Raw genomic sequence first — 144,179 nt, 5'->3', positions numbered from 1 at the left:
AGGGTTGTGGTTGGCCACCAAGGCAGGGGCAAACAGAAGGACTGCTGTTAACAACGCCCCCCGGAAGGGGGTGAGACCATCATAGTGGGCACTGCCGGAGGGCAGTGTCCTGAAGCGGATGAAGACTGTCCTGAAGGGGATACTGCCAAGCAGGGAGCAACGTGGGTCAGAGGGCAGCAGAATGGAGACAACAGGCAAGCTACCACACAGCGAGGACGCCCTGGAGCGGTCAAGAGCTAATTCCTGGAGCGACCGGCAGGGGGCGCAAGCGGTGGTGAGTCGAACAGTCACAGAGGACTTGTCCAATTATTAGGACATTTTGGAAAGATGTTGGGGAGTTCAGAGAATCCATCAGTGTTTTTGTTTAATTTTCCCAAAAAAATCGATGCTGTATAAGAGATACAAAGGACTGATTACCTGTTTCTTAGTTGCAGCACAAATCACAATCGCCAGTTGGTGGAAGAGACACGACTCTCCTAAACCAATTAACTCATTCCAAAATGCTACGATTCGAATAGCTGACCCAGCATGGCAGAGTTCCACAGACAGAAGGGGAAAAGACAGAAGGTTTACCTGTTTTTTAAATGCCGAGGAAGGGGGAAACTGCTAAACTGCCACCTTCCTCAAATTAATTGGTAGAACTGCGAAGCTCCACTACAAAAATGTTTCTGTAACAATTTCTTGACTCTAATACAATTTTTAAAAACCGACTGACATATCTCTGTATTCCTTTCCTCAAATGACAGCAAGAAAATATAAAGTAAAACCTGGAAAAATATTTGTTTTCCAATACAGCAATATTGGTAGTCTTTGAATTTGATGGTCTGTTATGACCTATAAAGCCCTACGTGAGGAACTGCCTCACTCCCCGTGCCATAACAACATGGCTGCTTTCAGGACAATCTCTGCAAGGGCTTCAGGAACTCCCTACTCCCCCTGCATACAATATAGCCCGAATCTGGTGACCTTCTGAGCAAGCTGCAAAAGACACCTGTTCAATTGGGTTTTTTGAGAGGGCTGAGGATGTGTTTCCCACAGCAATGGAGGTGTGGAAAGGCATTTTCCATGGGCACGTATACACTGCAACAAACATTCCACAGCACCTAGTCTCAGAGCCTGGGTCAGATGATTCAGGCTTGCAGGGCTTGGGCTGAGGGGCTAAAAATTGTTGTGTAGACATACCCTGTGTGTGTCTGGCTCGCTGAGTTGATTACTTTAATGCTGCTTTGAATTCACTGTATTTATTACATTGTTAATGTGTCCGGGTACCTAAGGCCTTGGATAGGCATATTTTTTATTGTTTTAAATGTAAATGCATAAATATTGATGTGGCGGGGGGGGGGGGTAAAGAAATGCATTACTGAACGAATAGTAAACGTTCCATTAAAGGGTTAAACAAAGGCCACTGGGAGAAGTTCAGTGAGTCCTGACCGTGTTGGAGTTAACCAAATTAATAGCTCAACACTGGCCCATCTTTTGTGGCAAAAAGGAGAAGACTCTTTCAAAGTGTAATCTAATGAAATGGCTCCTTCTTTCATCACTGTTTTTACCACAATTAGTGGTAACTTAGGCCTTGTCTAATGGAAAAATGCATCAGTTTAACTAAATCAATTTCAAACTCAAGTTAAGAGTGCAATCCCCAAATATATACATACATGAAGCAGTTTAGCCCTTGCTTACATTGATTTAGCTTGCATTGGTAAATTAACTTACTGATTTGATATAATAAAAGGTAAAATCGATTGGAGTCTACAACAGAGGTTTGCCCCAGTTTAACTAGATTTTAAAACTGATTTATTTAAACCAGTGTATATTTTAAGGCCTTACTGTGCAACTAGTCCTATTGGTTTCAGTGGAGACCTTTTGCAGAGAAAAGAACCACATTGTGTCAGTGATGGGGGCAAAATCTGATCTATTAGACAATCCTAGACAGATTGGCAAGGAGAGGGAAGCAAAATTATTTCGAACCAAAGATAGTCCTGGCCAAAAGCATGCTCAGCATGGAGAACTGAAGGAGAGCTGATGGTAGAATAGGTTTGGCTTTGACCTGGGACCAGGGTTTTTCTATGCACCAGAAATGTGCGTGCTTGGGAAACAGGCTGACAGCCTAGTTCAGGGAGAATCAGAACTCAGTACATATTGTGAGTAAATCATTCTAAAAAGCAGTGTCCTGTGGGTACGACTGTACTTCCTTCTCTCCTAACAAGTAATCAACCCACTTCAGAAATGCCAAACTCTCCTCCAAGTTCCTGGAAACATGGACACTTTTTTTTGTTTAAAATAGTTTGTGTCTCACATGACAAATGGAGTTGTGCTTTATTTCTCTGAGCAGTCACTCTGATTCCTTTATAGTAAGTTTTTGTTTAATTGCAGATGGCAGTGAACAGGTATAAACCTGTAAACAGGTAAAATTTATATTTTCAGTAACCAGTACAGATGACTGCTAGCTTGGTGTTATGGTTTCTTCCCTCTTCTTTTTAATGTGCTCAAAAGTTGATAGCTAATATGTAAGTACTTGGAATGCTTCTTTAAATTAATTGCTGCAGTCCCTATAGGAACTGCATAGTTTGGACCCAGACCTCCATTCATATGCACCTGATTTAGATTTCCAAATACTGCAGCATCAGGCTCTTTACAATCTGTAATTAAAGAAAGATCCATGGAGAAGAATGTCTTTGATGTTGTATACTTGTGATGCTACATACAACTTTCTTTCCTGAATCAAGTCCTTAATTAAATCTCTCTCTCTCTCTCTCTCACACACACACACACACACACACACACACACACACACACACACACACACACACACACACACCATCTAGTACAATGATTTGGGACAATATTTGAACTGAATGAGATTAAACGATTGGTACAAGAAGCTTTAGACAATCTGGGATTAATTTCTTTTAGCAAAAATCATGGTCTATAACAGGGTGGATTGATTTAAATTACAGCAATTTAAATCACCGATTTAAATCAGTAAGCAGAAACCTTGATTTTAAAGTATCCATTTTAATGTTGTTTTGCATTTGTACATTCCACTTATTTTCCAAAAGAAAGATTGATTCTCATTGGTTGCTAACCATTAATATGTTGACTTGCAACTAAATATAGCCATTACACTAAACGTGGAACTTCTTTTCACTGACCAGGAGGATATACTTATTTAAGCTATTATAGCTTAACATACATTTATTTAGATTAATATTTGTTTTTAATGCTACAGAGTGTTGAATTATACATTTTTAATTACTAGATTAATTTTTTGCTTGGTATTTGTATCCAGCTCTCTTTAAATGAAAATTGGAATTCAATTAAAAATGCACTGAACCTGCTTTTTTAAAATAGTTTTTAATTAGTTAAATGAAACTACCTTAAATGTTCTGTATACATAAGAGAAAAAATTATTAAACCATGTTTTGCATTTAAAATTGATTATTAAGAAAAGGAAGTAGTATATCCTGGCCATGATGAGGCTCTTAGATGCTACAACAATACAAATAAATAATAAAAATAACTATTATCTGTAGTTAATGAACTGATTGTTTCTAGTCACCATGTCCTTCAAGATTTTAGAACTAGTAGATCCCATCCTCTCAAACATCATTTTTATTCGTAGAATGGGAGAAGAAAACAATCCTTTTTTTCCAATTTCCAATCAGTTTCTTATCTTTGGATGAACTAGTCATTGAACTGAACTAGTTGAATAAACTGAAAAGAAGAAAATACCTTCTATTACTGTCAAAAGATGGTTTAGCACCTCAACAAACTGTGGATCCAGGTGCTTAACCTGTGACTTGGATCAGTACAGTGGTTTGACTTCCTTTAAAACTTCATCAGCCGACATGTGTGGCTTGATATTTTTTATTTAATTTAAATGATTTTAGGCCTTAACACAAATTGTTTATTGTTTCGGTTTTAATTTTAAACAGGTTTATTTTAAAAATGAAAAATTTATTTAAATTTTAAAAATCCAATTTTTTTAATCTTATTTTTTTCCAATCATTAATTTTTATCCACTCTGGTTTATATCTTGGCATTACAAAGTTAATGTACAGTAATGAGAGGTTACCACAAGATGGATGTGGAACAAAGACGATTTACTACTAAAATGAAAATATCCTTCCTAAAGGAGGAACAATTGGGAGATATAGATACTATATATTTATTCATGACCTTCTCTTCGTTGACATACACTCCTTGTCACACCTGTGCTGTCCTCTGCCGTTCCCTACTTTGAGAAGAGCCAATGCTCTTTTCTTTACCTGTTTAACATGGTGATCAAGGAGGGATTTGTGTCAGATGGTCTCTTGCCACTATTAGAAGATTTTCCCTCTCTATTTTTTCATCCGTACGGCACACACAGGAATTAGCAGCATTGTTTCTATAGAGTAATTCTTCAAAGTAGTGGGTAAGGAGTTTGTAAATTGTAATTCCAGGGACTAAATTTGAAAAATCTGACTAAAATTTGCAGATAAAAATCCATGAATACACATGATTAAAGTATGTGCAGCAGCTTTTGATGATCAAAATACTTACTGTTGTCTATCCCCAACAGAAAACAAATGGGGATATTTAAATGTGGTAATAGCAATACTCAGCATTGATTGTTCAAAGTACTGTGATGATATTAACTCATCCCAACACCCCCCCTGTGAGGAGAGTAAGTATTATAATCCTTGTTTTACATATAGGGAAACTGAGACACAAAGGAGAAGTGCCTTGTGTGAGGTCACTCAGTGAGTCAATGGCAGAGCTGAGTATTGCATTCTAATCCCAAACTACATAATTTGGGAAGACCGATATGTCTACCCCTGCTTTACTGCTGCCAACTCCACTACTACTGGGAATCTCCCACCTCAGACAGTCTAGTCGGGACCTATATATCTCCTAAAAGCTCTCTGAAATCACATGTACACTGCTAACTTCAAAAAGAGTCCCCTATCTGCAAAGTTATTGCCATGCGACATGAGGCCTATCCAAAATTCACAGCAAAGAAAACCCCTATCGTTAAGTAGACGTGGGAAGGAAACCTGTTAAGGTTGATTATTGCTCTAATACTACCTCTGAAGACCTCTCTTCTCCCTTTGAAATAGCTCTTTAAGCTTGCTAATTTAAAATAAAATATAAAAGCACAGAGCATAGCGAAATCCAGAGTATAAAAAAAATGAGAAATGTCACTAACTATCCCCTACAGAGCTCCACAAACATTAATTCATCTTCCTAATGCCCTTAGGAGGGAGATAAGTATTGTTGTTATCCCATTTTCAGATGGGGAAAAGAGAATGTTTACACTGAAGTCACAGAGTGTGTTGACAATTCATGTAGACATACCCAAGCTAGCTCTTATGTACCTTGCTCAGGTACTGGAACAGTGAAACTGCAGCAGCCTGGGCTTTCACATGGGCTGTACAATTCTGTCCGGAACCCTGGGTAATTACGTAGGTAGCTAACCTATGCGGCTCTGGCTTCCCTGCTCCAGTACCCAAGCTAGCTAAATTACAGCTAGCTCAGGTATGTCTACACATGCTGCAATTACATTCTGCGATTGCAGTTTAGACATACCCTGACCCAGGATCACAAGATCACAGGAGACAGTGTCCGAGCTGAGATTAGAACTCAGGAGTTCCTGGCTTGGCTCTGTTCAGATCACTATTCTGTAAGAAACATTTTATGGTAAATTTGTATGGATCTAGTGAAGACCTAGAGCCAATCACGTAAGGTTTGCTGCATGTGTGTGTTTGTTAAAAAGTGCCTTTATATTTTTGAGGTACTGTGGTCCACTTATCCTGGGAGCGAGAAGTTACCATGACAGCCAGTCATAATATTTCATGATAATTGGAAGTAGTTTAGCAGCAGGTGTCTTCTCTTTCCCCTCCTTTCTGAAATATATTGTGGCATTTATTTTACTTTTTGATATTTTTGGAAGGAGCAATAATAATTCCTAATGATTGTATAGTGCTATTCATCAGCAGATTTCAAAGTGCTTTACACATGAGACCAGTATCTCCATTTTACAGGTGGGGAAACTGAGGCAGAGAGCGGTAATGTAACTTGCCCAAGGTCATGCTGCCTCCCCAGAGTAGGAATAAATTATGTTTGTTACCAGGACTAGAAGAACTTTAACATTCCCTTACACCAGGGTGTCCAACTCTCATGATTTCATCATGAGTCTCGCATATTTAGTTTGTTTCTTAAAGCCCCAGTTCCTGTTGGCAAGTGATTAAAGGAGAATCTCAGCTTTCATTTTTTTTTTTTTAAAAAGAACTTCTAGCCCTCCTAGTTGCAGAGACAAGCTTGACAATATGACCTGACTGCACCCTAAGTGTTCAAAAGGCAAATTAAAAAGTACCTCCAGTGGTTTTTAAGTATAATGATCTTTAAAACAGTCTTGCTTTTTGGGGACCTGACATGATTTTTGAATGCTTGGAGTAGAAATTCCAGGAAGCACAACTGAAGGGAAACATAAGATCGATGGAAAAATGGGGGAGCTGGGGAAAGAGTCTATGAGAAGAGTACATTTGGAACACACTGTATACTTACAAGTGAGAAATGCACCAAACGTAAGAGGGAAACTGCACAGACCTATGTGGAGCAATTCCTCATTAACTTCCAGCCTGGTTGGTCATTTGTATAAATGTAACAAACAGGCAAGCAAACCCAAATAGCCACAGGAACAAAGGATACTATATTAGCATGAATAGAACCTGCTAATTCCCTGAGGTGTTTTTATGCTAACAGAAATAAGTAATCACCTCCTGACAGCTTTTTTTTTTTTCTTCATTCAATGAGATCAGCAAAAATGGATCATGTACAGTGCCTCGAATTCAAACAGCACAATGAGGTTTCTGATATTAGAGAGGAGCAATCTTTGTTATAATTGTACTGGGCATTTTCTTGTAGATAGATGTAGGAAGACAGTTTCAATGTACAAAAACAACTGTGCACCATTTTTTCAGCAGGGAGATATGGTTGAAAAAGCAAGCAATTCATTCCTCAACCTTCCAGCATTAGCAACTGGGAGAGAATAAATTACACAGGCATTGGCTCAGATACCTTGTGTTTCTGAAATTTTTCATAACAATCTGGAAGCCGTGCAACTGAAAGCAAGTGAGACATGGAAATATTGCATTTCTTCCCCAAAATATAATGCAGAGAGCAAAGAATCCAGACAGAAATGAGTACAGCACACATACTGAATGCAATGCTAATAAATAGCAATAGAGACTTTTCAGTTTTCATTTCTGTGACAGTGAACTGGATATCTGTCTCTAAAGCAGTAAACATGGTTAAAACAAACACACTGCCACAAAGAAAACACATCTAAGACTAATTTTCTTGAAATTTCTGTTACATACACTATGAGATTAAGGTATAACAGCTGCAAAACTTGGCATACATGGAATAGACTCAAGTATATCATGGTGCTGTGACGCTTCTACTTAGGACATGGCATAAGAGACAAGAAGGTGTCTGCTCTCTATGGGGGGGGGGGGGGAGAGAGAAGAACAGGATTACATGCATACAAACCCAGCATGTTGTATAACCCATCCTTTCGTATGTGTGTTTGCTTATATATGTATATACACACACACACAAACATATACATATTCCCACTCTCCTCCACATGATCTGAAATAGATTGGTTGACACGTATGAAATATTCATACATTTTCTAGTGATGTATACAGGATTTTCAGTCACGAAGTTAAGGAGTACACGCTGTGTATGTGTGTATAAACCATGTAACCTTACACACACAGGCAACGTGGGTGCCATTCAAAGCATTGTTTTTTCAGTTCATAAACCTTTCAAGGATTATTTCTGATGGTTGTTTTTGTTACACTGACTCACTGTCATGACAGCCCTATTAGCACCTAAATCCAGTCCCAAGTGTACAATTTACAGATTCAAAATTGTTTTTATAAGTGTGGGGGTATTTTATTTAAAGTGAAGCCTTAAAAGATTTATCCAGTCATAATCATGAATCATGCTCAATTCTACTTGTGCAAGTTACCTTGTATCCACATAAAAAGCAAATTAATGGGACAAAATGTTACCATCACACATTCTGGGATAGAGGAATAAGAAAATGTAAATAGTTGCATCTTGATACAAAATACAGTCTAAAGCATTTATAACTGCCTCATTGGGACACCTAAACCAGCATTTTCCAGCTCTATGTTGCACATTTGTTACATAGAATTTTTCAGATTTCTTGTCTGAAAGTATCACTATTCTACCACAACCACGAAACCTGAAGTTCTGAAAACCTGCACATCTCAGGCTCTAGCATTTTAAGTTATTTAATTTCCAGGTATCGACTCTGAACTGAAATCGACAAGCAAATGCCTCTTTTCATAGGTCTGTATGAACAATTGTCTCATACGTCATTGTATTTCAAACTAATGCTCAAAGTGTTTGCTGAAAAAGTCCAGGAAATATCTGTATGGAAATAGCTAACAACTCTCCCCACATCAAATAATAAAATAATTATCTTGTGCTGCCCTTGTGGAGATAAACCCGCTTTCTGCAAGACTAGATAGATGAAACAAACATTCTAATTTTCAAAGCAACGTCCAGTCTAACAGAAAAAGCCATGCCTATATCATTAGAAGACCTAAATTCCTAAAGTATCATTCAGATTTTAAAGGCAATAATAGGAGATCTCAGACTCAGTTTCTAATTGCTTTGCCTTGCTTATCAATACCAGAAGCAAGGTAAACAAATTAAGACATACAATACCTGTCATAACTCCATCTACTATATGACATTGTCCTGTTGCTACTGCCACCATCCATTCTCTGGGTGTCAGCTGCTGCACTTCTATTATCACTTGCTTCTCCTGCACACAGCCACGGATTGAGAATTAATGAGAGGGATGGACAAGAAGGTTGTTTTAAAAATAAGACACCTGCCTCCGAGAACCAACCGACGGCAAGGATGCTGAATGATACCTACAGCCGTGCAAGGTGGGACCAGAATTAAATGCACAGCCACTGATTCAGTTGGGACTCACAATCTAAGGAATGTACCATTGTCTTTTCAGGAGGTGGGGATTGCTCTCAGGCTTTAGTTTATGTTCTGTGCAAACAACAGGAGGATGCTTTCAGCAGGTTGTTAGGCACAGCTGTGTTCAGGTGAAAGCAATGTAATGGTGCTAAGCTGCTTTAAAGATATTCTGTAAACGGGGATAAGTAGAAGTGGTTCATGTACCTCCTGCTACAGCACAATTTCTTTTTTATTTATTCTTGTTTCCACAGATACAGCTCCATCTTTCTGACATCATCTTCCTCTGTCCAATAGCCTAATCCCTGGGTCTTTCAAACATTATCCTTCAAACAGACAATCAAATCCTCTATGTACAGAAGTACAGACCTCAAACCTCATGATCATCATTCAGTGTGACAGCTTTGCAAAGATCACCACCCCTCCGTTGCAGGAAGAGCCCATTTAAAACATACCTAAGCACGACTGTCTGATCTGTTTCAGATGAAAAGAGCCAGTTTATAGGGTCCTGATCCAAAGTCCATTGAGATCGAAGGGATCAGGCCCTTGCTCAGCATGCATCAGCTCTCCTCATTCTGGGATTAGAGTGGAAATTCTTCACAATGTGGGGCATTTTACACCTCAGTCACTTGTTTCATACAGTGTGAGCATACTAGACAGAAGGCAGATCTTCCCACGTTTCCTACAGGACAGTCAGCACATTTGTAGCAGTCTGCTGCGACTGCCTCAGGATGGGAAAAGATTCCATGCCACCATGAGATTCCGCTTTGCAAATGTATAACGTTTATTACAATGTGGGAGCTGAAGTCCCCAGTTTCAGAAAGCAGTCATTTGCTTCAGGAAGGTGTTACTTCTGAAAGTGAGCCCTGTCATTTAGGGGTGTCTCACTTCCCCCCCCCCCCCCCCCCCGACGTGCTGACTAACACTAAGTCATTGCAAGGAGCGGAGATCAGGCTGGCGTGGCTCACACATCACTCATCAGGAATAACTGTTTACAATGAACCCTCTGGATGGCTTTTCCAAGCAGAAAGAGCATTTCTTCCCACCCCTTCAGAATAGTTTGTAGTGCCAACATTAATGACGCTGTCCATAAAGCTGGATTTCAGTAACAAAAATGAGTTTGCAACGAACATCTTAAAATGCCGTTCAGCTCTGACTAGAGGCAGCCTTTGAGGCCTGCAAAGCCTATGAAATTAATTTCCTCCACCCCAAGGTTTCTGGCCCTAGAAATGGCAGAGATGTTCCAAGTTTCCATACCAACAGAAGACAGTCTGTAGTCATTTCCTATGGACACTGCCTCGGAAACAAACTCATTATTAGGAAAGTTTGTCTGCAAATCTTTCTGAAGATCACAGGATATTCACAATGTCCAGGGCTGGCCTGTGGGACCCATGAAATGTATGGACAAAAGTCCCTTGATTTTTGAAGAACCGCAGGCTGATTCACAACTGTGGGTAGCAGTGCCACCCAGATCACCAACGATAACTGAAGGTTTACAGACTACAAAACATGATATCAGCGAGTATCCATAATTTCACACACACTGTTACAGGTTTCTGTGATATTAATGACCAGCATGTTAGTAGTTTTCAAATGGTATATTACAAGACACTTTGTAAATGAATATCATGCTAACAGTGTGTTGGGGCAATAAGTAACTCAGATCAGGCCTGACACACAGTATGATATATCCCCTGCCAGTTTACACTGAGGAGTTCCCAGGGCCTAGTCACATCACCCAGCCTTTCTCCCTTTGTTTCCCCATCTGTAAAATCAGGATATTAGAATCCATGTAGAGCCCTGCACAGATACAAAATTTATAACTGGATCCAAACCGTGATCCACAAAAATGGTCCGCAGATATAAAGTGAATATCTGCAGATTTGCAGGGCTCTAGATATACAATTTGGATCCACATCCATCCACAGTACGCCCACAAGCTTGCACTGCCACTGCCCACATCACATCTGTGGATAAATAGAGGGCTGTTCGTGAGCTACTGAGCCAGTTCCTTGAGTTGGAATGAAAATCAGAGGCAATAGGACTGGAGATTTATCTTCCCTTGCTGCAGAGTTAATTCTTGCTCTTCCTGTCATTCTGCTGGGCAGCGTTTCCATGGGGAAGTCAAACATCTCACACCCACGGTACCTGAGACCCTTCCCCATTTACCAAGGGGGGAAGAGGCAAGGTGACCAGGAGGACCCCCGACATGCTGAAGTTACGATCCCTAGATTAAGAACCCCTTCTCCAAATCAATATTTATGCAGTCTGTGGTGATCATTTATTCATAATAAGCAAACTCATTACTTATACCACTGGAGAGATCCTTAACCTTTAGCTAATTTTTAAAGGCATCCTTTAAAAAGTGGAAGTTAAATTCTAATGAGAAAAATAGTAAGGAGCATAAACTCTGGCAAATGAAGTGTAAAAATATAATTAGGAAGGCCAAAAAGAATTTGAAGAACAGCTAGCCAAAGACTCAAAAAGTAATAGCAAAAAAATGTTTAAGTACATCAGAAGCAGGAAGCCTGCTAAACAACCAGTGGGCCCACTGGACGATTGACATGATAAAGGAGCACTCAAGGACAATAAGGCCATTGCAGAGAAACTAAATGAATTATTTGTATCGGTCTTTACGGTTGAGGATGTGAGGGAGATTTCCAAACCTGAGCCATTCTTTTTAGATGACAAATCTGAGGAACTGTTGGAGATTGAGGTGTCATTAGAGGAGATTTTGGAACAAATTGATAAACTAAACAGTAATAAGTCACCAGGACCAGATAGTATTCTCCCAAGAGTTCTGAAGGAATTCAAATGTGAAATTGCAGGACTACTGACTGTCATCTGTAACCTATCATTTAAATCAGCTCTGTACCAAATGACTGGAGAATAGCTAATGTGATACCAATTTTTAAAAAGGGCTCCAGAGGAGACCCCAGCAATTACAGGCCAGCACGCCTGACTTCAGTACTGGGCAAATTGGTTGAAACTATAGTAAAGAACAAAATTGTCAGAGACATAGATGATTTGTTGGGGAAGAGTCAACATGGTTTTTGTAAAGGGATATCATGCCTCACCAATCTACTAGAATTCTTTGAGGGGGTCAACAAGCATGTAGACAAGGGGAATCCAGTGAGTATAGTCTATTTAGATTTTCAGAAAGCCTTTGACAAGATCCCTCACCAAAGGCTCTTAAGCAAAGTAAGCAGTCCTGGGATAAGAGGGAAGGTTCTCTCATGGATTGGTAACTGGTTAAAAGATATGAAACAAAGGGTAGGAATAAATGGTCAGTTTTCAGAATGGAGAGAGGTAAATAGTGGTGTCCCTCAAGAGTCTGTACTGGGCCCAGTCCTATTTAACATTAATAAATTATCTGGAAAAAGGGGTAAACAGTGAGGTGGCAAAATTTACAGATGATACAAAACTACTCAAGTTAGTTAAGTTCCAGGCAGACTGTGAAGAGCTACAAAAGGATCTCTGAAAACTGGGTGGCTGGGCAACCAAATGGCAGATGAAATTCAATGTTGATAAATGCAAAGTAATGCACATTGGAAAACAATCCCAACTATATATATAAAATGATGGGGTCTAAATTAGCAGTTACCACTCAAGAAAGATCTTGGAGTCATTGTGGATAGTTCTCTGAAAACATCCACTCAATGTGCAGCAACAGAGGATCCTGTGGCACCTTTAAGACTAAGAGAAGTATTGGGAGCATAAGCTTTCGTGGGTAAGAACCTCTGAAGAAGTGAGGTTCTTACCCACGAAAGCTTATGCTCCCAATACTTCTGTTAGTCTTAAAGGTGCCACAGGACCCTCTGTTGCTTTTTACAGATTCAGACTAACACGGCTACCCCTCTGATACTTGACAATGTGCAGCAGCAGTCAAAAAGGTGAACAGAACGTTGGGAATCATTAAGAAAGGGATAGATAGTAAGACAGAAAATATCATATTGCCTCTATATAAATCCATGGTACGCCCACACTTTGAATACTGCATATAGATGTGGTCGCCCCATCTCAAAAAAAGATATATTGGACTTGGAAAAGGTTCGGAAAAGGACAACAAAAATGATTAGGGGTGTGAAACAGCTGCCATATGAGGAGATTAATAAGACTGGGACTTTTCAGATGACTGGGGGGGGGATATGATAGAGGTCTATAAAATCATGACTGCTGTGGAGAAAGTAAATAAGGAAATGTTATTTTCTCCTTCTCATAACACAAGAACTAGGAGCCACCAAATGAAGTTAATAGGCAGCAGGTTTAAAACAAACAAAAGGAAGTATTTCTCACATAACGAACAGTCAAACTGTGGAACTCTTTGCCAGGGGATATTGTGAAGGCCAAGACTATAACAGGATTCAAAAAAAGAACTAGATAAATTCATGGAGGATAGGTCCACCAATGTCTATTAGCCAGGATGGGCAGGGATGGTGTCTCTAGTCTCCGCTTGCTGGGAATGGGAGACGGGATGGATCCCTTAATGATTACCTGTTCTGCTCATTCCCTTTGGGGCGTCTGGGATTGGCCACTGTCGGAAGACAGGATACTGGGTTAGATGGACCTTTGGTCTGACCCAGTGTGGCCGTTCGTATGTTCTCTTATTTTATTAAAAAGATGCTATTTGCTTAAATATCTATAAAACAACAACTGAAACAGGAGGCACAATTACATCTTGGGATGATTGCATTACAGTCTAGCCACAATAGACAAGTGAACTATTTGCATCAAATAATTTATAGGAGGTGTTTCAGTTTGCAAATTGACGCTGATAAATTGTAAAATTCTCACTTGTATTATTTATTCAAAATAAATACCTGAATATTTTTAAATGAATCATCATTGGCAAATACTTCATGAATATTTGCAGTGCATGCTGGTTTGTTATGTAAATTGCATGGCATTGTTTCTGCTCCCTGACTGGATGACTAGCATAACTCAACACAATGAGAAGTCCAAGTTTTACAATTGAATATATAATTTGAAAATTCCAAGGATCCTGAGCTTGAGTACTTGAACTGGTGCAGAAAGTTAATTCCATCAAAATGAAATTCACTTTTGAACTCAAAGAAATGTTTGCAGAAATTTTTTTCCACTATTTGCTTAGTTCTAAAAGCCCCTACCACAATCATGTTTCTTCACATGCTATTTTGGCTGTAATCTGGAAGATTTCCAGATTTAACAAAGAAAGTTGCAAAATGTGGCAATATAGGTTTTATAAGTTTTCCTCTTTTTAAAAGAAATTCTTAAAGTAAGTTACAAACTAGATAAACAACAGATTAAAATAAACCTTTAGTAAGTCTGTACCAGGTATGTGGGCCACCTCACAGAGCTGATGTCACATTATGCTCAGCCAGGAGGAAAGCTAAGAACGTTCTCAACTGACTGCAGTTACAAGACACACCTCTGTTAAATAACAGTACAAATCCACTGGCTAAGGGAAAGAATTTCCAGTACAATTTGTGGAAGCTCAGAGAGGTAGAATTAGGCAGGGCCTGGATCCACAAATGTAGTTAGGTACCTAAACCCCACATTTAGGCCCCTCAGTCTTGGGGTTTTTAGGCATTTAAGTCCCAGTTTTGGCTCAGCCACAATCCATACAGCTCCCGCCAAACTCTGTAGGTGCCGAAACTCACTTGGCACCTAAATTTCTGCTTCTGAGCATGAGCACTGCTGCCTCACTCTAGACAATCCTATGCCTATCTCCCACCTTAATCTCAGAGCAATCCACAAACCAGGGGAAGATAGGCATTTAGCTGCCTAAATCACATGTGGCACTCAATCTGGTAGGTAGCTTTTGAGCACGCCTACCAGATAGGGTCCCATTCCAAGTCTGGCCAGAGGCAGTGATGCCACTGCCCACTTACCAACGTTTAGCCCAGTGGTTATAGCACTCACCTGGGTTGTGGCGACCTTGTGGGTCAATTCTCCCTTTTTGGCAGAGGGGAAGAAAGGATTTGAACAGGGGTCTCCTACCTCTCAAAAGAGTGCCCTAACCCCGGAACTCTGAGATATTCCAGTGCAGGGCTCCCTCAGCCTGAAGCTGTTCCACCAGCAATAAATGACTGAGTGATTGGAGAAGGGGAGTAAATCCTGGGTCTGAAGTTGTCCAAACCACCAGACTACAGAGTCTCTCTCATATTCTCTTTTGCCCAATGACTATTTAAATATTTATCTAGAGTGGAACAGCTTCAGCTGGAGAGACTGAGGGAGCCACACAAAATATCCCATAGCTCAGTGGTAGAACTCTGTTCAAATTCTCTCTCCTCCTCAGGCAGAGGGGGGCAATTGAACCTGAGTCTCCCACATCCCATGTACATGCTGTAACCCCTGGGCTGCAGCCACCAGCACCACCTCCTCCTTTTCCCCCAAATGTTTTGTGTGGAGCATGACAGGAGCCTCACACACTGTCACAAGAAATGCCTTCGGTGCCTGATTCCAGGCAGTGGGTTCCCATTTGTGGATCGCTAGCAGAGATAGGAACCTTAACACACCCACCTCTTGTCAGCATCTCATTGGCTAGGTTAGGCCAGAAGCTGCCTAGTATCCTGGCTTTTGTGGAGCCATTGTATGGTGCCTATCTCTGCCCATTCATTGCACAGGGAGCAAAAGCACCTAGCACAGACTTTGTGGATTGCAGTGATGTTCTTGTGATGTTGTAGGTGCTTAAAAGTTAGGTGCAGCGACATTGAGCATCATAATAACTAAGTCCCGTTGTGGATCTGGGCCACGCATATTGAGGTTAATAATTCCAATCCATATTCAAGATTTCTACACATTTAAGAGGCCCCTTCATGTTTGGCTTTTAAGATCTGACAGGATGACAGCAAAAATGGTGTAGATCCAGCAAACAAGTATTTTTAAGAGATTGTAACTTAACAGATGTTGACCCTGCTGGAAAAGAATTAAATTGGTTCTTCTGACTCAGTGGGGCATGTGACTCATTACCCCATTCAAATTTAAGGGTGGTAATGGCTCTCAGGCAAGAGAAGACATAGGGTCCTGAGGTAGATAATCCTAGCAGCAGCTAACCTTGGGGAGAAGGTTCAACTATGTTATCTTAATTTCTTAATAAAGTCAAATGGAAGGAAAAGCTTGAGTTTTTGACTTTCCATTATGAATTAAATGAATTTGTAGAGACAGCAGGAAAAGTACATGTTTAAAGGAATACAAGAAGAAAAATATTTTCCTCTTTTTCACATGGCTTTTTCTTATATCTCAAAGTTGCCTTAAATACCATCCATTTAGTAAACTGATAATACACACCTCAGCTCAATTGTGTACCTCAACACATGTTGTAATAAGAGAAAATATACTGGAAATCCCACTTTGGGTGCAGAAAAACTCAAAACATTCTCTTTTCACTGAGAACAATGCAAACCACCACAGATTAGAAATGTTCAACACAGCTTGGCATGAACAAAGATGTTTTTTAAAATGCATTTTGGGCCAAACCCTGCTCAACTCACTCACACAAAACTCCCTCTGTGCAGTTTTTGGCATTTTGTGTGTTCAGAATAAGGCTCTTAGTTTAGGCTCAACCAAGGAGCAGGAGCAGCAAATATGCTTCAACTGCCAGGTCTTCCAAACTAAATATCTTCTGATCTTGAAATAGGAATTTGCACCTATACAACATTCGCAGACACCAATCAGGTCACCCCTGCAAATGCTACCTTCATATTTCCAGTAGACATTTGAAAGATTGGCCCAAATTTTCAAAAACTTTCCATTCAAATAGTGAAATAGCTCTCAAGTGCTGATATCAAGAGATTTAAACTGACAAACACATACATTTTAGACCTGGAGTTTTTCCTGGTGCAGAAATTCTAGTCAGTGTTGCACATTATTAGGGAAAAATGCTACTGGACTTATTTTCCTTCAAATGTGAACTTAAATTACTTCTAAATGAATTAAGGCTGATCAGTGTAATAACTTATTTGCTCTGATAGTATTGGGAGACCTTGATTAATTATACTGGGGTTCCTTGATGCTAGGCATTGTTTATACAATAATGTTCCCTTACTTAGAATTCTCCAAGTGACTAGGTTAAATTTTAGGAAAGCAGAGAGGGGTTGAATTTTTTGGTCAAAAGCCCTGTTGCAGTTCAACACTGGAAAATCCTGATTCCCTTTCTACATTATACAGTTTGTATAGTGCCCTACACCAATCATCTTCCTTAGTGGTGTGGCAAGCACTGTAGTGAATACTGAAACAGGTCAGAGTTATCCATCATTTTGAAATGTAGTCTCTCTTCCCTGAATATTCATGGTCTTGCCTGGAAAATTAGCTTGACTTATCTAAGTCCTGGAGATAATTAAACTGGCAGACAAAGATGAAGCGGTGAACAATTTCTCTGCTTTTCCACAGCAGTGTATACTGTACAGCACACACACAAAAATTATTCAGAGTCAGTGGAGTGTGGATAATGCACCTGAACCATCTGTTCAATGCTTGATAGCAGCAAGGAGGGGAAGGGGAAAGACAAGTCAGTTCTTGGGTTGTATGTATTCATGCAGTGGCATGAAGTTTAAATCTCTCCCACACACACCCACTAAATTTTTTCAGATGAATCGAATGCCAGCCACAGAGAATGAAGTCTTCTACTTATCTGCAGACAAGATGCACCTCAGTCAGCAGCAGCATAAGCCTGCTGCCCATCACTGTAGCTCAATCCTGAATTGGTGGGACCAACTAGAGAAAGGACAGTTGTATCCTTATGCCTATTGTACTGAGAAGGTTAACCAGGGTGCCAGTTAGAGTGGGTTACTGTGCTTGCTGTTTTATATGTGGACACCTACCCACCAGGAAATAAATATACAGGAGCCCATCCTCAAGTTTGCCACTTCCCGTGAATGTTTTTGTGCCCTTCAATGTGTCACATCACCCTGCTCAGACTATGTGCCAGCACGTTCACAGTTATGCAGTTGTTATTGTAGGATGGGCAACAATCCACACCTGGGGTGCTTCGTCCAGGCCAGTACTTTTGGCAACATTGTGTGGTAGAGGTTGTGTTCCTCAGTCTGCAGACTAGAAACTAGGGGCATGTGTGGGTTCAGCATCCTGAATAAGTTCCCTTTGTTCACTAGAACCCACCTTCTCTCTCCTCTGCCACAAGGAGGCATTAGAGCTACTACTAACCTGACCCTCATTCAGAGTTCTTCAGACAGCATTGCAACTGCCACTTCAGCCCTGAATTTAGGAGGAAGAAAGTCAGGAGTGGAGATGGCTCACAATGGAGGTGGCTCGCATTCCTTCTCTCTCTTTTGTTTAAGAAATGACACCCACACACAATGGCTCAGGCACTGTGGTACAATCTGTTAAAATTGACAAGATACAAGGAAGTTGTGCCCTCTATATGATACAGAAAACCTGGAAGGGGGAGGCAGGTGATTACTCCCATCTCCTTTATTTACTGTACAAATTTCAGCTATGCCTACCATGTTTCCCTAAGAAGACTAGATTACTTAAGAGCTGGAAGGGTAACAACAGAGACCACACAAATGAAACCTGAGCAAATGCAAGGGAAAGTCATTTTTATTTAGACTGTTTAAAACATCTGTTTCTTTGTTAGAAAAAACATTTAATTCAAATGCCATAGAAATACTCAGAGAAACATCTCCACCTCTTCAAATAAAGCCCAGATACAGCTAAGCACCTCCAGCATTACCAGAGAAGAGCATTTCTGATCTTTCGAAACATAACAAAAAAACCCCAAACCATCCCTCTCTACAGAACAAAAACAACTAAAAAGAGCATGTATGCTACATATTTGCCATGTTATGTCACCTAATATAGCTATTCAGAGTGGTTGATGTGACCCCTGACATTTCCAGTTTAATGGCTTTAGCTATCAGAGTACCAGTAAATATCCATGTGTTAAATCTCCTGGAAAAGAACTGTTATGTAAGTACATGATGTGGGTGTAGTAGATTACATGGAACCTCATGTCTCTGGCAGCTCTACTCCATCTGAGTTCTGATCACTCACTTACAATACATATTAGAGCCTGAAAAGCCGACCAGGCTTGGGTTTTGGGCAGGCTGGAGTTTTTATATGCACCCACACCCCACTTAAGTAGTGTCCTATTGAACTATAACTTTCAAATATTAAAGGGCTACATTCATGAGCCTCACTGGCTTCAATAGAACTAGGCCGGGCAGAGTTTGGTCCAGCATATTCACAGGTGGTCGATGTTTTCTGAACTATTACCATAAAGCATTGAGGAAATGGTCATGAGTTTGGTGGAACAGTGTTTTTTACATTAAAGCTGATTCACTGCCAATGGGGCAAAAAAGAAACATCCATTAGGGCACAACTCATCAGTTGAGAGAGAAAATAAAATTCATGAGTCATTAGGACCTAGCAGAAGGCCAGGCAGGAAAAGGGAATGTGCAGCTCATTTTTCCCCTTCTTCCACCACCCCCTGCTGTTTTGGTCCTCAGACACTCATTGCCCAATTCCTCCCACCATCCACAGAAGGATCAGCTTCACAGTAAGGGAAGTGGCACTTCAAAAAGGCTCTAATGCAGGTGTCACAGACCCTTGGGTTGGCACTGAGCACTGTATGCACAGGAAGGGAAGACGACCAAGGAGAGAAGGAATGCAGAATGTACCTCCAACATCAGTTCCCCCACACCATCAAGCCATATCCCTGCACTCCAAAAATGGCAGAAAAATACCTCAAATCCCACAATCCTTTGGTACCAGAAAGGATAGTGTAAGATGGTGGGGTTGCAGATGAAAAGAGGTTCAGTTCACTGTCTCAGACTAATAAAATGTTGGGGGAGGAGGGGAAGGTTGACCATTACGTTACTTCTGATGGGCACAATGAGACTCGACCTTGCACAGGTTGTCCATCTGATCTAACGCAAGCTCTGCAGCTGGGAAATAGGTCTAATGCACATATTATGAGAGGACTAAGAACCTGTGACTCCCCATCGCTATCCACAGTTAGCATAACCAACTTTTTAAAAAATTCCCTCTGAAAACAGAGGAATGTTTTATCAGATGCAGTAGTAGAGCCTGAATCAAAGTATTAAATAGATACACAGTCAGACTGAATTTTTTCCTCACATCACAGTTGCTATGCTCAAGCTCATTAGTGCTCATGATAATCAACAAAACAAGCTAAATAAATAAAAAGGTCAGAAAACCTCATTCATGGCAGATAAACATAGCAACATTACCAGGGATTGGAGAGGTGAGGCCAGGGATGCCCCAGCAATGAGATACTCTGCAGAAATGCTCAACAATAACCCTTTGGAACACCTACTAAGCGCTAATTTTATTATACATTCAGTATTCAATACACAGCTAACTTGTAGTTTGACATACTTTTAAAGCCTGCTTTAATCCCAGCAGAAAATTCACTCTCCCAGAATGAATGAATACACTATTTTGCTTGTATCCCCATTGCCTTTTGTGGAGTAGAGATGAGTTCACTGAAAATACAAAGCTGTACAATACAGTGAAATATTGGGTTCCTACTAGGGCTGTCGATTAATTGCAGTAAACTCACGCAATCAACTAAAAAAAATTAATCATGATTTGCAGTTTTAATTGCACTGTTAAACAATAGAATACCAATTGAAATGTATTAAGTATTTCAGTTTTTCTACATTTTCATATATATTGTATTCTGTGTTGTAATTGAAATCAAAGTTTATATTATTTATTACAAATATTTGCACTGTAAAAATGTAAAAGAAATAGTATTTTTCAATTCACCTCATGCAAATACAATAGTGCAATCTCTTTGTCATGAAAGTGTAACTTGAAAATGTAGATTTTTGTGTTACATAAATGCACTCAAAAACAAAACAATGTAAAACATCAGCGCCTACTAGTCCACTCTTGTTCAGCCAATTGCTAAGACAAATAAGTTTGTTTACATTTTCAGGAAATAATGCTGCCCTTTTTTTATTTACAATGTCACCAGAAAGTGAGAACAGGCATTTGCATGGCACTTTTGTAGCCAGAGTCGCAAGATATTTACATGCCAGATATGCTAAATATTCATATGCCCCTTCATGCTTCAGCCACCATTCCGGAGGACATGCTTCCATGCTAATGATACTCGTTAAAAAAATAATGTAGTAATTAAATTTGTGACTGAACTCCTTGGGGGAGAATTGTCTGTGCCCTGCTCTGTTCTACCTGCATTCTGCCATATATTTCATGTTATAACAGTCTCGGATAATGACCCAGCACATGTTGTTCACTTTAAGAACATTTTCACTGCAGATTTGACAAAACGCAAAGAAGGTACCAATGTGAGATTTCTAAAAATAGCTACAGCACTCGACCCAAGGTTTAAGAATCTGAAGTGCTTTCCAAAATCTGAGGGGGACGAGGTGTGGAGCATGCTTTCTGAAATCGTAAAAGAGCAACACTCTGATGCAGAAACTACAGAACCTGAACCACCAAAAAAGAAAATCAACCTTCTGCTGCTGGCATCTGACTCACATAATGAAAATGAACATGCATTGGTCCGCACCACTTTGGATTGTTATCGAGCAGAAATCATCAGCACGGGCACATATCCCCTGTAATGGTGGTTGCAGCATGAAGGAACATATGAATGTTTAGCACATCTGGCACGTAAATATCTTGCAACACCGGCTACAACAGTGCCATAAGAACACCTGTTCTCACTTTCAGGTGACACTGTAAACAAGAAGCAGACAGCATTATCTCCTGCAAATGTAAACAAACTAGTTTGTCTTCGTGATTAGCTGAACAAGAAGTAGGACTGAGTAGACTTGCAGGCTCTAAAATTTTAGATTGTTTTATTTTTGAATGCAGATTTTTTTTTTTTTTTACACAATTCTACATTTGTAAGGTCAACTTTCACGATACAAGTACTGCAGTGCAATCTCTATTAGGTGAATTGAAAAATACTATTTCTTTTGTCTTTTTACAGTGCAAATACTTGTAATCAAAAATAAATATAAAGTGAGCACTGGACACTTTGTATTCTGTTGTAATTGAAATCAACATATTTGAAAATGTAGAAAACATCCAAAAATATTTAAATAAATGATATTCTATTATTAATCGTGCGATTACTTTAGTTTAATCGCGCAACAGCCCTAGTTCCTACAGATAACGGATTCACTAATTATTTACCTAAATTAGATGGGGTGGATATAATGGAAATTAATGTCATGGCTGCCAAAGAGTATATAAGCAGAAAATGAAATGGGTGTGACGGGTTGGATCACAGAACCCCCTATGGGAGCTGCCCCCTGATGTATTTCTGCCCCTGCTTTCTTGCCCTGTCAGCTTAGGACTTCAGTGCCCTGCATGGTTTGAGCCAGACTCGCTAGCCAGCTGCAAACCCAGACCCAGGTCTGAATAACATCCCCTAACCACTGTAGGCTTACTGGACCCCAGCACTCTGTCTTGCTGAGCCAGACACTCCCGTCTGCTCCAACAAAGACCCAGGGTCTGAAGTACTTGTCCCAAAGCTGCAGACTTGACTAAAAGCAGCTTACAGAAGTGTTCCTGCCTTTAACACTCAGATGTCCAACTCCCAATGGGGTCTAAACCCAAATAAATCCGTTTTAACTCAAATTGTTTGCCCTCTATAACACTGATAGAAAGAGATGCACAACTGTTTGCCCCCTACCCCCACCCCACCGGTATTAATACATACTCTGGATTAAGTAAAAAGTGATTTTATTAAATACAGAAAGTAGGATTTAAGTGGTTCCAAGGAATAACAGACAGAACAAAATAAGTCACCAAGCAAAATAAGATAAAATGCGCAAATCTGTGTCTAATCAAACTGAATACAGATAATCTCACCCTCAGAGATGCTTCAGTAAGTTTTTTCCTCAGATTGGACACATTCCAGGCCTGGGCACAATTTTTTCCCCTGGTACAGCTCTTGTTGCAGCTCAGGTGGTAGCTAGGGTATTCTTCATGATGCCTCCCTCTTTTTCCTGTTCCACCCACTTATATATCTTTTGCATAAGGTGGGAATCCTTTGTCCCTCTGGGTTCCCATCCCTCCTCTCAATGGAAAAGCACCAGGTTAAAGATGTATTCCATTTCATGTGACATGATCACATGTCACTGTAAGACCCTAAGCCTTCATTCCTCCCAGCCTGACTCACAGGAAGGCTTGCCTACAAATAGAGCCATCTATCGTCAATTGTTCTGGTTAATGGGAGCCATTAAGATTCCAAACACTATTAATGGCCCACACTTTGTATAATTACAATAGGACCTCAGAGTTGTATTTCATATTTCTAGTTTCAGATACAAGAGTGGTACATTTATACAAATAGGATGACCACACTCAGTAGACAATAAGCTTTGTAATGATACCTTACAAGAGACCTTTTGCGTGAAGCATATTCCAGTTACATTATATTCACATTCATTAGCATATTTTCATAAAATCATATAGACTGCAACGTCACAACGGGTACCACAATTCTTACAAATTGTCAATTTCTTCATTGTTTGATCTGCCACTGAAATGTAATCAACTACAGGAAAGTGGCATGGAAATGAGAAAGCAGGAGGGAAGTCAAACCTATAAAGGGGAATACTTATATTCTAGGTGGAAGGACAACGAGGAGGGAATGGGTACTTCTAACAAAGGCATAAAAACTTTGGCCCTAGTCCTGGAATGCACTGAGCACCTTCAGCTCTCACTGATGTCAATGGAAGTTGGAGGGCACTGAGTGCTTCACAGGAATCAGTGGTAAAGAGATTTTGAATAGCTTCCGTTGTATAAACACACGAGTACAATATTATCAACAGGCTAATTACTTGGCTTAGGACACATCTACACAGTCTGTTAGTATGCAACAAGCCAGGGTATGACTCTACAGCACTCTAGCCTGCCATCCACTAAGTTGCCATGTGTCCCCTATGTCACAGCACACTTTAGAACGTTTAGTATGCAGTAGCAGGTCCACATGGCCACTGAGTGTGCTGCAGGCTGGAGCGCTGTAGGTTTACACTCCAAACTTGCTGCACACTAACAGACCATGTAGACAAGTCCTTATTCACTGGGAGATCTTTGGAACTTTTCTCTGAAACACAAAAGGAAAAAATTTAAAATATTCCATGAAATAGGAGTAACGTATTGTATGCAAAGGAGAGAATAGCATGTAAAGGACAAAAAAAGAAAATAGTAATAATAAAAAAAGCACCTTTAAAGGAACATGCAGGATCAAGTATTGTGGGCCCGGTAATCACCACCATATGGCATGGATGAGTCACAAAGGGACATGTTTTGACTTATCACATTGCATCACTCCATGATGGTTTGAGATAATATCACAAAGTAAACCTTACAAGATAACAGCATGAGGTTATTGCATCAAAAGAACTCTATTTAAGTGATATCCCTAGGGAAAATAAGTGTCTAAGAAATAATCGCTCTTGGCCTATAGCCTTATTCACGATAATAGAATGACACCAAATCTGGTACAGGCACTGCATTTTGATGTGTTGCTTAAAAAAAATATATAAATAAGCCAAACTGAAATCTTCTCCCTTAGCTGCACTTTTCCTCGTTACCAGCCTTATATCACCCTGGCAAATACACTAGTATGTTTCCAGTGGCAAACTCAGGACTCTAGGCTGTGAGAATCAATAAGGTACTTAAACATGCATCTAACTTTAAACATGAGTGGTCCCATTGACTCAGTGAGAGTACTCACATGCTGAAAGGTAGGCAGGCTTTTAAGCATCTTGCTGTATTGGGGGCATAATGCAAATCAGTGAAGTCCCAGACTTACTAGTACCTTTTGCCAGTACTCTAATTTAAACTCCAGCAAGTTTAGGAGTTGCAAGCTCTGTCTGTGTTACTGGTAGAAGCAATCTCCTTTGTGCACAATGTACTGTTCCTGCAGAATTGCAATCACTTGATTACACCACGATGTGACATGTGATACTTGTTTTGTGTTTTTTTTTTTTTAAGATAATAAACCCCCTCATCCCAAAGGCTGCTTTTTATACATTAAAGCATCTGAGGAAGACTGAAACAATGCTAAGTACATTTAATCTCGCAAAGAGCAAGACATTACAAACAAACAAGTTGCAGGGCACATCATGTTCTAAAACCCATCCAGCTAAAGGTGGGTAGCACACAAGGGTCCAAGCTACTGAAGTGTGTGTAGCCATAATTAAAAGCAATCTCACACTGCATAAAAATTAGATAAAGAAGACAGATTCCATGCCACCCGGGATCCATGCCAGCTATTAACAAACCGAGCCTCTTAAAAAATTCTTGAATAATCAAATGCAATATGATGGGGGAAAGGAAGAAAGTATCTACAAAAAAGTAAGCATCCTATTACATATAATCCTGGAAAAATGAAGCTTATGTGCTTTACACTTTATGTACAATATTTTTAGCAATAGGGTACATATTTTAATAGCTGTCGACCACTGTATTTGCCTAATTTCTGTGTTTAAATCATTCTAAAGGGTGCTAGTGCCTACGAGGTTCCTGCAAATGAGGTTCACTAGAATTTTGTAGGCTGCTGTTCTAAAATCCATTAATAGTTTATTTCATCCATAGCTCTAAACGGCCAAAGGAGGTCAGCATCATTGTCCACTTAATACAAAATAGGAAATTCAGGCTCAGGGAGGAGAAATAACTTGGCCCAACGTCATCCAGTGGACCAGGAATAGACCTGGGTCTCTGGAGTCCTAGTCCAATGCCTTCTGCACTAGGCCATGCTGCCCCTCTTTAGCAGCTTAGTAGCAACAGAAGGCAGTCCCCATGGGCCTTTGTTAATGAACATGTTTAAGTATGTTGCCTCTGAGCTGCAAGTAGCGCAATCAGTGTTTGTTTGAACCCCCTTCTAGTTCTAGGAATGGGAAATGGGATAATTGTGTGCTTTTTTGTTTGTGCAGTGGAGAGGGGGGAGGGGTTGTGTCTTTGGCAGGGCTTACCAGGGCCAGCCCAAAACATTTTGGCACCCGAGACGGGGAGCTCAAATGACACCCCCATTCTCCCCCACTTCGGCCAAAACTTTGGAAGGTCTCAATTATGCCTTCTTCCTGTTCTACTCCTCTCACAGTACTGCTCTGCTACCTACCCCAATAAAGGAGAACTAACAACTTAAAATACCTTGTTCAAAAGTTTTAAGTAAAACTTAACTTTCAAATGCCTGAACAGCAAATGTAACTTTTCTTGTCTCCATAGTAAGGCATTTTTATCTGTTTGAATAAACAAAGTGGTGCTTTCCGTGCCTTCTTGGTTGCAAAGATTTGAAGTGCTTCCTGTGAAGGTCCACAGTCTTGGTCAGCTCATGCTCTATTGAGATGCCTGCAAGGCCGACCAGCCTTACCTGTGTCATTGTGGAGCGTAGATGTGTTTTTATTAACTTCAGCTTGGAGAAGCTGTGTTGTCCACTGGCAACTGTTACAGGAAGTGTTAGAAGTATGCGGAGAGCAACAAAAGCATTTGGAAAGAGGGTTGTCATCTTATTTGTGCACATATATTCCAGAACAGCCTTAGGAGTTGATCCTGCTGAAATGTATCTTGAAAGGGCTTTCAGTTCATCACCTAAATCACTCTCATCAATATCACACATGTCATCATGTGTCAAAGTGCCCTGCATTGCAGGTGTACGTCTTCTTCAGGTATAGTGAGGAGTTTTGGAATATCATACAACATCCCAAATATAATGCTGTGTTCCTTGAGCTGTATGAAACGTTCTTCAACTGACTGCATTGCACAATCTAGCACCTGGTTAAAGAATTAAACTTTGAATTGTTGTTTGGAGTCTCTTATGGGATTATCCCGTGCCTCATAATCAAAATGTCATCATCTTCTTCTTCGGTGACTCTTGTATTCTAGAATGGGTGGGAAAATGGCTTCAGTGTGAAGTTCCTCTGCCAACTTCTGTGCACTCTTCAGAACGTTTTGAAATCCCTCATCTGACGGTAAGACTGTAGGTATGACTTTACTTTGTCCAGTTGTTCCATTGCTCCAGATATATCAAGGTCAACACCTTTGAGTCTCTTGCTTACAACATTTATTTCAAACAGTATGTCATGCCACAAAACTAAGCGACACAGATATTTGAAGTTATGTATGTTTCTGGTGATTCCATTTCCCTCTGCCCCTGTTCTCCCATGAACAGTTCCTCTCATAGAATTATCCATCATAATGGCAATTATGGCATCATCTATCATCCCAATTTGGTGTTTGATAGGCTTTATCGCCTCCACTCGACTTTCCCATCGCGTGGCACTTAGTGGTTTCAGTGTCAGAGAGGATGTTCCCAGATATTGCTTCAAAATTTGCCATCGATGAGTTGATGCAGAGAAAAATACATAGATCCTTTGAATTACATTAAAAAATTCAGCAGCCTCACTAGAAGCTGATGCTGCATGACTGACCACCAAGTTCAATGAATGAGAACTGCATGGGACAAAAAAGGCTCGAGGGTTTAACTATCGGATCCGTGTCTGCACTCCTCTGTTCTTTCCTCTCGTGTTGGCACCATTATCATAGCCCTGACCTCTCATGTCAGCTATCGCAATTCCCATATCTTCCAGCTTTTTAAGAAGCACATTTGTCATATCAGCTACTGTAGTATCATCAATGTCAATAAATTTTAGAAAATGCTCTCTGACAGTCACCTTGCAGGGACATTTTCACTATGTTCTGGTGTCGTTACAAAACGCACCATTAAAGTCATTTGTTCCACATGGCTTACGTCAGGTGTGCAGTCCAGAATAAGAGTAATATCTTGTTGACTTCAGATCTGCTACAATCTTCTGTTTGACTTTTGTTGCCAGTAAAAGACGGTTACTCACCGTTGTAACTGTTGTTCTTCGAGATGTGTTGCTCATATCCATTCCATTAGGTGTGTGCGCGCCGCGTGCACGATCGTCGGAAGATTTTCTACCCTAGCAACACCGGCGGGTCGGCTGTGGAGCCCCCTAGAGTGGCGCCTTCATGGCGCTGAATATATACCCCAGCCGACCCGGCGCCCCCTCAGTTCCTTCTTGCCGGCTACTCCGACAGTGGGGACGGGGGGCGGGTTTGGAATGGATATGAGCAACACATCTCGAAGAACAACAGTTACAACGGTGAGTAACCGTCTTTTCTTCTTCGAGTGCTTGCTCATATCCATTCCATTAGGTGACTCCCAAGCCCAACTTAGGTGGTGGGGTCGGAGTGAGACATTGCTGTGTGCAAAACCGCTGATCCGAAAGCAGCATCGTCTCTGGACTGCTGCACTAGTGCATAGTGAGCTGTAAATGTGTGGACTGATGACCAAACCACTGCTCTACAAATGTCCTGGATCGGAACTTGTGCCAGGAAAGCCGTCGAGGAAGCCTGGGCCCTCGTGGAGTGAGCGGTCAGGTGCGGTGCTGAGACACCTGCCAGGTCATAGCAAGTCCGGATGCAAGACGTAATCCAGGAGGATAGGCATTGTGAGGAGACCGGTGAGCCTTTCATTCGGTCAGCCACTGCAACGAAGAGTTGCGTCGTCTTTCTAAAGTGCTTTGTGCGGTCAATATAGAAGGCCAGGGCCCTTCGTACGTCCAGGGAATGCAAACGTTGATCCTGGCGAGTGGCATGTGGTTTGGGATGAAAGACCGGGAGAAAGATGTCCTGGTTGATATGAAAAGGAGAAACCACCTTAGGGAGAAAGGCAGGATGTGGACGAAGCTGCACTTTATCCTTATGGAAAACTGTATAAGGGGGCTCGGATGTAAGCGCCCTGAGTTCAGAAACGCGCCTTGCTGAGGTGATGGCTACAAGGAAGGCTGTCTTCCAGGATAGGTACAAAAGTGAACAGGTGGCCAGTGGCTCGAATGGAGGACCTGTGAGCTTGGAGAGAACCAGGTTGAGGTCCCACGTCTGAACGGGCTGACGTTGTTGTGGGTACATCCGATCTAAGCCCTTGAGGAATCTAACGACCATCGGGTTAGAGAATACCGAGGACGCGAGTTCCCCTGGGTGAAAGGCCGATATAGCGGCCAGGTGAACTCTAATTGAAGATATCGCCAACCCCTGCTGTTTTAGGGAGAGGAGATATTCCAAAATGAGAGGAATGGGTGCCTGCAACGGGGACATGGCTCGTTGTTCGCACCAACAGGAGAACCGCTTCCACTTGGCCAGGTACGTGGTGCGTGTTGAGGGCTTCCTACTGCTCAGCAGAATCTGTTGGACAGAGTGCGAGCATTGCTGCTCTGCCTGGGTGAACCATGGAGCAGCCACGCCGTGAGGTGGAGTGATTGCAGGTCGGGGTGACGCAGCCGGCCGTGGTCCTGAGAGATGAGATCCGGACACAACGGAAGCGGGATCGGTGTCTGAACCGAGAGTTCCAACAGTGTGGTGTACCAATGTTGTCTCGGCCACGCTGGAGCGACCAGAATTACCTGTGCCTGGTCTCTGCGCAATTTGAGCAGTACCTTGTGGACCAGAGGAAACGGAGGGAAGGCATAAAACAGGTGGTCTTTCCAGGGAAGGAGAAACGCATCCGAGAGGGAGCCCGGAGCTCGACCTTGTAGGGAGCAGAACACGTGGCACTTCCTGTTGTCTCGAGATGCAAACAGGTCTATCTGGGGAAACCCCCACTTTTGGAAGATGGAATGTATGATGTCCGGACGGATAGACCACTCGTGCGTCTGGAAGGACCTGCTGAGTCGGTCCGCTAGAGTGTTCTGGACTCCAGGGAGGAACGATGCCGTGAGATGGATTGAGTGGGCGATGCAGAAGTCCCACAGGCGAATGGCCTCTTGGCATAGAATTGACGAACGTGCTCCTCCTTGCTTGTTGATGTAAAACATGGCCGTGGTGTTGTCGATGAGAACTAACACACATCGGCCACGTAGGAGGTTGAGAAATGCCTGGCACGCCAGGCGCACCGCCATCAGTTCCCGAACATTGATGTGCAGGGCTAGCTGGGGTGCAGTCCACAGGCCCTGGGTATGGTGTTCGTTGAGATGGGCGCCCCAACCCAGAGATGAAGCGTCTGTGACCAGGTGCAGAGAGGGTTGTGGGGCGTGAAATGGCATCCCCTCGCAGACCACATTGTAATCTAGCCACCAGGTGAGGGAGGTCAGGACCGAGATCGGGACCGTGACCACCATGTTCAGGCTGTCCCGATGTGGTCGATATATTGACGACACCCAGGTCTGGAGTGGGCGAAGCCGAAGTCTGGCATGCCTGGTTACGTACGTGCAGGAAGCCATGTGACCCAGCAGGGTAAGGCACGACCTCACCGTGGTAGTTGGGAACGCCTGGAGCCCTTGAATGAGGCTCGTGATGGTGCCAAATCGGTTGTCTGGCAGGATGGCTTGTGCACGTCTGGAGTCTAGAACTGCGCCTATGAATTCTATTCTCTGGGTAGGTTCTAGAGTGGATTTGTCCTTGTTGAGTAGGATGCCCAACTCGTTGAATGTGTGCACTATTATGTGGACGTGAGCTTGAACTTGCTCCTTGGTGCGACCGCGTACCAGCCAGTCGTCTAGGTACGGGAACACCTGTATCCCTTGCCGACGAAGGTACGCTGCCACGACAGCCATACATTTCGTGAACACTCTTGGGGCCGAGGATAGGCCGAAGGGAAGGACTGCAAATTGGTAGTGCACCGCGTTTACCACGAATCGCAGGAAGCGTCTGTGAGGTGGGTAAATTGAGATGAGAAAGTATGCGTCTTTCATGTCGAGGGCGGCGAACCAGTCTCCAGGATCGAGGGAAGGGATAATGGCCCCCAGAGAGACCATGCGGAACTTCAACTTTACTACGAATTTGTTGAGTCCGCGCAAGTCCAAGATGGGCCGCAGACCTCCTTTGGACTTGGGGATCAGGAAGTAACGGGAATAAAATCCCCTGCCCCTTAACTCTATCGGAACCTCCTCTATGGCCCCCATGGCCAGGAGCGTAGAAACCTCCTGTATAAGAAGTTGCTCGTGAGAAGGGTCCCTGAAGAGGGACGGGGAAGGGGGGTGGGAGGGGGGGATAGAAGAAAACTGGATAGCGTATCCCCTCTCCACCGTGCGGAGGACCCAACAGTCCGAAGTTATAAGGGACCAAGCGCGGTGGAAGTGGGAGAGACGATCCTGAAAGGAGGGGGCTGGATCCTGGGGGATGACTGGGGCGCCGTCCTCGACCGCACCTTCAAAAGTTCTGTCTAGGACCTGAAGGTGGTCTTGGTGGCCCCTGGTTCTGACCGGGTTGAGGGCCAGCCCATCTTCTCCTACCACCTCGCCCTCGCCTCCGGGCCGAGTCTTGTCTCTGATGAGGCGGGGGGGGGGGGGTAGAAGCGCTGAGGCTGTGGCCTAAATGGTCTGCGCTGAGGGCCCACAACATGCATCCCCAGGGAGCGCATGATTGTTCTCGAGTCCTTGAGGCTCTGCAGGCGAGAGTCCGTCTTGTCCGAGAACAATCCATGTCCCTCAAAGGGCAGATCCTGTAGGGTTTGCTGCAGCTCCGGAGGCAAACCCGAAACCTGAAGCCAGGAGATCCTGCGCATAGCGATACCCGAAGCCAGGGTCCTCGCAGCTGAGTCTGCTATGTCCAAGGAGGCCTGCAAGGAGGTCCGAGCCACCTTCTTGCCCTCCTCTACCATGGCCCCAAACTCTTCCCTGGACTCTTGGGGAATCAACTCCTTAAACTTTCCCATAGAGTTCCAGGAGTTGAAATTGTAGCGGCTCAGTAGCGCCTGTTGGTTTGCCGCTCTAAGTTGTAGCCCTCCGGCTGAGTATACCTTACGGCCAAACAAATCGAGCCGCTTAGCCTCTTTTGATTTAGGCGCTGCAGCCTGCTGGCCGTGGCGCTCTCGTGCGTTCACTGATTCCACCACCAGTGAACACGGTTGGGGGTGGGTAGACAAGTACCCATAGTCCTTAGATGGGACAAAGTACTTCTTTTCCACCCCTCTCGCTGTGGGTGGGATAGAGGCAGGAGTTTGCCATATCGTATCCGCATTGATTTGTATCGTGCGGATCAGGGGTAACGCTACCCTCGATGGGGCATCCGCTCCAAGGATATTCACGATCGGGTCGTGCACCTCCACTATCTCCTCCGCCTGCAGGTCCATATTACGGGTCATCCTGCGCAGAAGATCCTGGTGAGCCCGAAGATCTATTGGAGGTGGGCCTGTGCACGATGTGCCCGCCACTGCCTCATCCGGAGAAGAAGAGGAAGATGCCTCCGGTGGAACAGGATCCAAGGGCTGGTCCTGGTCTCTCTGTTCCTGGGCTGGAGCATCACCTGCGCCTGGGTCCAGGGCGTCAGGTGGTGCGGACACAGAAGCCTCCATGCCCCCTGGCGGAGGCCGCGAAATGGTGGACTCCGGGGCCCCTCTGATGGAGTGACCGGAGCGAGAGGTCGAAGCAATTGGAGCCCCTTGCGCCTGATGATACGCCCACGGGGTCCAAAACGACCAGTGAGATGGGCCATGAGAATGGTCCTCTGCCATCTCCTGCCAATGGCCCAAGTCCTGTTCCTCGGCTTGCCCCTGAGGGGGGTATGCCGATCTTGAGAGGTCCTCCGAGGAGTGGGACTCCGATCTCGATGGCCACGGCGGTGCCGAGAGCGTCGAGACGATTCCGATTGGCTGTGGTGCCGCACGGTGCCGGTCCGGAGATGATCTATCTCTACGCGGTGCCGGCGATCGGTGCCGGGACCGCGACCGGTGCCGATGACCTCGTCGGTGCCGGGAGTCGGATCTGGACCTCGACGAGGACCTGGAGTATGCCCGGTGCCGGGAGCGGCCTCTCGACGTCGAGCGTCGACCGTAGCGGTGCCGAGAACTACGTCTTGACGTTGATCGGTGCCGACGATCATAGCGGTGCCGAGACGTAGAGCGGTGCCGCGAAGAAGATCTTGGCCGCGAGTACGACCGGTGCCGAGGCGATATTCGGTGCCGGGACTGCGAGCGGCGTGGGGACCTGCTTCGAGACCTGGATCAGTGCCGAGGTTCCAGCCCTTGCGATGGAGGGCGCATCAAGGCAGGTTTCCCCCTCGACTGGACCGGGCGAGTCAACGGTGCAGTCGGTGCCGGTGGTTGAGGCGGTGCCGGCTCCGTGAGAGCTATTAAGTCTCTCGCTGCCGCGAAGGTCTCTGGAGTCGACGGGAGGCACTGTATCACCGCCGGTCTCGGTGGAGACGCTATCTGCACCGGACTCAACGGCCTCGGCGCCGGAGTCGACGGTGCTGGAGGCACCTGTTTCCGGTGCTCCACCGGCGGACGCGGCTCTACCCCCGGCACTGGGGGAGCCGGCGTCTTCGGCACGGATGTCCCCGTCTTATGGGCTTTTTTATGCCCCGGGGATAATGACCGGCGCCGAGGCACTGCTTGCAGTGCCGACGAGGTCCGGTGCCGGGGAGGCTTGTCTGACGCCACTCGCGTGGTCGTCATAGCCGGTGCCACCGGGGCACTGCGCACCGAGGTGCTAGGTGCCGGGGCCTGACTTGTAGATGGAGCGTCCGGACTAAGTGCCGCCTCCATCAGGAGTTGCCGGAGCCGAAAGTCCCGCTCCTTCTTGGTCCTTGGTCTGAAGGCCTTACAGATCTTGCACTTGTCTGTTTGATGGGACTCTCCCAGGCACTTCAGACAGGAGTCGTGCGGGTCGCTCGTGGGCATAGGCTTAGCGCAGGAGGCACACTGCTTGAAGCCGGGAGCGTTGGGCATGAGCCCGACCCCGCGGCCGGGGGAGAAAGGGGGAGACGACCCCCTTAATCCCCTGAACTACTTAGAACAACTAGAACAACTTTTAAACTATTTAACTATTTAACTATAAACACTATAACTATAACTATAACTGTGATACAACAAACTAAGCTAGGGAGAGTGGAGAACAGCTAAGCAGCGCTCCACAGTTCCAACGACCGTCAGGGGCGGTAAGAAGGAACTGAGGGGGCGCCGGGTCGGCTGGGGTATATATTCAGCGCCATGAAGGCGCCACTCTAGGGGGCTCCACAGCCGACCCGCCGGTGTTGCTAGGGTAGAAAATCTTCCGACGATCGTGCACGCGGCGCGCACACACCTAATGGAATGGATATGAGCAAGCACTCGAAGAAGAACTGTATGATCTCATTTGAATTGTTTTCCCAAGGTAGTGGCAGGGCCGGCTTTAGGCCAATTCCACCAATTCCCCCGAATCGGGCCCCGCGCTTAAGAGGGCCCCGCGCCCAGTGGCAGGGTCACCCAGAGTGGGGGGGAAAGTGGCAGAGAATCCCTTCCCTGGCTAGAGGCACCTTTTTAATTTTTACTCACCCGGCGGCGCTCCAGGTCTTTGGCAGCGGGTCCTTCACTCGCTCCGGGTCTTTGGCGACACGTCCTTCAGTGCCGCCGAAGACCCGGAGTGAGTGAAGGACCCGCCACCAAAGACTAGGAGCGCGGCCCGGTGAGTACAAGCCCCATGTGTTTTTTTTTTTTTTTTTTTTTTTAAAGTCATCCCTGTCGGGGCCCCGTTGAAACTGTTCGAATCGGGCCCCGCACTTCCTGAAGCCGGCCCTGGGTAGTGGTGTGTGTACATTTCTTGGGTGGTGACTCTTCTTAGGTACTCCTGGAGTCCAGCATCAAACTCAGCCATCAGCTCCACAATTTTAAGGAAGTTTCCATTGTTTGGCCCATACAGCTGATCTGAAGTGCCACGCAGTGCTAGGTTTTGGGTAGCACGCAGTCTCACAATGGCAATGAGCCTTTTTGGAACATTTTGCCAGTAAAGAGACTCTGATGCAATCTTCTCTTGATGCTGATCATCTATGGTGGTCTTTAACTTAGTCTCATCTCAAGCTCTTTCCACCTATGGAATGCTCTCTGGTGATTTGCTGCCTTCTCATGGCATACCAGATTTCTAGCCAGATTTTTTCCAGTCCTTTGTTCCTGTAGAACCCAGTGTGGCTGGAATATTAGACTGGAAAAGTTTGCAACAAAAACAGTATGCAGCATTCGGGGGTTTTGAGTGCATAAGCCATGGCCTCTCCACTTTGTCACCATTGGGGATTTCATGCCAGAAATACGTTGGATGGAAATTATATTTTCCTTGTCTTTGGGGAACATGAAGTTTTTCACTTGCTGTGGCCCATGCAGTACAAGGAAGTCCCTCAGACTACTGCTCAAGTGGGTCCACAGTCCTGGATCATCTAGACTTAAGGAACTAAACTCAGCAGCAGCTGTTTCTTGCACCTCCACCACACTCTTCTCTGATCTACACTTTTCTTCAGGAATGTGCATGGTTACATCCATTTGAAATGGAGATATGGATGCTGTAGTAGCTGCCAGGTCACCTGCACTCTGATTAACTGGAAGATCAGGCATCTCCTCACCACTCACATCCTCACTGGGGCCCAAAGTCTCACTGTGAACATTTGTGTCTATGTATCTCAGGAGAGCTCCTTCCTGCTTTGATAGAAAGAAAGCAAAGGAAGCTTTTCTTTTTCTGAATGCTGCCCCAGAGGGGCGTTTTCTTCTTTCACTCATGACTGCTGTTCTCTGTCAGCTACAGTGGCTCTCAAAATTCAATTGAAGGGGACAAATAAACAGGCTGGTAGTAGGGCCTGAGTGAGGGAAGATATCAGCGTCTTAAGGGCCTAACTGGCTCCTACTACTTCAGTTCTCCAAGTGGGTTCAGGGATGCAGGAAACAGGAAGCTCCCTGAGAAGCTGGTGTTAATCAGTCCAGGCTCCTCAGGGTGCTAGAGAGGTACATAAGAGGCTCCTCCTCCTCTCTCTTCCTGCAGCTCTTGCTGCTTTATGTTATTTCCTCTCACCTTTTCTCCTGCCTTCCCGTTATGTCTCTTGTGCCCTCCTTCCTCCAGCACAGCACTCCACCATATCTGTGCATCTAGAGCAGAGAGAATATGTATGCACCAGCAGCAGACAATTTTCTACACTCTGGGTCTTAATGGTGCCCCTCCCCCAACACAGTCTGGCACCTGATGCGGCCGCCTCAGTACGCCTCTTGGTAAGGACAGCCCGTGGGGGGTCACGTCACAACATCTGTGACAAGGTACTTACAAAGCCCAGACATATTTGGACTACAGGCTCAATTAATCCTTGTGAAAAAGCCAGAGCTCCTACCAAAACTTCATGGGTAGAGTCAATGTTTGGGTTTTTTTCTGACTGTTTTAGATTTGGATTGAACTTTGCATAAGGGGATGGCTGGGCCACAGAGACAATGACTCAGATAAGGTGTTTAATAAAGTATTGTTTATTTTTATAGTGATTTGTACCCAGTAAGTTACACCGCATACTAATATCAAAGCACTTACTTCAGTTATCACAGTGATAGGTACTTTAAGTCACACAGACATAAGTGCAATGATGGGAATACATAATATTGGGCACTATTATCCTGCAGAAGTTAGTACGGATTTAGAATACAGAATAGGGGAGTTAGCCACAAATATAATACAGGATACGCTTTAGGAGTTAGTTTGATACTGTGCACCAGAAAAACGTTACACTTTTTTAGTGCTCAGAAGATATTCCCGATTGGCCGTCGGGCAGATCAAAGTCCTCTAGATAACCAGAGATCAGGGACAGGACAGCATGAATGCAAGGTTCCCAACATTTTCAAGGGAACCTTTTCTCACCTGGCAAGAGGTTATAGTTTCAATGCCTGTTCAGTCCTTGTTCTCCCAGGTAAGACTACCAGAAAGGATGACACAGCCTCGTGCTAAATGTGGTATCTTGTGTGATGTAGACAAGTCAATTGAGAAGTGAAGTTAGGGTGACCAGATGTCCCGATATTATAGGGACAGTCCCGATTTTGGGGCCTTTTTCTTATATAGGCTCCTATTACCCCCCACCCCCGTCCCGATTTTTCACATTTGCTGTCTGGTCACCCTAAGTGAAGTGAAACTTACTTTTCCCACATGGGCCAGGAACAGTATCAGATTAGATAGTAACTTTTGCACACTACTCACCTTGGCCAGATTCGAATCTGTGACCTAGAGGTGAAATGATTTATAATACAACCTTAGGATCCATCCCGTCCCCTGGAACACTACTACTGAGTGCCACAAACCTTTGTGTAGCCCTAGCCTCGAGGTGAGGCTCAAGCCTACGGTTGCAAACTTTCTACTCGCACAAAACCGAACACCCTTGCCCTGCCCTCTGCCCCACCCCTCATCGGAAATCCTGCCCATGCCCCGCCCCTTCACCGAGGCCCCGCCCCACTCACTCCCCCCTCCCCCCTTGTCACACTCTCCCCATCCTCACACACTCGCTCATTTTCACCAGGCTGGCTCAGGGGGCTGAGGGTGCGGGCTCTGGGGTGGGACCAGAAATAAGTTCAGAGGGCAGGAGGGGGCTCCAGACTGAGGCAGGGGGTTGGGATGTGAGAGGGGGTGTGAGGGCTCTGGCTGGAGATTCATAGATTCATAGATTCTAGGACTGGAAGGGACCTCGAGAGGTCATCGAGTCCAGTCCCCTGCCCGCATGGCAGGACCAAATACTGCCTAGACCATCCCTAATAGACATTTATCTCACCTACTCTTAAATATCTCCAGAGACAGAGATTCCACAACCTCCCTAGGCAATTTGTTCCAGTGTTTAACCACCCTGACAGTTAGGAACTTTTTCCTAATGTCCAATCTAGACCTCCCTTGCTGCAGTTTAAACCCATTGTTTCTGGTTCTATCCTTAGAGGCTAAGGTGAACAAGTTCTCTCCCTCCTCCTTATGACACCCTTTTATATACCTGAAAACTGCTATCATGTCCCCTCTCAGTCTTCTCTTTTCCAAACTAAACAAACCCAATTCTTTCAGCCTTCCTTCATAGGTCAAGTTTCAGAGTAACAGCCGTGTTAGTCTGTATCCGCAAAAAGAAGAACAGGAGTACTTGTGGCACCTTAGAGACTAACAAATTTATTAGAGCATAAGCTTTCGTGGACTACAGCCCACTTCTTCGGATGCATATAGAATGGAACATATAATGAGGAGATATATATACACACATACAGAGAGCATAAACAGGTGGGAGTTGTCTTACCAACTCTGAGAGGCCAATTAATTAAGAAAAAAAAAAAAAAAAAACTTTTGAAGTGATAATCAAGCTAGCCGAGTACAGACAGTGTGATAAGAAGTGTGAGAGTACTTACAAGGGGAGATAGTCAACGTTTGTAATGGCTCAGCCATTCCCAGTCCTTATAACGTTGACTATCTCCCCTTGTAAGTACTCTCACACTTCTTATCACACTGTCTGTACTCGGCTAGCTTGATTATCACTTCAAAAGTTTTTTTTTTTTTTTTTTTCTTTCTCTTAATTAATTGGCCTCTCAGAGTTGGTAAGACAACTCCCACCTGTTTATGCTCTCTGTATGTGTGTATATATATCTCCTCATTATATGTTCCATTCTATATGCATCCGAAGAAGTGGGCTGTAGTCCACGAAAGCTTATGCTCTAATAAATTTGTTAGTCTCTAAGGTGCCACAAGTACTCCTGTTCTTCTTCATAGGTCATGTTCTCAAGACCTTTAATCATTCTTGTTGCTCTTCTTTGGACCCTTTCACTTCTCGTGTCTTGCTCACAACACACCTGTTAATGCATCCCAGAATCATGTTTGCTTTTTTTGCAACAGCATCACACTGTTGACTCATATTTAGCTTGTGGTCCACTATAACCCCTAGATCCCTTTCTGCCGTACTCCTTCCTAGACAGTCTTTTCCCATTCTGTATGTGTGAAATTGATTTTTCCTTCCTAAGTGGAGCACTTTGCATTTGTCTTTGTTAAACTTCATCCTGTTTAACTCAGACCATTTCTCCAATTTGTCCAGATCATTTTGAATTATGACCCTGTCCTCCAAAGTAGTTGCAATCCCTCCCAGTTTGGTATCATCCGCAAACTTAATAAGCGTACTTTCTATGCCAATATCTAAGTCGTTGATGAAGATATTGAACAGAGCCGGTCCCAAAACAGACCCCTGCGGTACCCCACTCGTTACGCCTTTCCAGCAGGATTGGGAACCATTAATAACAACTCTCTGAGTACGATTATCCAGCCAGTTATGCACCCACCTTATAGTAGCCCCATCTAATTTGTATTTGCCTAGTTTATCGATAAGAATATCATGCGAGACCGTATCAAATGCCTTACTAAAGTCTAGGTATACCACATCCACCGCTTCACCCTTATCCACAAGGCTCGTTATCCTATCAAAGAAAGCTATCAGATTGGTTTGACATGATTTGTTCTTCACAAATCCATGCTGGCTATTCCCTATCACCTTACCACCTTCCAAGTGTTGGCAGACGATTTCCTTAATTACTTGCTCCATTATCTTCCCTGGCACAGAAGTTAAACTAACTGGTCTGTAGTTACCTGGGTTGTTTTTATTTCCCTTTTTATAGATGGGCACTATATTTGCCCTTTTCCAGTCTTCTGGAATCTCTCCCGTCTCCCATGACTTTCCAAAGATAATAGCTAGAGGCTCAGATACCTCCTCTATTAGCTCCTTGAGTATTCTAGGATGCATTTCATCAGGCCCGGGTGACTTGCAGGCATCTAACTTTTCTAAGTGATGTTTAACTTGTTCTTTTTTTATTTTATCCGCTAAACCTACCCCCTTCCCATTAGCATTCACTATGTTAGGCATTCCTTCAGACTTCTCGGTGAAGACCGAAACAAAGAAGTCATTAAGCATCTCTGCCATTTCCAAGTTTCCTGTTACTGTTTCTCCCTCTTCACTAAGCAGTGGGCCTACCCTGTCTTTGGTCTTCCTCTTGCTTCTAATGTATTGATAAAAAGTCTTCTTGTTTCCTTTTATTCCCGTAGCTAGTTTGAGCTCATTTTGTGCCTTTGCCTTTCTAATCTTGCCCCTGCATTCCTGTGTTGTTTGCCTATATTCATCCTTTGTAATCTGTCCTAGTTTCCATTTTTTATATGACTCCTTTTTATTTTTTAGATCGTGCAAGATCTCGTGGTTAAGCCAAGGTGGTCTTTTGCCACATTTTCTATCTTTCCTAACCAGCGGAATAGCTTGCTTTTGGGCCCTTAATAGTGTCCCTTTGAAAAACTGCCAACTCTCCTCAGTTGTTTTTCCCCTCAGTCTTGATTCCCATGGGACCTTACCTATCAGCTCTCTGAGCTTCCCAAAATCTGCCTTCCTGAAATCCATTGTCTCTATTTTGCTGTTCTCCCTTCTACCCTTCCTTAGAATTGCAAAGTCTATGATTTCATGATCACTTTCACCCAGGCTGCCTTCTACTTTCACATTCTCAACGAGTTCCTCCCTATTTGTTAAAATCAAGTCTAGAACAGCTTCCCCCCTAGTAGCTTTTTCAACCTTCTGAAATAAAAAGTTGTCTCCAATGCAGTCCAAGAATTTGTTGGATAGTCTGTTCCCCGCTGTGTTATTTTCCCAACATATATCCGGATAGTTGAAGTCCCCCATCACCACCAAATCTTGGGCTTTGGATGATTTTGTTAGTTGCTTGAAAAAAGCCTCATCCACCTCTTCCACCTGGTTAGGTGGCCTGTAGTAGACGCCTAGCATGACATCTCCCTTGTTTTTTGCCCCTTTAAGCCTAACCCAGAGACTCTCAACACTTCCGTCTCCTATGTCCATCTCTACCTCAGTCCAAGTGTGTACATTTTTAATATATAAGGCAACACCTCCTCCCTTTTTCCCCTGTCTATCCTTCCTGAGCAAGCTGTACCCATCCACACCAACATTCCAATCATGTGTATTATCCCACCAAGTTTCAGTGATGCCAACAATGTCATAGTCAGAGATGAGCGGTTCGGGGTGCAGGAGGGGACTCCGTGCTGGGATTGAGGGGTTCAGAGGGCGGGAGGGGGCTCTGGGCTGTGGCAGGGGATTGGGGCAGGAGATGTGGTCAGGGGTGCAGGCTCCAGGCGGCGCTTACCTCAAGCAGCTCCCAGAAGCAGCGGCATGCCCCCCCTTTGGCTCCTACACAGAGGCACAGCCAGGCAGCTCTGCACACTGCCCCGCCTGTAGGCGCTGCCCCTGCAACTCCCATTCGCTGCGGTTTCCGGCCAATGGGAGCTGTGGTGGCGGTGCTTGGGGTGGGGGCAGCATGCAGAGCCCCCTGGCTGCCCTCACACATGAGCTGGAGGGGGAACATGCCGGCTGCTTCCTGGGATTTGCGCAGCATGAAGGCTAGCAGAGAGCCTGCCAGCCCCACTCTGTGGCACCGCCAACTGGACAGTCGACGGCCCAGTCAGTGGTGCTGACCAGAGCTGCCAGGCTCCCTTTTCAACCGAATGTTCCGGTCAAAAATCAGACACCTGGTCACCCTATTCAAGCCTCTTCCCTGGTGCCTGGTACTTGGAGGGGCTTCTCCCCTTTCCTCACATGGGCTTGGTTCTAGGTTCTTTTTTGTGATGCCTGATGCCTGTGGCCTCCCAAGGCAACTCTTCACAGGGTCTGTGACACAAGGGGTGCTGTCCTTTGGGGAAACGATTAGTGCTACCACTGCTGGCAAGGAGTATATAACAATGCACACAAAAAGGTGAGGTATCATGAACCCCAACAAAAATATATAGATGACACCAAAAACAATATAGCAAAGGGGGACTTTACTGGGACCAGGAAAACAGGCTCTGAAGAAAGAAAGGGTCAGGGTCAACCAATAGGTACTAACCATTAATAAACCAGTTCCTCATCTCCCAACACTCACAGCTCTATCCAACCCCCAGCTCCCTCCCAAGTGGAAGCTAGCTGAGGATGAATCCAGAGGCAAGAGCTGCAGCTTTATTGAATGTTGGCCAACTTCAACACAGTATCTTTGCTCCTGAGTTGGGCAGGGTCCTCTCCTGGCTCCCTTGGCTGGAGTGCTGTGGAGGTCTCGACAGGCTGTCAAGAGCCAGCACTGGGTCACATCTCTGCCACTCCAGACCCTGATCTCTGCAGAGCTGGAACTGCCCAACCCATGCACTAGATCTTGTAGCAGTTCAAAGATTCCTTTTGTGGGGAGCAGGAGTTAATCAGAGGCTCCCTGAGCTGTTCTGCTTCTCTCAGCTCCCAACCCAAACTCAAAGCCTTCAACTGAAACTAAAACTCATCTCTGAGTCAGGCTGTTCCCCCGCCCCACCCCAAGCAAACTGCTTGTCCACATCACCCCATGCTCCCCTATTGCCTCAGCAGAAGTTTCGAGTCCCTTCTGTCCCTGTCCCTGGGAAATGGTTTCAGAGGGCTCCAGTAACCATGATTATTGTAATCCATAGAATAGGATCCCCGGCCTAGAGGCTCCATCCAGAGTGCCAGGAGCTGGCAAACTCCAAGTGGGGGTTACTTTGATTTGCTAGCTGCCAGCGTATTCTCCCCACAAACAAATTTAACCTCTGCTTAGCAACTATACAATTTGGATCTGCTAATGGAAACATTATTGCTAGGCAATCTGACTGGCTCAGCACTCACAGGTAATTTATTGTTTTGTTTTGTTTTTAAAAAAAATGGGTAGAAGTTACTACAATTACCAAATCCACAGAGACAATTCAGAGCAACATAGATGTTAATCTGATATGTTTTCCTATAAGACTATGCATTTCCCACAGAGCACATTCAGCAGAGAAACAGCAATTTTTTTCCATGTGTAACATCCCAATTATTACATTGATCTCCCAGTAGTTGATTAACTACTTTCAAACTATACGAAATGTCAGCTCTGATCACCAGTTTCCTATGTTTTCAGGAAATCTAGTATCTTAAATAACAGACTGTGTTGATGGCCCATTACAGTGATCTGCACAAAGTACTGATTGCTATAAGCAGCAAATAAATAACATGTAATTTAATCAATTCTTCTGCAGACAATTATACTTGGGATTGGACAGGGCTACCAGTGAACTTCTCTGCATGGAATGCAGGGCCATTGTTTATAGATTCATAAATTCCAAGGCCAAGAACCAGAGCCACCCAGAGGGGGGGCTAGTGGGGCAATTTGCCCCAGATCCCGGGCCCCGCAGAGGCCCCCATGAGAATATAGTATTCTATAGTATTACAACTTTTTTTATGGAAAGGGCCCCTGAAATTGCTTTGCCCCAGGCCCCCTGAATCCTCTGGGCGGCCCTGCCAAGAACAGACCATTGTGATCATCTAGTCTAACCTCCTGTACAACACACGCCATAGAACTTCCCCACAATAATTCCTAAGGCACATCTTTTAGAAAAAAAATCCCACCTTTATTTAAAAATTGCCTCTGATGGAGAATCCACCACAAAACTCTTGGTAAATTGTTCAGTGGTTAATTACCCTCACTGTTAAAAATTTACAATTGTTTAGCTTCAAATTCCAGCCATTTGATTGTACTATCCTTAGGGTGACCATACGTCCCAAATTCAGCATAGAGAAATCTGGTAAAATTACTTGTATTCAACGGGAACCAATCAGAACTATGCAGTACAAATGTTCAAATTAACATCAAGTTGACTGAGCCCCGCAACTCAATGCATTCAGCCAGCAAATTGGACTGAAAAATCAACCGCAATAAGACAGATATGTTCTTTAATATTGCCTCACCATCACCAGTATGGATGATTATGTTCTCACCAATGTAGAAACAGTCACATACTTGGGCAGCACCATCAGGCAGGACGGTGAAACAAGCCAGGACATCTAGAACAAAATCAATAAAGCTAGGAACATCTTCAGGAGCTTAAATACACTCTAGAAATCACCAAAATACAACACCAAAACTCAAGATTTAATCAGATCTGCGTACTTTCAACACTACTTTATAGTACAGAATGCTGGGGAATGAGAAAGTATGACATGTCCAAACTGTCTTCATTCCATACAACCTGCCTCAGAAAAATCCTCCATATCTTTTGCCCCAAAACAATCTCAAACCAAGATCCATTGACTCAGTGCATCCAAGAGGCTCTGAGCACCATCATGGCCAGGAGGCGTTGGAGATGGATCGGTCATGTGCATCGAATGGAAACTGATTCCATCACCAGAGTAGCAATAAGATGGACACCTGAAGGCAAGCGAAAACGAGGCCGCCCAAAAACATGGTGAAGAGCTGTGGAAGCCGAGCTGAAAAACCTGGGGCACAGCTGGGGAACCATTGAAAGACTTGCCAGAAACAGACAGGAGTGGAGGAGCTTTGTCACTGTCCTAAACGCCAGAGGCGTCATAGGAACACGATGATGATGATGACGACTGAGTTCCTCTTAAAAAGAAATACTGCATAGTTGGATTCTTTTTATTTACCTTTAAGGCTTTAGGGTTCACATGGGGAGAGGTGACACACACACACACACACACACACGTACATCTCTGTCACACGGAGCGGTGTGGGACCGATAAACCTGACACTCCCTGCCCGGCCCTCTCCCTCTCCACCCTCCATGCCTGGCTGGGCCTCCTCATAACTGGTGCCACGTCTTCCTGAAGCAATATGTCATCTTCCCCCCAACTCCCAAATTTCTGCCAGGGTTCACACCAGAATGTGGCCAGCAGCAGCCTTTCGGCACTGTGCAGGAGGCAAGGGAGGGGAGCTGCTTCCAGCTGCAGGAGAGGCGGGGACACACACCTGGCCTATGTCTTTACAATGCTCATCTCTTTCTCCACCCCCGCTCCTCTGTGGCTTAAAGCAGCTCCCATCCCTTCCCTCCCGCACAGTGTCTAAAGACAGCTAACACCTCCAGACTGCTGCTGGCCACCAACATAACTCAGCCACCTCCTGTCCCCCAGCTACAGCGCAGGAAAGAAGGGGTTAAGCCCTAAGGATGCATTGTGCACCAGGGCCCACAGAACCTGACTGCAGGGGCTTCAGCAAACCCAGCCAGACAGGTGGCTGAGCAGGGGAGGGTGCCTAGGGGACAGAGCAGCTGCGCGCTCCCTGGGGGGGGAGGACCCGGGGGGGGGTGAAGAGGGTGCTAAGCCCCTACCAATGGGGCTGCTGTGGAGCCTTCAGGGTCAGGGCGCGAACAGGCTGGAAATAGCTTCCCCCTCCCACCCCACCCCCACTCCAGAGCTTAGCTGAGGTGCAGAGAGGCTTCCCCGTGCCAGCGCTGTGCCCTGGGCCGCAGGATCGTGGGCTTTCCCAGGGAACCAGCCCAGCCAAAGGCAGTGGGGGAAGGAAGGAGCCTGCCAGCCAGGCTGTTGGTGAGCTGAGCGCTCCGACCAGGGGCTGGTTTTCTGCACGGTGCTGGGAGCGGGACATGCCCTGCTGGGCAAGATATGGAGCAGCAGCAGGGCTGGGGGGTGAAGGGGCAAATTAGGGAGAGGACAGCGAGAGGGGGAGCATGTAAAGGGCCGATGGGTGCTGTCACGGAGTGTGGGGGAAACTCAGGGCCCTGCACCCCCAGCTTCCTGCGATTCACCATGACTCTCAGCCAGCCAGTAAAGCAGAAAGTTTATTTAGATGACAGGAATACAGTCCAAGACAGGTCTTGCAGGCACAGACAACAGGACCCCCCTCAGTTAGGTCCATCTTGGGGTCCCAGGGCATCCCAGCCCCCCTTGGGAGGTCAGAGCCATCTCTGCCTCCCAGACATCTCACCAGCCAGCTTCCAAAACTCTGCCTTCAGTGACCCCTCCCACAGCCTTTGTTCAGTTTCCCGGGCCAAGGTGTCACCTGGCCTCCAACCCCTTCCTGGGTTCTCATGTTACATGCTCAGGTATTCTCCTTCGGGCAGTCTCCCATCCCCCAATGCAGACTATCCTAGCCACACTCCCGTCAGCATTCACAGACCACAGTAAGAACAGTCCCAGTTCGTCACAGGTGCGCAACAGAGATGACATGTAACTAGCCACTGCCTGGCACCTGCCTGCACCCACCAGCCATTGCAGCTTGAAGAATGCAGCCAGCACCGGCCAGAAAGGGGAAGGGGAAGAGGGTTGGGGGCTGATAGACCAGCAGGGGGAGTGGCCGGCCCCATGCACTGCAGCTTGGCTCCACCCCCAGCCTTGCATACCCAACCCCATCGTCAGCCACTGGACCCCTCCTCCCCCACTCACCGCTGGTGGGTGGGCTGCTGCTGAGCAGGGATCCAGCCAGCAGCAGGACCTGCCAGTACTGATGGGGGAGGAGCGGGGGAAAGAGAAAATATGGGACAATTAGCCTGTTTTTAATAAAAAGTCGGGACACCTGCAGGAGGACTTAAATACATGACTATCCCTTTAAAAGCAGAACATCTGGTCACCCTAATTATCCTTCTCTGATCAATTGAAAAGTCTATATCAAATATTTGTTCCCCATATAGGCACTTATAAAGTGTGATAAAAATCACTCAACCTTTTCTTTGTTACATTAAATAAATTGAGCTCCTTGAGTCTATCACCCTATGGCAGGTTTTCTAAACCTTTAAGCATTTGCATGTCTCTTCTCTGGACCCTTTCTCAGTTTATCAACATCCTTGTAGAATTGTGGACACCAGAACTAGATACTATTCCAGCAGCTGTTGCCCCAATGCCAAACAGAGGTAAAATGACCTCTAATTCTACTCAAGATTGCCCCTTTTTATGCATCCAAGGGTGGCATTAGCCCTTTTGGCCATAGCATCACATTAGGCGCTCATGTTCAACTGATTATTCACCACAATCCCCAAATCTTTTTCAGAGTCACTGCTTCCCAGGATAGCGTTACTCATCCTGTAAGCATGGCCTGCATTCTTTGTTCCTAGATATATACATTTACCCGTATTAAAATGCATATAGTTTGCTTGAGCACCTCTTACCAAGCAATCCAGATTGCTCTCTCAGTGACCTGTCCTCTTCATTATTTATCACTCCTCAAATTTGTGTCATCTTGTGACGTTGCGCTCTATATGATTTTATGAAAATATGCTAATGAGTGTGAATATAATGTAACTGGAATATGCTTCTTGTAAAAGGTCTCTTGTAAGGTATCATTGCAAAGCTTATAATCTACTGAGTGTGGTCATCCTATTCATATGTATGTATCATTCTTTTATCTGAAACTAGAAATATGAAATATAACTGAGGGCCTATTGTAATTATGCAAAGTGAGGACCATTAATGGTGGTTTGGAATCTTGATGACACCGCTACGCCATGGGGCTAGCAATCCCATGGGCCGGATTGAAAGCCCTGAGGGGCCGGATCCAGCCCACGGGCTGTAGTTTGCCCTTCCCTGGTTTAGACTAGACTAATGTACATAAATTCCTGAAACATTTGTAATTTAGCAGTATTGTGGCTCAAAATCAGAGATGAGCTCTAGCAAATCAAGATTGCTGTCTGCAAACAAAGCATAGCTGCATATTGCTACATGTTTGGTATCTGAAGCACAATCAGATGTTTGAAATCCTCTAATAAAAAATATCAAAATTAAAAGGGTCAAAGGATCAGCACCCTAACGACCTATGATCAGAACACCTTACATTAAATTAAGTGACACGCCAAACTTCTTAAATTGGTTACTATCAAATTATCCTAAGAAAGAAATACAATTGTTAAGGAAACTTAGCAGTAGGTTGATGTCTAAATAGGACTGTTTCATTTTACACAGTATTTTTGTTGAATAACTTCATTAAGTCACATAGCAGGAGTGTGCAAAAGCAATTAGAGTTGGGACTCCTTAATCATATACCTAGTGCTGCTACGGGCTTACTTTAAGACTCTGAACAGTCACTTCACCTGTGTACCTCAGTTTCCCCATCTACACAGTGGATAATGTACACATGGATGTCAAGACTTAATTCATGTTCAGAAAGGTGTTGCTTAAGGACAAACATTTCTGCATTTATAAAGCTTCACTTTCATTTCAGATGCATTTAAGAGGATAGAAGACTGGTTAATGTAAAGCAGAGTCAAGAAGTTAATGTGTCAGTCTTGATAATGTTTAATTTAAGAAAGTTGGCAGCTACATATTTAAGGAACAGGGAACAGCCACTAGGGAACAGACTTGTGGGCATGCTGTGGCTCAACCTGAAGCTAGAGCCAACTCCACTGAAATTGGATTGGGCCAATGGAGCAGATTCAGGTAGGATATTTGAGATGCATAGACCAGCTGGAGTTTTAAGCTTCATTGCAGCTGCAGCTCTGGCAGGAGGGAAGGGTCTCCGCCAACTCAATACTGTAGATCTCAGCTGGTTTGAAGAGTTGCCCCCGTTTGAAAGGATCACACTGTGTATACCAAGATATTGCAAGATTGATGCAGGGAAGGGAGTATGGGCATTCCTGCAGGTGGAGCTGCATGAGTTATACCTTGTGAGGAAGGGATAGTTTTCAATAGAATGGTGGATGACGATGGAGGAGGAGATGTTAAGGTTGCATGTTTAAAGGGAGGCCTGTAATTAATATTCCAGAGTGTGTACATGCCTGTGCACCTCCATTTGCGTATGAAAGTAGCTACTTAAAAACCTCCTAACTCGCTATCTGCATGCAAAAATAAGAGTACAAAAGCATATGCATGTTTGCACATGGGCCTTGGGCCTCTTTAAAAACATGGCTGCTCCTTACTTCTGTCTCAAACCTTAGACCCCAGCCCTGAATCCAGTTCAATAGATTGGTTTGTCAGGAAAGGAAGCCAGACAGTGGTTTTAGCAGGGGTGCAGGAAACGGCAGCAGCTTCCCTCTTCCGAAAAGAAAATTCTCACCTTCCCACTGGGGGTGAATTGGGTCAGATAAGTATTGTTACCAGCACTACTTATTTAACCTTGCATCAACATTCATCTGATTTGTTTTCCTAGTTCTTTTCACAACTGATTTACATCAAAAGGTGAACAGATTGCAGTCTGGCCCAATACTTAGAAATAATTCTGAAATATGACAAATTTTGGATAATCCATCTGTTTCACAGTGTGGTCTTAATGAAGTTCATTAAGCCACTTGTACACTCAGTTCTTTCACCAGGGATGCTGGCAGTCAGCTCAAAGACTTAGTAAAACTACATAATGGGCTTACAGAACAAATTTCCCATGCATGTCATGTCTGGGCTTTAGGATGTGGTGCCATTTAGGGTGACCAGACAGCAAGTGTGAAAAATCAGGACAGGTGTGGGGGGTAATAGGCACCTATATAAGACAAAGCCCCAAATATCAGGACTGTCCCTATAAAAATCGGGACATCTGGTCACCCTAGCGCCATTTCCAGTGCACATGCAATGTTCTCGTACACTAGCCCCATTCTCGCTGAAGTCTGTGACGTGAGTAGTCAGGAAGTAGCAGCACCACCCTTTGAGGCCCACAAGGTCAGTAGAGCAGTTACATACTGCCTGATATTCGGGACCCCTGCAATGTTAGCTTTTCATTTTTAAGAAGTCCCCAGCCCTTTTCACTGTGGAAATAATCACTGTGGTTGGATGTCTGTCCTGGTGAGTTCCTGAGGTGATTCAGGAATAGACCCTTGGCCCCATCCTCGGGGTGTCGATCAAATCCTTTAGCAGTTGTGCTCCCATCATTTCAGGTTCTCCTGACAACTGGCTACCTTAAGTTGAACTGATGACTCCTCGGAGCTGCCACTGTAGCCTAAGGGCACCAAGTGAGGGGAAACACTCCATAGAACAGCTTACTCATGCCTGGTCTACACCACAGAGTTAGGTTGATATGAGACAGCTTACATCAACCTAACTCTGTAAGCATTTATACTACAATGTTGCTCCCACCGATGTAAGTCTCCTGCTACACCGATCTCATAATGCCACCTCCATGAGAGGCATAGCACTTAGGTCGATGTAGTTAGGGCAACGCAATGTCAACGCGGACACTGCATTACTTACATCGACTGTTGCTGCCTTTCAGAAGCCATCCCACAATGCCCCACACTGATAGTTAAATCAGTGCAAGTGCTCCAACACAAGGAGCGTAGTGGGGCCATGTAAAAGTGATTTAATTACTGAAGTGGCTGAAGGTCAATGTAACTTAGGTTGACTTAATTTTGTAGTGTAGGCTTGCCTTCAGGGTGAAAGTGCTGGTATATAGAGGCAGAAGGGACATCTCAACATCCTTCGCAGCAGCCATATTGGGGAAGTGGAGGGAGAGGAGGCAAATTAAGAAAAAGCTAAAGAAAGAAGTAGGATGCTCAAGGAAGAAGCAACAAAGTCCAAAGATAAGCAAGGGAGAAAAGAATGGAATGTGCGAAAGAAAGGTAGGCAATGAAACAAGTGGGCAAACAGGACAGAAGAAGAATGGAGAGAAAGTTTGTATAATACAGATATTTGTAAACTTCACTTCTTGCCCTTTGGTTAAGATCACAGATACCACCACCCTGATATGATGTAACCTTCATCTGAATACCATCATGGCAGGGCAAGGGAATAACTCAGTGATCCTAAAATCACATCTGTCACAGGGTAGCTGGTCCCTGTAAGTAGACCAGACCCAGTTCCCTTCTGTCAGAGCAGGTGGGTCCAATGGTGCTAATTAAAAGAGGCAGGGCTGCACATGGGGCTTATAAAAGTCTGTCAGAAGGCAGGAAGAGGAGGAGTTACTAGGACAAGCTGTGCCTGGGGAGTGGATGTAAGGTACCCAGGCAGGCAGTCCTGGAGCTGGTGTTCCAGAAAGGGAGCAGAGCTGACTGGAACAAAAAAGCTTTAAGAAGCAGGATCACCAGAGACCCCTGGGAGGGGAGGCTGTGAAACCTTAAGACAAAGGGTGAGCTAAGGCACTGTTTGTTTTATTCACTGCTGTTTGGATAATAAACCTTCTGAAAGGAGACTGGGCCTGGCACTGTATGCCTGGAAGAAGCCCTGCCCTGTGACATCATCCATCATGTTATTGTACTTTAAGAGGCAAAGGGAGTACATCCAGGGCAAAGGAGGAATCCCCATATCATGTCTGCTCCCACCGCAGCCAAATAAAACCTTGTGTTTACGATAATGGAGGGCATGTGACTGTAGTTAACACTGATTATAGCATAGATCGTTAAGTAATTAAATTATTGGAGAAGAGAGACAGGGATGGTATTTTTTATTTCTGGAGTATTTTCTTTTTCCAAAACCTTCAGAAACGGAATATTCCATCTCTCAATCCTGTCCAAGAATCCAGTTTATGCCTATGAGTCCCCATCTACTCAAGTCCTTCTGCGACTTCCGTAATAAAATCGGAATATAAGTGTGGTATAGGGAACTGTACTATAACAGTCTATTGCTTGATCAGAGACTATTCTCACAACAGTCTAGATATTATTCTTGGATTTTTAATACAATGGTACAGTGAGACATTTCCACTGCGCTCACAGAAATCTGGTAGGCTCAGTATTCTTCTTATGCTTTACCAGGGCATCACTGTCATCATCCAAGGAACCTGCCAGAGCAAAGACTTGCATTACTTAGGGAGGGATAATGTTAAGGTTTGCAAACAAAAAGATTAAGAAAAAACTAGAGATTTTAATGGCAGCCCCACTAGAGAAGAGTTTTTCAGCTCCTGACAAGGGCATCCGACTATTAAGGGCATCTCCAGGTAGGCAAGCCACCCCCCTCGTCCCTATACTTCAGTAATTCCTCTGGGGAAGGAAGGAGAGTCAAAACTCACATCCTTTCCTTTTGCTGTGTTCTTGAAAGCAGACAAGGTGTCAGAGGCTGTTGTATGTGTCAGTAACGTGATTACAGCTGGCAGATGAAGGGGACAGTTAATGAAACATGTCCAAAGTTGTAACAACCCAGTGACCTGGCTTTGCCATTGGCTGGCTTCCTATTATAGCAGTTGGAATTTTAACAGCAGTGCATTTTCATTCTGCAGAGAGGACAGATTTTCTGTGTCAGAGGCGCATTTTAAAAAACAATATTGCTGTTTAGACCAGAGTTGAAAAGCAGAAGGGGAGGGGGATGGGCCTGGATGCTTACAAAACACGATCTAAACAAAATGCTTATTTTAATTACAGGGAAAGCGGGGGGTTCTTTGGATTTAAAGAGAACATGCAGCAGTGGAAACCCAAACACAAATAGCATTTCTAGTAGTATATGAGCACCAAATGATGACTTATTAGGATTTCCAGTTAAGCTGACTGGGCTATTTTCATTGACTCAAGCTGAATGAAATTTAAAAAGGGTTCAAACACTCCCTGGCCAACTCACTAGCTCTCTTACCCACCCCCTGGGGACTCCATCAGCAGTATTTGGAGGCAGGAATACACATTAAGGATGCTCTGGCTGCCAAAACCCAAAACACTCCAGCTTTTTCTGAACTGCATAATCAAGTGAAAAATCTTCATCTTGCCTATAGTGTTTTTAGAAGGCTCCCTCTGCTGAAGAAAGTGTGAATGTCATCTCTCACTGTGAAGAAATTATGTGAAAGTAAAACCTGGCTTGAGATGTACTGTAAAATGCAAGTGCTGTACTTCAATAAGAGCTGACAAAACCAAATAAAAAAACTAATCAGTTTGCACTGGTCAGTTCCACTAAGTCTCAGGTTTTGACTGTGTGCAGCACAGGAGAATGTGCTGTCACCACAATTGCACTCCGAGGTGTTCATCGTCGCTCCATATGATTCTGAAAATCCCCATCCTTTTAACTTTCTCCTGCACCGATTCAGAAGAGCTCATGATGGCAGAGCTTTTCATCAGGCCACAAAGTTAAGTTGTCACTAAGAATTAGCCTGTTGATCTCACAGAACAAAAACTCAGCTTGATAAAATAAGCTATCAGAAGGCGACACTTGCTTGGCACCAAACATTCTGTATTAATTTCCCTTTCACGAACAACAGTGGATTGATAGCACTAAAGACAGAAATGCTCTGTTCATTCACTCAGGTTAGCTGTGAAAGCTTCCCACATTGCCTCACCCATATGCCTCAACCCTGACCTGTTAAGGATCAATGGTTAATTTTGTTTCCCCGCCATTCACATTTGCTTTCTCTGGCAAGACTATCCTGGGTTCCAGTTATCAGTTCAGAGGCTGGTTTGTATTAGCAGCACCTCTCCAATAGTAACTGGAATGAAGCCATGAAACACCTCAAAACGATGCCAGTTGCACAGGCTACTGTTAATAGCTGTCGGATGGTAGCGTTTTTTCCCCCCTTCAAACCTGTGCTGGATTTGAACCAGTGACCTTGTAGTAGAATGCTATAGAGCCATTGATTCCTGTGCACTGATATGGTCCCCAGTTCAGCAAAGCACTTAAACATACGCTTAAATGCATTGCTGAACTGGGGCCACACATTAAACTGATGAAAATACTGACTGAAGTGCTCATGGCTCCCAAACATTTCTGGCAGAGGTAATACTGTTTTCAGATAGCAGTTACAAGTCAACAAAACTTTGAAGTGCATTGACAAGCTGATCCTTCAGACAAATCTCAGAGGGAGTATGCACGTCAGAGCTGAACTAACAAGACCAAGTTCAAGAAAGGAAAAAAATGCAGTTATTTTTCCAGTTGATCAAGTGTTTGACCATTACAACAAATGAAACTGAGGATAGTGTGCACCTGTGCCTAGTGCCACAGGCCAGCTGAAATGGTTTTGAAAGGTTAGGATTTGACAATGATTCTTTGATGGGCATTCTAATCCATGCATTTAGCCCTGAAACCAAATAAATAAATAATGCATTTAGCCCTGAAACCAAATTCTTCTAATAGATATAGCAAATATCCCTCACTCCAGACACACAAATGCCTTCATTGCATTATTAATATTATGCAATTCAAAGAGAACTGGAAAAATTGATCAAGTATCTTAAGAGCAAACAACAGGAGTCACCAGCAGTTTGTGACAGATGTAGTTGACTTGTGATAATCTCTAGAATGCACTCTCCTAAGGTTACTTAGTCAGGATATAATTGGCAACTGTTTTATTATGTCTCGATCAGAGCTGCTGGCTGACACCATCACCTCAGCTTACTACGGAAGGTGTGGTTACAAAACATCTCCGGGAATGAAACTCTGGATTAAATTTACATGCCACTACATTTCTCATGAGTTTGGGTTGGGCGATCTTTAACTGCCCCCTAAGTTTTGATGAAAAAAATTGAGGGAGAGAGAGAGAGAGGCTTGTATTGAGAATACAATTATACCATAACTATCACTGACTTCAGTAGGAGCAGAGTTAGGCCAAAAGGAGTCAACTTTACAAAAACTACCATTATTTAACTTTCTGTAATTTATTATTTGACTTTAAATTCTATTCAAATCAACACCGTATAATTTCATGATTTTCAAAACTACATTCCACTAAACATAAAAATCCAATTAATTCGTGACAAACATGGCATGGGCAGATTATTAAAATTACTTAACCAATGGGTATTTTGAACTACAACTACCTTTAAAAGTTCTCACAGGAGACATGGGCTGCCCTGTGTTCAGTACAGTAATGCCACCGAGCAGATCCAGTTGATGAATTGAAACAAGAGTAAAGTTTTCAAAAATGCTTAAGTCATACTGAGTTAAGACCCTTTTTTAAAATTGATTTAGGTGCTTTGGAAAAGTTTTACCCAAATGTCACATGGTCTATATGAGTTGTAGGCTTGGATGATATTCAACCTGGCTGTGATTTAACCTAGGTGAAACAGACAAGGTTGATGGACTGAGGGAAATAGTCAAAAGAGTTGGCGAAAGTTATTCTGGCACTCCAATGGAATGAACACTACTTATTTGTGAAACAAGGGCACAACTGAGGTGCATCAGATCCTGGGTTCCTTCCGGATGACCAGGAGAATTGAAAAAAAATTTCTGGCAAGCAGTTTTACTTTGAGTGCCACAATTCTCTAGGCCTGTTTCATCACCTCGACATTTGATTACAGGAATGTACTTGGCATGGGGATAAACTCATTGAAATCATTTAGAAACAAAATGCAGCATACAGATGCTCATCTATTAAGCAGTTTCACACCAGGATCACATTATAACAGCACTCCAGTGTTCACGTTGGCAGCCAGGACATGCAGAATTCAAGGTGCTGGTTTTACCCTATGAAGCTCTAAATGGTTTTGAGACTGGGTACTTGAAATGACGTACTCTATCCCTAGGCAACATTGGAGCAGATGAGATTATTGGAAGTACTCACACTGGAGCTCCCCTTCATTTAAAAGGCAAGGAAATTACTGGCACATCATTCTCATGCAGTCCGCAGCTTTGGAGGTCACTCCCGACTTGATCCTTCAGATTGTGTGTTGCAAAACTCATTTCCCCTCTGCAGTTCCCCCCGCCCTTGGATTTGGGAATGGAGTAGTAGCTTGAGGGTTGGAGAGGTCTTTTACTATTATTTCCTGCTGGTAGGTAATTCTCTCAGTGGGGTGAGCTGTCAAGTCCAAGATATTTGAAATTTTTGTAAATAAAAGGTAGCAGAAGTGAACCTTAGGAGCAAGGGAATAGTACAGTTCTGAGCGAGTAGATAGGAATGGAGGAACGCACAAAGGATACACCACGTTTGGAATAAAAAAAAGGAGCAATTCTTTCCCACAGTGATTTTTTAAATTTTAAAAAAATCTTATGACAAATGCTAGCAGCATATACCATTCCCTTTTGTTTTAAATGTAGCAGCAAGTGCAGCAATAGTTACATTAAGGAGCAGAATGCCTAAGAAACTGGTTTAGAACTGAATTTTATTCCTTGTTCAAAATAAATAGGATCCTTTCATCCAACAGTGATAAGTACAAAACAGATTATCTGTAACCCTGAGAACCAGCGCCTAGGCAAATGTGATCACAAGTGAAAAGAATGTAAATCCCCTCAATAAAACACTTATCTATCAATGATGATTTACATGGGCATCTACTGTATTGGCATTTCTATTGCATCTGAGCTAGATTATGCATTCATTGGGATAGGGACTGTCTTTAGTGTTTATAGAACTACTAGAAGTTCTTATATACCACCATAAAAGTATTCACTTTGGATGCCACAAACCTTCTGGCAAACTGCAGGGAAACTTACAAAACATTTAGCAACCTAAAAAGAAACTGGAAAAGTATTTAACCCTTTTTTTTTTTTTTTTTTTAAGTGAAAGAAAAGCACTTTTTTAGAACATATCTTAATTTGCAGTTTGATTGTAAATTTCCATCTAGCGTCCCGGGATGCATAGATTATTAAAAAATAAAATAATTCATGTGAACAGCAGTAGAGCTATTAGTCTGTCAGATAAGTCATTTGGCAGAAGAAGTCATTTTGTTAGAGGCTATATTCTGTAAGTGAAAATTGAACCATTTGAGAACAAAGGACACCATGTTGCCATCTCAATGATTTCTCTGATGCACACCAAGACTAACTTCAGAATTTGTTGGGCAATCTGAAAATTACAGCACCTATTGATCAACCTAGCTGTTCAAGGAAGAATTTTCAGTTCAATAATGCAGTTAATCTCTGGTTTACATTTGCACTGAAATAGATAGACAGAAGCATTTGGGACAACCCTTGATGGAAATATATTTCAAATGTTTTTTTTTCAGAAACAGTTGTCAATTGGGTGCCTTATTTTTTGACCAACTTGAAATATCAAGTTGCTGATTTTCATGAGAGCTGAGCACCCACAATTCCCAAGACTAACTGGAGTTCTAGAAGCTTAGAAGCTCTAAAATTTAGGCTCTTGAAGCCTCAAGCTGAGCACCCATAAGTTGAGACATCTCTCTCCAGCAACCTTTGAAAGGTTTGGCTATAGTGCCTCAATTTCTCAGTATTATACTGTCACTACTTGATTTGCTAATCACTCAAAAAGTTAGTAACAGAGTTCTTTGGCACCTTTAAGACTAACAGATGTATTGGAGCATAAACTTTCGTGGGTGAATACCCACTTCGTCAGATGCATGTAATGGCCAGACGCATGTCTGACGAAGTGGGTATTCACCCACGAAAGTTTATGCTCCAATACATGTTAGTTTTAAAGGTGCCACAGGAATTTCGTTTGCTTTTTACAGATCCAGACTAACATGGCTACCCCTTTGACATAAAAAGTTAGTGTTATTCAAATTTGCTAGTGAAAGAGCTATCCAAACCTGGGAGCTTCTCTCCCAATGCACTTATTTCAAACATCTCACATCCGTAAGGTGCTAATTGGAATTAGCTTTACTTGGAACTGCAAGATCACATCTGAATTCAGAAATCTTCAACGTGAGTTCACTTGTTTCTGTGACCTATTGTTTTAAGGCACATCATTTTTAAGCCCTGGGGTAATCCTTTTTGCTTTTGTTTTCCAACATTCCATACTTTCCAGTTCCCATATAACTGTTCTTGTTTATACAAAAGGTTTTTCTGCTTCTGCAGCAATTGGTTTCTCAAACACTATTTCCAGCTGTTCTTACATCAGTGATAAAACTTACATTTACGTAGCACCTTTTATGTAGAAGGATCCAAAAAAATCACTTAAGTAGATTTACAAATTGTAACCTGATCTTGAAAATATTAAAGCAAGTGTGTAACTTTATGCATTTGAGTAGTTCTGTTGAAGTCAATAGGACAACCTAAATGGTTGAAGTTACACCAATGCCTAAGGGTTTGGAGGAATGAGGCCTTCGTGTCCAAACGCGAAACCTTAACTCATAAGTAGTCCCACAAACTTCCATGGGGACTACTTATTGACAAAAGGCCATTGGATCAGCCCCTACAGACAGAAATCACTTCACTCACCAGTAGCACAGCACTGCAGCTGTTGTTTAACAGCACACACACACACACCCCCCATATGGCAGTTTCAGACAGGAAGTGAAGAATGCTTGCCCAGTTAAAACTACAGAGTACACTTAGGTGGGCTGAAACCTAGTATCCCAGTCCAAATTTGTTTGGGACACTAAAGTTAACCCATCTGCTCTTGCAAAAAAAAAAAAAAAAAAAAAAAAAAGTGAAATGGATAATCTGATTTAAAAAAAAGTAAAATCCTTTAAATTCTCAGTTTGTCTAGCAACAAAATGCCCTCAAATATCACACTCTAAGAAGCAGAGAGGCATATCGTGCTGAAACTACCACCATGACTTCTTACAGAAGTTGGATTTTCCCTGGTGGTTTCCCATCCAGGCCTTATTAATTTATGAAATCTGACAGGATTATAGCCCAAGATGGTTTAGAATGTTATTGATACAGTTGCCCTTTGACAAGGACTATAATTAGCAGCTAGATTGCTTTGTGAATTTTGCATATCTTTGCCTAAACAAGGGGAAGAAGCCAAAGGAAAATATTTAGTTTTGTAAAAGGGTCCCAAGATAAAGGGTAACAAAAGTAAACACAAATTACATCAGACACTTTAAACATCTTTGTTATGTCTAGTAATAGTGACATCCAGTGGTTGGCAATATAATAGTCACAAGCATATACAAGTATTTCAAGTTATTGCAATACAATACCTACTATTAGGACGTGAAGTAAATCAGTTCTCATGCATCATCTAAATGAAAATCACAAGATTAAGTTGGTCGGATAAAGGAATCATCCTGCTAAAAGTATTACAAGAAAATTTAACAGCATTGAAACAAGTAAATCTGTTTGAACACTTTAGTGTGCTGCATGTATTCAAAGTTAGTGTTTCTGTACCAGACCACTTTTCTATTTATAGATGGTAACTGCATTTTAGCAAGATAAAAGCTTCTTCTCTTGTTCCCATAGAGAGCTGTGCAAAAAGACCAGGAGACAAACTCCCATTCTATCTTGGCTCTGCCATTGACTTACTTTGAAGTGTTGGGTAAATTAAGCTCTCTGCTTTAAATTTCTTCATCTGAAATGTAGGCATATTATCTACTTCTGAGGAGGTGTTTTGAGAATTAGGTAAGTTGTTTTGTAAGTGCTTTAAGGGAAAGTACTTAGTACAATTATCAATGGTTATAAAATTACTAGATAAATCAGATCATCTGGGAGGTAGGTAAAGCTTGGAATTAGCCCCTTACCTTTGAAGTATCAGGATGGTAATGTGCTCTCTTCCCCTAACAAAGGGAGAGATTCATTTAGTTCTGCAGTGAACTCTTGACTGGGTCAGGAATATTGTTGAAGGGAATAGCTGCATCCTCTCCTCTATATGCAAGACCTCTAGACTCCTGCACTCATTGCCACTCCACAGACAGGTCTTCCCAAACACAATTGCATCCATGAGATCTGAATCAACACTAAAGCGTTTTATCGTAACATTCTGGCACCAGACTTTCTGTTCAACAGAAATGTTGTGTTTGTTTACTGTTCCTCCTGAACTTTATGGTCTTCCTCTTTCCTTAATTTACTCCACTGTTCCTATTCCATGTCTGCCTGTTCAGTTTTAGTTCAGTTTCTCCCTTTCTTCATCTAAACAGCCACTCCCTCCTCCATTTCCCCCATCTGACTGGGCCTCACTATCACTCATCTGGGGAGTAGGAATGGGTCCTGATTTCCCCTCCATCCTGCTGCTCCTTCCTCTCACTTCATTTCCCCTTATTATCTCTTCCAAGTTTTTCCATTTACTACAAACTCTTCTCTTTTCTGAATTCACTTCACACCTACCCCTCTCCCTCAACCGCCCCGCCACATGCTCCTGCTTGGAGACAATCACATTTCAAAAATTGGCTGATCTGAAAATATCTGGGGGGTAGGATCGACTGGCTAGTTATTCTCACTGCAAGAGCCCGAATGAAAGGTCATACTACAGCTTGCTCATGATTTTAACACCAGAAGGGACAATTATGATCACTATTCTGACCTGATGCATAGCACAGATCATAGAACTAACCAAAAATCCCCACATTAAGCCCATACCTTCTGGTTAAGGTAGAACATCGCTTAAGAAATCCACCCAGTCTTGACGAAAGACTTAAAATGATGGAGAATCCATTCACCTACTGAGGCTGTTCACTGGTTTAATACTCACTTTTAAAAGGGTGGGGTGGGGTGGAGGTAGCATGCCAGTTTCTAGCCTGAATTTGTCTATCTTCAGCTTCCAGCTATCGGATCTGGTTATGCTTTTGTCTGCTAAAGAGCCTTTTACTGTGAGAATTTTTCTCCATCTAGGTACTTAGACTGATCAAATTACCTCGTAACCTTCTCCCTGTTAAGATAAAAGCTAGGTTGAATGTAAGGCAGGTTTCTGAATCTTTTCAACCAACATTTCTGCTAAAGAGCAGTAAGAAGTGCAGACAACTGTTGCAGTAGAGCTCTTTTATGGATACTAGTTTACCTAATGTGCTTATTTCAACATGGAAAAAAGCCCAGGATTTCTAAAAAGCTTTAATCGCTCCACATAATGGAGAAGGAATCTTGTTATAGTCAATTGTGGCTAAAGCTTTATAAATCTTAGAATGCAGCCATGTGGAAAAATGATGGCAGAAGACTCGTCATTAAAGTGGGCAACTTTTGGACCCAATCCAGACTAAACCAGTCCATCTAACCCACAGAAGCTATGCAGCAGTTCATAGGCACATACTCCTTCTTGCAGCACATCAGCCATTTAATGCTGCTTACAGGCATTTTATGTCAATTAAAATCAAGAGGATTCTCGGAGGGGTGCACTTGCTGCTTAAGGTGCTGTGCTCCTCTCATTGTCTTGTGAGACTGGCAATGAAACTCAAGGGAAACCTTTAAGCAAAGGTCAAGCTGCAAGGACAGTGGATCTCCTTGAATAGCAGCACCAGTATTCTGAAGCACAGGAAGGCAGAAGCAAGAACTATTAGCCTAAAAGGAACCATCCCAGCTAAAATGGCAATCAAGGAAAGGAATAGCCTGCCAAAATTCCTCAATCACAGATTTATTTTTGCCCTATCCTTTAAATTGACACCTTAATCTGGGCTACAGCCAATCCACCAAGGCTCCATGCAGGGTCTTAGTACAGCTCTATTCTTGGGGGGCAAGGGGGATAGATTGAATAGGCAGAGGAAAGATCACCCATTCCATTCCTTTGCACAGCTCTGCACCACCTCATCACAGAGTTATTTTTAGTCTGGAGCAGAAAGGTTAGCTTGCTGCAGAGCTAGGATCCAGAGCACAGCCAGCTGCCAATACACTGTGGGGGATATAGTCCTTAAGGAAGATCTGAAATACAAACCACCACAGCAACTCCCTTCTGTGTGGGCAAGTTCACAGAAATCCGGAACAGTTGGTTCTACATAAGTTTTCATACTGTGCCCCACACTATAATATGAGCACCTCGCAGAACCAAATTAAAGAAGGTGGCCAACATTTCTCACACGGTTTCTTCACCATGCGCCTCCCTACCCCCCCCCCCCCCGAGAAAAAAACATCACACATGAAGATTATTAGCAGCACATAAATTTGGGTCTTTGTGTAATTCTTAAGGAAGGCAAGGTAAAAAGTGCATTTCACATTCGGACCACAGCATATTGAGGTTTGGGGTATGTATGAGTTCCTGTGGGAGAGCAACATTCCAGTTTCAGGCACGCCTCAGAGAAAGCGCCACTCCCTCTGCAGACAAGCTTTGCCCTTGTGGTAATTCCACAATGCTTCCCATTGCTCCAGCATTCAAATGTTCTAGAAAAGCAATGACTTCACAGAGGTTGAGGTCCCAAGAGGAGAGGCAGTATCCCAAGGACAGGCCATTCAGTGCTTTGGAAAGAAGAAACCGGAGTTTAACAAGGATGGAGAGTGATAATAAAATTACTCAGATACCCAGCAAAACTCCCAAATCGTGGACTGGCTTGATATGTGAGTATGTCTCCTGGAATAGAGCGGACTGAGCTAGAAAAAGCAAACTTTTTGAAGTGTTTCCCTCTGTCCACTTCTGTCTTGCTGGAGTTTAATTTCAGACTGCTCTACCTCATTTATGTGCTGATCTCGGCCAAATGCTAGAGTAAGTGGGCAACTGTGGTTATCAGCTGTGAACGACAGATAGCTGTGTATATCTGTATATTAATGACATTTGAATTCTTGAAGTCAACCACAAGGAAGGGTTCAAGCCATTTTAGAAAGCCTTTCCTTGAGCCCACCATCCCCTAGATTGGTAAGTGTAGTATTATTCCATTATCAACTACATTGAATTCTAGGGAGAAGTCCAGGAGGTGGCCACTTATCCTTGGATAATTTGGTCACTGGCAGTCTGACTTTTTAATATGCTTTATGCATCACTTTATGAGATGATTACTTTCTAATTGAAAATAGTTTACATTTGAACTCTTGGTATCACACTGGGGATTATGAAATAGATAGTGCAAGATGATGAACCAGTCACTGGTGTATTTAAGGCAGAGTTCCTTCTGCCCTATGATATGTACACACAACATGAGCAGGGATTCCACACCTCTTTGGCCCCTGGTAACCAACTTGCTTTTCTTGCTGAACAGCAGTACAAAAGCTGTTCCATTTCTCTGCCACTGCACTATTTGTATGAACAGATAAAGGCTTGTTGGGCACTGTGCTTGCAACAAGAGGACAAACTGCCATTATGAATTAAAGTGTTAGATGAAGTACAGGAGTCCTACATCCTGCCTCCTTCAGTGGAATATGTGAACCCTTCTCAATACTAAATTATGCAGCAACATGCATATAGGAAGATTTCACTTCTCCATCCTCCTCCTCCTCTCTGTAGTCAGTGGATGGCTTACATTCTGAAGCTTGAATGTTTGTCTAGGTACTGTGGTACACTGTGTGCTGCCATAGCAGATCCTGGTAGCCCCAACACTGTTCAACTTATTACAGCTGAGTTGAAACATAACTTACTAAATGTGCTGTAACAGATTGGCTAGGTTACCAGGCTCCATTCAACTGTGGCAAAAGAGGGCTGTGTGTGTGTGGAAAGAAAAGTATTGAGTTCTTATGCTCTTTCCCTTTACAGGTGTGCTGAAAACAGCCCAATAAAGAGCATCTTCTCTTTATTTTAGAAGTTAATTTATCAAATAGTGAAGATCTCAATCTCAAAAAAGTGATTAAAAACAGATGAAACATGCAGCTTCATTAAAAATTGTGCACAAGACTTGCTACTTAGTCACAAAAAGTTGAAAGTCTCCAGAGAACTTAATTTGAATCTTATGAACATGTCTGCCGATGGGGCAAGGAGCCCCACAATTGCCCTGGGGCCAGGAGGACCCCGGCTGCCGCCACTGCCGTGGTAGCAGCGGCGGCCAGGGAGCCCCGGGCTATTTTAAATTGCCTGGGCGGGCCGCAGGGCACCTAGGTGCATGAGACTGCTCTTGGCCCCATGCTTTGGGGGGCCCCTATGGGCGGTCCTGGAAGTGATTAATTCGTCACTTCTGCTCTGGGCACTGCCCCCCAGGGACAGCCCTGGCCCTGGGGCCCAGAATTTCTGTCAGCGGGCCTGCTTATGAACATAATGCAAAACCTTACATTTAAGGCCTTCCCATAATCCCAAGTGCTTTACACATTCGAAAAACAAAAACCCACCATCTTTGCTAAAGGCCATCATTTCTTAGACTGGCAGATGTATTACATTCTCCAAAACATTCCACAGGGTCTTTATTTCAAGTTTTCTAAATGTTACTCAAATAACGACCCAGCGCCCACTCATAACATATTTTGCATGATGTCTGTAAAACATTAAGTCATTTCTCAGAAAAATAACCATGGTGTGTATGCAGAGTCAATGAGCCAACTTAAGCTTCCTACTGCAACTTAATTTCCTCTACTATAAAAGTCTCCTAGCATCACTCCTAGTATTAGCCTGGCTTGTTACACAATCTAGTGGTCTTCAAGATTTTATTACCAGAGCAGAGTTATAGAATTTTTTTTATTGGCAGAGCAATCAACAATTAGCATATGCCAAAACATAGCCAAGTACAAGAAGTTTATTTTGAATGGTCTATTTTGTGAACTATCATTCTGTAGTCCTCGGGTGTCAGCCGCTGGTCACAGCATCGGTTGAATCAGGAAGCCATTTCTACTTAGATGCTTTTAAGTCCATTCAGGTTATATCACTGTAGGCCAAATTTCAAGCTCTTGTCAGGCTGAAAGTATGTAAAAGTTTGCCTGTATTGTCCTATCCCCCTTCCAGCTATTGTTAACCCTTTCTCCCAAGGAGAGATTCAGTTTTTTAAAAGACAAACAAAGGTGCAATGTGCTTACCTCTTGATAATGGTTAGATCATCTTTAATTCTAGCACCTCAAGTTATACAAAGGTATGCTTAATAACCAAACTCCATAGAACTGTTGGACACATTCAATAAGGTGACAACTGTGCAATACCACTTAGTATTTCAGAGTCAGGGAACATACTCTTGAATTGTTTAAACACAATCCACAGAACTCAAAATTCATAAACCATCCACAGTTAAACTAAACAGTCATTTAAAAGTCTTACAGTTTAATATAGTTCACATAATGGTCAGTCTTTCATAAGGGATACTAAACTTTACTTGAAAGCATGCCAAACTTTACTTTTTATAGGTAAGTTGGGCCGGCACATGATTGGCCATTACTGTTCTGGTTGTACCCAGCAAGGAGAAGTTCTACCACAGTTCAGCCTATCCTGCATTATTTTGTCAGTTAAACGTGAACCATGAATTAAATATTCATCTTTACATATACACAAGTTATGCTGTGAAAGCATATTTGCTTACAAACATATAAAAATACTTGTTAACTAGTTTGATAAGAAAATAATGTATAAAAGTATATAGCAAAAACATTTAATCATCTCTGACATTGGAAAGATCAAATCCATCTTTTTATATTACATGAAATAAAAACAGCTACAATTTTAGTTTTCTTTAATCCCTTACCCAGAAATACATCAAAGGAAGACACATGAATTTTCCCCCCCAACAATAATGTGAAATTTTTCTAATAAACTGAAATGGCTAGACCAGAATGAGCCCAGGTATTTGGCCACATTATAATAATAGTAGTAATAATCCTGTAGCTATTCTGGATCCATAAAATAAATACAGTAAGTAGACTTTTGGCCACTGGAAAAAAAGCTGAAGCATAAACAAGAGCTGAAACATTTTTGCTGACAAAGAAATTCAGTGTTGGTTTCTTAAGGCTAGCTGAACTCTAATTTAACTGAAGGGCAAAAAGCCAATACACTTTTATTAAATACACTTTACACTTTGATTAGAGGTCTCCTTGATAGTAGCTAATGAAATGTCAGAAGTGAAAAATAAATTAATTAACATAAGACAACTTTTATGCTTTACTTGAACACCTTGTCCTCTTAGGTTTTGTTTCATCTCCTTTATGAATAAAATTCCACAAGGTGCAAGCTCTTAAAGGGAGCAAAAATAGGAACTGTGATTTTAAAGAAGCAGCCTTAGTGTTTTGCTTTGAAGTCTGCCCTAAGATGACTAGTTGTCTTCTAGGACTGTATTCAGCCAGCTTCTTGGACTAAGGCTATTTTGGTGGCCATTTATAGGACATGGCACAAAAGGCTAGACATACCCAAAGTGATGCAAAATGGTGGAAAGAAAAATTAATCTGGCAGTTGATAGCTTGATTCATGAGATTCTTAGAAAATGACACAGTGACAGCCTTTCTTGTCTTTTTCTTTCCGTGTTGGTTCTGGTGAAGGAGGGCACTCTTGTTCTTGAAATTTTCTACAAAAATGAAAGTTCAGTTCATATATATTTCTAACTCAAATCCACTATATATTTAAGTAAGTTTATTTATGATACTCTTGCTCTAGCAAAATTAGTCTTAACCACCATTACCTATGTTGACTTGACAAGTTCCAGGACTTTCAAGTTATCATTTGTATTGTCGCAGAACCTAGAGACTGTGTGCTAGGTACCGTACAAAGTAAGAGTCCCTGTTTAGAGATATTACTGCTCGTGAATACTATTAGGCATACTTCTATCAGTTCATGTCAGACCCAGCAAGGTTTTCAGGTAAGGTTAGACTGCTACCCTTCTGGGCATGCTCAAAGGTAAAAAAGGGTGTTGTGCCTGTAACCAAATACTGGACAATGGGCCTAAATTTGTACCTCAATGTTAACAGCTTGAATAACCAATTCTCATGGATAAATCTCTAAAATGTTGTCTCTCTGCAAACCATATCTTACAGAGATTCCCCCAAATCCTGTTCTTTCTGGGGGTATAAGCAATAATATTATGATTAATAATGGCTGATCAACAATCATAATTCATGCCTGGTTCTAGAAGCTACATCAACAAGTATTAGAATCAAACATTTTAGTTAGCTCTTCTTACAATACTTCTGATAACCTGGGCTTTCCTTTAACCCAAATGGAAATTCCATGAAACAGAGTAAGTTGCTCTGATGCAATTTAAATGGTTCAAAATGGGTTACTTACAGCCAGCTTCACTGATTTAGCCAACAAGTTTAGTTCTGAAGTTATTCAGCATCCAAATGATGACATAACATCCTCTTTGGAGAAGTGGAATAGACATGTTTGTTTTCGAGTACCATTTAAATTGAAATCAAATTTGAAATATAATTTTAGGAATAAAAAGAGGCAAATCCTGATGGTAGAGGATGAATGCTCTATCTTTTCTCTGCCTCTAGCCAAAAAAGGACAGGATAATCTGTGATAGCTCTTGAAAATATATTACCTGTCTCTGGCCTATGACCACACTATAAACCAGATTTTTAAAATGGTGTTTATGCTACCTGGATAACTACAGCAAGATACTACTCTGATGGGGTTTTGCCTCAAAACCAAAACTGTACCACCCTTATGACCAATAAGCCAAGAAGAGTTTGTCCACAGGGAAAGAAGTTAGCATCCTTTGGCTAGGCTAAGGGATTTTAGGTAGAATTCCCTTCCTGAAGTGCCAAAGCAGTATTTCTATGATGAATATAACATTTTTCCAGTTTCACCCAGAGGGTGTGTAAGTGTGATGGGTCTCGATTGCAAATTGAAGCTCCCATGTCCCTGATGGCTACTAAAAAAGTCTACTAGGGAGGAACTGGGTCAGTTATTGACAGATTCTGGAGGGCAGGATGCCATCAAAGGAAGCAATTTCCTTCAATTGAGATTTTAAACCCTTTTCCAGAACTCCTCTCTATGCTGACAGAAGACACTAGGAACCTGAGCCATCTTTTTCCATGCACTTATAGGAGAACATTACATAATATTCTCATCACAATTATCCATGCTTTTGTGACGTCCTATTGGAATCACTGCATTACACTCTACATGGAGCTTTCTTTGATGCTCCAAAGCTTCAGAAAGCTCAGGTGGTGACTTTTTGCTTGCTTAGCAGCTTATGCCTATGTTTCCTATGGCCAGTGCTCCAGGGTTTCACTCCCTTCCTAGTCACTTCTGGTTGTTATTCAAAGTACTGTGTTTTATTTAGGTCCATAGGCACAACCACAGGGAAGGAAAAAAGAATGCTCCCCCACTACACACACAACTTTGCCTGCCCTAATCGAATTTAAAATGCACAGGGTTCCCTTCCTCTCCCTAAAATAATGACACCCTGCAGCTGCTCCTTCCTCAATTCTCTCTTTAAACCAAATGTTTCTCAGTCTCCTCTTCCGAAGTCCTATTAGTGTTAGCCATCTCCTAGGTTACTGGTGTCAGCAGTGCTTCCTCCTCCTGCCCAGTAACATATTCCTTGCTGCTATGCTGAAGAGCACCAGGAATCACCAGGAGTTAAAGGCTGGAGGCTAGAGGAGAGAGAGTGAAAGGGGATGACAGGAGAGCAAGAAAGCCTGATGAGACATGGAGGAAAGGTAGAAAGTGAATATCTGACACAAAACACAAGCTCTCATGTGATCAACAACAGGGGAAGGAAAGGAGGCTGCATGTGTGTGGTAATGAAGAAACATTTATGAAGAGCATGTGCATACATGCTCTGAAGTTTGCTTAGGGCCAGCTTTTTCTAACTAGCCTGCCTCTTCCCAATTTGCCTTTTTTCTCCATTGATAGAAAATTCTCCCTCCTAGTACATCCAACTCCCCCCCCCCCCCCCCCCCTTCCTGTGGTGGCACTAACCGAAGTTAGCAAGGGCATTTTTGCCAACAGTTTCTATATTTAAAAAAATTTTTACAAAGTGGAAGCAAAAGCATTCTTAATAAAGAACCTCATATTTGTCTAACAGCCACATGTAATTTGACTATCCACTCAGCCTTCTGACTGTGAGAAAAAGGGAGATATTTTACCAAGGAAGTGCAACCACTTCCAGGAGGCATTTAGTTTTACCATTGATTAAGCTATTTATATTTTGTACATGAGATTAGAGCTTGTTGGATAAGTGCATATCAAGTTTCTAGGGAGTGTCTTTTTGAACTTCTTGCTGTGTTAAAGAGGTGCTAGCACTATGGGATTCACCTGCAAGACAGGAGCAGTAAACAAGGGTTTTACAAGGCAGTTCTCTAGGTGAAGGAGGAATAACTACATAATCCTTGATCTGTTGGTTTGGTTTATTGTATGCTTGCTTACTTGGAAGACTATACCGTGGTCTGTTTTGGGGGCTGTGCACTGAATCAAGCAGACTGCTAGGCTAAGCGCTTAGTAACAAGGCTCTAGCCCAGGGGTCAGCAGCCTTTCAGAAGTGTTGTGCCGACTCTTCATTTATTCACTTTAATTTAAGGTTTTGCGTGCCAGTAATACATTTTCATGTTTTTAGAAGGTCTCTTTCTCTAAGTCTATAATATATAACTAAACTATTGTTGTATGTAAAGTAAATAAGTTTTTTTTTTAAAATGTTTAAGAAGCATCATTTAAAATTAAGTTAAAATGCAGAGCCCCCTGGACCGGTGGCCAGGACCCGGGCAGCGTGAGTGCCACTGAAAATCAGGCGGCACGTGTGCCATAGGTTGCCTACCCCTGCTCTAATCTGCTATCTTTCGATCCCTAACCCCTTTTGGTTCCCTTGACAAAGGGATGATTAATAAAAGGGTATCTGGCTTTTTACACAAAGCCAATATTCAGTTGCTGAATACCAGCTACACTATTTAAGCATCACAGATTTCATTGACTGTACGTTCAATACCTAGCACCAGAAATCTTGAAGGATTAAAGGAAAAAGTTCTCCTCTCAAACCCATATGGTCAGCAGAGGATCAGTTAACATTTGCAGTGTTAACGGATAGCAGAATTTGCCCTGATTATCCCTAGTTGTATTTTCTTTCCAAGACAGCAGTTTGTTATCTGTTAAAGCTCACGAGTTGTTTAAGTTTCCTCAGAACACCGTTGACCTACCTTATAACTCTGACAAGTTCATGAAAGGCTTGGTCTACATTCAATCGTATTTTTGCTGAGGCTTCCATATAAGTTACTTTAAGCTGTCGTGCTAGTTGCTGGCCTTCCTCTTGTGTTACCTGAAAACAAAAGCAATCATTAAGAGTAAGCTCCAAGCATTCCACTGACATATCCTGATTTGTACACACACACACACACACACACTACACTGTGAGCATGGTGTCTATGAAAAAATAAGTAGCTGTTTCCCTAAATATTGCGTATGAATCACCTTAACGGCTAGATAATATTCAACTACTGAATCCCTCAGGGATAAAATTAAATTATCAACCGGTGTTGAGTATAACTTCTCAAGCATGGTATTTAAAAAAAATAAAGCTACCCACCAAAAATACAAAAAACTAAGAATTTAAAATGCAAGTTAACATTTTTTTAGTGTAGAGAACATTCACAAGAGTCAGAAAGCTCTGTCCATATACCATCTTTAAACCATTTTCCATTTTATTAAATACTTTTCAAATTCTGTGTAACAGCTCATATGACCAGGTTTTACTCCTTAAATAGGAAAGCTTGAGTATAACAATCCCTGCTCAAACAGATGAACAATTACAATTTTCTGGATAACCCAGTAGTATACACTAGTCTATCAATTCTGGTAAAATCTATTCTTTTCCTCAGCCCAGCCAAACCTGAATAGTACATACATCACTTAGGTTTTGCACATTGGTGGCGAGTTGTATGTGCTGGTGGTGCCTGGGCTTCAGCAATATTAAGGGCCCAGGAATCCAGCCCCACCAATGTTTGGGCCCAGGTCTCTCCCCCAGCCCCACCTGCTGCCCCCATGCGCCTCCCCCAAGTGTTCCCTGGCCTGCACTTGCTACCCCCGCTTGCCTTCCCAGTCCCGGAGCAGAGCCTCCCAGGCAGCTCCATGTTGCCTCCTGCATCAACTGCCGCTGCAGGATCCTAGTGCCTCCCAGCCACTACTGCCAGGGCAGGCTGACCCTGAGCCTGCCCTTTCCCCTCAGACCCTTTCATTTTCCAATGGGACCCTCCACCAGCACAGGGCCCCCCCACCTGCAGTCACTGCTGGACAAGGGGCAGCCCCACCCCCAGTGAGGCTTCAGTGAGGGGCAGCAGCAGGAGAGGAGGCACATGTGATGGCAGCCCCACCCCTGCCCATCCCCCGGGGAGACAAGGGGGCTTCCTGTACCTGAGAGGGGCCCTAGGAGCACATGCAGTGACAGTGGTGCGAGGTGAGTGTGGTGCAGGGGGGCAAGTGGGGGGCCCCTCCCCCGAAGCTCACTGCTGCCTGTGGGGAATCCTTCTCTCTGGCCCTTTCCCGGGGCAGCCTGTCTGCACCCCAAACTCCTCATCCCGAGCCCTGTAGTTATGTTCCTGAAAAATGCTACTTTAAGTGAAATGATGTTAAGCGAATCCAATTTCCTCATAAGAATTAATGTAATTGGGGGGTTAGGTTCCAGAGAATTTTTTTTGCCAGACAAAAGACTATATAAACACCACACGCACACACGCACCCCCAACATTTTAAACAAAATTTAATACTGTACACAGCAATGATGATTGTGAAACTTGGCTGAGGTGGTGAAGTCAGAGGGTGGGATATTTCCCAGGGAATGCCTTACTGCTAAATGATGAACTAGCACTCAGCTGAGCCCTCAAGGGTTAACACAGTGATGTTAATACAGCCTCAGACTCTAAGGCAGCAGGAATGGAGGGGGGCAGGAAGGAAGACAGCATGGCAGAGCGCGACAGAGACACACCCTGTGTGTGTGTGAGAGAGAGAGAGACACAGACAGAGACAGCAGCTGCTGCCAGCAAGCTCCCTCCATTCTGAGCCCTTTCATGTCCCCCCTGCTCTGTGGAGATGGGGGGCAGGAATGGGGGAGGGGGACACCCTGACAACATCACCCCTCTTCCCCATCCCCTCCTGGCTGCACAGCAAGCTGGAGGCTCCCGGAGCAGCTCCAAGGCAGAGGGCAGAACAGCACAAAGCAGTGGTAGGAGGGACACCTGAACTGCCCAGCAATTGATAGCCTGCTGGGCAGCAGCCGCACAGGGAACTTAGGGGAGCTGACAGCCCACTCTGATTCCAAGCCCCCTCCAGCTAGCTCCAATGAGCTGCTCTTTCTGCCAGCAATGGACAAAGCAGGCAGCTGCCAAACAATGTTATAAGGGAGAATTGGGCAACTTTAAAAGAACATGTTCTCCAATTCAGAGGTTCTCAAACTGTGGTCCATGGACCACAAGTGGTCGGCGGATAGTTCCCACTAAGGTGCACTCCTGGGCGGCTGCACATGAGAGAATGAAGGGCCACCTACCTAATTAGTGGAGCCACGCACCTCTAATTAGGTGCCTGGACCCTGGAGAAGTTGCACATGTAAGGTGAGGGGGTGGCCTTGGGGGGAATAGGGAGTAGGTAAGAGGGGCAGTGGTGTGAGAAGAGGGGGTGGGGGGGTATTTGGGACGTGTAGGGCTACAGCGGCCAGAGAAAGAGGCTCAGGGCTGCAGCTGCTGGGGAGAGACCCCCTTCCTTCCCAGCTTCAGCTTTGTGGCTGCTGTGGCAGGGGAGAGCCCCGCCCACCCCCTTTCCAGCCAGAGCTCAGGGGCTGCTGCAGTGGGGGAGAGAGGAAGAGAACCCCCCTTCTTCCTGTGGCAGGGGAGAGAGGACATGTCCATCGCATTAGAAAGGTTAAGACTACTGATATTAAAATATGAGTTGTGTGCTTACGTGTAGAACAAAAAAAGTTAATTTAGGGTTTTTTTTAATATATGCCTCTACCCTGATATAACGCGGTCCTCCGGAGACAAAAAAATCTCACCACGTTATAGGTGAAACCGCGTTATATCGAACTTGCTTTGGCCCCCCTGTTCCTTGTTCCCTGACTGCCCCCTCCAGAGACCCCTGTCCCTAATTGCGCCCCCAGGATCCCACACACTACCCAACCCCCCTGTTCCTTGTCCCCCGAATGCTCCGACCCCTATCCACACCTCACACTCCTGACAGGCACTCAGCGGCAGGAAGTGGAGCAATGCGGCCCGAGCCCGCTCCGCTTTCCTTGCCCTGGCCCCAGCTGTGTCACTGGGGGTAGGCGGGGGAGGGGGAGGGAGAGTGTTGGAGAAAGGTCCCGCACTCACCGGCGACGGGAAGCGGAGCGCCGCGGCTAAGAGCTGGCAGACTGGAGTGGGCTGGGACTGGGCTGTTCCGCTTCCCACTGCGGATGAGTGCGGAGAGGATGGGGAAAGGACGCCCTCCGCACTCACCTGTGGTGGGAAGCGGAGCACCGCAGCTCGGAGCTGGCGGAGTGGAGCAGGCTGGAGCCAGGTTGCTCCGCTTCCGCCGGTAAGTGCAGGGGGGATCCCTTCCCCCAAGCCCCCTCCCCCGAGTGACATGGCTGGGGCTAGGACGAGGGAAGCGGAGCGGGCTGCTCCTGGCCCCCAGCTTAATCCCCTGGGCCACTCTGGGACTGCGGGGACCCCAAAATCGCCCCCCACAACTCCTGCCTCCGAGACCCTGAGGGGGGAGCCCCTAACCACCCCCAAGACCATCTGCCCCTTATCCAACCCCTCTGCCCCGGCCCGGCACCCTTAACACGCTGCTCAGAGTGGCGTGTCAGAGCTTTACCACGCTGTATGCAAACCTGTGTTATATCGGGTTGCGTTATATGGGGGTAGAGGTGTACCACTTTTATCCAAAGCGCTTTACAATAGTTAGCCAACGGTACATACAACATTTGGAGAGATCATTAGCAAGACCCTCAGCAATTTTCAAGTGGTCCGCGGAAAAAAAAGTTTGAGAGCCACTGCTGTAATTGATCAGCAATGTAACAACAAAACAAAGTTAACCGGGACGACTTTAAGTGAGGAGTTATTGTATATTGGCTTACAAGGCAGGTGTGGGGGAGGCAGGACTTGGACATGTTCTGGACACCACCAAAAATTATACAAACCTGCCGCCCCTGGTTTTGCAGTAGTAAAGCAAAATAAATAATGAAGTTTGCTACGAACCAAAACTACAAAAGACTCAAAAGTCAAATAGCTGCTGCTAGATAAGAACCAAGTGTGCAAGATATAAAGCACAGCTGTTTAGAAATATAGTTTGAACTCCAGAAGACGAGAGGTGGTTACACAGTGCTACAGAAATATCTATAAGAAAATTGAGTAGCTTTGCCCTGATACGATGGTACAAGTTTCAGTGAAAAAATACTCTAACAGCAATACACAATGCAGCCCAAAGTGCTGATCTGTGACAAGCAGATCCCCAATAGTAAGCTGGGTGACATGCCTTCTGAGCCGGAATAGTTTGATGCTAAACAAGCTGCCACCCACCCATCATCGATTCAATTAATACACCATATTGATAATTTCCAAAGGAATACTTAAGACTAGAGAAGAAGATGACAAAGCCAGTGGGTGCTAAGATGCAGCCTTGCTTCATACCAGTATCAATATTAAACTCAGATGACCTTTCATTTCAATACTGGATGGCTGCCTTCATTCCCTCATGGAACTCCTTGAATAGAAGGAGCACCTTTTGTGGACAGTCAATTTTCAACAGGATCTTACAGATACCATTCCTACTAACCATGTCAAAGGCTCTGGATAACATGGATTACTTCTGCTATCTCAGCTCAATTCTTACTAGCTCATTTAATCTTGGATAAGGAACTTGATGCTAAAATCAGCAAAACTTCTGTTACTTTCGTGTTCAGGGTTAGCAAATATATGAGGTAAGTTTGCGAAAGGTGTCTCTTTAATCAGGCTTGTGTCTTTAGTACCCTCCTTTACAGTTGTGAAAGCTGGGTTACATACTCCAAGCAGGAGTGGAGATTGAACAGTTTCCACCTCTGCTGTTTTAGAAAAATCCTCAGAGTTACTTGGGACTAACAGCTCACAATAATGAGATCCTTGAGAGAACCAGCCTATAGTCCCTGCAGACTACACTGGACATTTGCAGGGTTCACTGCTTGGGACACGAGGAACACATGCCCCAAGATAATCTGCTGAAGGCTGTGCTCTATGGCCAACTTAAGAACTGCCCACGACACAAAGGAAGGCCAAAGGTCTAATACAGCAACAAGGTGAATGAAGCAAGGTCTCAAGATATCCAGCATTTCCACTGACAACTGTAAAAATCCAGCCCAAAATCATTCAGTTTGGAGAAGATGGGTTAAAAAGAGCCATCAGAGAGCTCAGCAGGCAAGGCAGGAAGCAGAGCATGCTTCAAATTCTATCTGGTGAGGGGACCTGTAGCCACTGTGGGAAGGTTCGCCGCTCGCATCAGGCTCTTTTCCCATACCACCGCTAAGCACCCTTGACGGACTGACTTTGTTGCATCTCCTTTCATCTGTTAAGATGTTGGATGGCCACATAAGGAGGAAAGAGCAGATTTTTAGTGGTAAAGATGAAGAAACAGATCTTGGTAAAACACTGGCTACAAAGGAAGATAGTCAAAGATTACACCTTGGTCTGACTGGAAGAACAACAGATGTCAATGGCAAGAGAGGTGCAGGAGGACAGAGGTCGAGAGAAAAGATAAAGTGTAGTTTAGGAGAGATTTAATTGGATGTCCAGGTGCAATCTCAAAGAGATGTCAGAGGCAGACAGAGATAAGACACTGGACAGAGGAGGGGAAGGGCAGGGATAAAGAGGTAGACTTGTGGGTGGTCAGCAGATAGTATGAGACACAGATTAAGAATAAAAATGCTTCTTACATAAATTAGGTCAGTTAATGTGAAGAGAGGTACCCAGGGAGTGCAGAGGCTGGAAAAGGAGAAGGGAGATGCTTTTTATAGCCTTTCTGACCTGCTGTATAATAGGCAGAGTTTCCACCAATAATTCCTGCATTGAACCTATACTTCTGATTGTAGCTCTAAAAAGATTCTAAAAGATACACTGAGCTACAGTGTATCTTTTAGAAAGACCTAATCTTGATTTATAGATTTCAAGTGATTGAGAATCTACCACATCCCCAGGTTAACTACCATCAGTGTTAAAAACGTGCACCTTATTTCTAGTGTGAATTTCTAATGTCTAGCTTCAGATTCCAGGCATTGGGTTGTGTTATGCCTTTGTCTGCTAAAGTAAACAGACCCTTATTAGCAGACCCTTTTCCCTATGCAGGCATTTATAGACAATCCAGTCAACCCTTATCCTCCCTTTGGATACGTTAAATAGATTGCAAATCTCAAGTCTCTCTCTGCAAGGCAGTTTTCTAGATCAACTATTCCTGTAGCTCATTTCCAGTTTTTCCACATCCTTTTTTGAAGTACTGACAATAGGACTGAACACTACCTTAGCAAGTCTTGCTATTTCCTCTGGATATGGCACAACCTCCCTACTTCTACTCAATAGGCCCATTTATACACCGAATGGTCATGTCAGTACTCCTTGTCACATCACCACATTGGGAGCTCATGTTTAGTGGGTTATTCACCATGACCTCCAAGTCCTTTCCAGAGTCACCCCATCCTGTAAATGTGGCCTACATTCTTTGTTACTAAATATAAATACAGCCAAATGCATGGTTTAAAAAAAGTTTCAAATAAGCGCAGTTTACCAAGCAACCTAGACCACTCTGTATAATTGACCAAATTTTTTACCACTCTACCAGTTTTGGTCCTCCTCACATTTTTTCTTTTTAAAATCAGTGACTTTATATTTTCTTCCAAACAATTGATAAAAATATATTTAATAGCAAAAACCACTTCCAATGGGTGCCTCAGGGGACTCTGAAGAATTCACTGGTTTCCTGCTTAGTTGGTGTAACTCAAAGTGCTAACCTTGATCTGCTGCCTTACAAGATTGGTCCAAGCTGTCTGTAGCAGCTCCACAACAGAGATCAGCTGGTATGCTTTTGTCGGCAATCCCCAGATCTGTACATCTAAAAGGTAGGGCACTCTAAACTAGAAAGACAGGGTGCCACAGTTCATGGCAACTACTTCTGTATTTTCCCCCCTTTGGTCCAGCAAGGGCCCCCACACACTCAGGCTTCCAGCTCCTCAGCTGTTGCCTTTTGGGTGGAGACCTGCATCTCACTCCCTTCAGACGAGGGCGATGCCCAGGCTGCACAGTTCCCTGCTTTCACTGTGCATTTCCCAGCAAAGACTCTGCCGCCCTAAACCGATCTGCTTGCTTTCTTTTCAGAGACTGATAACAGAGTGATTGCTGTAGACACAAGTTACCACACAGTTCTTTCTAAGCACACCTACTTTACTCTTAAGGTAAAAAGCATAACAGAGAAGACATACTAAAAACAATAAAAGAACATACATGCACACTAAGCTACTATGCATCACCCCACCCTAGGTGGATTTGGGGGGGGGGGGGGGGGGCAGTAGGTTACAAGATCAAGGTTTCAACTCAGAACAAGTTCACAGTCTTATGAGGCTTCAGTAGGCCCAGTCCTTCCAATCCTTGCATAAGGATTGGGGCCCTCCATATACCGGGGTCCTGGCCATTTGCTGGATCAGGAAGAAGGCCCTGAGTCAGTATAAAACACAGGTTTCAGAGTAGCAGCCGTATTACTCTGCATCAGCAAAAAGAACAGGAGTACTTGTGGCACCTTAGAGACTAAAATTTATTTGAGCATAAGCTTTCGTGGGCTAAAACCCACTTCATCGGATGCATACAGTGGAAAATACAGTAGGAACGAACACACACACACACACACCCCCCATGAAACAATGGGTGTTACCATACACACTACAACGAGTGATCTGTTAAGGTGAGCTATTACCAGCAGGAGAGAAAAAAACTGTAGTGGTAATCAAAATGGCCCATTTCCAGCAGTTAACAAGAAGGTGTGAGGAGCAGTAGGGGGAAAAAAAATAAACATAGGGAAATAGTTTTACTTTGTGTAATGACCCATCCACTCCCAGTCTTTATTCAAGCCTAATTTAATGGTGTCCAGTTTGCAAATTAATTCCAATTCAGCAGTCTCTAGTTGGAGTCTGGTTTTGAAGTTTTTTTGTTGTAATATTGCGACTTTTAGGTCTGTAATAGAGTGACCAGGGAGATTGAAGTGTTTGCCAACTGGTTTTTGAATGTTATAATTCTTGACATCTGATTTGTGTCCATTTATTCTTTTACATAGAGACTGTCCAGTTTGGCCAATGTACATGGCAGAGGGGCATTGCTGGCACATGATGGCATATATCACATTGGTAGATGTGCAGGTGAACAAGCCTCTGATAGTGTGGCTGATATGATTAGGTCCTATGATGGTGTCCCCTGAATAGATATATGGGCAGAGAGTTGGCAACAGCTTTGTTGCTGGGTTAGTGTTTTTGTTGTGTGATTGCTGGTGAGTATTTGTTTGAGGTTGGGGCTGCCTGTAAGCAAGGATTGGCCTGTCTCCCAAGACCTGAGAGTGATGATCGTCTTTCAGGATAGGTTGTAGATCCTTAATGATGCGCTGGAGAGGTTTTAGTTGGGGGCTGAATGTGATGGCTAGTGGCGTTCTGTTACTTTCTTTGTTGGGCCTGTCCTGTAGTAGGTGACTTCTGGGTACTCTTCTGGTTCTGTCAAACTGTTTCTTCACTTCAGCAGGTGGGTATTGTAGTTGTAAGAATGCTTGATAGAGATCTTGTAGGTGTTTGTCCCTGAGGGGTTGAAACAAATGCGATTGTATTGTAGAGCTTGGCTGTAGACAATGGATCGTGTGGTGTGGTCTGGATGAAAGCTGGAGGCATGTAGGTAAGTATTGCGGTCAGTAGGTTTCCAGTTTAGGGTGGTGTTTATGAGACCATCGCTTATCAGCAGTGTAGTGTCCAGGAAGTGGATCTCTTGTGTGGACTATGGAAAAGAAGCCATTGAGGAATTCCACCATGATTTCAACAATTTCCACCCCACCCTGGACCAGTCCACACAAGAGATCCACAAGTACGCCTGTTGTTTTTAGTATAAAACACAGGCTTTCATCTGAGGTTATGTCTACACTGTGCACCTTACCGCACCATTGTAAGGTAAGCAGTGTAGCTGCTCTCTCTTGCCGGGAGAGAACTCTCCCGGTGACTAAAATAAAACCACCCCCAACGAGGAGCAGTAAGTTAGTCAACAGGAGAGGGGCTCCCGCCAATTAAGCTCTATCCACACTGGTGCTTTTTGTTGTTAAAACTTTTGTCGTGTGGGAGGGGTGTTGACAAAAGTGCAGTATAGACAAAGTTTAAGTCTTTATCATAGTAGTCCCGAGAGAATCCAGTCTGAACTAGTATATGCATATCTCCCCAGAAGGGTGGCTTCAAAGGCTGACAATAGAACAAGCTCACTAGCACCCCCCTCCCTACTAGAAAGGGTACATACAATGCCACAACATACACACAATTGCATTTTTAATGTAATGTACCCCAGAGATATTAACCCTAATTCAATGAAGTTTATCTTCATTTCATAAAGTTTGTTCAGGGTACTACAGAATATTGTCAGTCTGTTGCACAGGGAATCTTTCAGTTCTCTGTCACTGCAGCTCCGACAGACTTAGGTACCAACAACCTTCACAGCACATTACAAGGTTTAGCTATTTACTCAGTTTTTTTACCTGAAGGGAATGTTATGAAGATGTTTGTTGTGATTTGGGGAATTTGCATCCTTGTGATTGGGGTACACAATACATATATCTGCTGCTGAGCACCTGGATGGCAGAAGTAACAGGTAAAAAGGAATAAAGTGATAATGCTTCAGTTACCAGACAAAAGGTGCTTAAAAAATAAATAGGACTAAACTGTTCAAACATTTCAAATGAGATTCTGTGCTATGGTGCTAAAAGGCACGGCACAGAACTTTCAGCACAGGAGAAAGAAGGGGCTATGGTGGCTCTAAGCCACCTGTGCACCATACAGATCCTGGGCTGCTCCTGTGTCCTAGTATAACTTAAAAAGCCCTAGGGGCCTGCCTAAGTTATGGCAGTTTCAGTGTTCTATCCTATGGGCTGCAGCCCTGACTAAAATCTTCACAGCGCTGCCTGCTGCACCCAGCGTTCACGCGGCCCCAGCCAACATGCCCCCCTATCCTAGGGCTTGCGAAGGGGCATCCTTGGGAGGCAGCCTTATGGAATCTTCTAAAATGCCTGTACCAGTGGAATCCTCTCATAGGCTCGAATCTGGGCTATTAAGTACTTTTTATAACACTCCTCAGCCCTTTATACCCCTTGAATATAAAAAGGATGAAACATGGTGAGGCTCTCATCCTGAGCTTTTGCAGATATACCTACAATACTCTATTTTCCTCCATTGTAACTCAAATGGCTAATAATCCTGGGAATTCAGATGTTAAAATTTAAATCCGCAATAAAACTAGTGAGTGAATTGATGGGGTGAAAGTACCTGAAATAATTATGAAAGACAGGGCAGAAAAGCATGTAGAAAATTAAGAAATGTAAAGTCTTAAGGAAAAAAGAAAAGTACACCAAGAAGATGGTGACTAATTTTGCCCTAGGGGATACAAGATGACATTTTATTAGAAATATCCTGCATATTTAATTAAATTAAATTAAAAGGCTACAATTTGCACAAAAACACTGGAACATCTTCTACTTCAGTGAGACTGTAGAAGGATAAGAGATGCAATCAGTAGCATGAATGCATCACCAAAAGTATAGATCTAAGCTTCCACAATAAGCGGCTTTTACTTTAAAAATCTATAAAAAATTGCATGTTTAAGTCTGATAAAGCAATACTAGAGTATTTATTGTACTTAATATATTTTGCAACAACAGATGAATGTACAGTAATTGCTTAATCCCCAAATAATCCTTGTAGTGCTTTGCTTCTAGACTAATTTTAAAAGAGCACTGTCAAGTTGCTTCAATGTTAAAAATTTTCAAATAGTTTTGTAAGTTCTACATGCACTGTAGTAAGTATTTTTTAGCAAAAGCAAGGCCAGAGTAGTTCATTTTATTTGGAGCAGCAGATGAGGTGGTCTGGGGCACTGAATTCCTGTGGGAATTCATTCACTGTCTTAGACAAGCAAGAAGAAAGCTCCATCTCCAGTGCAAAAGAATTTTACCCTTGCTGTGGCCAGCTCCATCATGCCTGAGGAGCAGAGCCATCATCTGCAGACCTTGTCCTGGAGCTTTAGCCAATCTTTCAAATGTCATGATCCCTGGGGACTGTTTGTACACCATTAGCTCTGGATTAGCCCATTAGAGGAAAAATCTGTTTTTACAATAATTTATTATTAATTAATTGTATCTGGCGTATGTTCTCTTTCAGAGCTCAATATCCAAACAGAAAATGACAAATGCAAGCCACGTTTGGTCCTATAGTATTCAAACATTACTGCATGGCCTGATGGGAGTTTCTGCTTCTGAGCTTTGTACACAACCCAAATTTTAGTCCTCCATTGACTCTGTGTGCTCTTGGGCAAGTCATGTAACACCTGCTTAAGTTTCTTCATCTTAAAAATACAAAACAAAACAGGAATAATCTTCCCTTCCTTACAAAGCAGTATCACAGGGTGGCCAACCTGTGGCTCCGGAGCCACATGCGGCTCTTCAGAAGTTAATATGCGGCTCCTTGTATAGGCACCAACTTTCCAACGTGCAGAGGGATGCTCACTGCTCAACCCCTGGCTCTGCCACAGGCCCTGCCTCCACTCCACCCCTTCCCAAGCCTGCCATGCCCTTGCTCCTCCCTCTCCCATCCCCCCCCAGAGCCTCCTGCACACCATGAAACAGCTTATGAGGAGATGCGGGGAGGCGCTGATCAATGGTGCTGCCAGAGGCCCTGGGAGCAGGGGAGGGAGGAGCTGATAACCAGGAGGGGGGGGGGGGGGCGGCTGACATATTACTGTGGCTCTTTGGCAAGGCACATTAGTAAATTCTGGCTCCTTCTCAGGCTGAGGTTGGCCACCCCTGCAGTATCAGGGCTAAAGTTCAAACAGAATTCCCAATATATCTAATGCTACATAAGCTTTAAAAGAAATATATATGAAAAGAATGGAGTTCTGCTATTTTGCTAAATCAGCTAAAAAACAAATCTAAAAGGACTGCATTGCAAGCTAATTAATCCACAGAAGTCAAAACTCCCACATAAGTGCATGTTCTTCCCTAATTGCAATCACTTTGTCCCCTAATAAAGGGCAGCCATCTTTTGGTGGAATGTGGCAGAAGTTTAACAAATGAGAATGGTACACAAAAGTTTACAATAGAAAATGGGAATTTAGGCAGGCAGAATTCTGTTACCTAAACTGAATCACCAGGACTTCTGTTTTAAATCTCACTCCAAAGATAACACCTCTGGCAACACAGTGCTGTGCTAGGGCACTAGTTAAGTACTGACTCAGAGGAAAACTACCACCTACTAAACCACAAGCCACTTCCGTGCAGCACCTTGGATCTTCCTTGAAAGCCTCCCACCCAGGGGCCGATGAAGACCTAACCCCATTTAGTTTGGGATTAGCTGATAAAGCTGCCCCTGTCATGTTACTGGAAAAAGCTGCTGAAACATCTAGTGCCTTGTTCAACTCTCCTCCTTTTTAAAGGGAATCAATGTTATTTAAGTTATACTGAAACAATGCTTTATGAGAAACTACTATACAGCATGCATTTATAAAAAGCAAGCAGCTGAGGATACAGTTTTCAGAGTAGCAGCCATGTTAGTCTATATCTGCAAAAAGACCAGGAGTACTTGTGGCATCTTAGAGACTAACAAATTTATTTGAGCAAAACCTTTTGTGAGCTACAGCCCACTTCAGCTGATGCATAGAATGGAACATAGTAAACAAGAAGATGTGAGGATACTTAACATGGGGAAATTCGATACAGTGTGTGTAATGGCTCAGCCATTCCCCAGTCTCTATTCAAGCCTAAATTGATGGTATCTAGTTTGCATATTAATTCAAGTTCAGCAGTTTCTCATTGGAGTCTGTTTTTGAAGCTTTTCTGGTGCAAGATTGCCACCTTTAAGTCTGTTACTGAGTGACCAGAGAGGTTGAAGTGTTCGCCTACTGGTTTTTGAATGTTATGATTCCTGATGTCAGATTTGTGTCCATTTATTCTTTTGCGTAGAGACTGTCCGGTTTGGCCAACGTACATGGCAGAGGGGCATTGCTGGCACATGATGGCATACATCACATTGGTAGATGTACAAGTGAACAATATGTTCCATTCCATGCATCTGATGAAGTGGGCTGTAACTCACGAAAGTTTATGCTCAAATAAATTTGTTAGTCTCTAAGGTGCCACAAGTACTCCTGTTCTTTTTGAGGATACAGTGTTCACCAAGTCTTTTGTGAAAAACTGGAGGTCCTTTTTACCAAGCTGTGACTGGCTGAAGTAGCAGTCTGAGGACTTGGTTTTTTAGCCAATACTAACACCATCCTCTTAAATCCAAATGCCTAGAAATAATGACAAGAGGGCGAGGAATGTAATTAAGCATATATAAGGCTGTCTTGGAACCCCCAAAACTATACAAGGATCCAGTAATACTGCTGAAATCTCATTACTTACCTCACAGGGGCGTTTTATGGTTTAATGTTTGTATATCCCTTTGTAACTCAGTATTTTTTTTCCCTTCATCATGCAGCCAATGTGGACATTATATTTGTGAATCACACCACCCTATGGACCTGCAGCAAGTGCACACAGGTGTTTAACTGCATTAGCACTGCCTATAAAGTCTTTTGCAACAGGTCAATATGTTACAAGGCTGGTCTTAACTCGTACCCTCTCCATCAATTAAAATAAAAACACACCATGGTTTTGATTTCAGCAATGGATTATGGAACAGCAGCTAAACAGTTGAATTGTGTTATTTCTTATAGAATTGTCATTGATTAATTGGATTCTCAGAACTCTGTCTCTGCATAGCATTTCAATAGTACCCACTGTATGAAGATGCAGGAAAAATAAGCACAACCAAAGCTAATGAGCTTCTTATTTTAAGACCTTGAAATATTGGTAGTACCAAAGCAAAGCCTGATTGTGTAAGCCAAAAGCCAAAGATACTAAGGCTAAAATGAATAAAGATATCAAATACATAATGCTGTCAGTGGCAAAGGTCCATACTAGTGTGGACCTTTGCCACTGACAAGGGTTCATTTTATGTGAACCATTAGAAAGTTTTTATGATGGCAAAGACTACTTTGGAAATGTAAACAGAACAGCTGAGGCACTGATGTCTGCCTGAGTGTACAGAACATGAAATAGTAGGTCTGTGGTGCGTGAAGTGCCCTTTCATCTAAATAGATACTGCCTCAGATACCAACCGTGTTACTCTTAAACATCAACATTGTTAACCATTTTATGTGAACCACAGTGTTCAGCTGTAACTAAAACTCCAAATATAAAATAGTATAAAGTGCTTATAGACATGAGAAATTAGGAATTCTCTGCCACCAAAACAAAAGTTAAAAGCGACATTTTGAAGGTTTATGGAAGTGGTTTCAAACCTTTAAAGCCCACAAAGTGATAGAGAAATTTAGTTTCATAGATTTTTATAGCCAGAAGGTACTATGATGTAGCTTTTTAAATTTTTTGCTACAAGTTGCACCTCATTTCTAGCCTGAATTTGTCTTGCTTCAGCTTCAAACTGTGGAAAATTCTGGTACATTTTTCTGCTAGATTGAAGAGCTGTCTCCTATTAGAAATCCTTTCCCCACAAAGGTGCTTATAGACACTGATCAAGTCACCTCCTAAACTTCTCTTTGATAAACTAAGTAGATTGAGCTTCTTCAGTCTCTCACTTTAAGGCATGGTTTCCAAACGCAAAGACATTCTGGAGTCCTTTCCAGTTTTTCTACATCCTTTTTAAAACACCAGAACCAAACATAATATTCTAGAAATGGTCTTGCTAATACATATACAAAAATACCACCTCCCTCCCCTGACTCGTACTTGATATTTCTCTGCTTATATATCCAAGGATTGCATTCACTCCCACCCCTAAAGAACTGCATAGGGAGTTTATGTTCAACTGATTATCTATCAATACCTTAAGTCCTTTTCAGTGTCACTACAGTCCAAGATATTGTCCCCCATATTGTATTATGGTCATTCTTTGGTCCTAAATGTATGACACTGCATTTGGCTGTCCCAATAAACCTCTTATCAAGTGATCCAGTTTGGTCTGTATACAGTTAGCCTGTCCCTGTTATTTACCTTTCCATTATTTTTGGAGTCACCTGCAAATTTTACCAGCAATGATTTTATATATTCTTCCACACCAATAGTAAAATATTGAATAGCACTGGGACAAGAATAGATACCCCCATGACCCCAATAGAGAACATCTGAGAACTGCTCCCATTTATAATGACGTTTCCACAATTTAACAGTTTTCAATCTATTTAATATGGGCTACATTAATTCTGCGTACCTCCAGACTTTAAAGGATACCATTGGCTGCATAATCTGCTTTATATGTGTATAACTCAGTTATACACAAAATTACTGTTGCTTTTACAATAAGAAATGCACTGAGTAAAACTTTTAGAGTAACCACCACACCTTTTAGTGATAGAATTTTCTGCTTGGCACAAGCCAATTTGATGATATATTACGGAAAATTTTAAGAGTAGGAGAATTAGACATACTCATGCCTTAGATCTCTCAATAAATTTAGCTTCAGCCTCACTTCCAAGATTCAATAAAAGAAGCTGCTGTATCAACATTTTTAAAATATTTTGATCCAGAAAGAGTTCTCCCTAAAGAGAAACGTTAAGAACCTCTCAACTATAGCAGTTATCGAATTTCCTGTATTTCTCTTCCATTGTGATTAATTACAAATATTTTGTGAAAAAGTCATCTGCTCCAATTACTAATTTTAAAATTTGAAGTTAATCTTCTCGACAACAATTTCTACAAAAACCATAACAAAGAATTAGGATTCTTGATATACAAAATGCCAAGATTTTACCTGTCTTTGATGATCCAGATCTGCTTTGTTACCAACTAGAATCATAGGAAATTCATCACGGTCTTTCACTCTAAGTATCTGCCTTTGAAACTTGTAGATTTCTTCAAAACTGGAAAAAAAAGGGGGAAGGAAGATTTGCATGTACTTGTTCATGGGTTCTTGATCTACGGGGGCATGAAAAATTGGAGTGGGATTACAACCACCCTTCTTGTTTATGGATAAAGAGACAGGGTTGTAAGTCCTAAAATAAAATATTGTTTCATCCTGGGTCACGATGGCTCCATGATTAGGGAACCACTGAGCTAGTTCATCCAGTTAAAATGATTCTTAACACAAATCAGTACTGTGTAATCTATAGGACCTATTCTGGTCTTTTAGAGAGTTGCAACGGAGTATTCCCTGCTTAGCCTAAAGATAGGGTACATGCAACTTTACAGGTGTCTATTTTCTTCATTGAATGGCAACTCAACATTAATATCAGCTATGTGTATACATAAGTTGGAAAGGCACTTCACTTAAGACAATAGAAAGTTGTGTTTAGGCAGCAAGAGCCTTTTGCTAGTTTCCATATGGCGAGGAAGGATACCGATTTTAATCTTAAACTCAAAGCATATGGGACAATTAAAAAAATCAAATATGATTTAGGCTCTTAATTCTAGGCACCCAAGTTTGAAATTACTAGCCAAAAATACACTGTTATCCATTCCATACAAGACTATGGAGGCCAAAATTTCAGATCGCATCCAAGAAAGCCAATTGGTCTTCCCAACAAAGCCTTTACAGCTTTTTCTAGTGTTTTAAACCTTTGCTTTTAATTATAAAAACCCATCCAGCTGGGGATAACCCTGTTGCCCAGAAACAGAAGAAAAGTGGAAGCGCTATCCAAGTAAATTAATGGTCAGGTTTGCTGCCCACCAGAAAAGGACAGCAGCAAGTCTAGTAGCACCAAGCACATCAACGCTGAGCAGACAGAGTGCAGAGTGTCCAGAGAGGCCGAGGAGTGAAGCAAAGAGAACAGAGCTGCCTTAGGGAAAAGGGAAGGAGAAAGGGCTGACCAAAACAAAAAGCTACCAGTGCAATCAATGAAGGCACAGATGTCACACGCCCTTATCAAGAACTGCTCAATAAACCTGGCATGACATACCGAGCCAGCTTTAAAAGTTCAAGTTAATATTTGGGGGAGGTATTTGGGTCCCCTTCCCCCGCTCTTGTTTTCCTATTTATAGTTTAAAATCACTTATAGCATTGGGTAGGTGCTTTAATGAAACTGAAATAAAATGTAGACCAGTGGTTCTTAACCAAGGGTACATGCAACTCTGAAGGTACACAGAGGTCTTCCAGGGGGCACATCAACTCATCTACATATTTGCCAAATTTTACAAGAGGTTATGTGAAAAGCACTAAAAGTCAGTACAAACTGAAATTTCACACAGTGACTTGTTCATACTGCTCTATATCAATGTTTCTCAACCTGGGGGCCATGATTTATTTTATAATCATATGGTAAAAATGAGAAAGTAAGCAATTTTTCAGTAACATGTCAGCTGTGACACTTGTATTTTTATGTCTGTTTTCATAAGTAATTTTAAGTAAGGTGAAATTTGGGGTACACTAGACAAATCAGCCTACTGAAAGGGATACAGTAGTCTGGAAAGGTTGAGAACTATTGATGTAGACAATTAACAGTTGAATTTTGTCTAGCTGTATTACCCCCAACTCCCTCTTTACCACAATTTGAGGGAAGTAGACAATGTCTTCACCCCTCAGCTCAATATTAATTAGCCACTTAGACCAGGAAGCAATGGCATCACAGTTTGTCTCTGCAACAAGGACCATGTGGTTATTCTAGTAGAAACTGACTTAGCAAACGGAGTACCGGCACATGCTTTCATAGTTGATTTCCAGGCTTACCTTCCTCTATCAGTGACTGAGAAGACAAGGAGAAAGCCCTCCCCAGTCCTCATATACTGTTCTCGCATAGCTCCAAATTCTTCTTGTCCTGCTGTATCCAGAACTGAACAGAAGTAGAAAAACTAAATTACTATACTTCATGCTCCAAGTTTGCGAAACTTTTCCTCCTGAAATAGTTGGAGCACAGCAGCTTCTTTTTTAAAAGGGATGTTATTTTATAAACTATGACCTTCCCCAGCATACGGAAAATGACTTATCTGTAGTTTTTCTTCCAATGAAGATATATTGCAAGATTCTTACTCCTGGAGTTTAGCAAGATGCTGGTGAGACTCCTAACTCAAGGTTTTTTGACTCTTCAGGGCAGTGATCCAGTCATAAGCATTAAGTCTGGCATGAACCAAACCTGAAGAAACAATGGTCTCCCTTTCACCAGTTCATGCCAGACAAAAATAGCTATTGTGCATACCTAGATGGGAGTCTTACATTGATTGTTAACAAGAGGGATCTCACTGGAATATTTGGAGGGCAGCATTTATACTCTGCACGGGTGGCAAACATGACAGCTATTAAATTGTATCCCAGAACCACTGCTCATAAGAGTTAAGGAAGTTCTGGTAGCCTTGTACTCAGAAAATAAGGCCCAAAAATAAGGCTCCTCATGCAGAGGATCTCTCTAGAGAATAGAAGCTGCAGGTGCTCAGAATCTCTAAAAACAGAAGCTATTTATTTAGTTGCAGACACATTGTTTACATTAGGCATTTAGGCTTAGTGTTAATTTAAAGAAAGTTTTAAGTTTGATTAGCTCTTTGATAGTCAATGAATATGCAATTAAGACTAGAGTATAAGTTTTAAATCAGGTAGTCATGAAAGCATAAATCAAAATACATAGCACAATACAATTTGATCCAGTACCACCCTCTTAAAATTCAAGTTCAAATAAATAACAGTTACAGACCATTTAAATATCAATATTTAATTATGCTTTAAAAAAAAAAAACTACTTACTGTCCAACCGTGCTGCTTTCTCATCTATCACACACTGTTTGGTGTAAGAGTCTTCAATTGTCGGATCATAATCCGTGACAAAGTAGGACTGCAGAAAAACATACATACAATACACTGTTAACTTACTGCATTAAAGTATTTGTAGTCTATCAAACTGTTTTCTGCAGAGTTATTTTCTGCACTCAAAAAATGATATAAACTCAGAAGTATTTCATCCAAATTAGACTAGCCAATACATCTAAAAAGGTTAAGTATCATTTGGCAATCTCTGGTAATGGCTTGATATGACATGGGCAAACAGCATATCAGAGGGAACATTTGTTATGAATCATGGATACATGTTGTCATGAATGTGATAATACATATTAACCCCCATTGTTTTGGGGAGGACGTTTATAACTAATTAAATATTCACTGGAGGAATTAGCATTTACACTATTACTCTTATCGCGGTCAAATCACATGAGTTTTAGCTGGTTTTCTAGAGAAATATTCCAAAATTATACAAGTATTTTAGACCATTTCATTGCCCCTTCAGACAACACAACAGTGCTTTTATAGTTTTGCTATGCCAGTCCTACACCACCATTGTTGAAGTTTAAAAATAAACTCTGCACCATTTTTGGAATTTAAAAAGTTAATTGGCTGTTTGTGCATCAATGGACAAGCACCTATTTGAGTATGCAAATCAATTCTATTGTTTAAGTGAAAAGTAAATTCTTTAAGCACTTCACAGCCTACATGTTAGCTTTTACTTGCTGCCTAGAAGCTGAATGAACCTGTAGATCACACAAAATAGTCATTTAGAACAATAGGGAATAATCCTTTGTTTACTTCTGGATTCACAGCCACCACAGGCAGCATCCTTTTCTTTTAACCCCATAATTCAAACAAAATTAAATCTAAAAGTACACCCTCCAAACACGGCTTTGTCAGCATGAAAGCTACAACTATTTCACTTAAACATCAACATGAGAATGTTGTAGTTAAAATGTGAACCATCCAAAAGCCTCAACAATCATTGTTTTAGACAACCCTCTAACTTTCTCCATATCACCACAGAAACTGCAACATCTACATTGCAAAAAACCTGCAGTGCGAGACTGTCAATTGACCTGGACTATATGGGGCTAAACCAAAGCAGTTGTCAATGTTCCCACTGGGGTTGAAACCTAAGCTCTGAAACCTGCTTAGGGGGAAGGGTTTGAAGTAAGTGCTATGGGGCTAAGCCCATTTCCCTTGCTAGACAATTCAAGAGAGGAATGAGCCAGTTTTGTGTGTGTGTTGCTGACAGAAGTAAGCCCAGCCATCGGATGTGGTTATAAGGAATACTAAAAGGAGGAGAAGAGAAGACATATTAAGCACTATAATTACAAGTATCAGTAGCTAACAAAGATCACAGAATCTGCAAAAACAAAGGATTGTACCATAGAAGGACAGCTACTAAAATACAGCCATTAAAATTGTTTTGACTTAGCATCTTACCAACCAATTATAACATTTAAACTGCAAGTGAAATTCTGGTTTCTAACTGTTTCGAGTGTTGTATACTCTAGTCCAATTGTCATCCCACATTCACACCAATCCCTAAAGAATATAATTTTCCTTTGCAGTAGTAACAGTAAAGCCATTCTTCCCATTCTTCTGAAGCTCTAATTCAAGGCAGACTCAATGTTGCTATGCAATCACAGCCACTTCCTCAGTTTACAGTACTTCCCACTGTTCAAATGTATAAAAGCAATGTTATCATGGTCCCTAGAGAAAGTCAGATATATTTAATTTGCAACTACTGCTACAATTGTCTGATGCTTATCATAAGAGTAAGGAAATCAGAAACATACAAGAAAATGGTTTTAACTACCCAGAGATCAGTATATGCATTGTAATTTGATCACTTTTCACTGTAGATATCAACTATCCATTGAAATATATCCACCACAGTTCTGTCACCTCCACATTCTGAACAGGGGCAATAAAGTAATTCTAAGTGGAATTGCCTCCTAACAAGTACAATAAAACTATTGAATTCCCTTCCACATGCATATATCCCTTTTTTAATTCCTTAAATTTAAGGAAGTAATCAAATTCAAATTCATTCCTCTCTACTTTAAGGTCCCCGTAGTTTTGCCTCCTATCATCATTTCTTCCCAATCCTTTCACATTACTTTAGTTTTTCCTCCCATTTTCACTTTGTTCCTTTTGTCATGCTACTCTATACAATTCAAGCCATCTCCAAATAAGCACCTTTGTTCTCTCCTCCTTAGGGAGAAATATTCTAAAGCACCTACATCACTTAGGAGACAAGTCTATCGAAAGGCAATGGAATTTAAGGCACTTGGGGTCTGGAATAAAAATTTCCATTTATCCAACAATAAACCATCCTTTCTTTCTTCCTCCTCCACCAAATCTCATCACCCTTCCATTCCTGAACTATTGGGCAGCGTCTAGATTTCACAACCTAAAATAATGCACTCTCTTCAGGGCAGAGAAAACAACTTACTAAACTTGGAATGACAAATTATGTTTAAGTTGTATGTACATTGCTCAACGGACATTTCCAAAGCTTTATAATATACACCTCCCATAACCACAAGTTTCTAGCTCCATCACCTCTCATCCTTCTGTTCTGGATATTAGCAGTGTTCCCACCCATGGACAAAGCATCAAGCCATGTCACCACCTGTGCCTCATGAACATACAGAAAAATCATATTGGCACATCCAAATAATTAAGATCTTATATAATCAATTATGAGCAGTGTAAAAAAAGGATATTCATTTAAGGAGGTTAAAAAGAGAGGGGCAATATGGAAACAGACTGCCAGATTCAAAATACATGAAGAGTGTACTGTGTTCATTTCCTTGTTGATCTGCCAAAAGACTTCAGATCAGATTATTACCCTGTACTTGGCTATGTCCCTCAGAAGCTGCAACTACATCAAGCTGTGTAATGGTATGTCCATTTTGGATTTCACTACAATGGTAAAAATGAGTGACCTATGCAAGATTTACATACACCCATAAAAGACCGTTAACATATTAACCAGCTACCACTAACTCCATTTTATAATACAGTACTTAGCAGAATTATTTATCAGCATTCCTGCATGCTCCACTTATAGTTGTGGTTGCCTGCACTTTTTCATTTGAGAGGGTCATTTTCAGAGGTTTATAAACTTTGAAACATGCAAACAAAATTTTCAGAGAGTCATAACTGTCAAATTTTGGTGGACTTTTAAGGAGACAGCAAAAGGTACATCTGACACAAATGCAGCCCCCTTCCCAAATTTTGAGTCCCTGACCAGAATCCTGGAGTTGCTAGAGCTGGTCAATGAAATGGTGGTAAGAATTTAAAACAAAGTAACAGATTTGTCCCTAGTTTCAAAACAGAAAGTCGCAATATAATTATAATCAAAAGTCTGCAAGAATAGAAGGATTTGGTATTTTTACTTTGCATACATTAAAATGTTACTGGTTTTGAGCACTGTGATGGATGTCAAGATATTTAGAGCATTGGACAGAAACATCACCTATATAATCAAGTCTGCCACATCTATAGTTTCCATACCACAAAAATTCATGCAAGGCCATAAAAATATGATAGTACCAAAACTGACTCAGCTTTGTACTTTGCAAAAGCCAGGCAAGTTTTCAGAAGTGGGTATTCAATTTTAGGACTATGACAGTGAGAAAAGCCTAGCTGGATTACATACTGGGAAATAAGTTCTAAGAGAAAAGAAAAAAAGGGGAAAGATTAAAAAACCCACAATCCACACATTTTTAGATGCAACTTTACTACGTGAATAAATCCAATTAAATTATTGGCTTGTCATTTAGTCAAATACAAATATAAAAATGAACACCTCCAACATATAGCATAATTTAAAGCAAGTATTACAATTTATATCCATAAAGCGGGGCAAAAGAGGAAATATTCTAGTGAGCTAAATAGAAAAGAAAAATGAGTCAAATCAGAGTCAAGACAGAAAAGATTAATATTTAGAGGATTTTCTTCCCTCTTTCAGGAGACAGCCTTCCCCCCCCCCCCCATACACAGCTCAAAAACGATCAGAGTTTGTAGTTAACATTACACCACTAGATGCCTGTCAAATTCCGAAACAAAGGCTTGACATTTGAGTGGAAGCTCACAAGAATTTACAATTCAAGTCAGCATATTAAATACCATATTGTTCAGTACTGAGCTCAAAGAAATAAAAGCACATGCAAATACTAGGTTAGCTTACCTGTAAATTGGGATGTCTCCAAACTGTTCTGTCTAGATTATGGAAGTTTGCACATGTATAGCTATATCAATATAGTTTAATAAATAGTGTACATTTCCCTAATCTAGGCATGGCCTTACTTTCCCTTACTTAAGGGGCACTCTTTAGCAGTAAAATTTAAAATAGGAGCTGCTAATTCCCTGAAAAGATGCATCATAGCACTATCAACATATAGCAAGCCTGGTTCACAAGTTTCTGAACTGAATTATTTTGAGAACTTGAAAGCAAACAGGATACGTGGTTGGGCAAAATGGATCTCCTCAGATTAGTTAATTAAGTAACCAAAAAAAGAACAGGAGTACTTGTGGCACCTTAGAGACTAACAAATTTATTAGAGCATAAGCTTTCGTGGACTACAGCCCATTTCTTCAGATGCATATAGAGTGAAACATATATTGAGGAGATATATATACACACATACAGAGAGCATGAACAGGTGGGAGTTGTCTTACCAACTCTGAGAGGCCAATTAAGTAAGAAAAAAAACTTCTGAAGTACTCTGAAATAAGTAACCAAAGTCGTCTCTCTCTCTCTTGCTCTCCCTTCACATTTAAGTTTACAGAATCCCTGTAGGAATCTGAAGCATGGTGTGATGTCAAAACTGACGTTTATAGTAAAAGAATGTGATCCATCATACAGCAGAAGTACGAAGGCATACAATAATACACGGTAACAGCATCTTTGAAGCAGAGAACATAAGAAGTCAATGTTAAAGTGGTAGCTAAGGCATTTTTACAAAAGCAGATCCAGTATAGGAGGCATTAATCCTGAAATAAAATTCTCCTCACTCTTCTCTCAGGTAAGGAAAACTTAAAGAAATCACCACTGTTGAGCTACAGAGCAAGGAAAACATTTTGGAGGTGAAGGAAATATAGTGTATAAACAATCAATCATTCTCAGCACTATGTTTGCTGAATGTTTCGGAGAAAGGCAGTGTGGGCTTGGGGGAGGTAATCTCCAACTCAGAACTGTACCTGGAAGAGATTGAAGTCTCAGGCCTTGTCTACATCTAAAACTTAGGTCAGCTAGCTACATCATTCAGGGCTGTGAAAATTTCTGCACCTTGTGCAACGTAGTTAGATTGACCTAACCTTCACTGTAGGTGCAGCGAGGTTGACAGAAGAACTCTTCTGTCAACCTAGTTACCGCCTCTTAAAGAGGTGGATTACCTACACTGATGGGGAGAGGGGGAGGGGGACACTTTTGTTGACATAGGAAGCATTTACACTATAGCAATATAGCTGCAGCCCTGTAGCTGTGACACTATAGCGCAGACGTGCCCTTAGATTTTCTTTGGCTTCATTACAAAAAAAACTTCACCATCTTTGTTAATGTCTCAGTGTTGAATAGTCAATGTTCTATGCTCCAGGAGATCGTTGAAAAGGGATAAAATAATTCCTCACTTCACGCCTTAAGACTTCTTTAGTGCACAAGGCAATAGGAAAATGAATGCAAAGAGGTTACAACCCTCCACTGAGAAAAAGTAGCTTAGAGAGACTTTCAAATTAAAGAAAAAACTAACAGGTAACTTAAGCAACCCATTTCTTTTATTTATTCCTTTTTTACTCGCTATTCAGGTTGTTTAAGGTTTTCTTTCATTGCAACCCCTTATCTCTATCTTACAGAGAAGTACAGTGATGTATTTATGATAAATACGTTCCAAGGCAACAAGCTACTGGATAACTTCCGTGTAAAATAAAGCAGAATGAGAAAGGTGAGTTGAGAAGAAGGAAGCCCTTATTAATACTATATTAGACAATACTAGAGGTAAGAGCAAATTGCTTTTTGTGGAAACAGTTTCAAGTCTCAGTAGGAGATTCTCTATAAGTCAATTTTTCTTTAAGATTTTTCAGTACAGACACATGCAATGCACTATGCAGTAAACACTCACATTTTCTGGTGTTAGAAAAGTGAAAGAAACTGCCACTTTGATGTATTTCTTAGTGTTACAGACGAAGCAGTTGAATCTGACTGTTCTGCACAAAATCACGACAGCCTATACTGCAATTTGGTTGCTAAAAAAGCATACCAACAGCTACCTTCACAAAGGGAATTTTAGATTTCAATCAGGAAAAAAAGGAGGGCGCCATAAATGGTTAACTAGAATGAAGCTATTACCTAGGGTTCTTGCTTTTAAATTGTAAGTTCAAAATATAACTAAAGGTCAAGAGTATGGTTTACAATAGTTACAGAAAATTAGGACCAGTAATTACTTAATAGCTCTTCTGTTCTTAACTATTTCCACAACTAAAATTAATTCAGGACTACCAGTGTGCTATTCAAGCTTTTATTGATGCAACAGAAATAATTTTAAAGCTCTTTAACATCACCTCATCTATCCCTCTAGCTTCCATTGTTCACTTGGAGCTTGTAAAGAAATATGAAGGAATACAACCTACTGAAGAAACCACAAATTACCCCTCCATAAACTCAGTTAACATTATTGAAAACCCTCTCCAACATGTGGGAATAGGAACAAAAAATGTATGGGAGATTCTGAATTTATGAACCAGAGAAGCAGGGATATTACACAATAGGTTTTTTCCTGCACCCCAAGGCCCCACCAATATGGAATCTCACAAGCCGTAAGTTCTATCTAACGAATAAAAAGGTGGCATTCAGGCACTACTGAATTTTAGTTGAAACAGGAATTATTTCAGGGAAGTTTTATAGCCTGTGTTATGCACAAGACTAGATCATCACAGTGGTACCTTCTGGTCTTAGGCCTGGTCTACACCGGGGGGGGGGGGGGGGAGGGGGGGAAGGGAACTGATCTAAGATATGCAACTTCAGCTACAAGAATAGCATAGCTGAAGTCGACATATCTTAGATCAAATTAAAATTACTTACTTTGCGTCTTCGCGCCGTGGGACCGACAGCTGCGGCTCCCCCGTCGACTTTGCTTCCGCCTCTCACCGAGCTGGAGTTCAGTAGTCGATGGGAGAGCAATCAGGGATAGATTTATCGAGTCTACGCGACACGATAAATCGATCCCCAATAGATCGATCGCTACCTTCTGATCTGGCGGGTAGTGTAGACATACCCTTAGAAACTAAGAACTGAATATCTGGAAATTACAGATACAACAAGGAAAGGTAATAGTAGGCAGCTCCAAGGCCCCATGTAAGGTGACAATATTCTCTCAGCTCTTTATTCAAGATGCATCTGTGAACAACACTGGAGGAAACTCTAAAGAATTGTGAACTCATTCATTTCAGGGATGCAATGCAGAACAGTCACCAACCAGATCTAAGGTGGCTTGCTTCTGCTCTTTTTGCTTTCTCTAAACACACCCAAAAAGGGTCTTTGTCTTTCTATTTAAAGAGGCCTTGAGTGCCTTTTCAGCATCTAGGAACTGCCACAAACTCATTCTCACAAGATATTTTGGGGAGAGGATTTGACAACATCCTCTGGTTTAATGGTATCATTAACCCCTAAAGAACAAAAACTTTATGAAGTGCTTATTATTTGTGAAAAGGGCTGATGGAGAAGAGCACAAGAGCCTGTGACCCACGGAGCCCTTGTGCCAACTGGCAGAGGGCACAGGGGGTGTACTGGGTTTTATAGGGATCTGGTGGGTCAGATATACGCGTAATAGTTCACTGAAGGGTGGCATGTGAAGTATCTACCGAGAGTCAGAAGTCCACGGGTCATCATAATCACTGCAAAATGCATGTTCAGATAATATTAAGGAGTTTTGTCTGTACTGAAAATTATGTTCTTTAGGCAGATAACCAGGTGATGACATGTCTTGGACAGGTCTGTTTCAGGCAGGAGATAACAGATGCTTGTCTGTGTCTCTCACAGTGTATGCCTATTTTTATAGTGAGCCAGATACTAATTAAGAGATTGTGAAATCTACACAAAGGAGTATCAAGGAAAAAACCACCACCGGAGGATATTTTGTTTATGAATAAAGACAAAGAATTGTTCTGATATATCTGGGAGTGAAAACAGACACCTGGGATCATTTACTGAGGAGGCAAGCGGACAGCGTGACTTGTCACAAACAGAGGGGGTCACAGTCAAGCCTGGCTGTAAAACAATGGAAGGACTTTGGGTAAGCAATGCTCTATAGACAGGAAAGTATCTAGTGATGTAAATCTTGGTTCTAGAATGTATCTTACAATTTTATTTTATTACTGACCTTTTGTTTGCAATACTTCCATATGCTGTCACTTGAATCTCTGTTAAACTTTCTCTTTTCACTATAAACGTAGCTAAGTGCTGTGTGTCAAAAATGGAGCAGTGAACTGGTAAGCTGGGGTGTACGGCTTCTTTGGAAGCAGCAAATCTGTGAACACTGCAAGTATCCAGTGGAGTAGGGGCTGGATACTCCAGGGAGATTCTGAGAGGTTGGAGCGTGCCCACTGCTAACTACAGACAGAGAGAGACCGACCTGCCCAGGCCTAGAAAGAAGTGCTTATGTTGCTCATGACCAATGGAGTCAGGGAGCTGGACCTGGCAGGTACAAACAAGGCTTCCTCACATTAAGGGCAAGTGGTAGCGAGGAACCTCACAATGCTGGATATCTCCGGGAAGCACCACAATGCCAACTCCCACTCCCTTCCCTGAAAGGCAACAGCCACTAAAATCCTCCTCCTCCTCTAAGCACACTATCAAGAAGGGGTAAATTTACCAAAATAAGCAATACCACTATAAGAACTTAACTGGGATAACCACAGCCACATTAGGGGCTGCAAAGATTTAAAAGATGTTGGTTTCTGAACACATCTTATTAAAATTGGTACAAAACCATGTGGATGAAACCTTAGACCCTCCCTCCCACCACCACTGAACCCTATGTGAATAGGCATTGGCCAGAACAGCTCTTTCCAGCTACACTACTCAGAAGTACTGCACCTCAACTTGAGGGAGGTCAGTGCCTGAGAAAACGGTTAATCTCACCACTCTTCAGAACGGGGCAAGTCACGTGTTGGATGATAGAAATAACATTGATCTTGGAAACCGACAGCTAGTATAACAGCAGATCATAAGCTCCCCTTTACAGTATTATTTTGAGTGGTCACCAGCCATTTTAAGTAATTAGCAACTGATTGCAAACAAGTCAAATCAAGATTTTCAACTATTTATCACCCTACAAGGGCAGACTCAGGCACCCAAAGAGACAAGCTATCTAAAATACAGTCTGCTTGAACGTTTCAGGACTAGCTTTGCACACACCAATTAAGTCAAAAATCTAAGAACTCTTTTTTCAGCATAATACATCAAGGGTGAAGTTTTGACCCTATTGAACTCAATAGCAAAACTCCAACTGACTTGACAATTAGGGTGAAATCCTGGTTGCCATTCAAGAGGTTTTTTTTAAAGGAAAGCATGTATTTAGATTTTGTACACTCTCTCTAAGCTACACAAAAGGTGGACCAAATGGCAAAGAATTTTCAATTGCTTTCTATACCTATCCATTTGTTTAAAAATTAAGTACAAAAAAAATCCAATCCCATTTCAGGGACAGGTCTGCTCACAGCTATGGAATTAAAGCTAAGACAACCCATTTACAGTCAGCAAGACACCTTATCTACATAATGATCTCATGGCCTTGTAGTCATAAGTCACAATATACTAGCTCTTGTCCAGTAATTTTTATTGGGAGTATAGTAGTTAATCCCTATGGAATTTTTAAACACCAGTTTGGACACAATCCAATGTGAAGGTGTTGGATTAAGTAGGTTTCCTGTTCATACTCTAGAATATATTTTTATACTTTCTGCCATTTGCCAAGATTTAATGACTGCGCCTTAGAAACTAAATGTTTGTAAAAGCTGTGAAACAGTACTTTTAAAAAAAAAAGCTTATATAGCAACGTGACTAATAATCATGTCAGAAAACAGGTTGAATCCTAGCTACTATTCTTATTACCTTATTTTGGGATGGGGAGCACACCTGCTTAACTTCAGCCTTTTGGCCTCAAATCTCTGATATCTGGGCTTCTCTCTCAGCCTTTAAGGACTACAATGAAAATCTCGGGACTTCTTAAAAGTGCTGTGAGTGTGGGTGCCAGGACTGCTGACAATGCAACTATGGAAGTGCTTTTAATGAAACAGAGGAAGAAACCAAGGTCCAGCAAGGTTCCCACAAAACAGTTCTTACAAAACAAATTTTTCCAAACTGAACAACACACACGAGTAATGCAAAGTTTTCATGAACCAGAAATAACGATTTCACTATATAAAAGACAAGGAAGTTTAGTTCAATGCTGCCTCATGATCCCACGAACGTGGCTGTTCTCTACGCAGAGGAGAAAAGAGGTTGCTTACTGCGTTAGTTCCTCTATAGCGTTGCCTCTGAATATTCACACTTGTGGAACATAAGATCCCTGGCATCAAGCAGTGGAATTTTACTAGTGAGGAGTGTCCCCTGGGGCCACTCTTCCTGCCCATAGTTGATTTGAAAGTCATAGAAAGGGGGATGGACCTGAGGGAAGCCACTACTAATTTGGGAATTCTTTATCCAAGACTGCAAAGGAGAAGGTAGGGAGGGAGGGGGACTATGTAGATACAACTTGCTAAGAACAATAGCTATTGGTAAAGCTTCTGAGTGGCCTCCGCATATTCCCACTTGTAAAAGATTAGCATACAACAGGAAAATAGTCTGTCTTCTAGAGAACAAGGACTGTAAAACCACCAAAAAAAGTATCAACTATAGACTGCAGGTCACGAGTATATTGGAAGCAACCATAATATCCTCCCACATCTGATTCCAAAATACATATAAAGCTTTGCAGGTTCTATAAAAAAGATAAATAGCCACCAATGGATGTAGTCTTCAAATTAGCTGAATACTTTTAATATCCAGGTGAATGAACATCTGGCAAATCTTAAAGGGTGTACAAGAGACTAGGGAAAATACAAGCAGGGTAGACGCCTCTTTGAAATGGAAACAGGAAATGGAAACAGATGACTTGAAATGGAAAATGAGTATCTGAGGGCAATGACTGACCCAATCAATCACATTTCCCATATGAACTATAGTTTAGAGAGGACTGGACATTTTGATCTGTAGCTCACCAACTCCATGGGCTGTAGTTATTGCTATGGGAAATGTCCTCTTCTCAGATGTATGGTACAGATGACCACCATGAGCAGACGAGAGGTCAAGAGCCTTGGAAAAAGACTCCAACCCAAAATTTAAAAAAAAATATTTTTTAAATGATACATGCACTCGATGAAATACCCTCTGAGCAGATAAATGAATATGTCAACTCTCTGGCACTTGCAACATAATCAAATCCAGATTCCATAAAGAAATCCAGCAAAGCAGTTGCCTCAAGAAACTCTACTGGCACATGGAGCAATCCTTTCCAAAACTATGATATTGCAAGGTGAATGAGGACTCTTGCTCCCAAGGCTATGAGGGTGGACACTGAATTACAACCCATGCAGCCTGGCAGAATTCATGGTCCTGAATATTTAGTTAAAAACCACCACCTTTGACAGAAATCCACTAGGCTTCCACAAAATGCTAGCAGTGTTAAAAACTCAGCAACAAACAAGGTCAACCTCTAGTACATTGGGATCATATCAAATTCTATCAACCTGGAGAGACTTGGGATTCTGGGCACCGAATTGAGGGTTTCAGGATGTCAGGACCAGCTAGTGGGATTTGGACCTCTACTATACGTTGACTGTGCTGGGACCTCAGGGTCGAACCAGAGCAAGCCAGTCCTTGCTCCATGCCTATTGCTCAATAAAATGTGGTGGTCATGGGGGAATAGAACACATTTTCAAGGCTGGTTTCCGGTTTCATGCTTGTCTCAGACACCCTCTCCCAAGCTGTTTCGGGTCTCCTTATGACAGAGGCAGGAGGCGGCCTGGAAGGGAGTTTGAAGTGCTGGAGGAATTTATCTGGCTAAGTAATTCAAATTTTAAACTTTGACCACAGTTTGTTCCAGAGAATTAAATTAAGCAACTGCACACCTTATTGCAATATATCAGTATGCATATGACCAATGTGCCCCCTGGTGGCTAGGGTTGAAAGTTCATAGCTTTTGGCCGCCTTTGTGCTCCAGCATCTGAACTGACCTCAAGTGCTTGTAAACATGGCCAACTCTTGATATGTAACCCAGACCTTTATCCTGACACCTTAGTTTTTAAAAGGTACAGGCAAGACACTAACCTGGATAAAGAATCTGAGCAAGGCATAATAGTTTGAATTTTCAGCAAAGGTAATTTGACTTGGAGAATACAAAAGTACACGGTCCTGGGAAATCCATCTAGCACTATGGGAGTTCTGTAGCCGAGGCAACAGTCTTCAAGCATGGCAACTGACAAAAGTGACACAATGGGTTAAACAACATTTTTGCCCGCTAGCCTTCCAGATGATTTCAGCTGATTTAACTTCAATGCAATGTGACATTTTCTATTTGTTTTGAAGGGGGAAGAGGATGCAATTGCTGTAGTTGCTTACCTGAGGTAGCAAAGGTCTTCAAAAAGGCAGGCTGCCATAAAAACTGAGTTGGCAAACAGCATTCCTGATTACATCAAAACACTTATAAAAGACAAAAGCAAATTCAGGAAATGCAGGAGTTCAGATTCTATGAGCAATACTGCACATTTGTAATGGTACAGTGTCTATAACAAGTAGTATACTTTTTATTGCAATTACACAGTTAAGAAAAAACAAGAATAGACAACAGCCGAGTTGTGTTGCACCTATGTGCTGAGTTAAAATTACAAGCAAGAGTTAAGGTTCCACTGCAGCAATGTAACTATGCCACCTTAAAGTCTTTCGCTAATACAATATTGCTTTTAATTTCCAAGATTTCCCTCAGTTCCAAGGGAAAAGAAATCTGATGACGCTTAATTAGCCATATCAGAGCATGTAAATTTCATGAACCAGCTAGTATGCATTAAATTTATAGTGCAACTAAGATTAAAAGTGTAGGAGAGCCTCTTGCTACACTTGTTCTCAGAACCTATTACTTCAATTGCTAAAGCAGTCATTCCATATCTTTCCTCAGCACTAAGTTCATTTTGTATATTTATACTAAAATAGATTGGAAGGTAGTAAGCCTATTTTTGTCTTCCTAATCCCCAAATCCACAGAAAGTCATTTCCACAAAGATGCCAGAGGTTTGGGGCTAGGTAATGAATTTTCTCTCAAATCTGAGGATTTATACTAGCTGTCTTGGAAAGATAGATTTCAAAAATTACAGGCTTTGAAAGTTCTGAATCATTTGCTGTATCTGGTCTCAAAAAAAAAAAAATCTGCCTTAGAAAACGTCAAGTGATACTTAACTGAAAGATTTTACAAGTCTAGTCCACAGGACCAACTATGAGAATTGAGAAGGCTTACTTGGGACATCAGTCACTGTTATTCAGTCATTCATCAGACTAGTGCCAAGTTAGCAATGGAGACGCAAACTCATTTTTAAAAAACCCATTCTTGCTTTTTTTCCCTTGCAAAGGTAGTTGATAGAATAGTGATACTAGTGAGATTTCTTATGATCATTTTTCTGGACACTCATCAGGTGCTCTGTTGCCTGATACCAGCTATCAGAACAATACAACTAGGGAAATTTGTCAGAACCCTTCTCTCTGTGGAAACAGTTGTCTGAAGCACTAAGAAGAGTTGTGATGAAAATGGAGGGCGTGGAGAGAGAAGTCAGGATGTTTCCTGAAGGATTGCTAGTGCTAAGACAGCTTCAGGAAATGACTCACCACCACCACATTTGTGGGAACGGAGCAGAGAGGAAAAGTATTCCCCACCTCCATGTCCGTTGGGTCTTGCAGTACCAGGCCTTATTATCTTAGCAGCAGTTTTATCTCAGTGAAAGTCCCTTCCTAGGCAGCAGGGCACAAATTCTGCCACTGAAATAGCAGTATGTTAAAAAAACCCTACAAAACAAAAGGCATATAGTGTACCATCTTCAGTATCCTGCATGGAGGCTAATGGCACTGGAATCTTTGCATGTTCCCACATGTTCGGGGAAAAGGTGATGGCAGAATCAGCACATAGCCACAGAACAGACATTTGATTGCATCTCGCCCATGGTAATAGCATCTCTCTGACCTGACCAAGCAAAATGTAAAAGACAGAAGGTTACAAAGCTCATTAAAAATGGTGTTGTATAATCGGTTGTGTCTGTGAGAACAATTACAAAAAGGTAAGTCCAGAGCATTTAGCATGCTCCCATGTGCAGGGAGTGAATAATGAGGCGGCAAAGCCAAGAGCCCAATGCAGCCGGATGGATTCCAATATGCCTTGCACCAAATATCTCCTGCAGCACTGTTGTACTACTAACATGATGCCTTCACTGTCAACCCAAAAAAAATAGCATGGCTTTTTTACATCAATATAGCTATCTCAATGTACAGTTCTAGTAGAAACAGGGCACTAAATTTTTGCCTCAGTGTAGCTAGTCGAGATCAGCAGCGTAACCCCAACCCAGGGTTCAACCCTTGACTAGCTATCTAGAGGCACCTTGTCTTCACTAGGATTTTACATTGAAAAACCCCCGCTTTGTTGTCAGTGAACGCATGCCCACGTTCCTGCCACTGAACTCAGATTCTAAAATGCTTTTGGCTTCCAATCTAGGTGCCCCAAGTCCTCTATCCCTTACTCTTTCCCAGATTCAATACCTATTTTCTACTCCCAACTTCCAGTTTGCCTTTGACTTTAAAGAGAACAAAGGAAGCTATTATAGACCTTAGCGGTGTCAACAACAGACCTGTGGTTTTTCTTGACATACTACAGACTGCAACAGGCCCTGGGAATGTTAGAAGGTTCACAAGAAGGTAATGGTGGGAGGAGACTAGGAATAAAGATGTGACTGATGTGGAACTGTTCTGTAATAATTTATAAACACTATGTGGGCCTGGTTATCAGTGTTTTCTGTTTGACTTATTGGTTTAACACAAGAGGAGACTGTTTGAAAAAAGTCAGGAAGGAAAAGAATGGCTCTAGATAAACCACCTCTGCACAAGCACTTGAGAGTTAAGGGACAACGCCAGGATCATTAGCTTTGAGGATTGTGCCTCCTTTATATAGCTAACCTACAAAACTAGTTTGAACCAGGAGAGGGAAAAGGTCAGTCAATACAGAGGATGAAAACAATTCTGGCAGGTTTAAAAAGGAACACTAAAGAGAGGGAAAGGTCACTGTTTGGGAGACTGAAAAATGAGAGAACACTCCACTCGGGTGTTAGATAGGACAATAATACTTTAGTTAAGACAGACATATGCAGATCAGTTTAACCCTTACACCTCTAAAAGCTTTGTTCCCACTGCTAAAATAAACAATACTTTTGTTTTAAGAAGGCTGTCTGATCACTGCATACCACTGGTCACAGACTCCTGAAGCAAATCACTACAGGTGCCTGAATTCAGTTGGACCTAATGAGTAAGAGCAGCTGAAACACAGGGTACAATAGCCTTGGGAGAATTGGTGATTTCCATCCCAGGATAAGTAAACACACAAGATCTGAGGAGCAGTATACAGAGATTAGAAATACAGCTAGCCCTGTAACTGTGACAAAGGGTATGAAACTGGCAGACAAGTGGCAGAACTGATTTTCAGAGTGTGCATAGATCTACAGGACACCCTATGTCATAATCAGCATTTCAAACTAAAGCCTCAGTTGTATACAATTCAACAGTAGAGTTTAGGTAATACGGTATTCTTCATCAAAAACACAGCCATTAGAAATGCAAGAAATTCAGAATTAAAGGAACCAGGAAACTCAAACAGCACAGAAATGCATAATAAAGACCCACAAATCTTAACTGAACCCTTTGGCAATTCCCTGGGGGAGTAGGGGAGAGGGGGGAGGAACCATCAAATTTCAGCTCAGCTGCCATAACAAAAAGGAATGCCCTGTTCTTCAGTGTACAATGGTTGCAATGACATGACACCCTTCCCTCCCTCACAAAATGCCTTCTTAGGCTTAGTGTATTTTATTCTTTTATTGCTATGGCAACAAATTTACAGATCAAGATAATGACTTCTTCACATTTGCCAGAGTATGTTTAGCATAATTATTCAGATAGATTTCCTGAACAAAGATCAAGTACATGTGAATGGTAAATTACAAGAGTGATACTGTATTAGGATCATGTATTCTGTTTACATGAGATAGTCAAACACTTGAGATGCTATTTTCCTTTCACAGCTCAAGTGGCAGCTATTTGAATCTTATCAGTTAGATGGAGCTATTAAAGCTTCAACCAGCAAAATAATCATGTTTCATCTAAGAAATGACAACTGAATAGGCTAGAAATGACATTAAGAAAACCCAAGAAAATTCACTCTAAGTAGGAAAAAGTTAAATGAGTGTAGGAGAGGGAAATGAGAACCAAACACACTGGACTTTAAAAGCAAGTGATCTGTTCTACTTTGTTTCACTGTGCCATGAGACTCTAGATGCTCTCATGCAGTAGGTACAGCACCAGCTAACAATTTTAAAATTTCACCTTAAACACAAAGGTGCTAATTCCATGTTAAATTCAGTTGATTCAATTCATGAATACCTAGTTACTGAACTAAATGACAAAGCCTATCACCCTAGTCCTTCAGTTACAGTCTGATTTAAGTTGATAGCCATAGCTTTTGGAAGCTACAGTTCTTGGCATGAAGTGACTTGCCAGTCACAGTCCAGTTCTTAGTGTGCAAGTGTCCACTTACAAAACCACTTCTTTCAGCACTCATTGGCTGCCTCTGCAGAGAAGTAAATAGGGTTTAAGGAATATTTTCTATTAAAGAAATTGCAGAAGTGGACACTGGAAGACAAACTGTAGTCGTAATTATCTGCTCTGGATAGAGACATGGGACTTCAGTTTTCAAGGTGGTCATTCCAGCACTTCTCACCAGTATAATTTTTTAAGAGAAAGAATTGTGATGTTGCACTCCATATGATCTTATGAAAATATGCTAATGAGTGTGAATATAACGTAACTGGAATAGGCTTCATGCAAAAGATCTCTTGTAAGGTATCATTACAAAGCTTATAATCTACTGAGTGTAGTCATCCTATTTGTATAAATACATCATTCTTGTATCTGAAACTATAAATATGAAATAGAACTCTGAGGTCCTATTGTAATTATGCAAAGTGTGGGCCATAAATGGTGGTTTGAAATCTTGATGGCTCCCATCAACTAGGACAATTGGTTGTAAATGGCTATTTACTTGCAAGCCTTCCTGTGAGTAAGGCCAGGAAGAATGAAGGCTTGGGCTCTCACAGGACATGTGACCAGGTCACCTGGTACTTGAATCCATCTTAAACCTGGTGCTTTTCCATTTAGAAGGAGGGGTGGGGACCCAGAACCACAAAAGATTCCCGCCTTGTGTCAAAGCTATATAAGGGGGTGGAACAGAACAAAGGGGGCTGCAGTCATGAGAAATCCCCTAGCTACCACCTGAACTGGAACAAGGACTGTACCAGAGGAAAGGATTGGGCCCAGACTAGAAAGCAGTCTAGTCTGTAAAAGATGCTTACTGGAACATCTCTGAGGATGAGATTTATCTGTAATCAGTTTCTTAATGTATTAGGCTTAGACTTGAGTGTTTTTGTTTTATTTCACTTGGTAACTTACTTTGTTCTGTCTGTTACTTGGAACCACTTAAATCCTACTTTTTATACTTAAGATCACTTTTTGCTTATTATTCAACCCAGAGTTAGTGACTAACACCTGGGGGAGCAAACAGCTGTGCCTATCTCTATCAGTGTTATAGAGGATGGACAATTTATGAGTTTACCCTGTATAAGCTTTATACAGAGTAGAATAGATTTATTTGGAGTTTGGATCCCACTGGGAACTGGGTATCTGGGTGCTAGAGACAGGAGCACTTCTTAAGCTGTTTTCAGTTAAGTCTGCAGCTTTGGGGTGCGTGGTTCAGACCCTGGGTCTGTGTTGGAGCAGACTGGCGTGTCTGGCTCAACAAGCCAGGGTTCTGGAGGCCCAAACTGGCAGAGAAAATGTGCTGAGACTACCTCTGAGCCCATCAGGTGACAGTCCCAAGGGGGTCTCTGTGACCCAACCCGTCACAAGAATGTTACACTTAAACAATAAGCCAGGTTTTTTTAAGTTTTAGATCAGTATGTCAGAGTCATCTAAACTGGAGAAAGTTATGAGAAGCACTACTGAAGATCAAATTTGAGTCAATTTCCCTGTATGGTTAAAAAATTATGGTCCTTACTATGCTTGAGCATTGGATATTTTTTTTTTTTTTTTTTTTTTTTTTTTTTTTTTTTAAGAGCAATATTGTTAATACCTTTTGTGTTGGCACTAGCAGTGGAAATTCCCAACCCACCTGTTACCGTAACATCTCAAGTGGGACTACACATCAGACAAATACAGGGTTTAGCTTGTTTTTAATAAAAGCCAAAGTTACTGATCCTACACACGAGTTAACATGCATAGTAATTTAGCTACTAGACAATGAATTTTCTCCCCATTTACCAAATCTGCCATTAAGTGCACCAACCATACGAATGGTTTAGATCCTGTTTTTATTGTACTATTTTAAAAGCAACTTTTAGTTTCCAGTTAAGTACAGAGGATGTTCATAGAAGCTTGTCTCTATGATCCCCACTTCTTCATTGTTTGTCTGTATGATCTCTGTCTGGTTCTTTAATTATGTAACAAACAATTTTGCCAGGTGTAAATTAAGTGATGGGATATGATTGTTTAGAGAATTGTTACAATATATTAGGATTGGTTAGTAACATTTTAGTAAAATGATAGTTATACTGTAACCAAAGCAGTTTATATAATGAAACTATACAGTGCAAGTTTCACTATATAAACTGGGGTCCAAAAGGAAGTTCTTGGGAACCAACTCCAGGACACAGCCTCAAGATCAGAGCTGCCAAACCTCAACACCCTTCTAATCACACCATGCAGAAGCTGGAGTCCCCCAGATGACCTGATCCTGACTGGCCAGCAGGGAAAAGTTCATCTGCTTTATTGGGAGTGGTGAGCGTTGTATGTGTAACGTGCGCATTCTGTTTTGGTAATTGTTAATAAACAGAGGTGAAGTAGGATATTAGTGTGTCAGGCTCTTCCACTGGCAAAAGACCCCACAAACCCACAGAGTGTAAGATTACATCCTGAGCCCACGGAAGGGTGAGAGTGGGTGCCTAAATAAATAGGGTTATGCCTGAACCCTAGGAATGGGGTATGGTTGGGTGCCTAAATTAAGATGGTTACACTTTTAAGCCTTAGTAACAGATAAGGGTGGGAACCCCTAGAGTGTGTGAACAACAGAATTTTGTGTGGGTAACACCTCTGCCCCTCCCAATAGAAGTATGCCTCCAGGACCTTTAATGTGCATCAAGTGATCATTCTAGGCAGTATCTTTAGGAGAGGAATTAAGCCTGTTTGTGAAATCTAGGATTCCCTTCTAAAAACCAGAAAGCTACCAGTTATAGCTTCTATACCTTTGAAGTCTGTCAAGCAAGTAACCCCTAAAATTGAAAGGTACCAGATCTCTAAACATATCCTTCTTATAGCAGGGGGGCAACAGGACACTCAGGATAAATGTTTACATTTTAAAATAAAATTTACAAAAAAGAAACGTAACTGGTCCTATTACTCTAGCACTGTAGACATACAAAACCTAACCAAGGAACATATTCATAAAAGCCAATATAGAGGTTTAAAAAAAAAAAAAAAAAAAAAAAAGAACACACCCAAGTCTTCTGCTGCACTCACTTGCCAGTCTTTGTAGGATGGCCATATTTCCCTATGCTGAATACCGCACACCTGGTAAAATTACTCATTCAAGCGAGCTCAGTGACAAATCAATCAGAACTATGCAGTACAAAGTTCAAACTAACATCAAGTTGACTGAGCCCCTGTTAAAGAAATACTCCATAGTTGGATTCTTTTTAATTTTTTTTATCTTATCTTTAAGGGTTTCTGGTTCACACAGGGAGAGGTGACATACAAGTACACCTCTCTCGAAGGGGGGAGGAGGGGGGCGGGTGACTGACCCACACAGTCCCCCCTGCCCAGCGCTCTCCACTCTCCGTGCCTGGCTGCACTCCTGGAATGGACCCACCTCATCTTGTACCTGGCCCAGCAACCTCTCAAGGCAACACATGGGGGGGCACACAGGGTCATGTGCCCCCATCCCCAGATTTCTGCCAGGGTTCACACCAGAACGTGGCCAGCAGCAGCCTTTTGGCACTGTGCAGAAGGGAAGGGAAGGGATCTGCTTCCAGCTGCGGAGTGGGGGCAGGAATGACCTGGCCCATGTCTTTGCAGAGCTCATCTCTTCCCCCCCCTCCGCCATGGCTCGAAGCAGCTTGTCCCTTCCTGCCCACACAGTGCTGAAAGGCAGCTAACACCTCCAGGCTGCTGACCACCGACATAACCCAGCCGCCTCCTGTCCCCCGGCTACAGCACAGGCAGGAAGGGGTTAAGCCAGGGGTTCGCAAGCTGGGGGTTGGGACCCCTCAGGGGGTCATGAGGTTATTACATAGGGGTTTCAAGCTATCAGCCTCTACCCCAAACCCCACTTTGCATCCAGCATTTATAATGGTGTGAAATATATAGAAAAGGTGTTTTAAATTTATTTGGGAGGGGGGTCGTCACACTCAGAGGCTTGCTATTTGAAAGGGGTCACCAGTACACAAGTTTGAGAACCACTGGGTTAAGCCCTAAGGATGCATTGTGCACCAGGGCCCAGGGAACTTGACTGCAGGGGCTTCAGCAAACTGGGCCAGAGAGGTACTCAGCAGGGCAGGATGCCTAGGGGACGGAGCAGGCCCATGCTCCCTGGTGGCAGGACAAAGGGCTGGGGGGCTAGAGGAGGGAAGAGGGTGCTAAGCCCCTACCCATGGGGCTGCTGTGGCACCTGCAAGTTCAGGGTGTGAACATGCTGGAAATCACTCTCCCCCCCCCACCCCCCTCCAGCCACCCCAGAGCTTAGCTGACGGGCGGAGAGGCCTCCTTGTGCCAGCGCTGTGTAGGGCTTGGCATCGTCTGGCCAGCACCCCAGGCCGGAGGGTCTTGGGCTTACGTGGGGTGCCGGCCCAGCCAGAGGCAGTGGGGGAAGGAAGGAGCCTGCCGGTCAGGCTGTTGGTGAGCTGAGCACTCTGACCAGGGGCTGATTCTCCGTATAGTGCTGGGAACAGAACGTGCCCTGCTGGTGGGGGCCAGGGAGAGGGAGATATGGAGGAGCAGTGCGGCTGGGGTGGGGAAGAGAGAAGGGGCAAAGCAGGGAGAGGACAGTGAGAGAGGAAGCACGTAAAAGAACCGATGAGCAGCAGAGGTGACACGTAACTGGCCGCCGCCTGGCACCTGCCCATACTCACTAGCCACCGCAGCTCACAGCACGCGGTCATTGCCTGCTGGAAACAGGATGGGTGGGACAGGACCCTGCTTGCCGAGAGCCAACACACAGCGGGGACTGTGGACAGGCAGGGGGAGCCGCTGGCCCCCTGAGCTGCAACTTTGCCCTGCCACCAGCCTTGCAAATCCACACCCATCAGCCGCCACTGGACCACCCCATTCACTGCTGGTGGGCAGGCAGCTGGCAAGCAGGGATCTGGCCAGCAGCAGACCCATGAGTACTGATGAGGGCGGGGGAGTTCTTGATGGGCAGTGTGGCATTGCTCATAAAAAGCCGATGGCCTCTTCTGATACTCCTGATACTGCAGGAAGAGCAGTGAGTTATATTAGCCTCCTTACTAGAGGTGATCTTTTAAAAAAAAAAAGAAAACATGAAAGAGGGGCTATTATGTTGCAAATCTCTAACTGGAGAATTTGGAGATATCTGCCACACCACAAACTAAACCGGGATTGTATTCATCAACATATCCCAATCTCAGTGTATAAACAGGATTTCCCAGCATAGAAGCATGCTTAAGCTATGGACCTGCTGTGATGTTATGAGTGTAATATAATATTTCATTGGAAGGTGACAGGGCCAGAAAGAGTTAATTAGCTCAGACTGACCTGACACATGGATGAACCTTAAGGACTGGTTAGGAAGATATGTAAATGAACAGAGCTTTGAAATGCAAGTCTGCATTGTTAGAGGTAAAAGGGTAGATGTTTGCTCAGGGCTTGTAATATAAGTAAACAAGTCTTGTCTATCGCTATAACTTTAATTCAAAGATCAAGAAAGGAATATTAACATTTATGATGATACTTGAGTGAAATAGTATTATTGTCTATATGTCTCTTTGAAGGTTGTGGTAACCTGTATCTGAACTGTTTGATGGATAAATTACCCTGTGCTAATTGCCAGGATGTTTGGAAGGAGAATTAAGCCTATTGTTTTCTCAGGCCGAAAGGCTGCTGGAAATGTATAAGAACCCTGGGACACGATCCTACTTCATTTCAGATCTGCTTTGGGTTTCAAGAGGGGGGAACCTTAAGCCACAAGGATTGAGATCCCCAGTCTTTGACTGGAGCCACCCTGAATATGGACATTGAACTATGGACTATTTCTAAAAGGACTTTTGGCAACTACAAGATCACCTCTGCTATGTATCTGAACCTCAAGAATTGAATTCAAGCCTGTGTGTATATTGATCTTTTAACCAACACACTTTTCTTTAATAAATTTTAGAGCTTAGTTAATAAGAATTGACTATAGCATGTATTTTGGGTAAGATCCAAGTTATAAGTGAACCTGGGTATGTGGCTGATCCTTTGGGATTGGAAGAACCTTTTCTTTTATATGATGAAGTAAGATTTTCAGTAATCATCATCATATCTGACAGGTGTGTCTGGACAGAGGCCTGAGGCTGGGTACTTTAAGGGTACTGCATTGTTTGGACTTCTGAGTAACCAGTGAGGTACTACAGGAGCTGTTTTGTGCTGGCTTGGTAAATCTAAGTATTGGAATATCCACCAGCATTTGGGGTTTGTCTGCAGTTCACCCTGATTGAGTGACCTCAGCTGGCTCCCACGGGCAGCACCATCACACCTGCTCAGGGAGGTTGGAAATGGTTCTACAAATAATAGGAAGGAGAAACAAAGATGGCTAGGATGGCTGGCTACTGTTACCTCTCATCCCCCTTGCAGCTACCACCCATAATCCTTAGTCACAGAAGTTTGGTTTAGGAATTCAGTTCAAAACAGCTGAAACCTTCTGGTCACTTTCTAAATGGTGTGTCTGCCCCTGAGTAATAAACAAATTTATAAATAAATAAATTTGTGGTCTGGGGTTTCAACTGATCTATATGCTTAAAAAAAGACTTAACAGCAAATATTTGTTTATACTAAAATCAACCCACAATATTTCTTCCCCTTCATTTCTGCACCTGCAGGTAGCTTAGTACTGCTCTTAGTCACCATCACTCCAGACTACAAGGAAGGACTGACCATGGGAAATTATGTGGGGGGGAAGAATGCATGGGCATGGGAAGCGCAAAAGAAAAAGTTTTAGTTTTCTGCTTAGTTATTAAAGCAAGCGTTGAGAGAGTTTTGAGGGGGTTTTGTCTGAGGGTGTCTATATAGGAGTATCAATATTAATGCCATTAAGTCAGCTAATGCAGCAACAGTTTTAACAAAAGCTGCCCATTTTATATCAGTATTGCCTCTAATTCTTTTCCATTGGGGGACCTAAGCAGTTAACTAGCAATGTCTTACCACCTTCAACTGTTCGACTCCATTCCCCTAACCAACAATCCTAATTCTGATCTCTTGCATTAGTTTACTGTAATTATCCAGATGTCCCAATACTGCTACAGTTGAGCCAGAAAAATAATTTGAAGGGTATGAATTTGAGACAGTTTGTATGCTATCAAAGGCCTTACCCTTGCATCCTATTGACAAAAACAAACAAGCTATTATGTTAGACACCCAGAGTCAGATAGCACCTGTATTCTTGGTGTTTAATATCCTCTTCACACCATACTATGCCAAAAATTGTACTGTTGCTTTATGTGAAAATGCCTACTTTTCTACTACAGAAAGCCACATCTATAGTGAACCACATGAAGAAACTGCAAGTAAACATCCAGCTAAGGCTCTATATAGTCACACACCAGAAGCTCTTAACCAATGTTTTTACAGTATTGCCATTTATGGTAGAAGTAAAGATGTCAGAAGAAAAATTGCTGCAGTTTTAGTTTTAGCAATATTTCTTTTAAATGAGAACAGCTAATTTCAAATAGTAACTGAAAAGACAAATCATTTGCCTCAAAATACCACATCCATAGGTTATTTTTCCCTCATTCTGCAACATTCATTTTGAGCTAGAATTACAATACTTTCTGATCAGTCCTAGCTCTTACCTTCATCATGAACAGTCATGCAAGTTACATGATTTCCCATGAGTGCAAGGTGAGTCAAGTGTACGTTCTCTCAGCATATTAACGTTTATCAATATGTAAAACTTAACTTCTAGTTTGAAAATTATCAATTATAGTAACTTATGGGGGACAGTAAGACTAAAGATAGGATAAAATAAACTCAATTTATGGATTGTATTGTTCAAAAGCTACATATACGCTAGAGAAGGAGCGAAATACTCAATTCTAGTCTTTTACCTAGCAAAATGTTGAAGCTCAAGTGAAATCAGTTCTCCACACAAGAAAGCAAAGGCTGGCTTGTGAAGGATGTTCTGCTTCATGGTTTGAACTATGTGTGTGTTCCAGAAATTACAAAGTGCACCCAAACACAGCACGATACTATAATTTTGTGATGAAAGTTCTACTGTAGATTGATATGTCACTGTAAATGCATCTCTCACCATTCCCCACAACCAGTCTCATCAGGCAAAGCCTAACTAGATGGGACTTGCAGTTTAGCCCCAAGACCAGACCAACACAAGAGTTAATACTGTTAATCAGGGTCCATTACAAGAATGCTCTTCCTCCAAGCATCATGCCTTGCTTAGACTCAAAGGAATTCAGCCGATGTCTCCTACTAGCCTCAACAACATGCCACCAACTCAAGGAGGGTGGTAGTCTCAAGTTCTAAAATACACCAGAAAAATGTTAGTGATGGCAAAAAGCCATCTCCTTAATTCCCTTAGCTGGTTAAAGTGTTGCAGTATAATTGGTTCTATAGAACCCACTGTTAGGAGGTCCTTGGGATGCACAAATAAGACTATATATATAGTTTTATCCTCAACTTCTACATTACTTCTTACTTGTTACATGAGTTGATGAGAATTTTGTTTTAAACTACTACTTTAAAGATAAAGGGCCTTTTAAAAAGTCATTCCTAGGCAGCTGTCAGTCTATGCCATTGACTTCTGCAGATGTTTCAAAGAGGTTTCTCCATCTTCAACTTGTTTTTATGTCTTGTTCATCCCCCTGCCAATGGAGAATTGTTCTCCCCAGTGTATTTTCTAGAGCATCATTCAGTCTAATTTTAAGTCTCAGTGATGATGCCCCCACCAGTTCCATTAAGGAGTATTCTATAATCAAGTAGATCTCAGCAGCAAAATTTATCTTAAGAATTAGGAAAGTTTTATTCCCCACACTTCTTCCTTTACACTCAGTTATACTCACTTAACCTACCCCTTAATTTGCACACCTTTAACTTGGGGATCCTCTCTCACTAGTGGAGTTAAATCTTCAAAGCACGGTACAGATATTCGAGAATATCATCTCAGTCTTTCACCATTAGTACTTTCAAAGTTTCTCCTCTCACCTACCCTGCCCTTTTTGTATTGCTGTTTCAACACACACACACACACACACACACACACACCTTGGATAAAGGCACACTAATCTATCAGTTGAATATTACTTTGTTAAGTCCTGCTCATGACGACTAACCTCTCTGAGGCCCTATGTATTTCTGCTCTCACTGCTCTTGGCAAACCCCTCTCACCCCAGATTTAGTAACTTGTGGACATATGATTTATATGCTGTTTACCTTAGTCTTCAATGGGGATAAACATTAACAAAACAAGAGGAACTTAGAGGCATGCCTAAGCACAGTATAGCGACTCATCTCTGGACCTGGTATTTTGAAGCACTGACAGATCCTCAAGATAAGCTTACCACTGACAATTTCTCCTAACTAACAGAAGATAAGACTATCTGCACTAACTGCAGTTAAAGCATTTTCAGACTTCAGTAAAAAAATTCCAGGTGTGTATTGTCCCCATGGCAAACCAACTGCTTTCAAAAATTTGCAAAGGATTAAAAACAAAAACAAAACAAAAAAAACACATACAGCTAGAAGTAAAAAAACAAACCCACCAAGCAATTAAAAATCCAGGAAACTTTTTGTGCTACTAGACTAGAAGTTAGCTGAATAGTTTTCTTCTCCTTCCAAAGATTTGTTTAAAACCCAGTCCAGGCTCTGTGCAAGCTATAAAAGTCTGGAATCTAGCTAAAAACTCTAAATTCACACTCTTCAGTACAGCAGTGCTACAAGTATCTTCAGACAACTAATGTAGGGGGTTTCCACTAAGGTGCTTTCCCCCTTGTTCATTTCTGTTCCTAATCTGTTCTCATTTCTTATCATAATTTACATAGAGTAAATTCTGAAATAAACCTGTTTTCTAAATTTGCAAGCAGTGATCAGCCTGCATACAACAGGAACTCTTACTGAATGTGTGTTTTCAAGGCCACGTGATTAGGACCTCTTCATGTAAAATTTCTTTTAGCAAAAAGTCAATTGAAGGGAGTAGCATAAATATCTGGGAAACACACTGGGCCAAGTGTACTATGATAAGCAGTTCAGAAATACTTAATTTTTGCTTAAACTACCCACTTACTAAACCTCAATATACAAATTAGCTATGCCATAAAAATGTACCAGGCATTCATGATAGAGTGAAGATGAACGAGAGTTTAAGTTTTCTATTGAAAAATATGTAGGGTTCTAAATATAGAGAGAGAGCGCGAGAGAGAGCGCAAAAGCAAGAAAAGCGTATGGCTAGCGTGATCAAGAAAACTTTGCAGCCATCAGTAGATCTGGAGTTGTAAGACTTCTATGTCCCATCACAGGAACAAGATAACCTTGTCACATTGCGAGTGTAGGGCCTAAGGAGAGCCTATAGACACAGTTGACTCTGCTCCGCTATACCTGTGGCCAATGGTAGGTGTGGCGAGTGGAGTTAAACCGAGCAGATCTAGACCAACTGAAGCCATCCAGAAAGGAGAGCAAAACTGCTATTTCCTTGACAAGGGCAGCCTGGTTCCAGCCAAGAGCCTAGGACAACTTGCTACCTGCCATTTGGTGGATGGAATAACTAAGCCCATGAAGACAGACAGACAAGAAAGGACTAGCCATACGGAAACAAGCCCAGAACAGAAAGGCAGGGCCCTGCCAACAAATCCTCAAACTACCCTGACTTAAGGTCACTGTTTCTCTTTTTGTTTTGAAGTTTAACATCCTGGAAGGGGTAGAACTCCAGAGCTTTTTAGCTAAAGGGCTAAGACACCAAACAACACCTAACCATCATGAACCAGCCACGATAAGTCATACCCTGACTGGCCACAAGGGGTTACAGGTTACTGCCTCAGTTTCTTGAAGCTTCACATTAGCTTTGTTAACCAGACAGTAATTAAAATCTACCTCATTTACAGAATTAAATTTTGTGGACAGCTACTGTAAGAGTAGGAATTTAGTTTTTTTTTTAAATATAACTTCTCAGAAAAGTCTTATGAGCAAGATATATCAGACTTACTTGTCTATCGTGTATTGATTAGTCTCTTCTAACCCAAACCAGATAGCAATCAGGAAAAGGAGAGGGAAATTAGCATGTGTCCAACATCAATAAGACAGTACCAAGATTTCTGTATTTCACAGATTTCTTTCCATATGAAATAACCCAGTTAGCCTTAAAAAAAAAAAACAACAATCTTCTTGAATTTTTAAGTTCTACATGGGACAGCAGTAATCTCATTTTTACCCCGGACTACCGATCACCCAAGTAGTACCAGACTGAAGCACAGTGATAGAATAAGAATAGGTCAGTCTAATAAGTAATGCTCTCACCTAATGGTGCCCTCGGGTATCAAATGCAGGCAAGATTACAGGCATGACCAGATGCTATTATATAGGGTAATCAGTCTTGGAAAGAAATGGAAGCAGAACAGTAGAGTATGCAATCCCCACCCAGCAAGGACAAGGAACCTTCAAGGAACTGATAGTACAGAAGCATTTATTGGCTCCAATGTGCAGCATGGGATTTTGCTCATCCCAAGGAATGATTTCCATAATGTGAACAAATTAGAGGGGCAGAAGAGAAAGGGAAGGAAAAACAACATGGAAAAAGAGGACACTGAAAAAGATGGAAGGGAGAAATACTGTAACAAGGGAGGGAAACAGATGCATAGAAACAAGAGGTGTGGAGGGAGTAGGATAAAGAGAATTTTAAGAAGTGAAATAGAAAGGAATAGCTTAATGTGGGAGGGGGTTGCATTTCAGTTTCAATTCATGTTAACTTATTAAGAACTGAAAGGAGCTACCCAACTTCCATTTCTAAAAGACAGGAAAATTCTAAACAAGAGTATGTTATGTATATCCCCCAACAAGTGTAACTAATCCATTATGAAGTAAACTAATACTTTGTTTAAATACAGTATTATTTGACCAGTTCCTCCAGCAGAGGATAACACCCATACACATTCTATTTAAAAGCATGAGCAAGAACAAAACACATTGAGCATGTGAACTTGCCCCTTAAATGTGTGAAATTTATAAGTGTGCAGAGTACAAAACTTTTCTTCAGTTTGTTTACCTTCTGTAGAATGAGCTGTTTAAATATACATTTGAGGTTTTTTGCCTATTGCTATTTCCGTTCACATATGCCTGTGAAGTAGTGATCTGTGGTGAAGGCGTTCAGTGAACAGAAGACAGAGCGTGGAATAGACGAGCAACCAGGCTTAGGTGCTTAAAACCACAGTACAGCAAGTTAAATTCTCATATTTTTAGAGATTAGCAACACATTCTCCAAATACAGCATGCCTAGAATGACCGTTCTATTCAGTATTATGCGGATTACCAGCAAGCACAGGCCAAGTACTTCCAGAGTGTGTCTGGAAGACAGTGGAGTAAATGTCTGTCCCTGTGACGACCCCCCACTCCCACCACCTCCGCCCCCAGGGCTACCACTATAGAACTGCAATTTTTGTGGTGAGTCATTGTGCAAAATTTCTCAAAAAGATGACCAAAGTGACTGATGACCCAGCTGAGTGTTAGGGACAGAAGCTTATTTATGCTATGGGGATAGATTTTCAATGTCTTAGGCATTTAACTGTCACTTGTACTTTTGAAAATCTATCCCATGGACTCCAAATAAAATTTGTTTATTCGCTCAGAAATTATATGGTCAGATTCTCAAAAGTGCATTGCACCAAGCAGCTCCGCAAAATGTCTCGCAGCCAGCAATCAGATTACCCTGATGGGCCGCACTGCTCTAACTCCTCTGCTCTTGCTCACAGCTTTGTCAAGCTGTAACAGCATGAAAACTGACCAGAGTCTTGTCAGTTTTCACTGCTGCTATTCAGGTGGAAACTGTGAAACTGACAATCAGGTCAATTTTGTTCTGGAGCTGTTTGGAAAGCCAAGAGCCGAAGCAGACAGACAGAAGGGAATTATAGTCTAAAAACAGAGTCTGCATGGTCGAGTAGCACAGACTCCCACCACCAGCCTTTTAGTAGCATGGAGCATCTTCTGGGGTGGAAAGAATCGAGAACCACTCCACTCAGGATTTGGTTTGGGAGTTTATCAAATGCCTGCTAGCTCGAGACTGACTCAGAGGAGGGCACATGAAAGCAAGACCGAGGGACAGTACCTTGGTACTAATCTCAGCATCCTCCCCTTACACAGCTGCTAGAGCAGAAGGCTGACCTTCTTACACCCTGCTATCCATCTGGGTTAGTAGGTTTAGTCCACCAGCCCTGAGGTGCGCGGACTTCAGTGACAGAATAAACTAAAGACACTTGTGGCAGAGAGAATCAGAGTGAAAATCTAAGCGATATGGGTAGAAAACACCACTTAAAAATGCCAAAGGTAACTTAGGGGTAAAAAGAATGCGCCATGGTCAATTATAGGCAGGAAAAAGTGATGTGAAAACAGGAAAGGAAACAAGGTAACAAAATCAAGAGATGTAGTAAATATCACTGGCTGATAGGTATTCAGCAATTGTATTAAACAATTTTTCACTGTATTAGTAAAATAAAATTGACATACACTGAGGTGCTCAGCTAACCCTTTAGCTGATCAAATATTATTTCGGCTATATTTGTGTGGTTTAATGCAGGTGAAATCATGCAATTATGTTCAGATTTTTTTGCTGTTTGACCAGGCATAGTAAAGAGTCATTTTAAAAATTAAATGTTTTATTCCTTTAAATTGCACTTTAGGAATTTTAACCCTGACCAGTAGTCTTAATCCTCAAACTAGTAAGTGTCAGATAAAGTTTAAAAAAAACTCTGCAGTTACATATTGCATATACTTAGCATTACTGTCCAAGCAAAATTTAAGGTTTAATAACCCGGTTAGATCATAGGAAAGTTCCTAAGGATTATACTGCTTATGCTTTATATGGACACCACATTTCCTTCTCTGTAATACTCAGTGCTATTTTACACATTAGACAAAGTATTCAGGCTGTCATCAATACAAACTGCCCTAAAAATCCATACTGAGAGCAAAACAATCTAGACACTGAGTAAATTAAGCAGTTATTAAAAAGCATAACTTGTACCTTTGCTATGTAAGCACAGGGAAACTATACTAACAGACTAGTAAGTTAGTTTTATTAAAAGAAATTTAATGAAACTGAATACAAGCATTTAAGTAGTAAGTTACCAATAGTGGTTCATATGCCCAACTTACTAATAAATTAAACTGGATGCATAACTCATTAACAAAATGACAATAATAAATGCAAAACAATTAAGACTGAAAAGATATGTATTATTATTTCTGTGTTGACATATCTTGTGATAAAATACTAGTGTATTTTATATCAAAGAACATAACCTCAAAATGACTCGTGTAACATTTACAGTTATTACTAGAGATTGTAAACTAGGAAATTCATAAATACTAGGGAGTTAGAAGAATCCAATTCTTCAAGGCAGCATTCAACTGCCTTAATCATGAGACCATCCCTTCTCTTCCTGCAACCTTCTGCCTCATTCACTATGCACTTTACAACTTGCGCAAAAAAAAAAAAAAAAAAAAAAATGTTTCTAGGACTCCTGCCTCAACAGCCTCCTTCACTACACAACCCTCACACGCTTGCAGTCTTGTTGCTGAGCCAGTCTCAACCTCCCCTTCCCCGGCCCTCAATCCCATTCTTCTTCCCCAACCAGCCTCAGTTCATTTCCCCATCATTCCCAATGTCCAGTCAGTGTCATCCTCTCCCCACCACCACCTCCAAGTTCAATCTCACCAGGCTCCTTGTCCCACTCTAGCTTCCCTCCCCTCCCCAGTCCAGCTTTCACCCCCATTATATTCAGTTCAGGTGGTTTCCTTCTCCATGCTGCCTGGGCACCAACAGCATGGTAACTGAGAGCACAGGAGTCTCCCCGCTCAGTACCTAACACCCAGCAACCAAAAGTGGCAACTGCAGGAAAAGTCTGAGTATCTGAGCATGCTTAGCTGCTCTGGGGGATGGAACATGCTCAATGAGGATTCAATCTTTGAATATTTTAATTGCCAAACTATGTCTCTAATGAGCATGTGCAAACAGATTTTTTTTTTCTCTCCAAAGGCTCATATCTTTGCCAAATTTGAGTAGAATTTTACAGGAACAAAAGGCACATCCCAGATCATGACTCCAAAGCACAGAGGCACTAGATTTTTTCAAGGGAAAAGATACCAAGAGGTTCTGGGTTTTTTTGTTTTTTTAAATGGCAAGATCAACATTTCCCCCTAACCTTGCTCTGGAAAATGGCTGAACCATTTTAGCTGAAGCCTCCAAGAAAAAAAAAAAAAAAGAAGCAGCAGCAGCAGCCGCCTGAGGCAGACACCCAACATTACCAAGCTTTAACCATTTGGACTGAAATTTTCAAAATTATATGCAACTGAAAACTGAGCCTAAGGTGCACTGTCAGCCAACCTTAAAGCTGGGATACCCGCCCCATCTATTCCACACACACAGGTCAGAACACTATCAGTAAGTCCCTACATGTGTGGAAAAAGATTTAAACCTTTTACATGGACAAGCCCAATATTTTTTTTAATAACCGTCTATTTTGCCATTACTAAAGATGTTTTTCCTACAGTTCTGTTTTCTCTCCTTTGCAGCGGATCAATTTATGTACTTAACATGTGCCTCCACTGACACAAGCACAACTGCAATGAGAACAATGAATACATTTATATCTTCCATTAGTTGAGTCTACTCATTACACAGGCTGGCAACAGGTGGTAGGTATTCATTTGAGATACAAGATCATACACGAAAAGGACATTCAAGTCAACAAAAGTAAACTGATTTTATTAGTCCTTTATACCTTATTTGTCCAGCCTGCAAAGATGTTTATACTGGACTACAGTTTCTTAAACTCTTCTGGCCGCAGGAAATAAATTCATGTGATGAGTGACCCTCAAAACTTCAATATCATCCCTTCTTTCCATTTGTAACATCTGCATAGCTAGTGCTAGCAAGGCTAATATACATCCATATATATATATATATATATATATATAAATAAGGCAAGCGCCCATTTATTATTTTCTCCAGAGCCACAGACTTAGTAACTCAGGGAATGTAAACAAACCACCTGTAACTAATTACACGAAATATATTTTCCAGAGTTCTTTGGTTTCAAAACTGCAGGTACATATTTTCCAACACTGGCTTAATGAGATGGTCCTATCTAGGGTGTCCAGACATCCCAATTTTATCAGTACTGTCCCGATATTTGCCTGTTTGTCCCGTGTACCGACTAATGTTAGGTCGGGACACGGAACAAACAAGCAAGGCTCCTGCGCACAGGCGGAGCCCGGAAGGGCTCGTGCCCCCCCCACCCATAATCCACCCCCTCCTTCCATCATTGGATCCCTCCCCAAATCCCCTCCCCCTCACTGCCCCATTGGCTCCCTCCCCAAATCCCCGCCTCTTCCCAAGCACACCATGCCCGGGAGATGCAGGGGCGCATGGGGCTGGGGTGAGTGAGTCCGGCCTGGCCCCGAGCAGGCAAGACTCGGGTGGGAGGGTACCAGGAGAGAGAATAGGGGGGCGGCCCATGGGCCAAGTGGCAGCTATTCTCCCCACCTGGGCCGCGGGACTCGGGAGCAGCCGCTACTGCAGCTCCCACTGCCGCGGGGGGAGGAAGTGGCCAAGCACATGGCACTCGGTGGCTGCGGCTCTGGCGCCCGGGCTCGAAGTGGGTACCCAGCAGCGCACACGCTGCGCCCAGCCCCTGGCCAGTCGCATTTGGGCTAGCTGCCCAGCTGGTGCAATCCCACCGGTGGCCCCAGGGCAGAGGCATCAGCAGCCCCGTTCGTTCTCCTGCAGAACCCGAGCAGGATGTGGGGGCCCGGGCCTGCTGCCCCCACTCCAGGGCTGCCTGCGGGATTGCACCAGCTGGGCAGCCAGCCCAGATGCGACTGGCTATGGGCTGGGCATGTGCAGCATGTGCGCTGGGTCCCCGCAGTGGGCCCGGGCTTGGGGGGTTCGTGGGCGCCAGAGCCGCAGCCGCCAAACGCCACATGCTTGGCTGCTTTCTCCCCCCACGGCAGTGGGAGCTGCAGCAGCGGCTGCTCCCAAGTCCTGGTGCCCAGGTGGGGAGAACAGCCACCACCTGGCCCCACGGGCCGCCCCCTACTCTCCCTCCAGGTACCACCCGAGTCCTGCCTGCTCGGGGCCAGGCCAGACTCTCTCACCCCAGGCTCGCGCTCCCCTGCGTCTCCCGGACCTCCCTTTGGTGCTTGTGGGGGGAGTTGTTTTTTTTGCTCTGCCGCCATTTTTTTCCCCTTTTCCCCCCGCGTCCCAATATTTGACCTGGGTGATCTGGTCACCCCAGTCCTACCACTCTGAACAGCCCCCATTTGCTTGGGATAATCCCAGGTTTTCTGTTGCATACCAGTGCTAGACCTGGACAACTCGATATGCCTGATATGAACAATTGGGAGGGTGGGGGCAGTGAAAAGATTTGTGGCAGTTCTTTCTGGCTCTAGAAATCACTGCCTCTCCTGCTGAGTGTGACAGCTTCTGAGCTCTGCCAGAGCAGACCGATGAGACAAGAAAGCAGCCTCACCTCAACCTATCACCACCTTTCAGTCCTTGGAGCAGCTGCAGCCCCTCCTCCTCCAAACAGATGAGATGGAGATGAACAGAAACCCAGGTGGCAAAGGGGCTGGAGAGGTGTGGAAAGGCAAGCAATTGCATTTCCCCTTTCAATTTATTAGGGGAAACACCAGCTGCCTCTTCCCCATACTCAAACACACCCAATGGCATGGGAGACAGGGTAGCAGGTTATAGGATTACTTTTCTGCAGTCCTTACGTCTCCCAGCAGGTGAGGGGAGCCAGGATCTCTGTTGGTAGAAGACTATAGTTTTGTCTAGTTAAGTAAAGACCAAAGCAGACTGTGAAGAACTTCAAAAATCTCACAAAACTAAGTGATTGGGCAACAAAATGGTAAATGAAATTTAATGTGGATAAATGTAAAGTAATGCACACTGGAAAAAATAACCCCAACTATACATACAATATGATGGGGGCTAATTTAGCTACAATGAATCAGGAAAAAGATCTTGGAGTCATCGTGGATAGTTCTCTGAAGATGTCCATGAAGCGGGCAGCAGCAGTCAAAAAAGCAAACAGGATGTTAGGAATCATTCAAAAAGGGATAGAGAATAAGACAGAGAATACCTTATTGCCCTTACATAAATCCATGGTATGCCCACATCTTGAATACTTCGTACAGATGTGGTCTTCTCATCTCAAAAAAAGATATAATGGCACTAGAAAAGGTTCAGAGAAGGGCAACTAAAATGATTAGGGGTTTGGAACAGGTCCCATATGAGGAGAGATTAAAGAGGCTAGGACTTTTCAACCTGGAAAAGAGGAAACTAAAGGGGGGGATATGATAGAGGTAAATAAAATCATGAGTGGTGTGGAGAAAGTGAATAAAGAAAAGTTATTTACTTGTTCCCATAATATAATAACTAGGGGCCACCAAATGAAATTAATGGGCAATAGATTTAAAACAAATAAAAGGAAGTTCTTCACACAGCACAGAGTTAACCTGTGGAACGCCTTGCCTGAGGAGGTTGTGAAGGCTAGGACTATAACAGGGTTTAAAAGAGAACTAGGTAAATTCATGGAGGTTAAGTTCATTAATGGCGATCAGCCAGAATGGGTAAGGAATGGTGTCCCTAGCCTCTGTTTGTCAGAGGGTGGAGATGGATGGCAGGAGAGAGATCACTCCATTATTACCTGTTAGGTTCACTCCCTCTGGGGCACCTGGAATGGGTCACTGTTGGTAGACAGGATAACTGGGCTGGATGGACTTTTGGTCTGACCCAGTACGGCCATTCTTCTGTTCTTCTGAACAATAGGAGACTTGTCCATCTCAACATTATACATGGCGGAGAAATTTAGGATTAAGTGGGACAAAAGGTTAGGAATCTTTAGTCTAGTAAAAAAGGAAATCTTAATAAAAGCCTGACAACCCTGTTAAGGCTCAGACAAAAAACCTAAAATTCATCATAATGCATACAAACCCTCTATCAGCTAGGGATCAAACAGTGGGGCCCCGACTTAACTAGGCAGACCCCATACTAACCCTTACGTACCCCTCTCCCCGTTGGGAAAACATTAACTGTAAGACTAGTTCTTGATGTACAAAATGCTCTTTGTAAAAGCTTTTTTTTATTATTAAAAGATTTAGTTAAGTCTGCAAACGCTACTGAGATTCATTGCTTTCATTACGGGTGTTTTTCAGATCAAGTTTAGATTACATTAATACCTAGCCCTATTCTTGCAGGTTTAGATTGCTCAATATGTTCACCTCCCTACTTTATTTACCTTTCCAGGTACTGCCAATAACTTGCACACAAGAAGGGTATTTATTGTACAGTCATACAAAGACAAACAAACATTTATTTGCTATCACGCTTATTTATCAGGAAGGGAAACCAATAACTATTCAATGTCAAAGTATCAGTCTTCAAACACTCCCCCAACACAAGTCAAAGCAGCAGAGGATGAGGGGCAGCTGCTAGGCAATGTATGGAATGCAACCTGTTGGGAAGGTGGCAGATAAGGCAGCCCACTTCTGTGTTCTGTATTATGTCAGCTGTCAGGATAGAAAGTGAGAGCTCCCCAAAGTCACCGAAAAGCTGAAGCTACCACTAATATTAGTTATCTTGAATGTCAGACAAATATTTATGAAAAAGTATCGCTTTTTCAGCCTTGGTAAAAATGGAGAGTTCACCCAACACAAAAAAATCCTGCTCGGTCAAGTACATTAATATTCTAGTATGCCATACGTCAACTTTTATTCTGCTATACTGAAGAGTGGGTGCACTCGTTTATGAAAGTGAATGAAGACTGGAAAGAATTAGACAAGATTAATATGCAAGCAAAGCACACTTGTGTTCTTAAGTACCTAAAAGGATACACACACACACACAAATCAGTTTGACAAAGTTCATTTTTTCCAGAGGGCATTCTAGTCAAAATGTCTTAAGTTTATTTTTAAAATAAGAACGTATCATGGATTTTTCTGCTCCACTATTTATATGGGCTTTCCCAGCAAGGCACAAACTGGCTGAAGAGTAACAACAAAACTGACTGTGCACAGATTGCTGACAACTGCAAAACGTAAACAGTAAAAAAATATTCCCTCCAATCTTTCAGTTAGAAGAATTCAGATGGCCACTAAGTACCCTATCTACAGCCTGTTTTCACGTGGATCACGTCCCTGTAACTATAAAGATTCCAATTACAGACTGACAATATTAAACTCTCCTCTCACCAAGGAAGTGCTCCCAAAAATCCCAATCTAGTATTTGATGGTATACTTAAAGTTAAGTATCCTGCCCATTAGTAGATTTTTTTTAGAAACAAAACCGTTAAAACAAATGAAATTTGCTCTGCCGAGGTTACAGTAACCACTTCTAAATTAGAAATGCAATGCCTTATTCAAATTCAAGCTATTTAAACTATGGTGTTTGTGATCTCAATTGTGTCTGCCATTTCCCCTGCTCCAGCTGAAAGCAAGCCTGCCCAATCCAAAACAAGGGTATAGATTCCTCTTAGTGAAGTTATCTGGCAAGGATGAGACATAAAATAAAGTTTGTACGCTATGTCTACCCTATGTTATTTTCCAAGACGTTTGGCACCAGTCAGTCATCACCACCTGAGCTGAATCAATTGTAGCATGAGCAGGGGACCTAGTGCAGAAAAAGCTCTCAACAGGTACAATTAACAGTGGTAAGAGTGGGACCGGCTACATGACGCATAAGAGGCACTTTCATGTCACCTGAAGCAGAAAACGTAACAGAACAAGGGAAACCTTTGAAACCTCATTATCTTAGCTGGATCTGTCAGACTGATCAAAGTCCAAGGTAGAGCCCACAAACACAGATTCCACAAAATAGAAAAACCAAAGCTAAACTAAGACTTGAGTATATATATTATACCTAAGCTACCTCTGAACGGTTCAGTTATTCTATGAAAACTAACATAATGGAGAAAGTGCGAGGTTAGTTATATAACTACTCTGACATACAGAAAAACTGAGGGACACACAGGACCCTGGCTACTAATACCCCGAGTCTAGGAACATTAGGATCCAGGGAATCGTGCATACCCTTAGCTGTCGTATTTTGCTCAAAAATGGTTCCATGGCCATGAAACTGGTTAAACAAGGCCTACAGCACTGTGAAGGCTGTGTCATGGAAAAGAATACTTTTTTCTTTCCTGAAGCCAAAGAAGGTTGGAAGAGGGGGTTCAAATTTATCAGACACCTAATAGCCCGAGTCCAGTACAAAAGATGGAAACCCTTCCCCCATGCAAGGTCCAGTTCTCTTGGAGGAATTCCAGCTTCTCACATATGGATTCCCTCCACTTTCTGTATCAATCCTAGGCTATTTATGTTAAGTTTCTAACTATAATTCTAAGACCAGTGTAGGAGGAGAGAGATTGATGTGGTAATTCAGAGGAGTGTGTGGAGGAGCAGGGGGGAGAGCAAAAAGATATAGGGGAGGAGCTCTACAACAGTGTAAGAAAGGAAAGAAAGTGATGAACTGCAGAAAACAGTGAAGTCAGTAAGAGAACAATTATAACAAAGGCAAGAGACATGATAAGGCACATTTGGGGGGGGGGAGAAAATGTATCAACCAACTTAATTAGATATGGTACACGGTAAGTAATATACAGCTGTTTTATCTATTTAAAATTAGAAGGCATCTTTGGACACGACAGTACAAGTATTTTGTAGTATGACTCCTAGGCTTAGTCCAGAGGCTAGAAGAAGTTGGGTAAGTTTTACAGGCCTTGATTAAGATCATACAAGTTCTGTCTCAGACAGTCCTGTTATTCATACCCAACAGGCAAAGCTTAGATTATCCTGTCACAACAAAAAGATGGCAGGTAGAAGAGTGAATAGAAAGGGAGGCATTTATAAATTTAATGCTAATGAAAAATAAAGGGGAGTTTTGTAGTAGTAATTCCCTAAGCATGAAAACTAGATTGTTTAGAAAACTCATCAGCTGCCATGGGCCTCAAATAGGCCAGATAATGGTGAGGCTGCTTTTAAACAACTCCATATTGATGTCATCTTCTGCTACAGAGAGCTCTCCAGAGGAGATACTACTCTACTGCAGTAATTTCAAACATGTAATATAGTTTAACGGTTTATCAGGAATATTGGGAAGAGATGTGGTATTGCACTGATCTAGAGAGGTCAGCTGTGAAATACATCAAACAGTAAGAAAAAAAACTTGATAGCTTTGTAAGCATGTGAAATTTTGAAATCCTTTCCAGTTATGTTTAATTGCAGAAGAATGCACTGATGCAGCTTTATTTAAAGCTCACCATTGATACAGATACAGGCTGACACATCCATAACTTCACTGTGACCAAAGCCTTTGGCAGTTTAATAGTGTATCTCACACAACCTGAAATAATAATGTGGATTGTTAGCATATAAAAGATGAGAACTCTAAGAAAACAAGCCTTAGAGTATTTGCCACTGTTAGCCTGTATTAAGTATTGTCAGTGCAATATTAAGTTTGAGATTTTAAAAAAAATTCACAAGAGGGGGGAAAAATAGATCTTGAGACAGAGGGTCCAAGGTGACAAGCAATCATTTGAAGAGCCCTAGGGAAACACGTATCTGGACCACTGTGGAATAAATATTACTGTTACTTGGCCCCAATTTATCTTGCAGGCTAATCTGGTAAAAGGGAAAGCAAGCCAAAAGACCTAAAATAGTGCATCCGCTCTCCCTACCCGGGTGACCAAGAAAGTAAGTTCTACCTCTTCAGTACCTGATCCAACATGCAGGGAAGAGGTCTATACTGGAAAGGAGGGGGAGGAGGAAGAGGGACTCTTAACTTAATTTTAAGACCATTTGACTTAGTTCTCACTCCCTTACCTCCAGTAAACACTTTCTTTGTTGTTTTTGCCTTGGATATAGGTAGTAGCCTTGATTGACAGATCTCAATGTTCCAAGATTAGAAGAGGATCTCTCACCTCATTATTCAGGTCTCTGGCTTTGTTTTCTCCCTGGACAATCCAGATATTGCTTTCCATGTGTGAAGCTGAGCAATGTACAGCTCAGATTGCTAAACTTCAGGGAACACTGAAAAGGTGTGATGTTCAGTTATTTTTTATTTTGTACTATGTATTTTAGTTTATTTCTTCAGATTTATAAAAGCTATTAGGTACCTATTCTATAAATACAAAAATTAAATATGTAATGAACTACAATTATAGTAGCTACTTTGCAAAAACCTAGTATTTTGTGACTAACCCAACAGCTGCTATCATCACTGACGAACAATTGCATGAGCCTGGACATTGTCCTCAAGTGATAATCCTACTAAACAATAGTTAGGAATGCGTGGTAACAACCAATACTGGAATAGATCTTTTGCTCACACATAGGCCTAATTAGTTAGTGTCTAAGGAAACAAAACTGAGAACACTCAACACTTCAGTTATTTGGACATTGTGTGTACCTGACAAACAGCATAGAATTGACCTTTCAAGGATCTTATTTACAGATTAAGGTTTCCATAGGATGGCTGCATCAGTGGGACAAAATACCCAGCGTTAATCCATTGCTTAAACTGAGCTATAACAGCATGCCTTGAGGGAGGCACACACTAAATAGGGTTCACCACTAGTCATTGCTAATAATATCTGGAAAGTGCATGATCAATATTAGAAACCAGTAAGGATTTCCATCCATGATGGAATCAAGGGAAGACTTTGCCGGTCAGAAGGCTACTCTTTATGTAAGAAACTAGTCTAGACCAGGGGTTCTCAGCCTTTTTCTTTCTGAAGCCCCCCTCAACATGCTAGAAAAACTCCAGGGTCCAGCATGGGGACATGGGTTTGGAAGGGAGAGACTCAGGGCTCCAGGACAGGGGTGGGACTCTTGGGTATAGGTGTAGTTTGACTTCTGTTTTGGCAGGGGGAGGCAAGAGCCAGCGAGGCTCAGTCCAGCTCCGCACAGTGGGGTCCAGGGGGGAGCGCCACCTCAACCCCCTGCCTCACCTCAGCAGGCCACCCACCTGTCTGGGGCTGTGTGCCAGTCGCTGCTCCCCGAGGACTCTACCAGTCCCAGAGCCACCCAAGGAGCTCTGACCAGCTGCGTGAGCAGTAAAAGGAGGCTGGGAATGAGGAGCAGCCGCAACCCTGGGCACCAGCAGCAGACGGGGAATGCCATGGCACTACCTCCATGGCACTACCAGCCAAAGGAGCAGCTGCTCTGCACTGCCTGGATCCTGCTTCCCACCTAGGACCTGGCCAGAGGGCAGTGCCTAAGTGGGGGCTGGAGGAGAGGAGGAGGTGGGAGATGGAGCTGTCCTCAGGACTGCCCCACTCTCACTAAGGCATTTCAGTTTGGGAGGGCAACACCCTCGTGCCTCTTCAACTCTGCCCATGGGCTTAAGGTTTCAGCCCTGCGCCACTCCCAGTTTCAGCCCCACGGGAGGGGAAGAAGGGGGTGCCACCAGAGCTCGAGGCACTGGGTTTCAGCGGTGGGGACCTGCGGATCCCCTGAAAGAGTTCATGGACCCCCAGAGGACCACGAACCCCCGGCTGAGAACCGCTGTCTAGACCGCTGTACTAAAGAGTTTAAGAGCAAATGCACATCCTATTGTCAGTGTTCCACTAAACAACTGTCCTGCTAGTATTATCCTGCATTCAACTAGTTCACTCTAAATCATACGTCACTTTGTAAAAAATATATATATTTATTTTACACACACACACACACACACACACACACACACACACCAGTTCTTGCTGTCTCCTTATGGTACCCAAACAAGTAGTTGCAGGTGTGAACTACTGAATGAAAGCCCTTCTACATAGTCTTAATTGACTAATCCCAAAGATTCTATCATCTGCAGCACTTTAGGTGGCAGCACAAACACAAGCCTACCATGAAATGCCTTTCATGTTCACAAGACAAGTAAAGGGGTCTCCTAAAAAAAAAAAGGAACAGGAATAACCACTTCCAACCATAGATCTTGTTGCAATCCATTTATTTTCCTTATATTGTGAAGACAACAATTTTAGCAGAAGATATTTAATAACCACTACTGCCTTGATCTGCATATGTAGGATTTCATATAGTTACCACTGGTCTACTTTTTCACCTTTTATTCTGATGGATGAAATTAAACAAATACAGTAGCCGGGTTTAACTGTCATTTTTTAGCTTTCAGTAAATAATTTTGATTATCTACAAAATATGTAATGCTCAGTTCATACCATGGAGAGAGTTAAGTTTACCAGAAAAACCTGAAGTTAAACTTAGCTCTCAATATTTTGAGTTATTGCAATTGCAAGATACAGAAGTTTTTCACATTACACTATGCAATAATGCAAGGATTTCCTTACACATCTAACGGAAGCTCCTGAGTGAGGTATCTTTTACCAGTTGTGATTATAGTGCTTTCAGTAACAAATGTGAACCACAGATCTTCATGTGACAATAATAGAATCATTAATACCTGAGCTTTGAGTCTCAATAACTGAAAAGGTCTCTCAGCTGTCTCCTGCATAAGGCTTTTCACAAAACTACAGTATTCATACATTCGGCTCATAGTAGAGTCCTTCCCAGTTTCTAGGTCAGGGATCCCAAACTCAAATGACCACGAGGGCCACATGAGGACTAGTACATTGGCCCAAGGGCCGCATTTACTGACACCTCCCCTACACCGCTCTCTGCCCTGCCCCACTCCACCCCTTCCATGAGGCCCCGCCCCTGCCCCACCTCTTCCCACCCCTTCCCTGCCCCCATTCCAACCCCTTCCTCCGGCATCCAGTTAGCATTTAGTACTTATTACCTGACAGACTTTAATAAAGAGATTGTAAAGTCTTTCTATGTGACATTTTTAATACCCATCTTTTCCTATCCATCTAAAAAGCTGAAAATCTTGTCCAGACTCATATCTCAATTACTGCAACATTATTTTTGGATCTTAAGAAATTCAAACTTGCCCTATTCATATCCATTCAGAATGCTGCTGCAAAGATCATTGTCCCAGCGCATGGCTTTGACCATATCACCGCCCACTTTCCAACCCTCAACTGTCTCCCTCTTCTCTATTACAGGAAACATAAGCTATTTGTCTTCACTTTCAAGGCCTTTCATGGCCTATCCCCACCTATCATCTCTCACCCATTATTGAGATGTCAACTCTAGCCTCCAATTGGCCCATAATACCAACCTCCATCATCTACCTCTTAACTTCTCAAACAAGCACCTCTCATGCTTTCTCCCAGGATGCCCTTTATGCTTGGAAGGAGCTCATCTGCAAAGCTACATCATTATCCTTCTTTAAAACCTCTCTTAAGTAACTCTCCTTTGCTGTGATGCCTACAAAGAAAAAAAATTTTTTTTTTTGACAACTATGGTCAGGTAATGGCCTTGGCACACCAGTGGCCTATCATGCTAACCAACTTTGTCTCATTGTTTTCTTGTACACCAGTCTGTGCAAAACTGTTGTCTCATCTTATACTTATGATTCCTGGTCTAAAGAGCTTACAATCTATTTCTGTCTGTACAGTACACATAGGACAGTGGGGTCCTGGTCCAAAACCAATTCCTGGGCACTACAGTAATACAAAAAGTCAACCACATATACTAGTTTTGTGATATATTAATCCTTTTAAACAATGCTGAGGTCTACAGCTTGTTCTCCTTGCACATGGCTAGGGAAGGAAGATTAAGGGAATTAAAATCTATTTCCTCTTCACCTCACCTCTTTATTCATCTCCACCCTGCTCCCATGCCATCTGAGGCTTTGGATGCCTCACTGAGCTGCTTTGAGAGTGGTACAAGGGCCTTTCCATTGTGGTTCTTCCACTGAAACAAGAGGAGGATATGACCCCAGGCTGAGCACGCCATAGGCCAAATGTTCATCACAGCTACTTCATGAGGGATAGGATAGCACAATGTGCTGCTATACCACCACTTGGCTCCTCCTCTAAAGATTTCTAATATTTAGATTATACAAAATGTTTAAACATGTTTAGAGTCTGAATACAGTTCTTCCAGGCAGTCTGTGTAGCCTGCAGCACTAAACCTGAACTGTATTAGTCACTTAAAAAGTGAACTAATAAAGGAAACACTAACGTAGAATGTTTTTTAGAAGGAGCTTTCAGTGAGATATTAAAAACAGTAACGCATAGACCATACTTAACCGTCCAAGTTTGCGAAGACCCTTTCTGAAGTGCATAAAGACATTTTATTTCTGCATGTGATTACGTGACTAGTCTAAATACACAAGCAGGAGGTGTCCTTCAAATGTAGAGAGCAGAAAAAGTCAAGAGAACCAGTCCAGCTTAAGTAAACATCTCTGTATTTGCTCTCTACTAAGAGTTCTTAAATGACAGAAAGGGCAAAGAACTGCTCCCACATTTATGAGATCTGCCATCTCAGAGCATTTTACAATTATTCCTACACCAGCACTGAACTGCAACCACAGAGGTGGCAGGAAGAATATGGGCAGATTACTGAGAGTACACAGGAGTGGCTGGTGCAGAGAGATTTTGTTGAAGGACACCACGGCACATTGCTACACTCAATGGAAATAAAAAGTAGCCCACAAGCAGAACAGGTAGGACTTCAGCTTTCAAGGTCAATTAGTTTCACATCCTCAGACTGCTAAACTGCTGACAAACACACAAGCAGCCTCTATACCTCACTCTCAATATTTATTCTAAATAAAACAACTCTAGGAACCTTTCAGAAGCATTCCTAGCTAGACAAAGCAACCACATGTTCTTGCTCTATAATGTTTAGAGCCCTATCAAATTCATAGTCCATTTTGGTCAATTTCACAGTGATAAGATTTGTTTTTAAAATGTAAAATTTCATGATTTCAGCTATTAAAATCTGAAATTTCACAGTGATGTAATTTTAGGGGTTCTGATCCAAAAAGGAGTTGTGTGGTGGGGGGCAGAGGGAGCTGCAAGGTTATTGTAATGGGGGGGTTGCGGTACTGCTACCTTTACTTCTGTGCTACTGCTGGCAGCAGCACTGCCTTCAGAGCTGGGCAGCTGGAGAGCTGCAGCTGCTGGCCAGGAGCCCCGCTCTGAAGGCAATGCCACTACCAGTAGCCATGAAAAAGTAAAGATGGCATGGTATGGTATTGCCACCCCTACTTCTGCGCTGCTGCTTGCAGGGCACTGCCTTCAGAGCTGGGTGCCTGGTTAACAGCCACCACTCTCAAGCCGCCCAGATCTGAAGGCAGCACAGAAGTAAGGATGGTAGTACTGTGACCCCACCTAAAAAAACCTTGTGATCCCCTCCACCTGCAACTCCCTTTTGGGTCAGATCCCTCAATTTGAGAAACGCTGGTCTCCCAGCGTGAAATCTGTATAGTATAGGGTAACAGAACACAAGAGACCATATTTCATCGTCTGTGATGCGTTTTTCATGGCCATGAATTTGGCAGGGCCCTAATAATCTTTGTTCTTTCTTCCTGTACCATACCCTTTTTAATACCCATCTCCCCTTTTGTTTTAGATGTGAAAGCCCTTTGGACTGTGCTATTATACGGAAGGAAAAAAAAAATCATTCTGTGTATCAAAGTGTAAGGACTATACCAGAACTGGCATGCTGCACACACAGTCATAGCCTGAGAATCTATGGCATCTCATCCATCTGGATTTTGATGATTTATTTGAAGGATGTGTTCCTGGGTGGGTAGTGAAGCTTACTCAGAGGCCAGAAATTATATAAAAGCCTCTACAAAACTACTGAATATACCATGCTGAAGTTGCACAAAGCATTAGCCATCGGGGACAGTCAAAACATTTAGTAAGTACTCTAAAGTCAACTTGAATTTTCAGATTAAAAAGTAACAACTGCATCCCCTTCTCAGCTTCAGCACAGGACATCACCACAGATTCAGTTTTTGTTTTTGTTATTTTTTTTGGTCCAACAGTCAACTCTGAGATTCAATCAGCTCTTGGATAACTTACTTTAAAAAGGTCTTAGTTTGGTTCCAGTCAATGAGAATTAAAATTCTTCAAGTACAGTTATTGTCAGAAAAATGGCAGCATAAGAAGTGACCCCTTAACACCTGTTCACCACGTGTATGCTAGTCATATTCTTGCTCCACTGACAAATGTTTATGACTTTTAGTACTGCAGAGCCAATAAAGCTGTGGATGACTGCATCCAATTCATTCTACTGACATAATGCATCAACAAAATGGTCAACTCAGTTCCAATTTCAGAATCTCTATTACTGGTGATTATGTAAGCAACGGAAAGAACACAGCTTGATTTGTAGCTCTGGTGCTTACAATAATCTCTCACTTGTAAACTGAGCCACACTGGTAAAGATGACAATGAAATTACACAGGACGCAAAGTCATTTTTACACTCACTTTTCCTCACTGATTTTACTAAATTAAATTCATTTTGAAGTATTCTTACACATTCAGCCTCCTTTAGCGTATTGTTGCATTAACATGTTTTAAAATTTAATGGTGTTGAACTAAAAACTCAACTGACCTGTACTGAGTTACATCCAATCAATGCCATCTCAAGGTTTAAGTGACATTTACAAATGAGTACATTCTTGTAAATCAGTGCAGTCTACTCAATATACCAGATTGTGTTACTTTTGTAACAGAGTAGATTCTGAGAGAGAGAAACAATTGTGTGGATGACTTTCAGGATTCTGTTACAATTGCTAGTACTGTAGAGGTGTTGTCTAAACTTGTAATATTTCAGACTAAATACTTCAATTGTTTTGTAGAGTAGCTTGAAGTGTTCCTAGTAAAGCCTTAGGGGCACTGACAGAACATCGGTACATAGTTTAGAATACAGATCTCTCAGTTTAGGCATTAAAAACTACATGATTGTAAAATAAAAGTGGAAAGAATGGTTAAGTATTCACTAGGATCCATTTCTTTGAGCAAGGAAATATGGAATGTTACAGAGGGTTGAGTAAGAAGGGAATGTGGGGTATTTTGTGACAAGCCAGCGCGTGACAGCTGGAGAAAAGCTATTGTGGCAACAGCTGTGTGTGCTGCATAGCACCCCCTACCCACACAAAATAAAGTCACTAATTTCCAGCTATTTTTAGTCCACTAAACCACAACCTGTTAAACTGCCCTCTTTATTTTAAATGTAATCTGTCCGCTGACTTTTGGATCTGAATGTGTTCAGTCATTTACTGAATTTCTGAGGGGAAAAGTCAGATCTATCATACAACTTCACTTTAGTGCACCACCATTACTTAAAAGCTAGGGCAGTGGTTCTCAACCAGTATCCGCAGGCCCCTGGAGGTCCATGTTTCAGAGGTTCCATGAGCTGCGGTGCCCCGCAGGGCAGAAGCCCCGAGCCCCTGGGCAGAGTTCGAGGGGGACACTGGAGGGCATTGCCCTCCCAAACTGCAGAGCTTTACACAGAGTAGGTCAGTCCCTGGGGCAGTTCCACACACCCTGCACCTCCTCCACTCCCCATTAAAGGGGCTCTGATCAGGTCAAAGACAGGAGGCCAGAGCTGGCCAGTGTAAGGCAGCTGCTGCTCTGGCTGGTGCCATGGAGTGGGCAGCCACAACACTCTCCTGTCTCCTCCTGCTGCTGCCACTGCCGCCCAGAGCTGCAGCTGCTCTTCAGCTTTGACTGCTCACGCAGCCGGTAAGAACCGCTCCAGGGCTGGGGCTGGCAGGGCCTGCAGGGAGCAGCAAACTCCGAGGGGGCCCTCCCAGCACACAACCCCTAGCTATGCCTCTCCCCACACCCTGAGTGGCTTTCAAACTTTTTGAGCTGAGCCGCCAAACCCCCCCCCCGTTTGAGTTATAATTTTTGGTTGCCCCCTACTCCCACCCAGGCTAGGTGGCCTGCTGAGGTGAGTCGGGGGATGGAGGTAGTGCTCCCTCCCCAGGCCCTGCCATGCAGAGCTGGCCAAAGCCCCACCAGGCGCAGGCCCCTGAAAACAGAAGTCAGTCTATGACTATGTCCGAGGGCCCCCACCCACCCAAAGCTCCGACACTCCCACCCTGCCTGGCAGCCAGAGCCCCAAGCCCGCCCTGCTTGGCCTGGAATTTTATAGACCCAGAAAGAAAAAGGTTGAGAACCCCTGAGCTAGAGGATTAAAAAAAATACTTAACGACATTTGCCTGAGGAAACTTATAATTTTATGAAAAGTATGAGATTGGGGGTAATAGGGCTTTAATGTAAACTGTAAATTACTAGCATAGAACAAAAAATTAAGCTCTTAATTTCATTTTGTAGCATGGTTTACTACTATATTTCAAGATCTGCAAGTATTAGCATTGAAGTTATGATGTTTTGGACAAATTCCAACTTGACTACATTCTTTCTACAATTTCATTTGGATATATTATTTTCCTCACTTCCTGCCCTAAACTGTTGTGTTGCTGAGCAGTGTTTAAAAAAAGGACTGAATCCTAGAAATAGATGAAGTGGCTTTTACTTCCAGGATGAAACTGATTAGGGCTCATACGCACTACAACAATAGTAATAAATAAAATCCTGGCGCCACTTTGTCATCAATAGCAAAGCTCCCAATGACTTCCATGGAGCCAGGATTTCACCCCAAGAATTTCTAGGGATGACACACTGGTCATCTGACTGCTCAAAAGATTCCTATTAGACCTATATCACTGGTCTATTCAATGAGATTCTAAACAGATTCTGTGTAATTTTATGACAATCAACTATTTTAAAAGTTAAAATAAAGGGAAACTGTTCATCAACATTTACAGTGTAAGCTAGCTTTTCCTTAATGTTGTACTACCATGAAAATATAATTAGCTTTTAAACTTGCTATAGACGTGAGATCCTTACGACTGCACTCCAACTAACCAAACAGTCGTCTCCTCTTTTAAGGGAGAGTGACCGATCACATATCTTTGTTAGAGATCAGATTGTAAGATCTTTGGGGCAGGAAGAGTCTTTTTGGCAGGGACAGTTTTTGTTGTGTGTACACAGTGCAGCCCCAAACCCTGATGGGGACATTTCGGCACTACCACAATACAAAAAGCTAGTAAGAACAGGTGGGATAAAGGAAAATCAGTGTCTGGGGTCTATTGTCAGAAGTCAAAGCAGCTTTAGAATGCTGAAGGGAACTAGGCCTTCTGACATTTTGGGCCAATTAACAGTGAAATAATCTGCAGAGTAAATGTTAATTAGTAGGTGGGATCAAATCTTGTCCAACAGAATATCATATTTTGAACACTAGTGAGGCTTCACAACAGAAACGGATTGTGCTCTTTCTTGCTAGAGATAAACCAGTAGCTCAGCTTCCTTTCTCCACCACTGACCTCCCATCCCCATAATTCTTACTCCAAAAGAAAAAAGACTGGGATTAGTTTACTTGGTAAAGGTAATAGCATATTCAGACCTTGAAGGAGGAACACTGATTTAGTACTCAAGTAAAAGGTGTACTTTGCATGCATTTTAGAATAAAATAACTTCCAAAAGCCTTTTTGCTGGACAATGTCTTCAGTCAGTTTACAGGCTATGGCACAGTTAAGGGAGAACATCAATGCTTTGTCCATATTTTAACTTTCAATCAAGATTTTGTAACCGATAAAAAAAGCACCTTGTTTACAGCAGTTTGTCTCCACATAGTAGCCTCTCTGCCATCACAACAGTGCTTGTCCATTTGTACCTACCACCCTAACTATATATTAGTGCAGGCCTGCACAACATGCGGCCCAGGAGCCGCATGCGGCCCGCATGGGCTCACTGTGCGGCCCGCAGGGGGTGAGTAGGCAAGCAGCGGGTGAGGGAGGAGGGCTGAGGAGGCGAGCGGGCAGGCAGTGGCAGGGGGAGTAGGCGAGCCAAGGGGCTGAGGTGGTGAGCAGGCGGGCAGTGGGGGGGGGTAGGTGAGTTGGTGGCGGGGGAGGAGGTGGCAGAGGAGGCCAGCAGGCAGGCAATGGCAAGGGGTGAGTAGGCAAGCGGGTGGGCAGTGGGGGGGAGCAAATGAGCCGGCGGCTGAGGAGGTAAGCGGGCAGGCAGTGGCGGGGGGGGCAGGTGAGCCGGCGGTGGGGGAGGGGAGCTGAGGAGGCGAGTGGTGAATCGGTGACTGACCTGTCCTACTGATCTGGCTCCCATCCCCTCTCCAAGGGTTGCAGCTGTCTGGAGGTGCCTGCCTTCCACATCTTCCTCATTCACACCTCATCCATTCAACAGGGCAATTGATTACAAAGTGCGGGGGGGGGGGGGGGAGAGGGGGGGGAGTGAAGATCTTATTCTAATACTGCTGTTTTGGTGGGGCGGCGCTAGGGAAGGAGCGTGTGGCGCCCGGGGGTGGGGGGTGTTTTGGCAGCGCTGGAGGGTTGTTTCCGTGGGGTGGGCGGTTCTGGAGAGGAGGGGTTCGGCCCTCAGCTGTTTTCTTTGGAGTAATATGGCCCTCGCCGCTTTACGAGCTGTGCAGGCCTGTATTAGCGCATTCTGGGGAAGTCTAGGCAGCTGCCCCATATTGCCTCAGCAGGGAGAGTGTCCTGACATTACACACAGAGAATCATGTGAGGCAACACACTTTGGACATTCTACCACATAGTGCTGGGAGGAAACTCCACCAACCTGACCAGTTACACAAACATAGTTGGGCGGCCCTGTCTCGACTGCAAAAACAGCCTGCAAAACTGGTTACAGCAACAGTGCCAAATTAGCTCTATGATGGGGTGAAATACTGCCAATGTTACTAAGAGTTTAACCCCATACTGTTAAGCCATGTTTAGATCCAGCCACATCATGCTGGTTATAACCCAGTTAACATATGTAGTGGGGACAGAACCTTTTTATTTGGTATTAGGTAATGCAATCCTCCGTTGAGTTTACTCCTTAATCCTATGAAGTTCTGAAGTGAACTGTGCAACTTGCTTAAAAACAAACAAAAAAACCAAAAACAAAAACCACAGTATATGACTGTAGTTTTTATACAGTTCTTAAAGAAGAGAGATTTATTTAGCAACCGTTTAAAAAAAATACTTGATTTGCCACAGAAAAGCAGCAAAAGAAAGAATCCCTATGCTACAAGACAACTGCCTTTGTAACACTGTAGACATAAGGCCTTCCTAGCCTCTAGTCCAGGGATCGGCAACCTTTGGCACGCAGCTCGCCAGGGTAAGCCCCCTGGCGGGCTGGGCCAGTTTGTTTACCTGCCGCATCTGCAGGTTCAGCCGATCGCAGCTTTCACTGGCCGCAGTTCACAGCTCCAGGCCAAGGGGAGCGGCGGGAAGCAGTGGCCAGCACATCCCTCAGCCCATTCCGCTTCCCGCTGCCCCCACTGGCCTGGAGCATCGAACCATGGACAGCGGGAGCCGCAATTGGCCAAACCTGCGGACGCGGCAGGTAAACAAACCAGCCCGGCACGCCACGGTAAGCAGTGTGCCAAAGGTTGCCAATCCCTGCTCTAGTCCCTGGTCCTGTGACAAGAGCGACCTATTAAATAACATCTTTTGCTATCCCTAGAACCATATAGCAAGTATTGAAGAACCAACTTTAAAAATGCTTTAAAGTCTAAGGGTATGTCTACACTTGGAGCAGTGGGCATAATTTCCAGCTCAAGGAGATTACTCTTGCTGGCTCTCATCCAGCTAGCGAACTAAAAGTAGAAGGTAGCTGCTGCAGTGCAAGCAGTGGGAAGGGCTAGGGGTTCTCAATTTTTTTGGTGGCCTCAGAGTGTAGCCACCAATTCTTACCAGTGGCCACTAACAATTTCGCCTAAAATATTTAATTAATTTTAGCAAAAACATAAATATGCACATATACACGTCCAAATTATTGTAATTTATTTATGTACGTTTTTTTTTTGCAGACTCAATAATAAAAATAAGGTACAGTTGTCTCTCTTCTGTTTAGGTCCAGTAAAGAATAGACACACAAATAAGGTTTTTCTTTTGTTGTTGTTGCTTCTCTTGTTGCCTTTTTAAATATATATAAAAAGAGTTGCTGGCTAGTAAGCTGTGAAAAGTGATGCTTGTATGTTAATATCACTTTTCACAGCCTCCAAGCTAGTTACTAAGTCTGCTGTGAAAATTTGTATTAACATACAAATATCACTTTCCAAAGCAGACTTACTCCGGCCCAGCAAGCTCAGGACAAATTAAGTCCTAGATGGGAATGTGGGTAGGGAGGCAGCGGGACCTGGGGCAATGGGGGGGGAAGGAGCCTAGAGCTGGAGCCCACTGCAGCATGGCTGAGGGACAGAGCACGAAGCCCAGGGGACAGAGCCCAGAGATGGAGCCCAAAACCATGCAGCTGGAGCTTCCCGCTCACTGCCCCAGGGTGGAAGCCTGACCCCACTGCCCCCGGGAAGGTGGGGAACTCACTGGCTGCCTGCTCTGCCAACATGCGTCTCCCCAGAGGGTGCAAGACCCAACCCCTGCTGGGAGCCCTAGGGAAAGGCTGCTGCTTTGCGCCCCCCCGCCACATTCACCACCCAGGAGACTACAGCCACAAGAAAAGCCCCTGGTGGCTGCATTTGAGAAACATTGGGCTAGCCCCAAGGTACTTGCTGCCCAGAGACCCCAGGCATATACTCGCAGTAGCTAACTCATCCTACGGAGGCTACATTTTTAGCACACTAGCTTAATGAAAGCAAGTGGAAGTATGTCTCCTGGAGCTCGGAATCACACCCCCAGTTCCAAGCGTAGATACACCTTAAGAGCCAAACTCTCCTATAAGGACTCTTATAAAGATGACAGTCCCCTCCCATCCTCTTCAAGTCACAAGCAGCGCCTGCAATACCTTATAGCACTAAAGGCACCGGATAGGAATCAAGTCCAAGAAAGCATGAACAAAAAACCAGCCCTTGGGTCACACACGGATATCCAGAGCACCATACTTGCAGTTAAACCTTGTTTAGCGCTAGTGCCGCTATACCCACGTACTGCCTGCTTCATGTAATGTGTGTGTGCAGGCAAGGCTGCTCAGGCAATACCATCTAAGGCAACAGTACCAAATTTGAACCTGAATGGTAATCTGTAAATTTTAGCTTCACTCATCCAGGGATAAACTAATTATCTGCATCTACAAGCAAGGAAGGATTTAGCAAAAGGTTTACAATTATTCTAATCTTACCACCTCTGTGTGGATTACTCTCCTGCAACACTAGCAGAAAAAAAAAATTTTTGCAGTACTCCAAACTAATAACCAAAAATAAAATTTGGCACCTAGCCAAAAACAATATGTCCATCAAATAAAGGCAGCTACATCACATAACAGATACTTATGGCTCATTTAATGACTGAATTTCAGTTTCTACTTCCCAGTTTCTCCATTCTGGCTTAAAATGCTTCATCCAAATAGCCCTAAATGTACAACTCAACTGTCCAACAAGGATATCAATTGTTATTAAGACTGTAAGTAGCTTTTAAAAGACCAATTATAACACTTTGTAGAACACTGGCTTTTCTAGGCAATCATATACCCACTGCCTCTTCCCAGCTTTGGAAAAAAGTTGTACAGAAAACCCCAGTTGGCTCACGCTGCAGATTCTACTACCCCATCAGAACGTTATTTAATATGGCTAAATGAGCATGCACAAAGGTGACATTAGGATTCCAAGTAGCACTTTCTATACTGCTGTCATACGCCTATCTAGAGGGAAGAAGTGTACTGAAAATCCACCCCATACACCTTCCTCTCCCACAAGATGTTGCTCCACTGTCATCCATAACAGCACAATGAATAAAATTAAAAGTACCCAGGTATGATGTGAACAGCTACAGAGGATTGTTTTTTTAAATGCCTTCAAATCTGTACTACAAACATCAAAAGCAATGAAACGGAGAAGAGGAATGAGAAAAGTTAAATGAGATATGGGTGAAGAAAAAGGCAAAACAGGAAAGGGGACATTTCTAATAAGACTGAAATACATAAACCCTATTACCTGTTCGGTTGCTTTTCCTGAAGCAGGAAAGTAACAAAATAGTGGCTCTCAAGATCAGGAGTTTAAGCACACAGCAACAAAGCAATTTAGATGCGCTTCAGGCTAAGTCTACACTAAAAAATTAGCTCAACCCAGTTACATCCCTCGGGGGTGTGAAAAATCCACACTCCTGAGCAGAGTAGTTAAGACAACCTATGCCCTGGAGTAGAGAGCACTAGGCTGACTGAAGAATTCTTCTGTCAACCTAGTTACCACCTCTTAGAGAGGTGGATTAACTTCAGTGATGGGAGGAGCTCACCCATGCCTATGGTGCATGTCTAGTGAAGGGTTACAGCAGCCCAGCTTTAGCATTTCTAGCTAAGACATAGCCTCAAACAGGGTTGACTTGAGCCAGTCAACAGCTATACAGCACGTCAGTACTTCTCTAGCAAGTCCATCAGTTCTTGCAGAATTTTCTCTTTTTAACCTATATTGTTACAAAAAAAAAAAAAAAAAGCCTTCTAAATTTGATCCTATATTATGCTTAGTGTGTCTATAGATGGAAGCAACTGAGAGGCATAAACCACCCCCATTCTGAATGTGGCAACTCTGCAGCTGAACAATTTATTATGTCAACATCATTAGGTAAATCACTCATTTTAATAAAAACATTCAGCTGGACAGAGGCCAGAATACCAACATTCTCCTTCACTTTGCTATGCATGCCCGCCAGCCACCCTTCTATCCTTAAACCTCCATTGCCCTCATAAATCCAGCCATTTTATTGTTTATTTCCAAGTATATAATTTCCTGTTAACAAGTTCTAACAGGTCTCTTCATTTTCCACAATCTGTTATCTTTAGTAGTTACTGTCCAGCAGGTAGCAGCTTCTGACATACAAGTGAAACCCTTCAATATTTCCCCTCAGTTGTATAGAGTTCATTCACTGTTGTAGCCTTTTTAGCTGGGGAAAGCCATTAGATACCAATGACATGTCAGACAATGCTACAAGCAGCAAATTCTAATGGGAAAGCATTTAAAAATATTGCAATTGGTAGGAAGGGAGCCTATCCTCAGGTACTATGCAAATATGAATGGTAACACCTCTGCCCCCCCAAAAGGGACATTAGATATAACAGAATACTACACATGTCCAACCACTGAGCTTGGAAAGGAAACTAGTTTCAAACAGAGCTCTATGAAAACATCCAACTAGGAGGTGTGGCATTGGGCAACGCTCTCACTCCAGAAGCTTCCCTGGTGTTTGCTTGCCACCTAAATCTAAAGTTGACAATGCATCTACAAAGTATATTGGAAAAGCAACTTTCACACTGTTGCACAGATGAGGACAACTGAGGCAGCAAGAGGCCAAGGCACTGGCTCAAGGTCACACTGAAAGTCATTGGTCTAAAACCTGGTTCTTCAAACATTGCAAACCTCAACTCACCAGCTCTCACAGCCTCAGCCAGTTCTACACATCAGCATCCCCAACCTCGAGCTCTGCCAACTGGGCAGTGTCCAGCCCCTGCCCCCTCAGAGCATGGGAACACGGTAGGCACCCCATCCCGGGCAAAGCCACCACCACGCACCAGTGCCCAAAGAATAGGGCATGTCCCACCCTGAGGCAAAGCCACCCCTCCTGCCAGTGCCCAGGGAGCAGGGAACAGGACCGCCCACCAAACCAGGTAAAGCCACCCCCCGCCAGTGCCTGGGGAGCAGGGACATGGAACAGGACCGCCCCCCCAAAACCAGGTAAAGCACCCCCCGTGCCCAGGGAGCAGGGTAGGGCCAGACCTCCCCCCGCAGTAAACACCCCCCTCCCCCAAAGAAATCGCCCCCCGCCAGTGCCTGGCAAGCAGGGACAGAGAACAGGACCGCCCCACACACACACACACCCGTGCCCGGGGAACAGGGCAAGGCCAGACACACATACACACACACCCGGGGGAAAGCCCCCCGCCAGTGCCGGGGGAAAAGGCCGAGGCCAGACCCCCCCGCCAATGCCTAGGGAACGGAGCGGAGCAGGGCCGGGCCGGACCCGCCACCGGGCACTGCAGGCAGGACAGTGACCAGGCCCCCGCCCCGGCGCCCCTGGGGACAAGGCAACGCGCGGCCTCTCCTCCACCCCCCGGCTGCCGGGGGCGGCCAGGCGGGCGCTGGGGCTGGGGCTGCCCCACCCCGGAGCCGGGACCCGGAGGCGCGGCGCGACGCGACGCGCCTCACCTGGATAAACTGGATGGTGAGCGCCGACTTGCCCACGCCGCCGCCGCCCACCACCACCAGCCGATACTTCTCCTGCCCCGGCCCGTCCCTGCAGCCCGCGGCCATCGGGGAGCCGAGCCGAGCAGCGCCGCCGGGTCCGGGTCCGGGTCCCTCCCTGCGCCGCCGCCGCCTCCGGCCGGGCTGGAAGCCGCAGGCCCCGCTCCTGGTCCTCCTGCTCCTCAGGCGGGGTCGCGGCGGCAGTAGCAGCGCCCAGAGCTCCGCGGGGCGGGGAGCAGATCCGCGCTGCCGGCCCCAACCCAGCCGGCTCCTCACCGCGGCGGCCACGGGCCAAATGAGAGCAGCGGTGGCTCCAGCGCGGCTACACAAATGGCCGTCGGGGGGCGGGGCCGTCCTATTGAATATTCATGAGGAGCTGTGGGGGGGGGGGGGGGGCAGGACAGCGCAGCGGCGTGGGGGCGGCAGGGGGTGGGCTTGGCGCTGCGCCAGTTCCAGGTGCAATGGGGGCCGGGCACTGAGCGTCCGCCCAGCGGTGGGGGCTGCGACAGCAACCTCAAACTTCCCCCCAGCGAGCTGCCTGCCGAGGGCTGCAAAGACACAGGCCGCCCAGCCCCGCGGGTGCGGGCCGACGGGAACCTATTACACCCAGCGAGCTGCGTTCCAGGCCAGCCGGCGGGCGAGTTAGGGACTTCGCTGG

At 43.0% G+C, this 144,179-nt stretch overlaps 1 protein-coding gene across 1 annotated transcript; it reads right to left on the bottom strand.

The window, feature by feature from the left end:
• Window positions 1–63,748: 63,748 nt before the first annotated feature.
• Window positions 63,749–143,854, bottom strand: RRAS2 (RAS related 2). Its single transcript, XM_054026866.1, has 6 exons — window positions 143,486–143,854; window positions 87,570–87,657; window positions 86,565–86,667; window positions 84,654–84,762; window positions 68,782–68,900; window positions 63,749–65,210 (listed from the first exon to the last, which is right to left on the bottom strand). Exons 1-6 carry the CDS (start codon window positions 143,588–143,590, stop codon window positions 65,123–65,125), a joined length of 612 nt encoding a protein of 203 aa, XP_053882841.1. The 5' UTR covers window positions 143,591–143,854; the 3' UTR covers window positions 63,749–65,122.
• Between the last annotated feature and the right edge of the window lie 325 nt (window positions 143,855–144,179).

The sequence above is a fragment of the Malaclemys terrapin genome, chromosome 4, assembly GCF_027887155.1.
Source record: "Malaclemys terrapin pileata isolate rMalTer1 chromosome 4, rMalTer1.hap1, whole genome shotgun sequence".
NCBI classification, from domain to species: domain Eukaryota; kingdom Metazoa; phylum Chordata; order Testudines; family Emydidae; genus Malaclemys; species Malaclemys terrapin.
This window is presented reverse-complemented; position numbering and strand designations above follow the sequence as displayed.

What these genes read in the sequence shown, in the direction of transcription:
- RRAS2 (XM_054026866.1), bottom strand. Translation starts at nt 143,590, where the DNA reads ATGGCCGCGGGCTGCAGGGACGGGCCGGGGCAGGAGAAGTATCGGCTG. An exon ending in GAAAGCAGCACGGTTGGACA is followed by an intron (nt 86,668 to 87,569) that starts GTAAGTAGTTTT and finishes ACTTCTGTTCAG; the next exon opens with TTCTGGATACAGCAGGACAA. An exon ending in GAACTTGTCAGAGTTATAAG is followed by an intron (nt 65,211 to 68,781) that starts GTAGGTCAACGG and finishes TCATTTTTGTAG; the next exon opens with AAAATTTCAAGAACAAGAGT.